This window comes from Geotrypetes seraphini, chromosome 1 (genome assembly GCF_902459505.1).
Source record: "Geotrypetes seraphini chromosome 1, aGeoSer1.1, whole genome shotgun sequence".
Taxonomy (NCBI): Eukaryota; Metazoa; Chordata; class Amphibia; order Gymnophiona; family Dermophiidae; genus Geotrypetes; species Geotrypetes seraphini.
The window spans coordinates 460,700,193-460,844,371 of NC_047084.1; the positions used below are offsets into that span (position 1 = coordinate 460,700,193).

Consider the following 144,179-nt stretch of genomic DNA (forward strand, 5'->3'; position numbering starts at 1 on the left):
TGAAAAACACTTTTGCACATTTATGTATGTTCTATAGACATAATACGTAGACAGAGATGCCTGCCCTTAATAAAAGTCTACCAGATAGAATGAAGCACTTTAAACAATCTGTAAGGCTGCACACACATTTAAAAATAAAAATCAGTATTTAGTATAAAGGTTAATAAATTATATTCCTCTTGAACTGCTGCAGTGGAGGTATATCTTATCTACCATATGCTCATTTGGTCACTTCGCTTTACCATCTTTGTATCTTCTATTTAAAAAGTAACGCAGAACAATAAAATCCCCGACGGACAAGGCTAAGCAGCCTGTTTGGAGTGCTGCCGGCCCTATTCTGCTTCGGGTGAAGGTAGGGCTCGCTCGCAGTCGGTGGGAAGGATGAAGGGTCAGCAAGGGTTTGGCTGTGCGGTGGGGGCTCTGCTGCACAAGGAATGGGAGGGGTATAAAGCAACAAGTTTATCACACAAGTAACACAGGGTGCTTCACACAGATTTGTCCACATGCAGAGCTGCTGAAAAATTACACAAGTTCTAAGAAGTTCTGCTGGGGTGCTGTAGTTCCTGCAACTAAGCAAATAAGTGCATTGCCCTGGTCAAATGTTATGCTTACTGTTTATGTGGGGGTAAGGGGATTCACATGTAGTTGGAATTCTACCGAACACTTAATATGTTTAAAAACACAAGGTTGTGCATAGAAATCTAAAATAAAACAATGTTTATTGAAGTATATCCTATACTATAAAAAAATATAGAGATTCTGAATGTATAGAATTTATTGAAATTGGACTCCTATTGTTTGGAATTGTCAAATTTACAAGCCAAAGATGTAGAACACATGGTAATGGGGGGGAGGGGGGCCCCTTGGTCCAGATACTGCATGATTACACTTCTTGATTTTCTGGCAGAAGTCTGCACTTTCAGCTGGTCCAAACCTTGAGTTCCATCAGGCACCAGCAGGGGGGAAAATATGAGGGTGATTTTTGTAAGCATTACAAGAAATGGGAGAATTACAATCTCATCTTTGCCTCCTCTCACCCCCAATGTGTGTGGGGTGGGAGGGGGGAGATTTTTTTTTTTAAGTATGCAAATGGAGTTAACTTTAATAATTAAGCTTTTAGCTCCTTCACCTGCTGCTTTATAAACATCAAAATATGATGTACCTATAAAAACATCTGTACTTTCTAATAATTCACCTAACAGCTCTTTGAATCTTTGCAAGAACACTGATCCTTGTATCTGTAGGTTGAAACACACAGGTCATACAAAAACCAAAACCAAAAGGAGGCAACAGAATTACCAGAAAATAAACATTCCAGTACCATTCATAGAATAATTGGTTAGCTAATCAAAAAGCCCTTTCTGCTGAACGCTGCCTTATTCCCAAAGGGAATGCCAGCACTTTGTTGAGCATGGTGATGATGTGTGTATATAGGAGGTACTCAAAAGCTGGTCTCTTTCCTATCCCCTATATTTAGCACTAATACTCCTGCCCCATTGACTCCATACCCCTCCCCCATTTTAGTTTTGTTGGCACGAGACATTAACCTGGGAATACAGAATCCAAACCATGGTAGGAAGTGGCACAGGGAGGTGAAAAAAGGCAGCCAGGGATGTTAACACAATAGAGAATGCAAGCATTTAAGAGTAGGAGAGAGAAAGTCAGGGCACATATTTCTAGCAGTACCTAGTAGAGGGACATGGCCCACCTTTGCTCTGTAATTCATACCAGTGCAATAGCGCTGGGCAGACTGTGTGCAAGAATCACTCTGGTTGCTGACCCCTACAGTTCAGTAGACTTTTCCCACCCAACAAAGAGAAAGAGGATGAGAGTGAGTCAGTGAGTTTTGTAGGGTATAAAGTGAAACGTTAGTGAATGTTAACAACCAACAGGGACTGGCGAGAGGTAGGGTAGAGAAGTGTCTCACTTCACCAGCACTGACTTTGGCAGGAAAGCTCCCTTTTCAGCAACAGGCCTCGCTGGGGTGGGTGCCCGTGGCAAGCTGTACATGTATACTGCTCCAATGACCAGTGATGTCCCAACAGCGAAGAGTAGGTCCAAGTGAAAGCCAAATAGGTAGATTGAGACTATAGTGGAGCCCAAAATTGAGAAGGATGTGGCAAAGCCCTTGAGGATGTTGTCGGCATATTTCACTACGACAGCCACCAGGAGGCCACCAAAAGCCTGGTTCAGGATTACTATCCACACCATTGGTGTGTAGCCAAAGAAGAAGCCCTGCTTAGCCACCGCAGGGCCGTCATTGTACCATAAAACGAGCAATCCCAGAGATGTACCAAAGAGACTTAGCTGCACATTGCGTAGCCAGACAGAGGCTGCGCTGCCCTTCAGAATCTTCTCAAAATAGACTCCAGCAAAACCAGAAGAGATGCAAGAGAGAATCACAGCTAACAGCCCTACAAAGTAATTCTGGTCCCCAGCTGTTTCCTTGTTGCCAGCCTGTTCCACCTGCACAAGGGCAACACCAGTGAAAAGTAGTAGTAGTGAGATCCACTGCAGGTTTGAGAGGCTTTTCTTCAGCATCAGCACTGAGAAGATTGCTGTGGTAAGGATTTTCAGCTGGTATGTGACCTATGTAAAGGGAAGAAGAGAACTCATTTAGCACTTCTAATAACATAAGGAACATATCTTAATTTTGGTACATAACAGGTGCTGGTGGTAGTCACAGAGATACTGAACAGGCACAAGTGACAAATAGAAACCCATATTGTCAAAGCTTCAACTTTGGTTCCTGCTGTTTTATAAGCCTTTGGTTCCCACATCCAGACCACACAAATAAGGACTATCATATCAGGCCAGATGGAGATTGCTACAACCGAGTTTCTCTGCTTTAAGCTAGAGCACAGGTCTCCAACCTTTTTTATGTAAAGAGCTGAAGTGTGAATACAAGAAAGCTCTGAAGGCCACCAAAAAATTTCAAGCTTACACATACTAGCAATTTTTTTAAATCGCCTTGACCTGCTTGTTCAAATTGGTATTAAACTAGGGCTACATTTTGATTAAAATTTTTAATCATGCAATTAAAGGTGGGATATAGCAATCTGAGAGGGGGGGCACACATTTCCTCTCCTTCCTCCTTACATAATACACCATAACTTTGCTGGTGGGGCTGCCGAAGCCCTGCCAATCAAAGAAATCTATTGCCCAAGCTACCTCTGTGTGCTGCCTCAAGACCAAGGAAGTAAGTGGAATGCCTCTTGCCGCTAGATACCGGCACTCCCTGAACATGCTCAGTTCATGCACAAACTGAGCATACTTGGGGAGCGTAAGTGTCTTAACTGGAGGCATGCCGCTGACTTTTCTGCTCCTGAGACAGTATGAGGAGGAAGGGAGCAACTCACTCAGCAGATTTCTTTGGCTGACAGAGCTTCAGCTATCCCACCAACTACTGAACATGTACTGCAGCTTTGGAAGGGGCCTGGTCTCCAGGAGGGGTCCCCAATATCTTCCTTTCTCCCACCCCCAACTCCCCCAGGTCAAACCCTCTTAATTCTCTCCCTCTCCCCCGTGGCTCGATTCTCCCTCCTGCATCTGGCTTACCATTTCTGAAGGAGGCAGGCCAGGTCAGGTCAGAGAGAAAACCCCAAGCAGGCCACAGGTACCCTTTCACTAGAGCTGCTGCTGGCTACACGACCAAAGTCTGACTTAATGGTAAGCTGGGTGCAGAAGAGAGCACCAAGCCAAAATGGAGGGAGGGAAGAAATGTTGGACTATGTGGAGGGGAGGGGAGGAGAAGTCAGGCAGAAAGTGGTCTGCTCACAATTAATAAATCACAATTAATTTTATTGTGATTAATAATTAACACATTATTTGCAGCATTAACCGTGATTAATGTCCAGCCCTGTATTCAAGTTTCAAATTTATTAAGTCTTGATATACCGCTTTTATAAACCAAAGCGGTACATCTTTACAATGTTTTAAAAAATAGTTAAAAATCAGGGAAATAACAAACAAAACTAAAAGTAACTATTGAGACAAAAATAAAACGAGGGGAGAATAGGGTAAGAATACAATATTAAAAATAAAAAGGGAAAAACATCAGGGAAGGGGTTGACTAGAGCAAACATCTTTACTGATTTAAAGTGATCCCCCCCTCCCTTTCCCTCCTTCCTCTCCCCCGTTATCAATCGTCTTTAAAGAGAAAAGTTTTAATAATTAATTTTAAAGTTATTTAGTTTCTTGCTGTTGGGTAAGGGGAAGTGCATTCCAAAGTGTTGGCGCAACTACCGAGTAGATGGTTTTACGTGTTGTGTCGTAAAAAAGCTGCCAGATTGAAGGAATGGTTAGTAGATGTTGCTGAGATGATCTCAGTGACCTAGAGGATTCGTAAGGGATTAAGGACAAGTAAATTTTGAGATAGCCAGTAGCTGATGAGGGTAAGTTTTTGGTTGATTTCCTGAATTTGCGTGGGGTTGTCTGATTGAATAGGATGAATGAGTTGTATATCATTTGCATATGCAAAGATTGTAAAGCAAACAGGTTGTGCGATGGTAAGGAGAGGAGAAAGAAAGAGATTGAATAACATTGGTACTCCCAAGTCTTGTGTGTAAGATTCTGATGAAGATGTTGGAAGGCAAACCTGGTATTGCCTTTCGGAGAAGTATGATTGGAATCATTTCTACGAAGTCCCATAGATGCCCAATGATTCAAGGCGGTTAAGAAGAATGGGGGTGTCACGTGATGACGCGCTGCTGAACGGTGGCTCTCTGCCTGAGCTCCGACCTCTCCCTGCTCTTTATACCAGCATGGCGTGCCTATTTCTGCTATAATTTCACAGTATTCAGCGTCGCTAACCCGTGGGAACCGGCAGGAGTGAAACAGCTGAGGCGCACAAGTGGTGTTATGCTCGCTAAGACCCTGCGGCCGACATAACTTAGGCAGACCATGCTATCTCCCAAAATGGCGTCAGAGGGGACTCCGGCACAAACAACTTTTACCCTACAAGAGGAGATGCTGCGGGAACTCACGAAACACCTGTCTGCCCTTATTAATGATAAACTCACAAAATTCCAGGCGTCCATAGATGAACTGAAGGACTGCATGGAACGGCACGGGTCTCAGCTTACCAAGCTGGAACAGTATCAGCGCAGGAGGATCATGGCAACCAAGACACTGACTGTCTGTGTGCTTTGGAGATCCAGTGCTCTACCCCGCAGGCCTGTTTGGAGGACCAAGAGAACCGAGGGAGAAGAAACAACCTGCGGGTCCTTGGGCTGCCAGAGCGGGTGCGGGAGGCAGACCTGTGGAACATTATGGAGCACTGGCTGCCAACTCAGGTGGGCCTTGACATGGCGGGGGCTCGAACGGTAGTGGAGCAGGTTCACCGCATTGGGAACATACGGCAGGGCAAGCCCAAACCCCGTCCAGTGATAGCCCGGTTCTTAAATGCGGCGACCAAGGACCGCATTCTGGCTCTGTACCAGAAGGCTGGCTAGCTGGAGTATGAGGGTGCCAAATTACTGTCAGCCCAGCCTTAACTTGCTGGCCTTACCAATGTCATCAAAGACCTATGGGAGATCATATCATTCATGTCTGGCCTTAGTGCATATGTCAGTGCAAACAGCCTCAGATTGCCCCAGACAGCTTGCTTAAAGGTAACAAAGGACCTTGGTACAGCTGAGGTGTGAAGAGGTGCTAAAGACAGCTAAGATGTGTTAATGTCTGGTGCTTAAGATGGACAGCATAAGATATACAGTAAGCCTAGGTATATTGTCTAACACAGTTAGGTTAATCAAAAACCATTCAGAGTGATACTGGAAATTCTTCCTCTTTTCTTCTTCAGTCTCTCACACTCCACTCACCTTATTCACCATTGTTTCAAACAATTTACAAAAGATAGGGGTACTTAACTTCAATAGATTCTATTTTTAGAATAAGATTCCAACCTCTAAAAGCCTCCTCTCTACATCACCCCCGCCTCTCTCTCTGGAACCCAAAGCTTGGAACATCACTTCCCCCCCCCCCTTTCTTTGTCCTCACAACACCTATTCAGGAAGCTGTCTTTTCTCTCTCATTCACAAGAGCACAGAAGCAGTCTCTGAATCCACTCTGTATTTGTAAAGCTTATGTCTATTTTTGTCTATCCATTTGTAACCCAGTAAAGCTTATGTATCTTTCTAAAGATTGCCTTTCTGTAATATTAAGCCTATTTCTACATTATATTCTTTATGCAATCACTTCTGGTTGTGCTTGTCATTTGATTTCATTTCCCAATGAGAATCTTCTTTGAGGGTATTGAACCCGGGACCTGGCGGATTGTAAGGCCGCTTCAACATTACCCCTCCAAACCTTATATTTTGGGGGGGCTAAACCTTACATACTCCTCTTCAACGATTACTCACCGGCAGTGGCCGCGAATCGCCGTGCCTTGGTCCCTTATTGTGCCAAATTGCAGAAATGAGGTGTCCGCTTTACTGTACTGTTTCCAGTTAAGGTTCACATCCATGCGGAGTCTGGGCCTCATCTTTGCAACACCCTGGTGGAGTTCAAGACCTACACGGAGGGCCTGCATGGTGCGGTGGCTCCGTGAAACTCACTTGGTGCAGGCTGCTGGGCTGAGGGCTAACAACCTTTTGGAATGCGCTCTCATTGTGCCCTTTTCTGATCTGGCTCCTTTTTGATTGTGCCCATCCTGGTCCCTTGCCGCTGCAGGTACCTTCGGATTTCTGGGCAGCTTGTGGCAAGGAGGAGAATGGAACTCTTATCCCCCTGTGACATTTTCTCTCCACTCTCCCTACAGAGAACATGTGCGCCGGCAGCGACTGTCTGGCAGGGATGGGCCCCTCTGACTTTGCTGACCTTCTGCTTGGCGGGGGCTGTCCCTGCCCTTAGGCCCACTGGCGAGGAGTGGAGCTGGCTATTAGATATCGTCAGATGCTGCTTGGGGGGGACTCGAGTGTGATACTCTGGGATGGCTCTGACACTCTGTTGGCGAGCACCTGAAAAACCCCCTTGCAGTATGTGTCCCTGGGAGTGACAGGATGGCATGCTGCTCTTTCTTAATGCCTGCCTACCTGCTGGGATCTTGTTCGCTGGTTTTTGGTTGCTAGTTATTCATGCTGGTTTACCTTATGGGTCTTTCTTTGGGTTGGGGGGGGAGATTGGGAGCGCGCACTCATATTTTCTTATTCTGGTTGAGTGAGGAGGGCTGCTGGGAGAAGTGGGGGGAGGGGTGTGGGAGCGGTTGCTTAGGGGACAGGGAGTCTGTTTTTGTGGTGGGTTATGCTTATAATAGGGGTTTGATTGGTTGAATGGTTTGAGGAGGAGGGAGGGAAAGGGGGTAGAGAGGCAGGTAACCCTCAGCGACTGGGATTTTTCATTTTTCTTTTCCTGGGGGCTCAGCTGGGAGGCCCACTAGGAAAAATGTCTGCTGTTTATCTGTTGTTTCTTCTCTATATCTCTCATGGTTATGGCTGACCTGACTTATATTACTCTTAACGTGGATGGCCTTCACTCACCAATCAAACGCTAGAAGGTGATGTCCTTTTTGAAGCAGGAGAAGGCTTCGGTGGTCTTTTTGCAAGAGCCGCACCTTACTTCTGGTGAGCACTTAAAACTGGTGAAGGATTGGGTGAGGGGGGGGCGCATACTCTTCATACAACTCTAGACAGCGGGGTTTTGCTAATCTTATCAATAAAGCTGTAGTGGTGGTCCCACATAAGATTAATACGGACTCTCTGGGTCGTTATGTCCTCTGGGTTGGCACCCTCCAGGAACGGCCAGTAGTTTTGTGCAATATCTATGGCCCGAACGTATACGCTCATTCTTTTTTTTCAGCAGTTTTAGCCCATCTGTTGACCTTGCCCAATTACAGACTTATAGTTGCCGGGGATTTTAATATCACCAGTGATCTATCTGCAGATTGTAAACCTCCCCAGGTGGTGCAGGGCAACAATGAAAGGACTGGAATGAATTTCCTGATGGGTGAACTAGGCCTCTTCGATGTGTGGCGGGTCTATCATCTGGGAGAGGTGGACTTCACTTTCTACTCGGGGGTGCACCATACTCTTTCCAGGTTGGATTTTATTTTGCTGCCGTCCCAGTCTATTGGACGGGTGGTGCGCTCACATATCCTTGATGTTCCCTTCAGTGATCATGCCGCCGTCACTCTCATTTTGAAATGGCAAGGACCTGCCCATGATTGTATCTGGCGTTTTTATCCTATTGTATCTGGCGTTTTAATCCTACCCTGTAAACCATGCCGAGCTCTACGAGTGTGGAGATGATGCGGTATACAAACTTAAGGTTTAGTTTAGTTTATGGACAAAAATTTGCACACACATCACGCTGAGGCATGGACCCAATACTACCACACTAATATGGACGGGGAGGTCTCGGCACTATTTTCTGGGAGGCTGCAAAGGCGTACCTCTGGGGGCGGATTATCACCTATACGTTCAAACAGAGAAGGCAAAGGGATGCAGCTTTGGTGTCTCTTACCCAGCAATTGCGTCTTAGTAAGAGGGTCCCTTCTTACACAGCCCTCAGAGGCATCCCGTGCAGAATACCTAAGCCTGCGAAAAAAAAGACACCATACTTACCGAGTGCACTATGACTCATATTGATGTTTATAAGTTCCGGCTGTACCAGTGGGGCAATAAGGTGGGTAAATTATTGGCCAATTTAGTGAGGCTGTTTCGGAAGGCCACCTGCATTTCCCGTATTAGGGAGGGTTACCATACTGTTCATATAGAGACAACAATACAGGACCAATTCGTTCATTTCTACAAGGACCTTTACGGACCGGGCCAATATAGTCTGGAGTTTCAGGATGCCTTTCTCCGCGATCTTGCTCTACCTCAGGTGTCTGTTTCTCATCTGCAACTGTTAAATACACCTATTTCTTATGATGAAGTCTACGCCACAGTGGGGAGGCTGAAGCTAGCAAAGGCTCCCGGCCCTGATGGTTCGGTTGCCGTGCATGCTGACATGCAGAGCACTGGACGCATTCTCCCTGAACAAAACCATGCTCACATCGTGGTTCTCCCAAAATCGGGAAGAGATCCCAACCTGGTGGGGTCCTATCACCCGATATCTTTTTTAAATTAAAATATGAAGATCCTCACAGTGATTCTGGCAAACAGGCTAGCTCAGGTAGTTCCTTTCCTGGTCCATGCTAATCAAGTTGGTTTTGTACCAGGGCGCTTTGCCTCTTCCAATATCTTAAGGGCCTTTGTGGCATTCCGGGAGGGTAGGGGCTGGGCGGGTGACAATCTCCTGGCTAGCTTAGACACCAAGAAGGCCTTCGATAAGGTGACCTGGCCTTATCTTTTTTGGATCGTGCAACAAATTGGTATCTTAGGGCCGTTCCTTCAGTGGATTGTTAGTCTCTACACAGCCCCCACAGAGCAGTTGCTTATCAACAAACGTCGCACTGCTTCTTTCTCGCTGTATAGGGGTACACGGCAGGGTTGCCCTCTATCAACACTTATTTATTCTGTCATTAGAGCCTCTGGCTCACAAAATTCGGACCAGTCCGGACATCTCAGGCATTCGAGTGGGCACTGAGGAATGCAAAATTACCCTTTTTGCGGATGATAGGCTACTGTTTGTGAGTAAGGCAAGGGAGACGATCCCCCGTTTGACTACTCTTATTGGGGACTTTGGTGCTTATGCTTTCTCGGGTCTTTGTATCAACTTCGGCAAATCTGAGGCTCTGCATGTTTCCGCCCCGTGTGTCTGCACCCTGACCAGGCTTTTCCGTTCCGTTGGGCAAGAGAACTTAAATATTTAGGAATTTTTCTTAGCGCAGGCTGGTCTACGGTTTACCGACGTAATATCTCCAAGTTGAAGAGTTTACAAGATTATTGTGCTCGTTGAGGGGGGACTTGCCTCTTTCTCTGTCTGGTAGAATTGCCCTGATAAAAATGGTTTCGTTTCCCAAGCTTCTTTATCCCCTACAGATGATCCCTCTCTGACTTAAGCCTGCGGATGAATGCTTTTACCAGTCTTTTATAGGTTCCTTTATCTGGCACCATAGGAGAGCGCGTATAGGATGGTGGAAGCTTACCCAGAACCAAAATGGGGGGGGAGGGGTTTGGCCTTGCCGGATCTTCACTTATATAATGTAGCTGCCCTTATGAGATGAATTCATGAACTCTTTACCGCTGCAGTGTTCTCCCCAGAAATTTTTTCCAGCCGGGTGGCATGAAAAAGTAGCCGGGTGGGGCGGGGCGGGGAAATCTGGTAGTGGAGAAAATTAAATGTATACTATTTTTATTAGTTAATTATTATTATTTTCCAATGCACGATATGACTTCCTTTAAGGTTTGACACTTGTGCCAGAATATTTTTACTAAATCTAAGAAGTATCCAATTCTAGAAGTGAATAATTAGATATTCACCCTCTTTCAAATGGTATAGAGGTTTAAAAAAGGGAAATGCGTTAATGAAGTCATTAGGTTCAATCTAACCATTTATTTCTGCATGAATTTAAACAACTAAAAAAAAAAAAAAAAGATAAATATAGCTCATCCAGTCATACAAGAAATGGCTGTACAACACCTCTAATAATGTTTTGATCACTAGGTTCCTTCCTGAGGTCTCACTGGGGATATAAAATAGATGCTATCCCCACTTCCAGACCTCTTCCACATAATTTAGGGAGAGGTGTTACTGAGCCTTGAAGGGCACCTGTGTGATTGATCTTTATCTGCTTCTTTTTTATTTTGCTATAGTGCAAAGTAAGAGCTAGGGCAAAACAGTATAGGTAAAGATGTAGGTAATAATTAGCAATGTATTAAAAATATTTTATTTGCTTATAATGTCATTTGAAAGCTGCTTGATGATAATACAACTTTAATTTAATTATTTATAATGTGTGTGTCTGTGTGTTGGGGGGGACAACACCTTCGTCAACAGTAAAATTAGAACAGGGTCATTAAATTCAGTGGTGTACCTAGTATATATGACAGCCAGTGCTAATTATTTTTTTAACAACCCCCTCCTCTATATAAAAAAATATATTTTTAGTAATAATCCATGAGTCACACAATAAGGGTGCATCTAGGAAAAGGCAGCATCTTAAACACTGCAGTGAGCACTAGAACACCAACACACGCATTGGAAAACTAAACAAACCAGATCCTATAGTCAATTGATCCTGTAGTCGATGCTAACAGAAAGCCATGTCCTTTTCATACACACAGAACACAGATACACCCTCGCCCAATATGGAATAATCACAAACTAAAAATAGAAATATGTAGTCAAAAGTTAAACTGAACCAAGAAACCAGACTCTGCATACAATGCAACACCACAGAAACAGTGACACATGTCCCCTAATACTGTGCAAAATATAAAGACAGTAGATGTAAATTTGAAAAAAAACTTCTACATAACAGTCACCACTTTACAAATTAACAAATAGAAATAAAACAAATAATGAGAAATATGAAAATACCATTTTATTGGACTAATCCATTTTTCAATTAGCTTTCTGAGGCCAAATCTTTCTTCAAGACAGTACAGTAAACAGCTGTTATGGTATCCTGTCCTGATCTGAGGAAAGGGGTTTAGTCCCCCCCCAAATTGCCTTATTTCCATTTCCTATTGATAAATTTTAATCAATACAGTTACAATACTACTTGATTCTACGTAAAGCAAAAAAAATATTTTTTTTCTACCTTTTGTCGTTTCTGCTTTAGTCATCTTCTCTTCACTCTCTTCTTTCTATTCAGCATTTGTCCTCGCTCCTTTCCAGGCAACATCTGTCCTCTCTCTTTGCCCCTTCCACCCAGCCTCTACCCTCTCTCTACCCCTTCCATCTACTGTCCACCCTATCTCTGCCCCTTGCATCCACTGTCCACCCTTTCTGCCTTTTCCATCCAGTGTCTGCTCTCTCTCTGTTTCATATGGTATCTTCCCTCTTTCTATGTCGCTTCAGTAAACTCTATATCCTGTGCCCTTTCTCTCCTTTGTACATGATTTATTTCAGCTTCAACCCCTCTCCATTTTTTGTCTCCACCCTTCCCCTATGCTCTGGCATCTCTCTCTTCTCCTTTTCTTCCTTGCCACTCCACCCCATGGTCTGACATCTCTATCTCCTTCCCTTCTCTCCCCCCCTCTCCAGTATCTGCCTCTCTCTTTCTCTCCATCTTTCTTCTGTGAGGATATCATGTTGATCTTGAACACTGAATAATTCTTCCATATTCCCCATATCACTGAACTGTAGTCTGGTCCAGCAGACTGCTTTGGCACTATTACATGCATCAGCTTTCCACACAGAATGCCACAAGTCTCTATTTCTTGTGCTGTGTTTACATCTGCCAGCAGCAGAAACTTGTGAGACAGATCCCTTGGCAATACTACACTTCGGAGCCCTTTGACTATCTGGTTCTGTATGGCTGCAGACTTTAAAGCTCTGTTTACTGGAGGAGACTGTCCAGCATACATAGTTGCATCACTCTTAGGGATCTGATCAGAGATTACATTAAACAAGGTGGTATTTTTAGGCATGGAAAAACAGGACATGTTCTCCTCAATCTGCTCAGATGCCCTTTAATGTTCGTCTGATCTCGGGCTAAATCTTGCCTCCTGAGCTAATCTTCAAAGGAGAGCGGAGTGAGAGTCATATCGGCAGTGACATCCGTTTTGGCCGCATGTTGTGCAGGGCTGGACTAAGGCAAGTTGTAAGCTTCCTTCCATCGCTGATCTATCTTCCATAAGTCAGCAACGGAGGGAAGCTTACAACTCGCTGCTCTTGCTTGCTTCGGGCCTTCCTCGTTGCCGGGTCCTGCCTTTACGGAAACAGAAAGTAGGCAGGACCCGGCAGCGAGGAAAGCCCGAAGCAAGCAAGAGCAAGTTGTAAGCTGACCTGTCTCCTATAGCGAACCCATGCTCCGGGGCGTGTGCATGCCGACTTCCCTTCTCTTCCCCCCTCGGGACGTGACTTCCGGTTTCGGAGGGAAGCGGCATGCACGTTAGAGCCCCGCCGGGGAGCATGGGTTCAAGTCGCTTGCTGGCGTTAAAAACTAAAAAAAAAAAAAAAAAAAGTCAGGCTCTTGCGATTCAGGCTGTGCCGAGTCAGCCCGGTAAATCTCCAAGCCGGTGAAAAGGTTTTTTTAAAAAATATTGAGCAGAAGGCGGCAGCAGCAGCAGGATTGCGATTGAGATTACAGCCGGGCGTTCATCTAAATTAGCTGGGCGGAGCGCCCGGCTGAAAGGCCCTGGGGAGAACACTGCGCTGAGTCTCGATTTGCCTCCCTGGGACTGTTTGACTCTTGGACAGCTCCTTATACCGCGTTGGCAAGTCTGACCTGCCCTCAGTAGCAGCATGCCTGCCTAGGCCTCAACTCTGTTTGGTTAACTCCCTTGCGGAGGGTGATGAAATGGTGGCGGCACCAGATCGGTAAAGGGCAAGGTAATTGGGCTTTCCAGATGCTCAGCCATAACCTCGATTTTCTACCAGGAGTGAGGGCACCTGGGGATATTGCAGCACGGTTTGGCTCTCGTTTCTGTTTGGTTCATGTGTCCTTAGCGGGATCCGCCCCATTCGCCTTTCCTTCCTATGACACCCTCCGCACCACCTGGGCCTTGCCTCATATGCCTTTTTCTGCATACCTACAGCTACGACACTACTATCTGGACAACCTCCACCACCATCCAGAGGGCGGTTCCTTTTTGAGGGTGAACCAAATCTGTCTCTTCCTCCTGCTCTCAATTCTTTGTCCTTTTGGTATGGGATGGCGCGGGTGGAGAGGGAAAACACCCAGCTGCCTATTCTGGACTCTAAGTGGTCGCTGGAGTTGGGGGAGGAAATTGCCCCAGAGGTGCTCAAAGCCTGCTTCTCTAACATTGCTCAAGGGGTATGTAATGCTCAGCTACAAGAGCTCCAATTTAAGCTGCACCATCATACTTATTTCATTAGGCAGCTGGGGCTGCCTTATGAGACTCTGTTGACTGTGTGAAATGTAAGCATATGCCCAGTCTTGGGCGTTTATTGGAATGGGGTCCTGGACTTTCTTGCCCAGATCATGGGGGTGCCCCGTCCAGTGGTCCTACAAGATTTTAGTGTTAGGCCATGATGTGGAGCTCTTGGATCAGGAACTCACTGCTGCCCATTGGCGTTTTGTCGATGTTGCTCTCCTTGTAGCCAAACAGGGAGTACTCCGTAAGAGGATGGATGAAGAACCACCGGAGTTGGTGGGATGGAGGCGGTCCCTTCAAGAATTGGCTCATTCAGAGCGGCTTAGCCTTGGGGGGAATGCGGTGGGACCCCCATAGGTTATAAGGGTCACTGTGAGAACAGGTCACTGCTGCAGCTGTTCTTTAGTGCGATTGCTTTGCTTCTTTTTCTTCTTCTCTCTATTTCTTTTTCTTTCTTCAGTTGCTGGGGGGGGAGGAGAGGAGGGGATAGTCTGGGGAGGGTGGAAGGGCCCTTGTTTGTTTGTATGTAGGGGATCTGTTATACAAAATTGTGGGAGTAAACTGACAGACGGTGTTGTTTCCAACTGTTTTTCTTTTTAATGTTCTTTGAGAATGGGGCCTTGTTAGGTTTTCGCTGTACTAGTGACCAGGTGGGGTTCATACATGCCCAACTGGCTGGTCCTTTTGTTCTCTCCACAGTGGCGTACCTAGGGTATGTGGCACCCGGGGCCCATCATTTTTTGACACCCCCCCCCCCCATCTATATGAAAAATATGATTTTTAGTACCAATCTACATATCGCACCACAAGAGTGTACCTAGGAAAAGGCTGCATCTTAAACACTGCAGTGAGCACTAGAACACCAACACATACATTGTAAAACTAAACAAGCCAGATCCCGCACAGTCAATTGGTCCTGTAGTCAATGCCAACTGAAAACTATGTCTTTTTCATACACACAGAACAGAGATACACCCTCGCCCAAAATGGAATAATCACAAACTAAAAATAGAAATATGTAGACAAAAGTTAAACTGATCCGCCAAGAAACCAGACCCTGGATACAATGCAACACCACAAAAAACAGTAACACATGTCCTCTAATACAGTGCAAAATATAAAGACAGTAGATGTAAATTTGAAAAAACTGATACATAACAATCACCACTTTATAAATTAACAAATAAAAATAAAACAAATAATGAGATATAAAAAAATACAATTTTATTGGACTAATCCCCGTAAGCTCGGTCCCCATCCCCGCAAACCACCTGATTCCATCCACACAAGCCTTGAATTGTTTATATTAAAGTATAAAAAGAAACAATATTCTGTACAATTGTCAATTTATAAATCAGCGTCTTCTCCCCACTCTCTTCCCCATTTCCCTTCAGCATCCTCAGCCCACTCTCTCTCCACTTTCCTTCAGCGCACGCACATAAAAACAAGCAAGTAATTTTATATCATTTTCATTCTATTCATTCATAGAAATTAAAGTCTAGATAATGCCAGTCACATAACAAAACATGATTTTACAAAAATAATTCCCTGCAGTCAAGCCTGCAAGGATTATTAGATGTCTTTCAGCAGTTCCCCTCCCTCCCTCCCCCTTACCTTTGTGGCCAAGTCAAAATGATCTACCAACAATAAAATTTTAAAAACACAAAGCACGCTGTACGCAGAGAAAATGTTAATTATCATTTATATTCCACGGGTTTTCAAAGAGGTCAAGGCAGATGACTTTATGCAATGTCACCTCAGTAACAACTATACAAAAATAGACAAATATTCCCCCTCCCTTTTTACTAAACTGCGATAGCGGTTTTTAGCGTAGGGAGCTGCGCTGAATGCCCCACGCTGCTCTCGACGCTCATAGGCTCCCTGCGCTAAAAAACTCTATTGCGGTTTAGTAAAAGGGGGCCATAGTGCAAAATATAGACAGCAGATATAAATTTTCAAAACGGACACATTTTGATCACTAAGTTGAAAATAAAATCATTTTTCCTACTTTTTTGTCTGGTGATTTCATGAGTCTCTGGTCCTTCTTCTGATCCTTCTTCTTTCTCTCTCCCCCTGGCTCCCCTCTTTATTTCTGCCTTTCTTTCTCTCTCCTCCTGGCCCCCTTCTTTTTCTGCCTTTCTTTCTCTCCCCCTTGACCCCCCTCTTTATTTCTGCCTTTCTTTCTCTCCCCTTGGTCCCCCTCTTTCTTTCTGCCTTTCTTTCTCTCTCCCCCTGACCCCTCTTTATTTCTGCCTTTCTTTCTCTCTCCCCCTAGCCTGCACAAAGCCATCGTGCTGATTTCTCCACTTCCACGATTCTTTCCCTACCCTCACCCCCAAGCCAGCAGCCGATTTCTCCCTGCTCCTTCCCCGATGTCCTGAACTTCATCGGGCAGCAGCAGCATTCACAATTCACTGCTGTTGCCCGCTTCAGGCCTTCCTCTCTGTCGGGTCCTGTCTTCATGAAAACTGGAAGTAGGCAGGACCAGGCAGAGAACAAGGCCTGAAGCAGGCAACAGCAGCGAATTGTAAACGCTGCTGCTGCCCGAAGAAGGTAATGGAGCACCGAGGCAGTCCGCTTCTCCCCCCAACCAGCCGAACCCCCGCTGACCCTCCTATCTCCCCCCCCGTGAACCTTTCCGACCTTCCCAGCGAGAGCAGCAAACCTCCTTCGTGGCTTTCTCCTCCCTCTGCCGCGTTACTGATGACGTCATCAGTGATGCGGCAGAGGGAGGATAAAGCCGACGCTACTGGAGGGAGGTTTGCTGCTTTCGCTGGGAGGGTCGGAAAGGTTCACTTGGGGGGGGGAGAGATAGGATGGTCAGCGGGGTTTCGGCTGGGAGGGTAGGAGCGCGATAGGGACCGGGCCAGCTGTGCACCCCCCCCCTAAGGCGGCACCCGGGATGGACCTCCCCCTCGCCCCCCTTGGTACGCTACTGCCCTGGGGAAACAGCCTGCAACAAGATCGCGCGATGCCAGAGATCTTTGCCTGCTTCGGCTGTTTCCTCCGCCGCGGTCCCGCCCCTCCTCTGACATCAGAGGAGGGGCAGGACCGTGGCGGAGGAAACAGTCGAAGCAGGCAAAGATCTCTGGCATCGCGATCTTGCTGCAGGCTGTTTCCAGACGCGACACCCGACGCAGGGGGGGGTAACTGGACCGGACCGGGAGCACCCCCTCAGGGCTTGGTACCCGGGGCGGACCACCCCCCCCCGCCCCCCCCTTGGTACGCCACTGTCTCTCCATCTTCTATCTGACCTGTGTTTTGGGTTGTGCATTGTATTCTCTTTGCAGTGTTTTTGGTTCTTGTTTGGATGTCTTGGATTTGTTTGTTTGCATCTTAATAAAAATGTTTTAAACAAAAAAAATAAGAAGTGGGGAGGATGGGATAGAAAATAAATTAAATAAATATTTATAAGATTAATTAATACCAATATTCATTTTACAACACTTGAAGGATATAAAAGTTCACTTTATTCTGATCAACAGTAGCAAATTCCATAAATGAGACACCTGAGTAACATATTTAAGAGATTTTTTGCAGTTACTACAAGTATATCAAGTGGGCAAGACTGAAATTAATTCATTTACAGGATTTGCACAGCACTTCAGCCAACTGTTTTGAAGGCTGCAATAGAGGACTTCGGGGGCCACATGTGGTTCTTGGGACCACTGAGGTAGGGAATCTATTTTAAAAAAGCTGGGCTACTTGTGGAAAAAAAAAAAGGTGCGAGTAGACTAGATGAAATAAAATACAATGCAGGAGAAAAAAACCCCAAACACCAGTTACAATATGAATGCAGGACCATAAATAATCCCATGAGTCTGCTGCCATCCCCATGGGGAGGGAGGCAAGCGTAAAAGTTTCATCTTTGAAAGCCTATCTGATGAGCTTGGCTGCTGTACCTCACCATGCTGGCCAAGGCTTCAGATGTTGCTAAGACAGCCTTCAGTCCTGGCTAAGAGACTTTCAGCCTATCACACATGACCACCTGGTGATCAGATACAGGGTGCAGTTTATAAAGCTCTGGAGAGCCACATTCTGTAGTCCCTGACTATGATCTTAATAGCCTAGATGAGGTGGAGATGTTAAAATGGAGCAATCAAATGTAGGCTCCAGGGAACAGAACTCTGGTACAGGCTGGCTCTGATTTATCTGGAAGCCCAAAGAAACTAACTCTCTCTTCCCCTTCATTCCCCCCCACTCAAAAAAAACCCCACACCAACCCCCCCCCCCCTCGACACTCGCTACATGTAACCTAGAAAGGCCACCGCTGGAAGCAGGATACAGTACTGGGTTAGTTGCATTCTAAGTCTGACTCAGTAGGGCAACTTATGCATTTGTGAGTCAAGTGTGCAAACTAAATACTACAAAGAAATATGAATGCAACAAGACCAAGAGCACAAGCCAGGGCAATATGGTCCTGCTTGTAAGTTTCAAAGCTGCACTGCTTCAATCACTTCTGTATAATTTTTATAAAGTTATTTGTTAAAATAATGAGCAAATGGGTTCTCTCACCTTTTTCTTGGCAATAAGCTGGTATTCATGAGAAGCCAATAGACGTTATAAAGGGTTATTTAAAAACTCATCTATGCAGGGTCTCAAATTTTAAACCCAAATAAACATGTTTTTCATATAATTAATACCATGTTGGAGAAGACAACAGAAATATGGTATTATATGGAGGGAATAATTGGAGCTGGATAGACACAAAAAAAAAATAAGGAAATTTATCAAAGAGTAAAGACCAGAGTAAAGAATGACACAGGGACAAAATTTGTCCCCATTCCTTCCCCATCAGCTTTGACCCCATTCCCTTTCCTGTCCCTGCAAACTAAAACACCACCAAAATAGTTCCATCATTTTTGCTAAAAGACAAATGCTTGTTTTTCGAACAACTGAGATTTTGTATTGTTGTGGGGATGGGGACATCATACATTATCCTTGTGTCATTCTCTAAAGTAGAGTCAGAAAAATAAGGAATGATAAGGACAGATTAAAATCAATCTCTGAAACCTGGTAAGAGATTCTGTGGGGTTTTAAACTCTAGTGGCTGAGTGCCCAATATCAAAATACCTTTTGGAAACTAAGGGTACCTCACAAAACCACAGGTCAGACACTTTGGGGTACTGCTGGATTTGTGGGGTTGTTTTTACACTAATCCTACAAGTGTAGAAAACAGCTTTAATTTACTTGGAGCAACTACAATATCTCAATACAACCAAGAAGGCAAATCTGCTAAGAGTGCAACAATAATATCATGGTCAAATTACTATAGGGCCCTGTACATAGTAGTTTGATCTGAACACTCAGGTTCCAATTAATTCAGCATGCAAAACAACTGACAAAAGATCACATCCTTCCTGCAAAAGCTGCACTGGTTACCAGTACCCTACAGGGCACAATTTAAAGTGCTCAGTGAGGATCAGGTCACAGTACTAGAAGAATGAGTTATCCCTCTGTACTTCTTTGAGGTCTTTAAGGGCTAGATTCACTAAAGCCCTCTTACCCGTCCCGCTCCATTTCCGAGTCTTGCTGGGCAACCCATTCACTAAAGTCTCCCCGTGCAAATCATCTAATTGTAAACATGCCCACAAGCAATCCCACGGATTGCTGAAGACCGATCTTGACGCATGCGCAGACCATCATTGATGGCTGTACGTTCGATCCCGCATGTACCACTCTCCTGCACCAGCTGGAGAAGGGGGAAGGGTTGGGGAAGTAATGGCAGGCAAGCAAGGCAAAGGCAGACTCGTTGCAGCCTCTAGAAGCAGAGGGGGGAATTGCCAGACTACGGCACTGAACACGAAACCAGCCCCGACTCTCCTGCTTTCTGCTGCCCTTACCTGCAGCGCGAGCCTGTGGTTTTAAAGCGGGGCTGCACTACGGGGAAGGGCGGCAGAGAGCAGGAGAGTCGGGGTGGCATTTTCCCCCACAGACTCAGCAAGCTTGCTGCTTGAATACAGGAGGCAAGCAGGGCAGCAGGCAAGCAAGGCAAAGGCAGTTGAATTCATGCATTTTAATTTGTGATGTGCATTTTTGTTTCCAGGAAGAACTTATCCTTTCTCTTTCCCAGAATACCGGACTAGTCAGAAATCGGTCGGCGAGGCGCAGGTGCAGCAATGAGGGTTGGGTATAGGGAAGGGGACGTGAGCTCTGCTCAGCAAATTACCCATCCCTGTGGCATCCCATCCTCAGCTGGGCTGCAAACAAACAAAAATGCATGCGGTTTCCTCGTCCCGAAAGTCTGCATTGTGGGGGGAAAAAAGTTACTTACTCCTGAGAAGCGCGTCATTGGAGGAAGGCAGCTGGGCGCCCAGCTAAAACAGGCTAGGGAGGACACTGCGTGTATGTATGTATTCATTAATGAATTATTGGATGGACATTCACTTTCATTGTATGTCAAGTGATATAAGACTTCCCAGTGGCTTTAAATTAAATTATAAGTTTCTTCCATTTTTGTTTATATTTTTTATTCTTCTTTTGTGGGTTACATTTTGGTACGTATATGTTCTGTCATTTTGCTCTTTACCATAGTTTCTACGATTTTTGCCCAGCCCCGACATCATGTTGACTACCCTCATCTTCTAATAATACGCAGGATTTTAAATAAAGTTACAAATTACTAACAATAGTTCTGCAAGTTCTATCAGCACTCTGAGATGTATACCATCCAGTCCAGACGATTTGCTACTGTTCAATTTGTCAAATTGACCCATTACATAATCCAGTGTTACAGAGATTTGTACGTTTCTGATTCATCAGAATTCAATACCATTTCTGACACTGGAAACTCCCCCAGGTTTTACTCAGTGAAGACCGAAGCAAAGAATTAATTTAATCTCTCCGCTATGGCTTTGTCTTTCCTGAGAGCCCCTTTTACCCTTCGGTTATGTAGTGGTCAAACCAATTCTCTTCCAGGCTTCTTGCTTTTAATATACCTAAAAAAGTTTTTATTGTGTGTTTTTGCTTCCAGTGCAATCTTCTTTTCAAGATCTTTCTTCATCTTCCTTACTAGCACCTTGTATTTGACTTGACATTCTGTGCGTTGTTTACAATTATTTTCAGTTGGATCATTCTTCCACTTTCTGAAGAATTGTCTTTTAGCTCTAATAGCTCTGACTAACCAGTAGTCCAGGTACAGGAAGACATGAAAACTGAGTGAAGAAGGGCAACTTATTATCCGTTTTCATAAATACTTTGGGTGCTGATGCTATTGTAATCCCTCCCTCTTTGACTTTCAATTCCCACTCTCTTAACCTTTAGTCTTAGGTTACCTAACAGGATAAAGTAAGAATTATAACAAAAAGAGGGAAAAGTTAACATAAAATATAAAATTACCCTAAATAAAAAATACAAGGAATAAGAGTTTTTGTTGTTTTATTGTTACAACTCTAACAAAGGGTATATATCTAAATAACTTTAGAATAATATTCTAAATAAAGTTTTCCTCAAAGAATTTAGTCCTTTCAAATAATTTTATCCTCACAGAGTTCAGATGTAAATTTTTCTCACAGGGTTCCGTTATTTTATTTACACAGCTGTTGGGTACCAGTGCTTCTCCTTTCCTCTATGGAGGTTCAGCTCTAATCAATAGCATATCTACTTCATAAGAACATAAGAAGTTGCCTCCGCTGAGGCAGACCAGAGGTCCATCTCGCCCAGCGGTCCGCTCCCGCGGCGGCCCATTAGGCCCATTGCCTGAGCAATGGTCCCAGACTATCCCTATAACCTACCGCTACTCTTATCTGTACCCCTCAATTCCTTTATCCTCTAGGAACCTATCCAAACCTTCTTTGAAGCCTTGTAACGTGCTCCGGCCTATCACAGCCTCCGGAAGCGCGTTCCATGTGTCCACCACCCTCTGGGTGAAAAAGAACTTTCTGGCATTTGTTTTAAACCTGTCTTCTTTTAATTTTTCCGAGTGCCCCCTTGTACTTGTGGTTCCCCGTAATCTGAAAAATCTGTCCCTGTCTACTTTTTCTATACCCTTCAGGATCTTGAAGGTTTCTATCATGTCTCCTCTAAGTCTCCGCTTTTCCAGGAAGAACATCCCCATCTTTTTCAGTCTGTCAGTATATGAGAGGTTTTCCATACCTCTTATCAGTTTAGTTGCTCTTCTCTGGACTCCCTCAAGTACCGCCATGTCCTTTTTGAGGTACGGCGACCAATACTGGACACAGTACTCCAGATGCGGTCGCACCATCGCACGATACAGTGTCAGGATGACCTCCTTTGTCCTGGTCGTGATACCCTTCTTAATGATACCCAACATTTTGTTTGCTTTTCTTGAGGCTGTGGCGCACTGTGCCGACGCCTTCAAAGACGTGTCCACCATCACTCCCAGGTCTCTTTCAAGGTTACTTACCCCTAGCAGTGATCCTCCCATTTTGTAGCTGAACATCGGGTTCTTTTTCCCTACATGCATGACCTTGCATTTCCCTACGTTAAAGTTCATTTGCCATTTTTTGGCCCATTCTTCTAGCGTCGTTAGGTCCCTTTGCAGATCTTCGCAGTCTTCCATGGTTTCAACCCTGCGGTAGAGTTTGGTGTCATCCGCAAATTTAATAACTTCGCAATTTGTTCCCGCCTCCAGGTCATTTATAAATATATTGAACAGGAGCGGTCCCAGCACCGACCCCTGCGGAACTCCGCTCGTGACCCCATGCCAGTCTGAGTAATGGCCCTTCACTCCAACCCTCTGTTTCCTGTCTGCCAGCCAGTTTTTGATCCATCGATGGACCTCCCCTTGCACCCCGTGTCTCCACAGCTTTTTAAGCAGTCTTTCGTGCGGTACCTTGTCAAAGGCTTTTTGAAAGTCAAGGTAAATGATGTCAATGGATTCCCCTTTATCCACCTGTCTGTTTACCCCCTCAAAGAAGTACAATAAGTTTGTGAGGCATGACCTACCCTTGCAGAAGCCGTGCTGGCTCAACTTTAGCTGTCCATTGTTTTCTATGTGTTCACAGATACTGTCCTTAATCAGTGTTTCCATCATTTTTCCCGGGACTGAGGTCAAACTCACTGGCCTGTAGTTCCCCGGGTCCCCCCTTGAACCCTTCTTGAAGATGGGTGTGACATTTGCAATTTTCCAATCCTCCGGGATCTCTCCAGTTTTTAAGGATAGGTTACATATTTGGCGAAGTGGCTCTGCTATTACGTTCCTTAGTTCCTTGAGTACCCTTGGGTGAATGCCGTCCGGACCTGGCGATCTGTCGCTCTTTAGTCTGTCTATCTGCCTGAGGACATCCTCTTGGCTTACCTCTAGTTGGACTAGCTTTTCATCCCGATCCCCATTTACGATGTTCTCCGGTTCCGGAATATTTGATGTGTCCTCCCTCGTGAAGACTGACGTGAAGAACTTATTTAACCTGTCTGCTATCTCTTTTTCCTCTTTTACCACTCCTTTTTTGTCTCCATCATCCAATGGCCCCACTTCTTCCCTTGCCGGTTGCTTCCCCTTCACATATCTGAAGAACGATTTGAAGTTTGTTGCTTACCCCGCCACTCTCTCCTCATATTCTCTTTTAGCTTTTCTAACCACACGGTGACACTCCCTTTGGTGTTCTTTGTGCTCCTTTTGGTTGTCCTTTGTTTGGTCCTTTTTCCATTTTTTGAACGATGCTTTCTTGTCACTTATCGCCTTTTTCACTGCAGTTGTTATCCACGCTGGGTTTTTTGTTCGTTTTTTTTTTGCACCCCTTCCTGAATCTGGGGATGTACAGGTTCTGTGCCTCTTGCACCGTGCCCTTGAGTAGGGACCAGGCTTTTTCTACAGACTCCATCTTCCTTGCGCTACCGTTGAGTTTCTTTCCCACCAGTTTCCTCATGCCATCATAATTCCCTTTTTTGAAGTTGAGTGCTGTCGCTGTGGATCTTTTCACCTTTGATGGTCCAATTTCCAGCTTGCACTGGATCATGTTGTGATCGCTGTTTCCTAGGGGTTCTAGCACCGCCACCTCCTTTGCAGGTCCCCCTAGCCCAATGAGGATTAGGTCGAGAGTTGCATCCCCCCGTGTTGGTTCCATGTCCAGCTGTTCCATGAAACAGTCCCTCGTGGTTTCCAGGAATTTGGTCTCCCTTGTGCAGTTTGAGTGTCCAATACTCCAGTCTACCCCAGGGTAGTTGAAGTCTCCCATCACCATCACGCTTCCGCTTTTGCATATCTGCCTCAGCTCAGCCTCCAGGTCCTGGTCGAGTGCTTCCGGTTGTCCAGGTGGGCGATAGTACAGGCCCAATTTTATGTCTGATCCAGCTCCTCCAGGTAGCTTAATCCATAGTGATTCCAAGTCGTCCGCCCTTACTGTTGTAACTTCCTAACTAAAAAAAATCAAAGGAAGCAAAACCCTATCACCCTGAAAATTATATTTCTTTCTTTACTTTATAACTAACTACCCATAGAAAAGAATGGATAATTGAAATTCCCTAAACTTTTTTCCACCCACGATGTATCTTAAACTGTTCTCAAGCAGGGAGGGTGGGGGGTTGGGAGGAATTATTGATAATGATATTTTAGGTAACTTGGTTTCATTTTATATTATTTACTTGGTTCTTATGTTATTACTATATGCAAAATAATGTAATTATTGAAGGATAGTTCTGTTACCTATATAGATATTAGTGTTAAGACTGAATGCAATAATATACTGTTCTTTTATTTATATAACACTGTTCTTGTTTAAAAATCAATATTATAAAAAAAAAAAAAAAATTCCCTAAACTTTTTTCCACCCACGATGTATCTTAAACTATTCTCAAGCAACCCCAAACCAACCTGTCCTCCAGACTGATCACTACCCAACTGCTCTCTCTGGCAGTCTTAGAATCCTGACCAGCACTGCTCACTTCTACATGAGATCATCAGACCTCATGCAGACATCAGCATTCTAGAATTCTTACTGTCAGTCAGGCAAATACAGCATTAATTTTGCTGGTTAATAACAAAATAAAACTTTTCACTTTAAAATATTAGAAAAACTTCTGTCAGGACTTCTGCCCTGGGTAAACTATAACATATTTCAAATTTATTTTGTAACCCATGGTTACACTATGTCAAATGGGAGGACCTTATATTGAAAGTGAAGTGCTCCTACCTGAAAGCAAAGGTATTTTCTGTGAACAGGCAGAATAGATAGGCGAGTGTACGCTTCTTTGAAAACTAAAGAACAAAGTCAGTCATTCTTGTCTATCAATAGTAATAGTGTTCCTAAAGATAACATTCAAAACTTTTCATTTTACAAAATATTTGTTGAGAGTGCGGAGGTGTCTAGAATTGGACGAAGACCTTCTGTCTTTTTCGGTATGAGACAATACTATTGAGTAGAACCCTCAACACCTCTCCTATAAAGGTACTTGTTTGATGGCATTGAGTTGGAAGAGGGCTGATAGCTTTTGGTGAAGGAGAGTTTTCTGATGGAAGTTCATCTGCCACACCCTTTCCGTTGTTCAAAAGTAGGCTAAAAACCCACCTTTTTGAGACCGCCTTCAACCCTACTCCCCTCTGCTCACCTCCCTAGCCAGCAGTTTAACCATCCCCTCTGACTGTAACCCCTAATCTGGCAACCTGTTTGGCTGTCTTGATTGTTTAGATTTTAAGTTCATTCAAACAAGGGCTGTCTCCTTTGTGACTCTGTACAGCACTGCATACATCTGGTAGTGCTCTAGAAATAATAGTATAGTAGGAGAAGGAATTGAAAGAGGACTGGAAGTTTTTTTTTCTGAAAATGCAGGGTATAACCTTGTCTGACTACTCCAAGTATCCAATGGTCTGTTATGAAGGACTATCATTACATTACATATTTCTATTCCGCCATTACCTTTCGGTTCAAAGCGGATTACAAAAAGAGTTATGGAAGAAGGGTTACAACGTTAGATCAGAGAAGGTTTCCAAGAGAGGGAAAAGTAGGATCTGGGATTAGGGAGGGGATCGTAAGAGGGGGATTAAGCTTTATCATGGTATTAAGCTTTATTAAGGGATTTCTTGAAGAGTATAGTTTTTATTTCCTTTCTGAACATCTTGTAGTCTGGGGTTGTTGTCAATAGGTTGGAGACTTGGTTGTCTATCTTCGCTGCCTGAGTAGCCAGTAGTCCGTTGTATAGTTTTTTCCGTTTTACTTCTTTGATTGGGGGGTAAGTGAATGGAGTGTGTGTTTTTCTATGCCTGGTAGAGGTGGTTTGGATGAGGCGGTCGTTTAGGTAGTTTGGGCTGTCTTCATTTATAGTTTTAAATAGTATACAGTAGAATTTAAATTGTATTCTTTCCTGGATTGGAAGCCAATGAGAATTGATGAATACCTCAGTAATGTGATCATGTTTTTTCAAAGAATAGACGAGCCTCAGAGCTGTATTCTGAATTGTCTGTAGTTGTTTAATCATTATTGCAGGGCAGGGGAGGTAGAGGATGTTGCAATAGTCTAGGATACTTAGGATTAGAGATTGTACTAGGAGCTGAAATTGTGTTTTTTCGAAGAATTTTCGGACTTGTCTAAGGTTTCTCATAACTGCGAAAGATTTCTGTATTGTTTTGTTAATTTGTGGTTGCATGGTGCAGCCTCTGTCAATAGTCATACCTAGAAGTTTTAGGGTAGTTTGCAAAGGGTAGTTGATAGAGTTGATTTCTAAGTTGGTTATGGTTGGGATTTTGTTATTTTCTAGGAGGATGAATTTAGTTTTGTCTGGGTTGCGTTTCAGTTTGTGGTCTTCCATCCAAGTCATAACTATAGCTAGAGTTCTGTGTAGTGTGTCTGACATTAAGAGCATTGGTTGGTCGAAAGGAATGAGGATGGTGATGTCATCAGCATAGCTATAAGAGGATAGGCCTTGTTTGTTCAGGTAAACACCAAGAGAGGCCGTATATAGGTTGAAGAGAGTAGGGGACAGTGGGGACCCTTGTGGAACGCCACAGGGGTTGGACCAAGGTTTGGATTTTTCTTTGTCTGATTTTTTTACTTTGTATGTTCTGGATTTTAAGAAACCTTGAAACCATGAGTATACTTTATCTGAGATGCCTATTGAGTCAAAGATTTGCAGTAGGATGTTATGGTCTACCAGATCAAATGCTGCCGTCAGGTCCAACTGTATGAGCAGCATTTTTTTTTCCAATGCTGAGGTGTTGTCTTGCTATGTCGATAAGGGAGCCTAGTAGCGTCTCTGTGCTGAAGTTAGTTCTGAAGCCGGATTGCGTGGGATGGAGTAAGTTATGGTCCTCGAGATAGTTGGTGAGGAATTTGGCTACTAATCCTTCTGTTAGTTTGATATATAGAGGTATTGAGGCTATTGGTCTGTAGTTGGATGAGAGGTCTGTTGGTCCTTTTGGGTCTTTTAAGATTGGGGTGATGATGATTTCGCTGAGATCATTCGGGAAAATGCCATCTGTGAGCATGGTTTGTATCCAGTGTAGGAGTAAGGTACGGAACTTAGTGCTCGCTGATGACAGGAGATATGGCGGGCAGTGGTTGAGTTCACATGATGCGTGGCTGTACTTATTGTAGAGTATGTTGAATTCAGTCCAATGTATCTTAGGGAATTGGGACCAAGATCTGTCTGCAGCACAAGATTCATTTTCTGTGGGGAGTATTGTGACTTCAAGTAGGTGGGTTGGGTTACTAATGAGAGTAGCTCTGGTGTTTGTAATTCTATTCTTGAAGTGTTCAGCTAGGAGGGAGGCTGAAGGGGAGGAGTTATTGTTAGTGGTCAAATAGGTTATGGTGTTAGTTAGATCTTTTAGTATAAATCATGTTTTATTGGCACATCAGCAGTAAATACACAATACAACACGACCATACAACAAGGTCGCGAACACCAAACGTACCATCAAACACATTTTCACCCCAACCAAAGAATCCCCCCAATCCCCACCCACTCCAAAGCCCAAACCCCCACCCCAACCCAAACCCACACCATGAGACCCAATCCATACCCAAAAACCCCCCAGCAAGAAAGGATTATGCTGAGCAAGCTGTTTGCTTATGCCGCTCAGCACAGATCAAACAAAACAAGAGAACCAAATCCCATCCTCCCACCCACAATGTGTAATCCCACCCTACCCACTGAACTCCACATACTTCCAACCACTCATACCCACCATTCACACTCTCCCAAACATCCACCCACCAACCCGGGGAAAACAGCTGAGAGCAAAAGGTATCAGCAACAGAGTGAATTCAAGACCAGACTTCTGGCCCTAGGGGAAAGCGAGGAAATGTAGGGGTCCCAGGTCTGCAGGAAAATCTTCGACCGCCTGACAGATAATCGAGCATGGCGCTGCTCCAAGAGCATCAAATTATGAAAACGATTCCTCCAAGCCCAGTAAGCAGGCGCTATGTCTTGCGTCCAAACGCTAAGAATGACCTTCTTTCCTATAACAGCACCCTTCCGGATCAGCAACCGATGTCTCCGAGCAGGCACTCGCAAAGATTCATATCTATCCAAAAGCAAGCCTACCGGAGACATCGGAATAGCGTGACCAACCAGCCGCTCCAAAAAGCGGAGTATGGCTCTCCAAAAGACTTTCACTCGAGGGCATCCCCAAAATGCATGAAAAAAGGAGTTGCAACCCAGTGTACACTTAGGGCAGATTGGAGAAGAAATGCCCCCAACCTTGTGGACCCGCTCTTGGGAAAAATACGCTCTATACACCACTCGAAATTGGCATTCCCTCAGTTCTGCACTAATAGAAATAGAAGAGATACGACCAATAAGGGAAGGAAAGTTCAAGGACTCACCAGGTATGCCCAGATCTCTACCCCAGCGGTTCTCCAAAGCCGTATAAGACTTCTGAGGAGTAAGCCGCCGCAAAGCCCCATGCAACGCAGACACCGTCAAGCCACAAGCATAAAATTGGGCAAAAAATAGACGAAATTGGTTACCCAATCGAAACCGTAAGCCCGGGCGCGCCAAGGACCTCACATAATGATGAATTTGCCGGTACGCAAACAGACCTCCCACACCCAAAGAATGAAGCATGGGAAAATCTCCCCAAGGTCTCATCGCCCCTTCCTCATCCAATAAATGCTCAAGAAGAAGAAAACCCTCTCCAGTCCATCGCACAAAGACCGAGTTATCACAGCCAGGCAGAAACTGCGGATTCCCCCGTATAGACAACTGATCCGAAACTTGATGGTCCCCCCCAGTAACCCTACCAATGCCTTCCAAGAAAAACGCCACGACCTAAGGATGAAACTAGATCGGAACGCGGGGGGCAAGAGGCGAACAGGTAACTGAGACAACGAAAACAAGTGCCAAGGAGAGAAAAGAGCATGTTCAAAGTCCCGAAAAAGATAGTCATCACTCCGTAAGCACCAGTCTCCCAAAAATCGCAGCAAGCAAGCCAAATTATAGAGGCCGATATCCGGGAGTCCCACACCACCGATCCTTCCCGAGCCGAACAAATAAGAGATCGATATCTGAGACTTCTTGCCTTGCCAGAGGAATCGGGTCAGCTGCCTATGAAGCCGTTGAAGATCGCTACGACGCAGACAAAGAGGCAGCAACTGGAGTACATACAACCAGCGGGGAAAAATAACCATCTTATACAACTGAACCCTACCATAAAAAGAGAGAGGCAGAGACATCCACTTTGCAAAACAACCCTCCGTAGCGGCCAACAAAACATCTTCATTAGCACGATATAACCGTCCCACACTGCTCGTGAGTTGCACTCCCAAATATTTGAATCCACCAGCCGCCCACCGTAAAGGAAACTGCCCCGGCCACTCCAAGCGCACCGCCTCGGCAGTAGCTAATGCCAAAGATTTATCGTAATTCAATTGGAAGCCCGAAAAATCGCCATACTCCGTAAAAAGCGACATAAGAGCAGGAAAGGATTCCCACGGGGAGGTCAAATGAACCAACAAATCGTCTGCAAATGCCGAAATCTTAAACTCTCGGCCGCCAAGAGAAACACCCCGAACCGCCGGATTAGCAGAGATTTCGTGAATTAAGGGATCCAAGGTGAGCACGAAAAGAAGAGGAGACAAGGGGCAGCCTTGTCTAGTACCCCGCTGAATTGGAAACACCGCCGAAGAAACTCCATTAACCAGCACCCTGGCCAGCGGATCATGATATAACGCAGCCACCGCATCACTAAAGAAACCTCCCATACCATAATGTTGAAGAGTACAAAACAAAAAATCCCACAAAACCCTATCAAAGGCCTTATGGGCATCAAAACTGACTAACAAAGAAGAAACCTTCTCCCGCTCCACCCACTCCAGCGAAGCCAATATAGTACGTAAATTGCGAGTGGACGACCGACCTTTGACGAACCCAACTTGAGGCTCCGCCACCAGTGAGGGCAAAATACCCGCCAACCGGTTGGCCAACAATTTAGCAAAGAATTTAGCTTCAGCATTCAACAAGGATATGGGGCGATACGAGGAGGCCCTTAATGGGTCTTTGCCGGGCTTAAGCAAAACCACAATCTGAGCAACCCGAAGAGAAGGCGGGAGAGCCCCCTCGCGCACCGCAGTGTTAAACACATCAACCAGAACTGGGGCCACGTCCGCAAGTAGAAGTCTATAGAATTCACTGCGAAAGCCATCGGGCCCCGCCGCCTTTTGCAGCGGAGAACTACCAAGAACCAGCGATAGCTCTTCAACTGTAAAAGGAGCCTGCAAACGCGCATTCTGAGCGTCTGTCACCACCGGATGAGAGACCTGATCCAAATAAAGATCACCCGCCAACGAAGAAACCGGTGGAGCAGCATACAACTCCTGGAAATAATGGTGAAACACCGCCGCCATATCCTCATCTTTGTGGACCAAACCACCATCTGCCCGGCGGAGATGGAGAATTGGGGAAAACCCCTTAGCACGTCGAATCAAATTTGCCAAAAGCTTACCGCTCTTATTAGCATGCAAATACAGTTGAAATTTATAGTATGCCAAAGACTTCATAGCCCGATCATGTAATAGTTCCCGCAACGACAACTGCGAAGCCAATAATAACGCTCTATTGATTCCGGTGGGATGAGCCCCATAGCGGCGACGATCATCCTGAACCTGGCGCTCCAGCCGGAGCACCTGACGGTCGCGCCTTTTTTTCTTTCGGCTAGAGTAAGCAATGATCTCACCCCGCAACACCACTTTAGCAGCCTCCCAGTAAAGAAATGAGTCACCCCTATGAGACGCATTGTGAAAAGCATAGTCCTTCCATTTATCTACCAAGAAAGCATAGTTAGATCTTTTAATATTTGGAATAGTTTTTTGGTGTCTTGGGTTTCCGTGCCTATTAGGTTGGTGTAATGTTTTTTTCTCTTTTCTTTTAATAGAAGTTTGTATTGTTTGTTAATTTTTTTCCAGGCGGTTTTTGTGTGATCTTGGTTGGTTTTTCTCCATTTTCTTTCCAGACGTCTACATTGTCTCTTGAGTAGGAGTATTTCTTCGTCGAACCATTGGTCTGATCGTCTGCATGTTCTGGTTTTGGTTCGAAGTGGGGCTTGTTCATCAAGGATGTTGTTGCTCAAATAGCCCCAGTGTGAAATGAAGTCTTTGGGGTTATCTTCTTGGATTGTTTCGTCTACTTTTAACCAGAAAATGGCGGACTCGATGTGTTTGTGTGATGTGTAGGTTACTATTTTGGATATTGGTTTGGATTTGTTTTTGGTCCAGATGATGTTGAAGGTGTAAGTGTAGTGGTCTGACCAGAGGGATGGGGACCAGGTTCCATTAGACATTTGAATTTCTGAAGTAGATGTTTGATGGGTCATGAAGGCTGCAATGTCCAGTTGGTGTCCTTTTTCATGAGTAGTTTGTGGGTTTAAAATTTGGAAGGATAGGGCACTGAGGAAAGAAAGTAGATTGTCTACTGGCTTGGATGAATGGTCTTCAAGATGAAGGTTTAGGTCTCCTAGGATAAGATTGTGTGCTGCTGTAAGTGAGTTTTGGTATATGAAGTTTTCAAATTCAGATCTAACCATGGCCCAGTTTCCCGGTGTTATATAACAGAGCATGCAGTTTAGTGAGTTTTTCAGTGCGGTGGAAGAGATTTGACATGCTAAAAGATCCATGTAAGGGGTGGAAGTTTTTTCCAATATGTTTAAGGTTAGGGAGTCTGAGTAAGATCGCTAATCCACCTCTTCTTTTTCCCTCTCTGCAGGTCACTGTAATTTTGTATCCTTGAGGGCAGATTTCTGTAATTCTTGGGTCTGTGTCCGATTTTAGCCAGGTTTCTGTGAGGAAGAGGCAGTCTAGGTTTTCGTTTTTTATCCAGGTAAAATTTTTTATCATTGGTAAAATTGAGTGAGATGGCCTCCTATAGGGATAATCTGAGGTGCAGGTTGTGTAATGCTGGATAGGCTCTCTACAATGGAGTCAAAACGATGGTTGAGATTGTGATTTTTGTGGTCTCTGTTGTAGAGCTCTAGCGGAGGTGGTAGGTGGAATATACCTCCGTTTAGAGAAGGGTTGTAAAACTTTTTACTTGGTTGAGATTTAGAAGCTTTTACGGACAATAATCTCAGAGTCCTCATGATCTTCTGAGTTACATCCTCAATCTTCTCTTTAAACAAATCATCCTCTAGGCAGGGAATATTGGCTAAAAGCTTCTGATTGCTTCCTCATGGTGACAAACTGCCAAAGTTCTTGAAGTGACAACAAAGACCAAGCTTGAGGCAGTCTTTTAGTCACTCCTCAATCTACAGTATTCATAAATTCTTCTCTAGACTCAGATTCCATTTTGATTGCTAAGGCATATGAATAGCCTTACTAGGTCAGACCAATGGTCCAGCAAGCTCATTAGCCCGTTCTCACGGTGGCTAATCTAGGTCACTAGTACCTGGCTAAAACTCAAGGTGTAGCAATATTCCATGCTACCAATAAAGGGAAAGCAGTGACTTCCACATGTCTCTCTCAATAACAGACTATGGACTTTTCCTCCAGGAGCTTGTCCAATCCTTTCTTAAACCCAGCTATGCTATCCGTTCTTACCACATCCTCTGGAAATGCGTTCCAGAGCTTAACTGTTCTCTGAGTGAAAAAAAATTTCCTCCTATTGGATTTAAGAGTATTTCCCTGTAACTTCATCGAGTGTCCCATAGTCTTTGTAATTTTTGACTGAATGAAAAATCAATCTGCTTGTACCCGTTCTACTCCACTCAGGATTTTGTAGACTTCAATCATATCTCCCCTCAGCCGTCTTTTCCAAGCTGAAGAGCCTTAACTGTTTTAGTCTTTCCTCATACGAGAGCAGTTCCATCCCATTTACCATCTTGGACGCTCTTTGAACTTTTTCTAGCACCACTATATCTTTTCTTTTTTTTTTTTTTTTTTAATTAATAAATGTTTATTGAAAATTTTGAAATATAAAACAGTAATGTGAATATCAGTGACATCACAAATACAAAACAGCCAAACATTAAGAACCAGGCAACAGATCAACATAGCACAATAAGTGACACCAGCAGTACAATGAGGTCCCCAATACCCACCCGCACCACTATATCTTTCTTGAGATAAGGAGACCAGAATTGAACGCAATACTCCAAATGAGCTCGCACCGTGGAGCGATACAGGGGCATTATGACATTCTTAGTCTTGTTAACCATCCCTTTTTAAAATAATTCCCAGCATCCTGTTTGCTATTTGGCTGCCGCCGCACATTGGGCAGAAGGTTTCATCGTATTGTCTACAATGACACCCAGATCCTTTTCTTGGGTGCTAACCCCCAAGGTAGACCCAAGCATCCGGTAACTGATTCAGGTTATTCTTCCCAATGTGCATCATTTTGCATTTGTCCACATTAATTTCATCTGCCACTTGAACGCCCAGTCTTCCAATTTCCTAAGGTCTGCCTGCAGTTATTCACAATCCGCATCCTTTTTAACAACTTTGTACAGATTAGTGTCATCTGCAAATTTAATCACCTCACTCGTCATTCCAATTTCCAGATCATTTATAAATAAGTTAAATAGCACCGGTCCCAGTACAGACCCCTGCGGCACTCCACTGTTTACTCTCCTCCATTGAGAAAAATTACCATTTAACCCTACCCTCTGTTTTCTAGTTCACAACTGAACTTTGCCACCAATCCCATGACTCTAATTTTCTCAGGAGCCTCTCGCAAGGAACTTTATCAAAAGCTTTCTGAAAATCTAGAAGCACTATAATCAACCAGCTCACCTTTATCCACATATTTATTCACACCTTCAAAGTCGTCAAACAAATTTGTGAGACAAGATTTCCGTTGGCTGAACCCATGCTGACTCCGTCTCATTAAATCATGTTTGTCTGTGTGTTCCACAATTTTATTTTTTTATAATCGTTTCTACCATTTTACCCGGCACCAAAGTGAGGCTTACCAGTCTGTAACTTCCCAGAACTCCCCTGGAGCCCTTTTTAAAAATCGGCATAATATTGGCCACCCTCCAATCTTCAGGTACTACAGATGATTTTAGCGACAGGTTACAGATCACTAACAGCAGGTCAGCAATTTCATGTTTGAGTTTTTAATATCCTGGGATGTATACCATCCGGTCCTGGCGATTTAAAATAATAATAATTTATTTCTTATATACCGCTATACCGTGAGGTTCGAAGCGGTTTACAATAAAGATACATTTGACAGTACATGGGATAGAAGCGGTTTACAATAAAGATACGTTTAGTCAGTACATGGGATGCAAGTGGTTTACATTAAAGATTCATTTTGTCAGTACATGGGATACAAGAGGGTTACAGTAAAGATATATTTTGTCAGTACATGGGATGCAAGTGGGTGACAATACAAGTGGTTTACTATCAAGGTGCATTTTGTCAGTGTATGGGATACAGGTGGGTTACCATAAAGATACATTTAGTCAGTACATGGGTTACAATAAAGATACATTTTGTCAGTACATGGGGTGCAGGTGGGTTACAATAAAGATACATTATGTCAGTACATGAGATTCAAGGTGGAAAGTATAATTAGTTTCGGGCCTTGGAATTAAGGGGCAAGGTGGAAGGGTCATGGCGAGGAAGAGTTGGGTATGGGAATTTAGAATTTGTTAAACAGTCGAGTTTTCAGTGATTTTCTAAAGTCTGCATATGTAGTGGCCTCAAGTATGGGCATTCCAAGCCATGTGTTCAGCCTAGCTGCCTGGAATGATAACATTCTATCTAGAAACTTTTTGTATTGGTAAGATTTCAAGGAGGGGTAATTAAATAGGTTTGTTCTGCGAGTGCTCTTGTTGGACTCGTTGGGGGAGAACTGGAAAATTAGATACGCTGGAAGAATCCCAAAGACAGCTTTGTAGCAAAAACAAGCAAACTTGAAGAGGACTCTGGATTCTGCGGGTAACCAATGGAGTTTCAGATAATAAGGGGAAATGTGTTCCCATTTTTTTAAACCGTGGATTAGATGGATCGCGGTGTTCTGAATTAATCTCAGCTTGTTGAGGTTCTTTTTATAAGCTCCTAGGTATATGATGTTACAGTAATCTAGGGTGCTTAAGATGGATGATTGTACTAGTAAATGGAAGGATTTTTCATCAAAGAATTTTTTAATAGTGCGAAGTTTCCAGAGGACCAAAATACATTTTTTAAACAGTAGGTTTGTGTGGTTTTCCAGGGTTAGGTGTTTGTCAAGTGTTACCCCCATAATCTTTATGGTTTGGTCAATTTTGTATTCTCGGCTCTGTAGGTGAATTGAATTTTCTTTTATCTTTTCGTTGGGTGATGCCAGGAAGAATTTGTTTTTTTCTGTGTTCAGTTTCAGTTTGAAGGCCATCATCCAGCGCTCTATTTGATTTAGGATGTTGGTTAAGGAGTTGGAGAATTGTGACGGTAGGCCGGTTAGTGGAATCACTACAGTAATGTCATCTGCGTAGATGTAGAAGGTGAGCCCTAGGCTTTGTAGCAGGTTTCCTAATGAGCTGAGGTAGATATTAAAGAGGGTTGGGGATAGAGGGGAACCCTGAGGTAATCCGCAGTTGTTATTCCAGCTATGGGAAAGTTTGTCATCTTTGAATACCTGGTAGGATCTGTTCCTGAGGAATCCCTGGAACCAATTGTGAGCGTAGCCTGTGATGCCTGTGGTTTCTAGGCAGTTCAAAAGAATGGTGTGATCTACTAGGTCAAAGGCGCTACTTAGGTCCAGTTGTAGGATCATGGCGCTGGTACCTTGGGTGAGGAGGGCGTAAAGGTGGTTAAGTAGTGAGGCCATGACTGTTTCGGTGCTGTGACCAGGTCTGAAGCCTGACTGGTTGTTGTGCAGTAAGTTGAATTTGTCTAAATATGAGTTTAGTTCAGCATTTACTATCTCTTCCATTATTTTGACCGTGAGAGGGATGTTTGTGATAGGTCTGAAATTGGTTAGGTTGTTGGGTGGTTCTTTGTTGTTCTTTTTAATGGGTGTTATTACAATTTGACCTAAGTTTTTGGGAAATATTCCTGCGGTTAGTTGTAGGTTGACTTTGAAGATGATTGGGGCTGCTTTCATTACATCTGGGGGGCAAGTGTCCAATCTGCAGTATGATTTGACGTATTTGTTGTAGAATTTGTTAAATGTTTGCCAATCGGTCTCACTAAAGTTGGACCAGTTCATGTCTGTTTTGGCAGCGACTAGGTCTTGTGGAATGGAGTAGTCCCAGTGGGAGTCTGGAGAATCCGTTATAGAGTGTCTTAAGTTATTTACTTTGGTGTTGAAGAAGTCTGCCAGGTTGTCAGCTGTCACTGTGGATTCTTCTGTCAGGTTTATGTGAGATTGAATGTCATATAAGTCATGGACCAGTCTGAAAAGTTTGCTGCTGTTTATGGAGGTGTTACCAATTATGTTGGCATAGAAGGTTCTTTTCTTTTCTTTGGCTGAGATTTTATAGCTTTTCAGCTTTTGGTGCCAGGCATTTCTAGTCTCTGGGGTTCCTAGTTTTGACCATTTTCTTTCTAACTTTCTTAATTCTCTCTTTATCTCTAGGAGCTCTGGGTCGAACCAGCCTGTTAGGTGTCTAGGTCTCTTCCTTCTTTTTTTCAGTGGGGCTATTTCGTTTTAGTATGCGGGTGCTGGTTTTGATCCAGGAGCACATAAATTGATTGTTTTCCTCATCTAGGTTATGAGTGATGTCATAGTGCGACCAGAATTCAGTAGGGTTAATCTTGCCTCTACTGGTGTGAAGTGGAGTGGATCTGATCTTTTCTTTCGTTGTGGTTGAGGTTGTCTTCAATTGCCAAACTAATTCGAAGTTGCATATTTTGTGGGCTGACCATAGAGAGTCAGACCAAGTTTCTGATCTCCATCTTATGTAGGGATTTGTCGAGTGTTTTGAGATTAAAGTTACCAGGTCTAATTGGTGGCCTTTCTTGTGGGTTATTACTGGAGGTGGTTTGGGAAAGTCTAGTGTGGCTAGAACGGACCAGAATTCTGAGATCTCTGGTTGGTTAGATTGCTCTAAGTCTCCACTAAGGAGGTTCAGAGGGCCTGTTAGTGAGTTGGTTAATAGGAATTCATAAAATTCCTCTTTTGCTGTGGACCATTTTTTAGGGGGGGATGTAGGCTAGGGTGATCGTTAGGGCATCGGCTAGTAGTTCCGAGGTTAACTTTAAGGATAGGATTTCTAGGTATGTGGAGGATTTAGAGCTTAGCATGGTGCAGATTAAATGGTCTTTGAAGATTATGGCTAGACCTACGCCCCTGCCTCTTTCTCTTGCTAGGGATAGGATTTTGTAGTTGGAGGGTAGGCATTCTTGGATGATGACGTCATCGTCTGAGAGTAGCCAAGTCTCTGTCAGTAGTATGAAGTCGGGGCTGTAGTCGGTCAGCCAGTCATAGATTAGTAGGGATTTGTTTCTCATGGATCTTATATTCAGGTAGCAACCCCTGAGGTTGGAATAAGCTGGTGGAACTTTGGTGATGGGGTGAGAGAGGGCACAGTTTTTCAGCACTCGGTCTTTTTTGAAGTAGGATCTGTTGGTTCTGTGGGACATTGTAAGGACTGGGATAACAGGTGGTTTGGGTTCTGAGTGGTTCTGGAGGACCCTGTGTTGCATTATTGGGGGTTTGGTCATAAAGTTGCGAACTGAGGAGTAGTGGATGGGGATTGGGAAGAGGAAAGGCTGAGCAGTTGTCTTACTTTTTAAGCCGGTTAAGTAGAAAGCGAGCAGAAGAGTGATAAGGCTGTGGTGCAGGAGTGCCATTTTGGTATGTGCAGTAAGAGAACAATTGTGCAAGAGTGTAGAGGAGGAAGCTTATGGTAATGCTGTGGAGTCGAGAGCAGTTTTAAAAGTATGCAGAAGGAAAAAGGGGGGAGGTTAGCAATTCTGTGGAGTCGAGCAATACAGTACAATAGGGTGGAGAAATACAATTGTGCTGAGGCCAAGTAAAGTACGTTAACGAATAGGTAAGGGCCAGTAATGGAAGTTACCTGTCTTGTATGTGGTCTTCAGGGAGTTTTTGGAGTAGTTTTTCTCAAGGCGTTTCATCGCGGCGTTTCACCACGGCAGCTTCACAAAGGCTTGCCGGCAAATGCTCCCTGCAGGATCGGGAGAGGGGCAGAGCTGTGCTCCCACGCTCTGCAGGATCGGGGCTCCTGCTGTGTCTGGAAGCCCGCTGGTTTCGGTGCGGGGCAAGGCAGCTCCCAGTGGTGCTGTAGCAGTTTTAAATGCTCCCCGCAGGATCGGGGGGAGGAGCAGAGCTGTGCTCCCACGCTCTGCAGGATCGGGGATCCTGCTGTGTCTGGAAACCCACTGGTTTCGGTGCGGGGCAAGGCAGCTCCCGGTAGTGCTGTAGCAGTTTTAAATGCTCCCCGCAGGATCGGGGGAGGGGCAGAGCTGTGCTCCCACGCTCTTGAGAATCGGGGCTCCTGCCGTGTCTGGAAGCCCGCTGGTTTCGGTGCGGGGCAAGGCAGCTCCCGGTGGTGCTGTAGCAGCTCCAAATGCTCCCCGCAGGATCGGGGGGAGAGGCAGAGCTGTGCTCCCACACTGCAGGATCGGGGCTCCCGCTGTGTCTGGAAACCTGCTGGTTTCGGTGCGGGGCAAGGCTGCTCCCGGTGGTGCTGTAGCAGTTTCAAATGCTTATCGATTTGGCTCAGTACATCTTCCAGATTCACTGAGATTTTATTCAGCTCCTCCGCATCACCCTTGAAAACCACTTCCGGTTCAGGTAGATCTCTTACATCTTCATCCGTAAACGCTAGGGCCTTATCAATCACCTGCAGTGGGAATGAACTCCCACTGCAGGTGATTGAGGCAAACAGCGTGGCAGATTTTAAAAATAAATGGGATATTCACATGGGATCTCTAATGATGTAAAGGAGGGGGTGGGTCGGCAAAATCAGGGCGAAGGGTCACTGGAATGGGCAGACTTGATGGGCTGTGGCCCTTTTCTGCCGTCATTTTTCTATGTTTCTATCCTCCCTGAGCACCTCTTTCGCTCCTTGATCATCCTACGGTCCTACAGATTCCCTCACAGGTTTTCTGCTTCTGATGAACCTAAAAAAAATTGCTACGAGTTTTTGCCTCTTTTGTATGTTTCTCTTCATATTCTTTCTTAGCTGTCTTTATCAATGCTTTGCATCTAACTTGTCAGTGCTTGTGTTTCTTCTTATTTTCTTCATTCGGATCCTTTTCTATGCTTTAAAGGATGGGTTTATTTTGGCTCTAATAGCCTCTTTCACTTCACCTTTTAACCACATCGGCTCTCATTTCCTCTTCTTTCCACCTTTGTTGATACGTGGAATACATCTGGTCTGGGTTTCCACAACGGTATTTTTAAATAACATCCATGCCTGGTTTACAGGCCTAACCTTTGCAACTGATCGTTTTAGCTTCTTTTTAACCATTTTCTTCATTTTATCAGTCACCCTTTCAAAAATTAAACACCCCTACAGTAGATTTATTTTGCAACATTATGATCATTGTTTCCCATCGGACCCAGCACAGTTAACGCCCATACTATGTCTTGCATTCCACAGGACCAAATCTAAAATAGCACCCCCTCGTCAGTTCCCGGACCAGTTGCTCCAAGAAGCATTTATTTATAACATTAGGAATTCTACCTCTCTAGCACTCCCCGATGTAACATTTAACCAGTCAATGCCCTTTTCCTGAGGTGTTTGAGTAATTGAAATCACCTATTATTATAGTGCTGCCCATTTCTCTAGCTTTCCTAATCTCTGAAAACATTTCTTCCATCTGTCCGGGGGATGGTAGATTCCTTCCCGTACATGAAGGAGGACACGGTAGCAGTCGAATTGGAGGAGTTGTAGATGACAGAGGGGGCAGGTCTCATCCTCTAACAGAGTAGGAACATTATTCTGAGCCCCCATCATGTCCAAAGTGTTTAAAAGCGAAAAATGTTGAAGGGAACCCAACCTTGACAAGTAAAGGAGTAATACTTCATCAAGAAGGAAGAAAAAAAAAAGATGAATTGGAGTGAAAGGAAGGGGAAGAGAAAGGGTGATGGGGGAGGGAATTGACAGAATGTAGGGAAGGGAGGAGAATGAATGCAAGGGTGGGTGGGACAGAGTGAATGAGGGGAAGTACAAAGAGAAAACAATCCACATCTTCACCCAAAATCTAAAATACTCTCATACATACCCGACTCCCCAATCTTATAATACACCTACACAAACATTCTCACAGAAACAGCTTGGAGATAAATATGCACACTACAAAAGATACACTCACACTTCACATACACTGTATGGCTTTTTCAACCAAATTCCCCACACAGACATGCTAAAGTCTAGGAATGGAGGAAAGGGGGAAAAGCCATTTTTATTTTTATTAGAAAGGATAAAAATAAAGTTATCTGTATCTTAAGCACTGGAGAAGAAAAGACTGGTTCTCAGCCTGTTGTTCTAACCACTAGGCTATTCCTGCACTTACTCACATTGCTCATTAATAGATCTCTATTGAGACACCATCTTGATTACAATGTTTCAAGTTCTGGGGGTCATAGCCTTTTATGGCAATTGAAAGGATGGAACATTTCTCCCTCCAAATCGGCAGTTTCAGTATCTGTGGATTTGGTTATTCACAATTTTTTTTAAGATCAATTTTCATTTTTCAGGCTATTTTTAAGTCATCTGGTGCTCTAGCGGTGAAGCGGGGCATGAGCGATCTCCCTATGCTCCTGTCTTGTGCAGAGCCATCATCAAAATGGCTGCCATGAGCTCCCATTGTAGTCTCGAGACATACACCATATGTCATACCACCAGGTAAGGTTCTGGGGACGCAAGAGGGAGGCGGGGTGGGCAGACATCCTCCTGGCACATAGCTAATCAAGCAGCAGTACTGATTGATAGAGTATATCATTTTCAGAAGGTTCATATCCAGATTTGTTTAAAAGTACAATAGTGAAGCCTTTATTAAAATTGAACATTTAACAAGTTCAGAGACAGGGAATTACTAGCTTTCTCTGGCAAAATATTTGTGAAAAGGTTCCAGGGACGAAGGAGGGAGGCGGGGGTGGGTCAGAGCTGGCCGAAAAGTTATTAGCGATTTTTCCACATTTCCGGCTCTGCACTTAACCCCCGCGGACACGGAGGAGAAGTGTAGTTCAGAGGATGGCTACAAAATACAGAACTTGCAACACAAACCCTATAAAGAGAAGCTTGAGTTATTTGGAATGTATTGGCTGGAGAAAAGAAGAGACAGGAGGGCTATGAGATAAATATGCAAATATTAGAAAAGTTTTAATAAATCAAAAGGAGGAGAAATTCCACAGAAAGCGTTCTAAAAGGCAAGATGTGATATGCAGTTAAGAGGCATCTAACCCAACTCTCCAGGTCAGTTTTTACCCCTGGATAGGGAAGCATTGCCACAACTAGGAGTTGGCCTACTCTGAAACGGATCCTACTAGCTGAGGTTTAAGGGGACATCCCATGCCATTCTCCTGTGATCATGTCTCCTCCCCACAGATCCCCAAAACCTTGCATAATGCATTTTAAGGCTCTCCTTCAGTTGTGTAGTAAAGAGTGGCTCACTGAGACCTGGCCATTCACTGACCTGGAAAGTGGCAGCGGGAAGGTTGGATATGGCGATGTACTGCAGATTGTTCTGGAGCGTATAGATCAGTGCGGGCATCGCTAGCTTGAGTGTGTCCATATACTGCTGCACAATGGAATCATACAGAAAGAGCATATAATGTTTCACATTACCTGCAGGGAAGAGAGGAAACATGGGAAAATGGAAGGGGGTAACAAAAATTGGGTTGACAAAACCAGTTCTACACCCTTATGCACGTTCACAAGATTAATACAGCTGCTATAAGCCCCTCCTGTGAAGAGGCTATGATACTGCATTCCAGCTTTGAAAATAAACAGTTATCAAATGCACTGGATAATAGAGCTGGAGCATCTTTTCCCTACAGCTGGGACCCCTAACAGACAACAAAAGGGAAAGGAAGGAGCATGAAAACAATCCTCCTTGAGTGAGGAGAAAGAACCGTGACCCAATTCCTAAAGTGGTTGACATACAGAGTTGATTTTTGAGGGGTCTGCAGTAAAAACTTGCTGCTAAGCTGAACACCTCAAATCAAAGCCAGATCAAACTTAGAACAAAGGATAAGGTACAAAGAGTCAGTAAAATATACCATAGGCAGTGTACTGGCTGAATACAACTGACAGTACAACATGAGTTCTTTAGAGAAGAGGTGTAATTATAGTTACACAGTCTCGCTGACTTACAGTGTGAGGAACAGCTGCTCCTGCAGACCTTTTGAGACACCGCACAAAAACTCAGCTATACTATGGACACCCCCTGCTGTCTGAATAGAAAACAAACTGGCGTCTAGGTATCTTATGCCATCTCCTTCTATTTAATACTTATGACTTAAGACAGAATTTCCTGCCCTAGCAGATTTGTATTTTAAAAGCAAGGGAAGATCAGATTACCCAGATACCGTATTTTTCGCTCCATTAGACGCACTTTTTTCCCCTCCAAAAGTGGGTGGAAATTAGGGTGTGTCTTATGGAGCGAATACCCAAAGTGCCCCCCCCCAGGTTGCCTATTTTTAGTGTGGCTGCCCTACCTCACTGGAAGCGGTGCCCTCAGCTGGCTAGCAGGCGACAGGCAGGCCCTGGCCCTCTTCCTCCTCCCCGCCACCCCTCGCGTGCACTTTTTTTTTTTTTTACACTTCTGTTCGCAGCAAGGCTGGCTTGCTGACTGGTTCCCGACGTTTCCTATCAGCTGACTCGGCTGCCTCTTCTTTCGTTCTCTTGAGGCATAGCGGCACACCAGGTTGCCTGCCTGGTCCCGCACCCCTTCCTGTGAGAACTTCACAAAATTTCATTAATCTATTTTTGAAATATAATTTCATTAGTAACATCTTATCCATCTCACTCATGCATGTTATCATCAGGGTAGATAGACCTTGTCTGGATCATATCCTGACTATCTTCCAAAAACTCTGTCAAATTAATTTCAATTGATACCAAATGGTCTACATCCTGGTCAGATAATTTTAGAAAATGCTAATGTACTTGACTATTGTTTTACATGTGTACTAATTATTTTAAAAAAAAAACCCAAAGCATAAAATACTAGCATACATGGCTATTGTTTTGATACATAAGTACTAATTATAAAAAGGACAAAAAAAAAAAAATTTCAACTCATAAATAACTTGTTCAGCTTTTAAAGATGAGAGATTAAGAACGTAAGAATTGCCGCTGCTGGGTCAGACCCATTTTGCCCAGCAGTCCACACACGCGAAGGCCCTCTGGTCAAAGACCAGTGCCCTGAGACTAGCCCTACCTGCGTACGTTCTGGTTCAGCAGGAACTTGTCTAACTTTGTCTTGAATCCCTGGAGGGTGTTTTCCCCTATGACAGACTCCGGCAGAGCGTTCCAGTTTTCTACCATTCTATGGGTGAAGAACTTCCTTATGTTCGTACGGAATCTATCCTCTTGTTCTCCCTACCTTGGAGAGGGTGAACAATCTGTCTTTATCTACTAAGTCTATTCCCTTCAGTACCTTGAATGTTTCAATCATTTCCCCTCTCAATCTCCTCTGTTTGAGGGAGAAGAGGCCGAGTTTCTCTAATCTTTCGCTGTACGGCAACTATTCCAACCTCTTAACCATCTTAGTCGCTCTTCTCTGGACCCTTTCGAGTAGTACCGTGTCCTTCTTCATGTATGGCGAACCGTGCTGGACACAGTACTCCAGGTGAGGGCGCACCATGTCCCAGTACAGCAGCATGATAACCATCTCCGATCTGTTCATGATCTCCTTCTTCATCATTCCTAGCATTCTGTTCACCCTTTACGCCTCCACCGTGGACGGCTTGATTGATTTGTCGATCAGAACTCCCAAGTCTCTTGCCTGGGGGGTCTATCCAAGTATCTCCCCGGACAGCCTTTATTCATGCATGAGATTTTTGTTACCTACATGCATCACTTATCCACATTGAACCTCATCTGCCATGTTGATGCCCATTCCTCGAGCCAGATTATGTCACGTAGCAGATCTTTACAATCCCCCTGCGTCTTCACTACTCTGAATAACTACGTATCGTCCGCAAATTTAATCACCTCACTCGTCATACCAATGTCCAGATCGTTTATAAAGATGTTAAAGAGCACGGGTCCAAACACTGAGCCCTGCGGCACCCCACTAGTGACACTCTTCCAGTCCGAGTATTGTCCATTCACCCCCACTCGCTGTTTCCTATGCTCCAGCCAGTCTTTAATCCATGTGAGTATTTCACCCTCGATTCCATAGCTCGCAATTTTCCGAAGTAGTCATTCATGAGGAACCTTGTCAAACGCCTTCTGAAAATCCAGATACGCAATGCCGACCGGATCGCCATTGTCTATCTGTCTGTTTACTCCCTCAAAAAAGTGCAGCAATTTCGTCAAACACGATCTGCCTTTGCTGAAACCGTGCTGACTGGTCCTCATCAGCCTGTGTCCGTCAAGGTGATCAATGATGCAGTCCTTTATCAGTGACTCTACCATCTTTCCCAGTACCGAAGTCAGACTTACCGGTCTGTAGTTTCCCCGGATCTCTCCTCGAGCCTTTCTTGAAGATCGGCATAACATTCGACACCTTCCAGTCTTCCGGAATCTTTCCCGATTTGATCAGCAGATTGGCTATTAGTTGAAGCAGTTCAGCTATAGTCCCTTTCAGTTCCTTGATGACCCTCAGATGGATGCCATCCGGTCCCGGGGCTTTATCGTTCTTAAGCCTATCAATCTGTCTACACACCTCCTCTAGACTGACCGTCAATCCTGTCAGCTTTCCATCTTTGTTTACAGCATATAGCCTGATGGGTCCCGGTATGCTGTGTAAATCTTCTTCGGTAAATACAGGCACAAAAAATGTGTTCAGTTTGTCGTCGATTGCTTTGTCCTCATTTAGCGCTCCCTTTATTCCATGGTCATCCAATGGTCCCACCACTTCTTTCGCAGGTCGTTTCCCCTTAATATATCGAAAGAACAGCTTGAAGTTTTTCACCTCCTTGGCTATTTTTTCCTCGTAGTCCCTTTTGGCCTCTTTTACCTCCTTATGGCACCTGTGTTGATGTTGTTTGTGCTTGTTCCAGTTTTTGTCCGTTTTTGAGCTTTTCCTTTCCTTGAACGAAGATTAACTGTGCATCAGCTGCATGCTTTTGGCTTGATTCTTCACATTGCCCCTTAAAGATTCGGGAAAACTAGCTCTACATTTCCATATTACATCAACATTTTCTATTTGGACTCTTGAGGAAGGCTTGTTTATTCACACCTTCAAAAAAAGTCAAGCAGATTGGTAAAGCAAGATCTCCCTCAACTGAACCCATGCTGACTGTCTCATTAAATCAGAGGTCTCAAAGTCCCTCCTTGAGGGCCGCAATCCAGTTGGGTTTTCAGGATTTCCCCAATGAATATGCACAAGATCTATGTGCATGCACTGCTTTTAATGCATATTCATTGGGGAAATCCTGAAAACCCAACTGGATTGCGGCCCTCAAGGAGGAACTTTGAGATCCCTGCATTAAATCATGTTTGTCTATGTGTTCCACAATTTTATTTTTTACAATTGTTTCCACCATTTTGCCCGGCACTGAAGTCAGGCTTACCGGTCTGTAATTTCCTGGATCTCTCCTAGAACCCTTTTTAAAAATCGGCGTAACATTGGCCACCCTCTAATCTTCAGGTACTACAAACGATTTTAGTGACAAGTTACAGATCACTAACAGCAGGTCAGCAATTTCATGTTTGAGTTCTTTTAGTATCCTGGGATATATACCATCCGGTCCTGGCAATTTATCACTTTTTAACTTGTCGATTTACATAAGAACATAAGAAAACCGCTGCTGGGTCAGACCAGTGGTCCATCATACTCAGCAGTCCGCTCACATAGCGGCCCTTTTGGTCAAAGACCAGATCCCTAACTGAGACTAGCCCTACCAGCGTACGTCCTTGTTCAGTAGGAACTTGTCTAACTTTTTCTTGAATCCCTGGAGGGTGTTTTCCCCTATGACAGCCTCCGGGAGAGCGTTCCAGTTTTCCACCACTCTCTGGGTGAAGAAGAACTTCCTTACATTTGTAAAGATTCTATCCCCTTTCAACTTTAAAGAATGCCCTCTCGTTCTCCCTACTTTGGAGAGGGTGAACAACCTGTCCTTATCTACTAAGTCTATCCCCTTCAGTACCTTGAATGTATTGATCATGTCCCCTCTCAATCTCCTCTGTTTGAGGGAGAAGAGGCCCAGTTTCTCTAATCTTTCGCTGTACGGCAGCTCCTCCAACCCCTTAACCATCTTAGTCGCTCTTCTCTGGACCCTCAAGTAGAACCCGTCTTTCTTCATGTACGGCGACCAGTGCTGTACGCAGTACTCCAGGTGAGAGCGCACCATGGCCCAGTACAGCGGCATGATAACCATCTCCGATCTGTTCGTGATCCCCTTCTTTATCATTCCTAGCATTCTGTTCGCCCTTTTTGCTGCCTCCGCACATTGCGTAGACGGCTTCATCGACTTGTCGATCAGAACTCCCAAGTCCCTTTCCTGGGAGGTCTCTCTCCAAGTATTGCCCTGGACATCATGTACTCGTGCTTGAGATTTTTGTTACCAACATGCTTCACTTTACACTTATCCACGTTGAACCTCATCTGCCATGTCGATGCCCATGTCAATGCCCATTCCTCGAGTCTTTTTGGTTTAGTACATCTTCCAGATTCATCTAGATTCCTTTCAGTTCCTCCACATTATCACCCTGGAAAACCAATTTACATCTCTTCCGTAAAGACCTCTTACATCTTCTTCCGTAAAGACCAAAGCAAAGAATTCATTCAGGCTCTCCGCTAAGGCCTTATCCTCCCTGAGCGCCCTTTTTGATCATACAGTAGTCCCAAGGATTCCCTCACAGGTTTTCTGCTTCTGATGTACCTAAAAATATTGTTATAAGTTTTTGCCTCTTTTGCAAGTTTCTCTTCATATTCTCTCTTAGCTGTCTTTATCAATGTTTTGCATCTAATTTGCCAGTGCTTGTGTCTCTTATTTTCATCATTCAGATGCTTTTTCCATTCTTTAAAGGATTTTTTTTGGCTCTAATATCCTCTTTCACTTCACCTTTTAACCATGCCGGCCCTAGTTTCCTCTTCTTTCTACCTTTGATAATACGTGGAATACATCTGGTCTGGGCTTCCACGATGGTATTTTAAAACTGTTAGGGAGGCTACGACGGAAAGGACAGAGAAGCTGAAGTCCCTCTGGATCAAGATTCTTAGACACAATGGTGCAGACACAAAAATCGGCCTTTACTATCGACCCCCAGGACAGACTGAGGAGACAGACTCAGAAATGATAGAGGAAATTAAACAAGAACGTAAGACAGGTAATGTAATAATCATGGGAGACTTCAATTTCCCGGGGATAGACTGGAACCTGGGAACCTCGAACTGCAGCAAGGAGGCCAAATTCCTGGAAGCGCTAGGAGACTGCTTCCTGGAACAAATGGTGGGAGAGCAGACGAGAGGAAACGTAACCTTGGACTTGGTCCTAAATGGCATTATGGGACCGACAAAAGAAGTAGAAGTCACGGTCCCGTTAGGGATGAGCAATCACAACATGATCAACTTTAAAACTTGACATCGGGAAAGGGAAACGTACCAAAACCTTAACCACGACCTTAAACTTTAAAAAGGGAAGATACGATAGCATGAGAGCCATGGTGAAACAACGGCTCAAGAAAAAGATGGACAAAGTTAAAAAACGGTAGATCAGGCATGGTCCCTACTGAAAAATACTATCAAGGAAGCACAAAATCTCTACATTCCGCCGATTTCCAAAGAAAGGAAAACTAAAGGCAAAGAAGAACCGGCATGGCTTACTAGAGAGGTGAAGGAAGCCATAAAAGAAAAGGACTCCTTTAAAAAAATGGAAATGCACGAAAACAACAGAAGCTTAGAACAAACACAAAGATGATCAGAAGAAATGTCACAAGGCGGTGAGGAATGCCAAAAAGGACTATGAGGAGAAAATAGCGCAAGAGGCAAAAATTTCAAGCCCTTCCTTCTTTAGATACATAAAAGGAAAAAAAACCTGCAAAAGAGGCGGTGGGACCGCTGGATGACCCATGAAGAAAAGGGTACATCAAGGAAGACAAACAAATTGCAGACAGACTAAATTCCTTCTTTGCGTCTTGTCTTTACGAAGGAGGACGCCGCAACAATACCAGAAGCAGTGAAAGTGTTCAAAGGAGTAATAGAGGACAGCCTCACCACAGTAGAAGTGGACTTGGACCAGATATACTACCAGATCAACAATCTTAAAAGTGATGGAATTCACCTGAGAGTCTTAAAAGAACTGAATGTTGAAATCGGAGAGCTTTTGCAAAAACTTGCCAACCTGTCAATTAGAACTGGACACATATCGGACGATTGGAAGATAGGGAACGTCACACCAATTTTCAAAAAAGGATCAAGAGGAGAACCAGGCAACTACAGACCTGTGAGTCTTGCGTCTGTCCCTGGAAAGGTGGTTGAAGCACTGATTAAAGATAGCATAGTCCGGCACTTGGATACACACGACCTGATGAGAGCCAGTCAACATGGCTTCAGGAAAGGGACGAATTTACTTCACTTTTTTGAGACTGTGAACAAACAAACTGATAGTGGAGAACCGGTGGACATAATATACTTGGACTTCCAGAAAGCGTTCGACAAGGTTCCACATGAAAGACTTCTCAGGAAACTACAAAGCCATGGAATAGAGGGAGATATACTAAGATGGATAGGCAAATGGCTGGAGAACAGAAAGCAGAGAGTGGGCATAAATGGGAAGTTCTCAGACTGGGAGAAAGTGACTAGCGGTGTGCCCCAGGGTTCGGTACTTGGGCCCATCTTATTTAATATTTTCATCAATGACCTAGAAGAAGGAACATCTAGTGAGATCATCAAGTTTGCAGATGACACAAAGCTATGCCGGGCAATCAGATCGCAGAAGGATAGCGAGGAACTCCAGAGTGACTTGTGTCAGTTAGAGAAATGGGCAGAGAAATGGCAGATGAAGTTTAATATGGAAAAGTGCAAAGTAATGCATTTAGGCAGAAAGAACAAGGAACACGAGTATAGAATGTCAGGTGCAACTCTGGGTAAGAGCGAACAAGAAAAGGACCTGGGTGTACTGATAGATAGGACCCTGAAACCGTCAGCACAATGCGCGGCAGTGGCAAAGAAAGCAAATAGAATGTTAGGCATGATAAAGAAAGGAATCACGAGTAGATCGGAGAAAGTTATAATGTCGCTTTATAGGGCAATGGTCAGACCACACTTGGAATACTGTGTCCAACATTGGTCTCCCAACCTAAAGAAGGATATAAAACTGCTGGAGAGGGTGCAGAGACGAGCAACGAAGCTAATAAAAGGTATGGAGAACTTGGAATACGAGGAACGACTTGAGAAAAGGAGACTTCGAGGGGATATGATCGAGACTTTCAAAATACTGAAAGGAATCGACAAAATGGAGCAGGAAAAAAAATTATTTACATTGTCCAATGTGACATGGACTGAAGCTAAGGGGGGGGGGGACAAGTCCAGGACAAATATCAGGAAGTTCTGCTTCACACAACGAATGGTGGACACCTGGAATGCTCTCCGCTTATTGCGGAATCCACCATTCTAGGATTTAAAAGCAAACTAGATGCATTCAAGATCCTGACCAAGTCAAGGAACAAGCAAGTGCTGAGGGCCCAGAACCCTGCCTCCATAAATCTTCAGGATATACCTGCCAGTTGCAGAATGAAATGTCTGCTCCTCTCCAGGCAGGCACAGCAGTCCCTTGAAGCTGCATAAAAAAACCATGAATGGACCAAAAACCAAAAAAGGGTCCATAAAACAATAAAGAACTAAATGGAGCAGATCAGACAGCTTCATGCTCGCCTGCACAAGGAAGAACTGAAGGGGGCAGCAGAGACCATGGAGAAGGAGGAGTTGAGAAGCTATGTTTGACTTCTGCGGTACACTCGTGAGCACAGATGGAGCACCCTACGGTTCAGCAAACCATCCCTATTGCACTGGAAGCTAGTTAGTTAACAATTGGGGCTCAAACTGATGGATTCTCTCTACCATCTTGAGGGTTTGCCATTTATATTCAAAAACTGCCTTCCAATCCCACCATAAGAATGACACATCCTAGCATAACGAGATACATTCTTGTCACAGAATGCACAAAACTAACCTATTTGGAGATATTTCACCATGAAAATGCTCCTGCAAACATTGATTTAATAAAATATATGCATATATTCATTCCTTAAAGAGTAAGAAATTTTTTTTAAGTCTTTAAATCTCATTCCACAAAATTTTTGGCACAGACTGTCATCTTAACAGTCCTTTTTCTGCAGTTCTCTAGCTTTAGCTATCACCTTTTCATAGCTATGTTAACCTATCAGAAACTTAAATTATCTCAGGGTCTCACTATCCCTCCCAGTCACATGCTGGCCTCTTTGATTTTTGCATGCTATATAAAAGAAATGAAAGGTCACCACTAACCTTTCCCTTCATCTCTCTCCCTTTTTTAAGTGTTGCAGTAGGACAGGCAGCCACTTCTCCTAAGCTGGATAAAGCTCATTTTCAACTGGCTAGGTACACTTGGTAACTTGCCTTCTCTCTTTGCCCCTTCTCTATGCCCAGCAGCAGCATGAACAGTGGTGAATCTTCATTTCAATTCTGGTAATTCAGTCCCCTACAACTAAAGGGATGGCCATGGTTTGACCATGAATTGCTTCTAGCTCCACCCATACAGCAATGATGACAGAAGCAGAGATCTGTGGCCAAGACTCAGACCATGCTTCCCACATTGACAACTGATGGAAGTACAATAGGCTCAGGACCTAGATTTATCAACATCTTTAATGTGAGTAGAGAGGCATCAGAAAATGTAGGCAATAGCATTTTTTGGCCACCCCAGTGCTAGTCATGAATTAAGCCACAGAAATTACTTAACGTAGTAACATAGTAAATGACGGCAGATACACAACCCATAATCAGATTGGGATAGAGCAGTGTCACATGTTCAGTTTCATTCTATACTCATGACTGTTCTGTGACTTCTTAAACCAAGTTTATTAAAAAAATAAAACAAAAAGAAAATCCATGAAGCAGTCATAGTGATGACTACTGGTTTAACAAAATGTTTAGAGGTGGACAATGTCAGATTGCCATTACACTGTGTAACGTGATATTTTCTACTCTGTTGCTATTCTAAATTTTGTATTTTGTTTATCGCCAGGTCCCCAAAGAATCCTCATTCACTCTCCTGCATTGCTTCTCCCTTTCCCATCACCTAACTCACCTCGCTTCTGCAGGAAGATGAGCAGCAGGCAGGTGACACTCTTCAAGATCTCCGCCACGACCACTGCAGAGGTGGTGAAGAAGCGATCTCCAGGTAACGTGCGGACATAGCGAATGCTCAGAATTAGTGAAGCGTTCTGTACAACCAGCACTGCCAGACTGATATACTTCAATTTCTGGTTGGCTGCAGGAGTGGCAAGAGGGGGGGGAGGGGAAAAAAAAAGAACAGTAAACAAATATGGGACAGCCTTAAGCTCTGGCTGTAGTTCTGCAGCATAAGGTTCTGGAGTCTGATCCCTTGTCTAGCAGGGTCTGTTAAGCTTGGGCATGTTGTACCTGTGCAGGGGAGCTAGAAGGAAAATAGGCAGCTGCTGATTTTTACATTGTTCTTAGGTTGATCTATAAAAGCTGCATTCAGCTACAAAAGTGAGTTAAAGAAGGAGAATAACGATGAGAAAAAGAATATTCACATGTAGCCCCAAGATTGTCATCCTGAGAATAGGAAAAGGTCTGCTTAGTTATAACAGAACTTCTATATATTTACATATGCCTGCAAAGGGTGTATTTTACTAACCAATATGATTCCTGCTCATTTCTGGCACGTTGCAACTGCTCATTAATGCAGCTGTGAGCATAAGTTTAGATACCCCCAAACAAATTGTATGTTTCATTGAATCCCTAACTGAACAGAAGCCAGTAGAGCTACTATGTGGTACAAAGGTGAGCATGACATCTTGTTGAAAATGTTAAACCATAATTAACATTTCCTAACAACTGAAAATATTAAAAATGTGAATGTGGCAGGTGCCAAATTTGAGTATCATCCTACTTATTCATTATAACAGGGGTGTCCAATGTCGGTCCTCGAGGGCCGCAATCCAGTCTGGTTTTCAGGATTTCCCCAATGAATATGCATGAGATCTATTAGCATACAATGAAAGCAGTGCATGCAAATAGACCTCATGTATATTCATTGGGGAAATCCTGAAAATCCGACTGGACTGCGGCCCTCGAGGACCAACATTGGACACCCCTGCATTATAACTTTTTAAAAGTTAACAAGACCCACAAAATATAGAGGGCAATTTTACAAGTGGGCACCTCCATTAGATGTATGTTTAATTTACTTGATATACCGTTTTACTTTATAATTATTGTCAGATCAAGACAGTTAACACTAGGTGCTTAAAACTTCCCTATCTAACTAAAGCACATTATTAAACATTTATTAACATACTAACCTAACAAAATAAATTTAAAAAATAATAATAATAATGTCTTGAGAATACACAGTAGGAGCCTAATCTATAATGGCACCTGAGCATGGGGTTCTATCATAAAACGCTTGCTTAACATGGTATTGGCATGCCTAATATTTATGTGCCTGCAGTTACACCACTCATAGATCTGATGTAACTGTGGGTGCCTAAATGGGACAGGACCCAACTTGCAGTATTCTGTAAATTGTGTGCGTGATTGGGGGTCCTGCCCATGTCCCATTCATACTCCATCAACGTAGACACCCCCTTTCATTTACACATGCTGCTACATAATGAAAGATTAGGTTCTTACCTAGATAATTTTGTTTCTGTTAATACACACAGGAGTCAGTACATTAGGTGATCAATCCATGCTCGCGAACCACTTGCAGAAGGGTGTCAATCACATCTTTCAGCTCCTCCTTCTTCACCAGTGGGAGTATAGCATCCTTGTACCAAAGCAATCAAGCTCCACTGTAACAGGAGAAAAGAGAAGGAGGGGCACGGGGAACTTCCCCAGAAATAAAATACATTTCTGTTCTGCTCTGTAACTCATAAAAAACAACAATTAGGATGAACTTGCAACATAGGTGTATCAATAAACCCAACCTGCTGTGTGCAACTAGCATCAACACATAAGGAACTCCGAAGCTCAATAACTAAGTACTATATTAGTAAGTTAATCATACATGTTCATCCAACTGACAGGAGATCCAATTCCAGACCACAGAGCTGACCGCGGCAGAATGCATGTGAATTATAGAATGCACAGTTCACGCTGTACGGACTCCTGTGTATATTAACAGAAACAAGGTTATCCAGGTAAGAACCTAATCTTTCATTTTGTTACATATACAGAAGAATTCATACATTAGGTGATGCCCTAAACCGGTAACAGATGTCTAGGGAGGGATAAATGAGCCTGTCCACTAGTGCTGCCTGATTCAGGAAAAAAAACTTCAATTCGATTCAGCCTATTGAATCGATTTTTCGATTCAATTTTCCTGCTCAATTTTGTGGGTTTTTCTTTTTTTGTTTTTTTTTCAAACATCCTGGTAGGTTTATTTTATAGCCTCTTCACCCCCTTTGCCCTCTCCTACTCACACTGGCGCTGTGGTGTAAACCAGTGTTCTTCAACCACTGGTCCATGGACCGGTGCTGGTCCGCAGAAATTTCCTGCCGGTCCACAGAGCCGGAATTGTGCATCAGGCTCGAGACTGCCTTTTTCAGCCACCAGTCTACAGTGCGATCGATGTGGCATGATCTTCGGGCTGGCTCCCTCTTCCTCACTGCTGCAGTGCACAAGCCACGGGCAGCAGATCCTAAGTGCATCCTGCACCTGAACTGGCAGCCTTCTCTGACGTTGCAAGTTAACATCAGAGGGAAGACTTCCAGATGAGGCGCGGGATGCATGAGGAGCCCGCGGCTTTATACACTGCGTCAGTGAGGAAGAGGAAGCCGGCCAGAAGATAACACAGGGGGCGGCATAAAACGGCCAGGCGGGAGCAGACCAGAAGATAAGGCACAGCATGGAGGGAAAGAGACAACAAAGATAGGGGGAATGATTTTATTTTTGTGAATTTAGTGATTGAATTGTGTCAGTTTTGAGAATTTACATCTTTCTGTCTGTATTTGACTGTTCAGGAAGAAATGCATTTGTTTCTTTTTCTCTGGGGTTGTACTGCATGCAGTGTCTTGCATCTTAGGGTTTGTTTGTATATATTAGTACTTTTAGTTTTTGGTCCCATATTTGCTTAGGGGTTATCTGTGTTCTGGTAGGAATGAATGTTGAGAAGCATACAGTGTACTTTGTGTAGTTTAATTTTGTGGTTAACCGTTATGTATTGTTAATAAGATTATACTGTGTGTAAATATGAAAAATGAATGGAAAAAATAGCATTACAATTAGTACTATTATGGGGGCAGGGTCTGGTGCAGAGATGGGCGGGGTCTGGCCCACGACTTAATCCAGTGTTCTTCAACCACCAGTCCACAAAATAATTCTTTTATTTCTGCCAGTCCATAGGTATAAAATGGTTGAAGAACACTGGTGTAAACAAAATAAACAAACAAAAGGAAAAGTTATGCTCTTACCTGTTAATTTTCTTTCCTTTAGACGCAAAAGATGAATCCAGAAACTAGAGGGATAGCACACATCTACCAGCATGTGGAGACAGAGAAACTGATTAACAGGTAGTCCTATTAGCTGGCATACCTCCTGTATCTTCAATATTGCTCCTTATCCAAGCATCCAGAATTAGTAATATGCTTAGTAATATGCTTTCCCATAATAAATTTCAAAGGTAATAACATAGAATACAACTACCAACCATAACAAAACTTCTGAAACATGCGAAACAAGCCAAGAGCTAATATCCAGAAAGGGTCGGGCTCTGGATTCATCTGCTGCATCTAAAGCAGGGATCTCAAAGTCCCTCCTTGAGGGCCGCAATCCAGTTGGGTTTTCAGGATTTCCCCAATGAATATGCATTGAAAGCAGTGCATGTACATAGATCTCATTGGGGAAATCCTGAAAACCCGACTGGATTGTGGTCCTCAAGGAGGGACTTTGAGACCCCCTGGTCTAAAGGAAAGAAAATTAACAAGTAAGAATATAATTTTTTTCCTTCCTTAGCAACAGCAGCAGATGAATCCAGAGACTAGTGGGATGTAGCAAAGCAATCCTCAATCTGGGTGGGAAGCAAACACTGTCTCTGCAATAACTGAAGCACCAAACAGCCTCCACGGGCGCAACTACATCCAACTTGTAAGGCTTAGAGAAGGTATTCTTGGAAGACCAAGTAGCCGCATGACAAATCTCCTCCAAGGAAAAACCTCTGGACTGAGTCCAAGAAGTAGCCATCGCTGAAGAAGTTCTTCCACCAACCGCTTCCCTGCCATCAAGTAAGCGGACAAAATGTCCACCATGACCTCTCGAGCGATGGAGGCTTTGGACGCTGCCATACCTTTGTCGCGTCCCTTGAATAATACAAAGAGGTGATCTAAACAACTAAAGTTGTCAGAAACCTATAGATAGTGTAGAAGCCTTCTTAGCACTTTTAAGAAACGCAGTGAAGAAGAGTTCACCTCTCCATTCCTCGTCTCAGAAAACAGGAAGGAAAAGTGAGAGGGGCAAAGAAGAAAGGATGACACCACCTTAGGAAGAAGTGTGGAACTGTCCGAACTGACACCCCAGAAGTCTTAATTCAACAAAAAGAATCCCCGCAGGAGAAGGCCTGCAACTTAAAAAACTGCAGAGCTGAAGGTATGTCCCCAAAAAACACTGTCTTCAACCTAACATCCTTTAGAGCCTCAAGAACTCTCTTAAGACTCGAGTCCGAACAGGATTTCTTAAGATGGATAAATATGCTGTAGGCCTTTCAGGAACCAAATTATAGCAGACTGAGAACCAAGCAAAAAAATGACACACTTAACCCCTGTAACAATGAATGGTTGCCACTTAAAGCTAAAGTGAAGTATACTCTAAGTCCTTAGCCACTCCTCTTATAGACAAGCAAGAATACAGGACAGAGAAGTTTGAAAGGGTGAAATACTCCGAGAACTAGCCAAGAAACGAAAACCCTCCAGATGCTAGGGTAAGCCGCAGATGTAGATGTCTGAGTTGCCTGTAGAAGAGAAGAAATAACCTGCTCCTCAGATCCGCATACCCTGGACGGGGTGGCAAAACATTTGCTACCAGAATCACCATGCCATGAAAGTGAGCCATGAGATGTAACACACCCAATCATCGGCCAAAGGGAAACACTTAAAGAAAACGACCCAGAGGGCAGTGAAGAGCGAATGCCTCTGATTCCTACTCCCTGCGTCTGCTGAAGAACGGAGGAAGGTTACATTTCGAAACTAGGTCATGAGGTCTAATTCTAGAATATCTCACCTCTACACAATGATCTGGACTGCCCGAGCGGACCGTTCCCAATTTGCGGGATGTAGAAGATTTTTGTTAAGCAAGTCTGCCAAAAACTGTTTTTCCCCTCCCACAATGTGAGCCCCCAAGAGAAGAGGAAGATGAGCTACTGCCCACCAAAGCAGGACCATTGCCTTGCTTGACAACCGAGTACTTTGCTTACTTCCCTGGCTGCTGAGAAATGCCACCGCCGTGACACTATCCTTAAAAACCTTCATCGGCCAGCCCTGAAGCCTAAAATGCTAGCCTGATTGTCCACAACTCCAGAAGGTTGAGCGAGCACCGAGTCTCCTCCTGAGACCAGACTCTCTGCACTGATGATTGAAGCCCCCCAACCCAACAAATAGGCATTCTTGTAAACTATGAGGTATAGCAGCGTGCATGCCTTTGAACAGAATGATCTCGCTGAATCAATGCTTGAGGAGACCACTGGAGACTATGATTACCGCCTTGAGATAGAGAAAACCACCAGGACAGTGAATGCTGCTGCAGTCCCCCTTCTAGAGTCACCAACCTGGAATTTAGAACCAGTAGATAATCCCATACAATCGGTCTGGGTGACTGAATGAGAAGAATTCATTGCCCCTATATCTGGAAAGAAACACATTTCCTACCTTCATGTTGAACACCTCTCCCAGATGTTCCAAATCTTTGGAAATTTGAAAATCTATCCCAAAGATTGAAGAAGAGAAGTCACCCTTTTATGTCACTTTGAAACAGTTATGCCTGTAAAACTCTCAAATCAACCAGTCGCCCAAGGAAGGATGTACCTGAATCCCCTCTTTGTGAAAAACGGCACCAGTACTACCATTACCTTTGAAAATGTACATGGAGTCGTGGTTAGGCCAAATAGCATCTGCCTAAAGTGGTAGCACTGCCCGAGGATGGTAAAACGAAGATAACGCAGATGCAGTAGCTATATGTCAACAAACTACTTCTAGAACAAGTGCTGAAAGGAACTCCCCCGATTGAACCGCTGTAATGACCAATATCAGTTTTCTTACTGAAACAACTGATTTTGATAAAGTAATTGATCCGTATAAGATCCAGCACCAGTCTGACCAATCCCCTCTTCTTAGGTACCATAAAGGAAATAGAATAGCTTCCTTTGCCCCTTTGTTCCAGAGGAACTGAAACTACTGTCCCGAGTTCCATTAACACCTTAAGGGGCGTAGCACCAACATCACCTTTGGCTGCACAATACCCGGTGATCCCAAGAATCTGGAATAGGAAGATTGAAAGTTGCCATTATCCTAAATAATGACAAAAACCCGTAGACCCTACATCATCTTGCTTTCCCCTTCGCAAGAAGGCCTGATGAGGTGGCAGAGAAAACCAAGAGCCCGTAAAATGAAGTGGTACGGTCTAAACTAGAGTTGTAAATTTTGGATGGGATAAAGGAACTGTGCTATGAAAAAAATCCAATTTGCAATGCCAGTTTGCGATGAAAGAAGGAGAATAAAACTGTCAACCTGTATTATACCTCTTGTAATTCTGAAAGCAAGGCCTTGACAAGAAGGATTCAAAAGAATTCCTAGGATTAATCTACTGCAATCTCAGTTAGCCATAACTCCTAAAAACCACTACCGCGTCCAAGCAAACTTCTCCAAAACCCAACTGCCCTTAAAGAGAACATAAGAAGTGCCTCTGCTGGGTCAGACCCGAGGTCTATCATGCCCAGCAGTCCGCTCATGCGGCGGCCCATCAGGTCCAGGACCTGTATAGTAATCCTCTATCTATACCCTTCTATCCCCTTTTCCTTCAGGAAATTATCTAATCCCTTCTTGAACCCCCAAACCGTACTCTGTCCTATCACACCCTCTGAAAGCGCATTCCAGGTGTCCACCACCCTTTGGGTGAAGAAGAACTTCTTAGCATTGGTTCTGAATCTGTTTCCTCTTAATTTTTCCGAATGCCCTCTCGTTCTTGTAGTTTTCAACATTTGAAGAATCTGTTCCTCTCCATTTTCTCCATGCCCTTCATGATCTTGTAAGTCTCTATCATGTCCCCTCTAAGTCTCCGCTTTTCCAGGGAAAAGAGCCCCAGTTTCTCTAATCTTTCAGCATATGAAAGGTTTTCCATACCTTTTTATCAATCGTGTCGCTCTTTTCTGAACCCTCTCGAGTATCGCCATATCCTTCTTAAGGTACGGTGACCAATATTGGACGCAGTACTCCAGATGCGGGCGCACCATCGCCCGATACAACTTCTTTTGTTCTGCTTCTAATACCTTTCTTGATAGTACACAGCATTCTATTCGCCTTCTTAGAGGCCACTGTGCACTGTGCCGACGGCTTCATTGTGTTGTCCACTATTACCCCCAAGCCCTTTTCTTGGGTACTTTCACCCCTTACCAGCCCTCCCATCGTATAGCTGTACTTCAGGTTTCTGTTTCCTACATTTCTCTACATTAAACTTCATCTGCCATCTCGTCGCCCATTCTTCTAGTTTGTTCAGGTCCCTTTGTAAATCTTCACAGTCCTCTTTAGTCCCAACTCCACTAAATAGTTTGATGTCTGCTAATTTTATTACTTCGCACTCTGTCCATGTTTCTAGATCATTTATAAATACATTGAACAGCAGCGGTCCGAGTACCGACCCCTGCGGAACACCACCTGCCAATCAATTTTTGATCCATCTATGTACGTCTCCTTCCACCCCATGGTTCTTCAGTTTCCGTAGTAGGCATTCATGGGGTACCTTGTCAAAGGCTTTTTGGAAATCCAGATGTACGATGTCTATGGGGTCCCCTTTGTCCATCTGTTTGTTAATTCCTTCGAAGTGCAATAAGTTCGTTAGGCACAATCTTCCCTTGCAGAAGCCATGTTGGCTTGTTTTCATCAGTTTATTCCTTTCTAGATGCTCGTCGATGCTGTCTTTTATCAGCACTTCCACCATCTTCCCCGGAACCGAAGTCAAACTTACTGGTCTGTAGTTCCCCGGCTAACCTCTCAATCCTTTTTTAAAGATGGGCGTAACATTAGCTATCTTCCAATCCTCCGGGATCACACCTGTTTTCAGGGATAGATTACAAACCTGCTGTAGTAGTTCTGCTATTTCCTCATTTAGTTCTTTCAATACCCTAGGGTGGATTCTGTCCGGGGCCGGAGATTTGTCAGCTTTTAATCTATCTATTTGCTTGTGTACATCTTAAAGGCTTACCTCCATGGATGTTAATTTTTCTGCTTGTTCTCCTTTGAAGATTTTTTCAGGTTCCGGCACGTTAGATGTGTCCTCTTTTGTAAATACTGACAAAAAGAACATGTTTAGTCTATCCGCCCCTTCTTTTTCCTCCTTCACCACTGCTTTCCTATCTCCGTCATCCAGCAGTCCCACTAGGTGAAATCTATAAGCTGTATTCACTGTCTCATGGCAAACAATCTGCCCTCGTGATGCCTACAAAACAATCTGCCATATACCAAAAATACTTTCATACATGACACAGAAACCCACAGTCTAACATTTTGTTAACAAACACACATACCCACAAAACTGAGCAAATCACATTTGTTGCAGCTGCTGGTTGTTCAGTACTGGCAGGGCAGAGAACCTAGACAGTAAATTTTATCTCCCTTTTTTATGCTAAGGGAAAGAAGAAAAAATTGAGACCAAGTCAGACCCTCTATCACTGGAGGGAGGGTGAGGCAAGGACCTGGGGGGGCTCAGGTGTAACCCCTAAAGCCGGCACTGTTCAGCCGGACAAACTTGTCTCACTGAAGAGAAACCTCAACAGGAGAAAATAATTTTCCAGTCACAGCCAGAATCCAGGAGCTAGTTGAATAGCAACCATCACCTGTGGGGAAATAGAGAATACTGAAAATACAGGAGGCGTGCCAGCCAATAGAACAACCTGTTAATCATATTCTCTATCTCCACCTGCTGGTAGATGTTTGCTATCCCTCTAGTCTCTGGATTCATCTGCTGCTGTTGCTAAGAAAAAGACTTTTCCTCTTTGTTAAATCCTAGCTCACGTTCATTGTCTAACACCAGCTCTGGCAGGATACACATTTCAAATCTGACATATTGTAATCACACAACAGAAAATAAAATAATTTTTCTACCTTTTGTTGTCTGGTCATTATTCAAATCATGTTGGTCTCAGGCTCTGGTTGTCTTCTGATCAGGGTCTCCTTCTTTCTTCATGCTAACCATCCATCTTCTATCTCTGTCCTCCCCTTCTGTTTCCCTTCCCATCCTGCAGAGGTGAGCTGCAATTACCATTGTCACCCTGGTGAAGTTGCTTGGGGCCTATGCCAGACCAAAAGATAGGCTGCAAACTGAAAATGTAATTGAAGGACGTGAAATCTCAAATATTTTCTGTGGTCTGGGAAAATGGGAATATGAAGGTATGGGTCCATCAGATCTAGGGAGGCTAGGAATTCCCCCAGAGCCAGTGCCACAATGACAGACCGAACCGTCTCCATGTGGAAATGCAGTTCTCTTAGTGCCACACTTACGGACTTTAGGTCCAGGATCGGTCTCCAATCTTCAGAACCTTTTTTGGGCACTATGGAGTATCTTCCAGAGCCCGATTTTTCTTCAGGAACTGGTTCTATAGCTTGAATGTCCAATAGCTTTTGTACCGTCACTGAACCCCTAACCTCTTTCTGACCATCCAGCTGAGAGTCGATAAACAGATCTGATGAGGGCAATAAAACTTGATTTTGTGACCCTCTCAAATAAAATCTAGAACCCAACGGAAAATTCACTCGCACTCTCTCCAGAATACTGACAGTCTCACACCAATGTGTGGGAAGCTGCCATTAAAAAATTCATGCCAAAATCACAATATTTTACACACTTCCCAAACTTTAAAAATGCTGATTTTAGGATTTTTCAGGAGGGGGAACATAGGGGAACATTGAGAAACACTCAAAACCTCACTTTTCAAATCTACCACAATGTCTCTCACAGGGTGTCAGCCTGTGTACTCACTATGACATGACAATCAGTGATGCAACCTGCTTTCAGCTTTCACAGTAGCTGGATGCGAAAATTCACTGCCACAATGCTGGGAACAGTTCAGTAAAGCTGATCTTCGGGCTGCAAGTCAAATTCCTATGTCTGACTACACCTCCACCCTGTGGACCAATGGATGCACACCGGTACAGGCAGAGGTGTGACAATGCAGCCAGCACCCTACAAGACCCCACAGAGTCTCCTAAAGGTGCCTAATAGCCTATACTCGACCCCTGATTTAACAGTACGTGAGATCACATCAGGGATGGCCCTGATCTCTAATGGGATCAGCTTGTCAGCTACAGACCGAAGTATGTGAATTTTCAAGCAGGCAGCTTCAAAATTGTTCTAAGCACTAAAATACCCGAAAAGGGGATGAGATTATATCAAATGAAAAATAATAAAATGGGGAGATCAGTCAGAATACACACATCTACAGTCATGCATGCAGAAGGAAAGAACTGTAGAGGGAGCTAAGCAGCCCAGTGAAGTACTATAGAGGCAGAGTAGATTCCTTCTGCATCATGGGCTAAAGTGAAATAACCCTACTGTCTAGTAGTGCTGCCCAATTTGCTGATTCGAATTGATTCACCAATTCACTTCAGTAAATCAATTTGCTTTCGTAAAAAAATTGGGCTCGTCAATTCAGTGACCAATTCTCCTCCCCGCATACCTTCAGGCCTCCTAAAACAGGAGTGGCAGTGCTCTGGCAGCGAAAAGCCTGTTCTAAGTGCTGCCTCTTGCTGGCCTCCACTGCCACTGCTACTCCTGCTTTAGGAGGCCTGATGTCAGAGCTCACGGTGGAGGGGAGTGGGGGGCGTCGGTTGGGAAGTGCTATATAGACAACAGCACTGTGGGTGCCTGAGCAACCCCAATATTTTGGGGACCTCACATGACACGTTACCCTTGGCCCCGTGGCTTTAGGGGGTTCACCGAAGGCCAGCATGTTTTCCCCTTCTGTCCGTCATCCAGCTTCCTCCTGGCCTCACTTTAAAAACCAATTACAGCCTATAGAGGATCGCCTATGCTATAGCAATTCTGGCAGGATGCCATCAACTTCCGCCGCATGTTCCCTCTGCCGCAGTCCATCCCAGACCAAAACATGATGTCACGTCAGAGGAAGGGTGGGACCGTAGAAGAGGAAACGTGCAGCGGAGGCAGACAGTTGCCTGCTAAAATCGCTACAGCACCAGCAATCCTCTGCAGGACATAATTAGTTTTTAAAGTAAGACCAGGAGGCCAGGGGAACGATGATGGAGTGAAAGGGGAAACATGCTAGAAAAATACCCCTACTGGTGTAGCTATTAAGAAGTACACAGAGGGAGGGGGTCCAAAAAGAGGGGCATATGCTGGAATGAGGGTGGGGGATGAATGGGAAGAAATAATGGGTTCGGAAACAGAGGAGAGGGAGTGTGATGTGGACAATGGGAGAGAGGGAGGGAAAAGGGAGAGAAGTTGGACCCAAGGGGTGGTGTGGAGGGAGGGGGGACAGAAAAACTAGATAGGAGGGTAGTTGGGAAGAAAAAGGGAGAGATGGTGGACCCTGGGATGGTGGGGAAGGTGGAAGAGATGCTGAATGAAAAGGTAGTTGAGAAAAGGAGAGATGGTGGATCTGGGGATGGTGGGAACCATTGCTGCAGCCGCTCTTTCATTCTTCAGGCCACCAGCAGGGTTGAGTGAAGTAAACGCACTGCCTTCCGCAGCTGGAAGCTTTCCCTCTGCTACTGCTTCCTGGTCTCGCTGAGGCACCAAGCAGTAACAGATGGAAAACTTTGCTCACACTGCAGGTGGCCCAAAGAGTGCAAGATTACTGCCTTATCAGATCCTATGGAGAGGAAGTGGTCATTAGAGAAATGCTGTACTGCGGGGATGGAGATGAAAAAAAGGAAAGATGCCAGACTTCCAGGGCAGGGTAGGGAACCAGAAGGGGAGGACAGAGATGAAAGATGAATGGTGATCATGGAAAAAGAAGAAAACATTAAATGGGCCGGAGACACTGGCAAGCAAGTTAACAGAAGAAAAACAGAAACCAGAGTCTGAGACCAATATGATTTGAATAATGACCAGACAACAAAAGGTAGAAAAAATAATTTTATTTTTTGGTTTTGTGATTACAATGTGTCAGGTTTGAAATGTGTTTCCTGCCAGGCTGGTGTTAGACAGCGAGCATGAGCTAGGACCTAACAGAGATATGAAAAGTCTTTTTAATTTATTTTGTTTACAGCACAGCGCCATTCTATTTTCTCAGTTACGGCTCCCCAAGCTTGGAATGTCCTGCCAATTTACCTAAGAGAAGAAAGAATTCTAGACAAATTTAAGAGCAAACTTAAGGACTTCCTTTTTAAAGACGCTTTTAGTGATTAACTGAATTTCTTATATTTTTAATCTTTCACAATAAATTTCTTCCCCTTTTCCCAATTTAGTTTTAACATTAATTGTTTCTTTTATATTTAATTGTATTTCTTCTGCAACTTCCCCATTATTTGATCTTGTATGTAAAAATAGTCTTGTTAGTTATGTTTAGTCATGTTATTTTATGTTATGTATTTTACGATATTTTAATATGTTTAGTAATAATTTTGTTAGTCATGTACGTTTCCCCTAACTTTGTAATTTTTAGCTGTACATCGCTTAGAATCTGGAATAGGCGATTAATCAAATCTTATAATAAACTTGGCAAATAGAGTGGGGTGGGTGAAGAGGCTACAAAATAAACCAGCTAGGACATTTGAGGGAAAAAAAAACCCAAAAAACCTACCACTCAATTGGGCAGGATAAGCGAATCAAAAAATCAATTCAATAGGCTAAATCGAATTGAAATGTTTTCCCTGAATCAGGCAGCACTACTGTCTAGAATATCTCACCTATTGCACTGGAAATTCAAATAGATCTCCTGCATATTCATGCGCCTGTGGCCTTATCAGGACTGGCTTCAATATCCTCAGTGTGGTTAGAATGAAAGTTAAATAGTCTAATCCTTTAGAATATTCTTCTGTTTGCATACTGCAATCCAGTACTTTTGTAATGCACAGCAGAGCACAAGCCACTCCTTAGAACAGGGCTAATTTATTAGTTGTGCTTTCCACCTGACCAGTCTCCCCCCACCCCACCCACACATTCCTTGCAGAACAGGAACAGAAAAAGGAGCCCAACCCAATGTGTGCTCTGGTTCCTGCACTACTCAACATCACATCAGGATATGCTATATTTTAAGAAAGGTAAAGGAGTGAATTGCCTTTATGTTTAATTTTATTTATTGAATTTTTATAATAATACAAGTATACAATAATGACTTGATACAGATCAGAGATGAAGAAATTAATTAACAAAATAAGATATAAACAAGTAATATTTAACTCTTATTTAGCCCACAATATTGGAGATCAAGAAAGGAAATAAATTTCAAATCAACTATTAGATTATTAGCGTAACGACATAAGATAACTCATTTCACTACCAGATGGAAGGTCATATCTCATTTATCATGGTTTCCACACCTTCTTTAGAAGTAATAAATTCCAATAACTGTTTGGGCTCAAAAAATAAAAAATTCTTATTTTGAAATAGCAAATAACATTTTGAGGGAAATTTAACAAGAAATGTAGCCCCTAGAGCAAGAACTCTTGGTTTTAAGGCCAAGAATTCTTTCCTACGTCTCTGGGTTTTTTGAGCTAAATCAGGAAAAATTTGTACATTAGAGCCCAAAAACTTGTCATTAATATGACGGAAATACAAACACAAAATAAATTCCCTGTCCCTTTCAGGGCTACTGTAAGCATCAAGGTAGTTCTATCAGTCACAACCTCAAGGGAGTTTTCTAAATAAGATGTTAAGTCCATGTCTACATTTTGAGCCGGTTGCTTTCCAATAGGAGTAGACTCCTCTTGTGATCGTTTAGTATTCAGGTAATAAGCTCTCACAATTGGAGATAAATTCTCCGTTAGAATGGCCAAGGTCTCCTGAAAATATTTCCTTACCATTTCTACAGGTGATATAATAGGACATTTTGGAAAATTCAACATTCTTAAAGTTATTTTTCTGTAGTTGGTTCTCAAAATTCTCCATTTTACGTGAAATATAGGAACTCTTTAATCCTTTCCAATTCCACTCTTTTCATTTGTCCCAAATCCTCTTCATGCTTCTCCAATTTTTCTTTTAAATTAGTTACTATAATCCCTTGTTGCTCAACCTGTGAATTGCCTTTAAATAACAGACATCAGAACATTTATCTAAAATTTAGTTACTACCTTTCTAAAACAGTTCTCCTATGGTGTTACACAGCAAGTGCAATGTATGACTATAGTGACAGTATGCCAATAATAAAATATAAAAAATATAAGCTCCAGGCAATGCTTTAGATACTTTCTTAAGCATATAACATATCTCCACAAGTGCTCCGAGAAATTGATGTCAAGCGGGAGACCATATGAGGGCACAAAACCCAGCATTGTAGGCAATTAAAATAGTTCTGAGAGAAGTGTAATTTAATAGAATTCCCCAGGCTCTACATATGAGCCCCGATTCTGCAAAGTGCGTCCCGATTGTAGGCAGCTGTAGGCGTCCTACAGCTGTCTAATCAGCCAATAGGGAAGCATGTTTTCTAAAAAAAAAAAAAAAATGCTCTCCAGGCAGGTCGCCTATATTGAAGGCGCCTCCGGGAGCCTAGGGAGACCCGCAAGCCCACCTAAGCTCACCAAAGGCTAGGCGGTAGCCTTAGGCTAACCTAGGCGGCTCTACACATCTCCCTAGTAGAGCGGGAGATGCTTACTATGTAGGCCAGCAAAATGCTGGCCTACATGGTAAGTAGATGTGGCCGCTATACTTAATCGCAGCAAGGTATCTCCCTGCCGCGATTAGTATAGCGGCCGTAGCTACGACCGCCAGTCTCCCCTCCCCCCGACAATTGCGGCAGGGAAGGAACGGACCTGCCTCATTTGGACAGGGGCCTGCTGGCCGGACGGTGCGAGGACCCGTCCAGCCAATTTGTGGGTAAGCATGAAGGGGGGGGGTACCAGAGTGGGAGATTTCATTGGGGGGGTCTGGCAGGGGGGGTTGGGTACCATCCTGCCAGCGATCTTCGGGGGTAGGGCCTACCGGCAGGAAGGGTTGAGCACCTTCCTGCTGGCGATCGTGGGCTCTGTGGGTAAGAGGGGTTGGGCACCCTCCTGCCATGATCGTCGGAGAGGGGGGGTGGAGAGGGGAGACTTGCGGCTGTAGCCGCAGCTGCTATACTAATCGCTTTATAATGTCACTGGGGTACTAATAGTTAAATATTAGTGGAAGCCAGAAAAATATTAGAGTTCAAATAAAAGAACTGTCTTCTCATTCAAATTGGTAACCAAACTTCAGGATTGCAACCGTAACGTTTGAAAGTCACTCAGAGGTATAGAGTTCTTCAAGAAGAGAGTTGCGCCCTCTAGTGATGAACCAAAGTATATTTTTCAGTCGTTGCAACTTTATTAGTTCTGGTTACGCTCCAAGTTTGATTACAAAAGTAAATAAATAAATAAATGTCTTTACAGTCTTTCAAACACTTGTATGAAAATACTTTGTTTTTTCTTATCTTTACAAATCTTTTCCAAATGAACATCGCTCTGTGAGAAAATTGAGAGCAGCTTGATAATTCAGTTTATAACAGGTTCGGGGTCTCTACGTGGCCCCGTTTCAATTCCTTCTTCAGGAGACCCTATTGTATGTAAATTGAAAAACCTTTTCAATGCTGATAGAATGCTTCAAGTTTGCGATGTGGTAACATCTGAAATATAGAGTATATATAAACAGCCGGGTATGAGAGTAGAAATTTCACTATCCTCACTACGGCAAAAAATTCTAAATTAATTATAAAGCTACTATAGGAAGCGAGGCACAACAATAGATACCGTCAAAAGAACGCTATCGGTGCTGTGAATTTAAACTGTCAGAGAAAACATATCATCAGCTGTCTGGTTTAAAAGAGTACAGGGGGAGGAGTTTATTACACGTCAGAATTAGAATTAGAACTGACGTGATTCCTAGAATGTTGGTGAATAAGTACATAGAGTGATGAGTTACTGTTTAGCATTAAAAAATACTATTTAGCATTAAAAAATACAGGGAAGATTTTAAATGTTATTGGAGCGTAACCAGAACTAATAAAGTTGCAACGACTGAAAAATATACTTTGGTTCATCACTAGAGGGCGCAACTCTCTTCTTGAAGAACTCTATACCTCTGAGTGACTTTCAAACGTTACGGTTGCAATCCTGAAGTTTGGTTACCAATTTGAATGAGAAGACAGCTATACTAATCGCGGCAGGGAGATCCCTTGCCGCGATTAAGTATAGCGGCCGCGTCTAAACAAACCCGATTCTGTAACCAGCATCTGCAACATGGACGTCAGTTACAGAATCGGGTTTAGTTTGGGCGGGTGTAGGCCCGATTCTGTACAGGAAGCCCGGGACAGGCGTCCTATACAGAATCCGGGTCATAGTCTCTACTTTTCCCCTTGTCCCTCTCTTTCCCTTTAGCACTTTGCATCTTGTGTATGTATGCCCCTTGTATTTAAGAGAGTAACCTTACTACAAACCCCCCAATGTACTGAACATTCAACAAACAATGCTTTATAGCCAAGATTAAAGTGCTAGTTAAATCCTGTTATGTGCTCATAAAACAGTTGTTCATGGGGCAAACCATTAGGTACACAAAAGTTATACCGATGGTATAGTTGTGAGTTCTAATCATAGCACATCAGTTTACATGCAAATTTTCTCTTACTGTTACTTATAAATTGTGAACACTGGGTATTCTAAACACGTATCTTAAGGCAATGAAGATGTAAGTCCCAGCTTCAACATAACGAAAGATTAGGTCCTTACTTCTGCTAGTCTTTTTCTTGTAAATCCATACTTTATTCCGGGAAGAGTGGGTTATTTCCCTCCACCCACCAGGGTCTGTAGGAAGCCTTATAACTTCAGAGGCTTCCCCCCCCACCCTCCCTTACATAGCACCTCCCTGAGCATGCTCTCCAGTCTGAAAGCAGCCAGGAACATCTGTAGAGGATAAGAACAAGAGAGAGAGGGGTACCTTATGCCCCCACCCGATCACTTAGATCTAATGATCAACATTTGCAATTGTTCCCTCTCTCAAATCCATTAACACACGGAGACAATATATTTTTTTCAGTTGTCGCTTGGCAATTGTGGAATTCCCTCCCAATACACATAAGGGAAGAACATCTCATCGATAGGTTTAAAAGCAAGTTAAAATATTTTCTTTTTAAAGATGCTTTTGACTGCTAGCTTTTTATAGTTAGGTCACACTTTTTAATTCCAGCGTTTGATCTTTATTTTTTATCCCTCCCTATTGTTATATCCCTTACTCATCTCATTTACTATCATACATTGTATTTCTTCCCCCACTTCCCTTTTAGTCCTGTTTATGTTATGTGACTTGTCTATGTTATTTGTATCGACTCCCCGTATATGGTGATGGTTTTTGTTTTGTTTTTTTAGATTTGTTCATCGCATTTTTAATAAAACTTGAAACTTGATTAGTTATTTTTTTTATAATATACCCCATTTTTGTTTTTAGTAATTAAAAGAACCAGGCCTCGGCTATAAATCTAGAATTTTAAGTCTTCTGGGGCAGGAAAATGCTTTAGTACACTTGGACTCTCTTAAAGTCAGGTCTTAGAGCAGTGCTTACCAATCTTTTTGCAGCTTTAACCTCATGATTGTGGTCAAATAAAACAGTGTGACCCCCTGGAGGAGCAGAATAATGATAAATTAATATCTGAATTAGTGAATAAGAAACCAAAGACTGGTTGGTCTTCGTGACATTTGGAGCATTGAGATAAAGCATCAGATTACTGCGTCTCAATGGCCACGAATTTGGACTTGGAGGATGAGATGTACAGCGTCTGCATCTATAAGACAAACATGGTTTTTCTTGTTACATAGAGCATTTTGAACTCCTGTTCATTTACAGAAATAGCACAGTTACTTACCGTAACAGGTGTTATCCAGGGACAGCAGGCATATATTCTCACATGTGGGTGACGTCATCTACGGAGCCCCGATGCGGAAGCATTTTCAAGCAAACTTGATTGAAGATTTAAGTTTGCTCTGCTGCTCCACGCATGCGTGCCTTCCTGCTCCACTAGGGGGTGCATCCCCTCGTGGTCTCCAGTTCACTTAACTAGCCAAGAAGCCAACCTCGGGGAGGTGGGCGGGTTGTGAGAATATATGCCTGCTGTCCCTGGATAACACCTGTTACGGTAAGTAACTGTGCTTTATCCCAGGACAAGCAGGCATGATATTCTCACATGTGGGTGACCTCCAAGCTTATTGAAGAGGGATGGAGGGAAGTTGGCAATTTAAGCAAATAGATTTCGCAAAAACGATTGGCCGAACCGGCCATCGCTTCTGGACAGGGAGTCCAGACAGTAGTGGGATGTGAAGGTATGAACCGAAGACCACGTGGCAGCCTTGCAGATTTCCTCAATAGGTGTGGACCTGAGGAACGCTACGGAGGCTGCCATCGCTCGGACTTTGTGTCCCGTTACTCGATCATGTAGCGCGAGACCAGCCTGAGCGTAGCAAAAGGAGATGCAATCGGCCAACCAGTTGGACAAGGTGCGTTTGGAAACTGGGTGGCCTAACCGGTTTGGGTCGAAGGACAGAAACAGTTGTGGGACTTTCCGGTGTGGCTGAGTGCGTTGGAGGTAAAAGGCCAACGCTCTTTTGCAGTCAAGAGTGTGGAGCGCCACTTCTCCGGGGTGAGAGTGGGGCTTGGGAAAAAACACGGGTAAGACGATGGACTGATTGAGATGGAAATCAGACACTACTTTAGGTAGGAACTTTGGATGGGTGCGGAGTACCACCTTGTCGTGATGGAATACCGTGAAGGGTGGGTCCGCTACCAGAGCTTGTAGCTCACTAACCCGCCGTGCGGACGTGAGCGCGAGTAAGAAAATTACCTTCCAAGTGAGGAATTTTGGATGGCATTTGTCTAGTGGCTCAAATGGAGGTTTCATTAGTTGAGCCAGGACCACGTTAAGGTCCCAAACCACCGGGGGAGGTTTGAGAGGGGGGTGGACGTTCAGCAGACCCTTCATGAAGCGAGTGACTAAGGGATGGAGCGAGAGGGCTTTCCCTTCCAGGGGCTGATGGAAGGCCGCAATCGCACTGAGGTGTACTCGAATGGAGTTGGTCTTTAGTCTGGAATGAGATAGTTGAAGTAGATAGTCAAGGACTGGGGGGACGGGGACCGACACCGGGTCCTGGCTGTGGGAGGAGCACCAGGTTGAGAATCTGGTCCACTTTTGGGAGTAGCAAGTTCTCGTCGAGGTTTTTCTAGAGGCCTCCAATATCTCCTTGACTGATTGAGACACGGGGAGAGCAGTCAGGGGGAGAGAAACCAAGCATTCAGATGAAGAGATTGAAGATTGGGATGTAACAGTGAACCCTGACCCTGTGACAGTAGAGAGGGAAACAGAGGCAGAGGCAGTGGATCTCTGACACTGAGTTGAAGTAGAAGGGAAAACCACGGCTGGCGTGGCCAGCGAGGGGCAATCAGGATCAGGGTGGCTTGTACTGTTTTCAGGTGGACAAGCGTCCGCAGTATCAGAGGAAACGGCGGGAACGCGTACAGGAACCTTCCCTCCCAGTCGAGGAGGAAGGCGTCGGCCTCGAGCCAGTCCGGGGAGTATATCCGGGAGCAGAAGAGAGGCAGCTTGTGGTTGTGAGGGGACGCGAACAGGTCTATTTGAGGTGTCCCCCACCGTTCGAACACCCCTCGTAGGGTCTGAGAGTGTAGTGACCACTCGTGTGGCTGGAGGAGACGGCTGAGTCTGTCCGCCAGGCAGTTTTGTTCTCCTTGTATGTACACCGCTCGAAGGAAGGTGTTGTTGGAGATTGCCCATTTCCAGAGGCGCAGGGCTTCCCGACAAAGGGGCCAAGACCCTGTCCCCCCTTGTTTGTTTACGTAGTACATCGCTACCTGGTTGTCGGTTCGGATGAGAACCACTCGGTCGTGGAGCAGATGTTGGAAGGCTACAGCTGCGAGATAGATGGCCCAAAGCTCTAGCACGTTGATGTGGCAGCGACGGTCTTGTGCTGACCACATTCCTTGGGTGCGTAGGCCGTCCAGATGGGCTCCCCAAGCGTACTCCGACGAGTCCGTGGTGAGTACCTTGCTGTGGGGTGGGGTGAGGAAGAGCAAACCTTTGGAAAGATTTGAAGAGTCGGCCCACCAGCGGAGCGATCGTTGCAATGAAGGAGTCACTGTCACAGGGCGGTCGATCGGGTCCCGGTCTTGACGCCATTGAGACGCCAGGGTCCATTGAGGGATTCTCAGATGGAGTTGGGCGAAGGGTGTGACATGGACGGTGGAGGCCATGTGGCCCAGGAGAGTCATCATTTGTCGCGCTGATACCGAGGTCAGTAGGGAGATCCTTCGGCTCAGACTTACTAACGCCTCCAGGCGCGGAGGGGGGAGGAAGGAACGGAGGCGAACCGTGTCCAGCGTGGCCCCGATGAACTGTAGGGACTGCGAGGGGCGTAGTTGAGATTTTGGGAAGTTTATTTCGAACCCCAGACTTTGTAGGTAGGTAATAGTCTGTTGGGTCGCTGAGATAACCCCTTCCCTGGACGGGGCTTTGATTAGCCAGTCATCCAGGTAGGGGAATACCTGGAGGCCCTGGGACCGTAAGGTTGCTGCTACCACCACGAGGCACTTGGTGAAGACCCGAGGTGATGATGCTAGTCCGAAGGGGAGGACTCGGTATTGTAGGTGCCAGTCCCCTACCTGGAAACGCAAGAACTTGCGGTGAGCGGGGTGCACTGGGACATGTGTGTACGCCTCCTTGAGATCGAGGGAGCAGAGCCAGTCGCCCTCGTCGATCAGGGGGTAAAGTGTCGGTAGTGAGAGCATCCGAAATTTTTCCCGTACCAGGAATTTGTTGAGGCGTCTCAAGTCTAGTATTGGGCGTAGGTCTCCCGTTTTTTTCGGTACCAGGAAGTAACGGGAATAGAAGCCCTTCCCCCGTTGGTCGGGGGGAACCTTCTCCACTGCTCACAGGCGAAGCAGGTCTCGAGCTTCGGAGAGGAGTAGGGATAGCTGAGTCCGGTTGGGAGGGCAATTCCTTGGGGGGTTGTCCGGGGGAATGGCCCGAAAGTTGAGAGAGTACCCTGATGAGATCACGCCAAGCACCCATGCGTCCGACGTGACTTGTTCCCAGCGAGGGTAAAAGGCTTTGAGTCGACCCCCGATGGGAAGGAGGCCTGGGACTATGGCGGAGGGGGCCCGCCCCCTTCCGCGTGTCCCGTCAAAAGGACGGGGATGGTTTGGTGGTCGCAGGCGGTTGGGACTTGGGCATGGCCCTGTGGTGGGCTTGCGGACGCCTGGGTGGGGGCCGCGAGAAGGCAGGGGTGGACTTTTGTGGGTAGCGTCGCGGAGGGGCCCTATACGGCCTGGGCGCTGGCGGTTTGGGCTTTTGCCGGACAAGGGAGGCAAACGAGCGATCATGTTCGGAAAGGCGTTTTGTAGCCGCCTCGATAGTGTCATCGAACAATTCCTTTCCCACACAGGGGAGGTTAGCCAACCGGTCCTGCAAGTTGGGGTCCATGTCGACCAGGCGCAGCCAAGCTAGTCGGCGCATGGCGATAGCAAAGGCTGCTTCTCTGGAGGAGAGTTCGAAGCCATCGTAGGCTGCGTGGAATAGATGAAGTCGCAGGTTGGAGAGGGACTCTAAAAGCAGGCCGAACGTTCCTTGTCGGGAGGTCGGTAGGTCAGTCTCAAAGGCTCTCAATAATACAATGAGGTGTTTGAGGTAGGATGTGAAGGTGAAAGTGTAGCTTTGCACCCTAGAAGCCATCATAGCGTTTTGGTATAGTCTCCTGCCAAACTTGTCCAGGGTTCGGCCTTCTCGGCCTGGGGGGACTGCTGCTGAGACCCGGGACGGGTGAGCCTTTTTCAAGGAGGATTCTACTAGCAGCGATTGGTGGGAGAGCTGTGGTTGCTCGAATCCCGGGTAAGGTACTGTGCGGTACTTAGCCTTCATTTTGGAGGGTACGGCTGTGACCATGTAGGGGGTCTCCAGGTTCCTGAAGAAGGCCTGTTGGAGTACCGGGTTAGGTGGTAAGCGAAGGGACTCTCTGGGTAGTGATGGCATATCCAGCTCCACCAGGTACTCCTTAGAGTATCTGGAGTCGGACTGGAGGTCTAAGTCCAATGCGTGGCCCATGTCTTGGACAAAGCGAGTGAAGGATGGGCGAGATGTCCCCGGGGCCCCATGCGGGGTCGGGGAACGAGACCTTCGTTGGGTGGAGAAGGATGGGGAGGCTTCCCTCGAGTATCGAGGTTCATGCTCTGATCCATGTTCTGAGACTGGGGAAGCACTGCGAGAGTGTTCCGGGGTTGTCGATCTTCGGCGTCTCGAGGAGCCCCTCGGAGACGATGCCGGGGTTAGGGGTACCGATCGATGTCGGATCGGTGACCTCGATCCGGGTTCCCTCGGAGAATACGTCCGAGGGGGAGTTCGGAGGATGCGCGGGTTGGAGAGTGATAACTCAGCCACCCTTAGTGGTCCCGTACGAGGTGTGGGAGAGCGGCCTCGTAGGGTTGGTGAACCTCGTGCCTTCTTGGAGGTACGGCGGTTCGAGGTTTCTGTCGTTTTAGCCCGACGTTTTGCTCCTCGGCGGTCTGCGGAGGGGGAACGTCTCGGGCGCCTCGGCGAGGAGTCCGAGGAGGATGGGATGCGGCGAGGATTGCGCACCTTTCCCCGAGGTTGTTCGGTGCGAGGCTCAGGCTGGTCTGGCACAATCGAGGCCGGTTGAAACTGGGCCATTGCAGCGGACAGCTCCGACTTGATCATCGCTCGGAGTAGGTCCTGGAAGACGGGCACGGACAGCATCGAAGGCATGTCCACTGCCTCGGTGCACTCCACCGGGGGCGACCTCGTATCAGAGTATTCCCGTGTGGTGGAGGCACGGCCCAAAGGCTTGGAGGGCTTAGTCGGGGCTGTAAGCATGGGGCTTGCGCCATGCGTCGACGTTGTCCCCGAGGTTGGCTTCTTCGCTGTTACAGAACCTGAAGAAGGAAGAGGGGACTTACCCGGAGCCGAGGCTTTCTGTTGTCCCGAGGATTTCGGGTTCGAGTCTCGAGGCGATGCCGAGGTATCCGGGGCCGAGGTCAAGGCCGGGGCCGACCTCGAGGCCGAGGTGGAGGGTTGGTCCGGGGTGAAGAGGTCCGCCATGCGGGCTTTTCTTCGGCGGAGGGCCCGGTTTTGGAAAATAGCGCAATGGGGGCAGGAGTCGGTTGGATGAGCCGCCCCCAGGCAGAGGATGCACCGGCGATGCGGATCTGTGAGAGAAAGAAGCCGCTCGCAGCGGGTGCACTTTTTAAAGCCGGTCAAAGGCCGGGACATTAAATCGAAAGTAGCCGCGACTCGATTAGCCACGCGGCCACGAGGATCCGGAAGCCTCCGGGTCGTCAAAAACGAAGCAGGAATCAGTAAAAAGGTAAAGAATAGGCGCACAGCGACTTAATCGTGAAAAAACAATAAAAAAATTGCGGTGCTAGAAGGCAGTTGGGGCAGAGCCTGAAAAACACGGCTTCTAGGCTCGCGGAAAATTTTGAACTGGAGACCACGAGGGGATGCACCCCCTAGTGGAGCAGGAAGGCACGCATGCATGGAGCAGCAGAGCAAACTTAAATCTTCAATCAAGTTTGCTTGAAAATGCTTCCGCATCGGGGCTCCATAGATGACGTCACCCACATGTGAGAATATCATGCCTGCTTGTCCTGGGATAATAGATAGTTCCAAGTCTAATAGATGCTGGCACTATCATCTCGAAGTTGAGACATTGGATCATCTATTGTACTATTGTCCCTTGATACTTAAATTTTGGAGATCTATTTGGGATCAAGTGAGCAAACTATTGGAAAATCCAGTGGCATTGACATACGATACCATCTTATTTGGTACGTTAATGAGAGCTAAAAGTCAAATATCTTCTTGCAATAACAAACTTCTCTTTATAATGACAGGGGTTGCCATACAACTTATTTTGAGGAATTGGAAAAACTGGGATCAGTTAAATTACACTTTCTGGTGGGAATCTCTGCGTCATACTTTCAAAATGGAACGTATGTTGGCCATACAAGGACAGTATAGGAAATTTCTGGATGTTTGAGAACCATTAACAAAATTCTGTAAGGACTAATAACTGATTTTATTTTATGGCCCTTTTAATATACACATACACATCCAGGGTGGAGAGTGTGGGGGGATTTGCATTGCAATTTTGGTTTTGAAATCTTTATTTATTTCAAATCTTAAATCAGGTACAATAAATATATCATAAGTTAACTTTCAAAAACACCTGACATCTTATAATTAATCCTTATAAAATAAAATAATATCTCCCTCCCTTATACATTTATAAAGATGATTTATTCAAGATATACTCAAAAATACCCTTTCCCCACCCCACCCCTTAATATCTTAAACTTTATTATTCAGGGAAGAATAATTTTTAATCTTTACAATAATCTATAAATGGCCTCCACACCTCTTGAAATTTGTTAAAACTCTCTTTTTGGACAGCTAACGCCCTTTCCAATGCATTGCAATTTTAAAATGGGAAAGTTATTGATTGATTATATGTATTTGTTTTTCTTGATTATTGGGTGGGAGGGAGGGTTAAAATAGTTGCTTATTTATGTTTGTAGGATCAATGTGCTTTTCTTGTACTATTATATATGTGTGTGTATATATGTATATATATATATATATATATATATATATATAGCACAGTTACTTACCGTAACAGTTGTTATCCAGGGACAGCAGGCAGATATTCCCACACATGGGTGACGTCACCGACGGAGCCCCGCAGCGGACAGCCTCGAAAGCAAACTTGCTTGAAGATCTCGAACTTTCGAGTGCTGCACCGCGCCTGCGCGCGTGCCTTCCCGCCCGAACTAGGGGGCGCATCTCCTGAGAGGATCCTCAGTTCAGATACCTAGCCAAGAAGCCAACCAGGGGAGGTGGGAGGGTTGTGGGAATATCTGCCTGCTGTCCCTGGATAACAACTGTTACGGTAAGTAACTGTGCTTTATCCCAGGACAAGCAGGCAGCATATTCCCACACATGGGTGACCTCCAAGCTAATGAAAAAGGGGATGGAGGGAGTTGGCAATTTACGAAAAAAGATTTTGCAAAACAGATTGGCCAAATTGGCCATCCCTCCTGGATAAAGTATCCAGACAATAATGAGAGGTGAAAGTATGAACCGAGGACCAAGTGGCAGCCTTGCAGATTTCCTCAATAGGAGTTGATCGGAGGAAAGCTACAGATGCCGCCATAGCTCTAACTTTATGGCCCGTCACTCGACCTTGAAGAGGAAGACCAGCCTGAGCATAACAAAAAGAAATACACGCAGCCATCCAGTTGGAGATGGTACGCTTTGATATAGGACGACCCAACCTGTTTGGATCAAAGGATATGAAAAGTTGAGGAGATGTTCTGTGAAGTTGAGTGCGTTGCAGGTAGAAAGCCAAAGCACGTTTACAGTCCAAGGTATGAAGAGCCGCCTCTCCTGGGTGAGAATGAGGCTTTGGAAAAAATACAGGTAGAACAATGGACTGATTGATGTGAAATTCTGAAACGACTTTAGGTAAGAATTTAGGATGAGTACGTAGAACAACCTTGTCATGGTGAAAAACTGTGAAAGGTGGATCAGCTACTAGCGCTTGTAACTCACTGACACGACGAGCAGAAGTGAGAGCGATGAGGAACACAGCTTTCCAAGTGAGATACTTAAGATGAGCTTTGTCCAGTGGTTCAAAAGGAGGTTTCATAAGTTGAGCTAAAACAACGTTGAGATCCCAAACCACAGGAGGTGGTTTACGAGGAGGATGGATATTGAGAAGTCCTTTCATAAAACGAGAAATCATAGGATGTGCAGAAATGGATATTCCATCCAAAGGCTGATGAAAAGCAGCAATAGCACTAAGGTGGACTCGGATAGATGTAGTCTGAAGTCCAGATTGTGATAAATGAAGTAAGTAGTCCAGAACTGATGTCAATGAAGCAGCTCTGGGAGGTAGATTATGTGTAGAACACCAAGCAGAGAATCTTGTCCACTTTTGACCATAACATTGTCTAGTGGATGGTTTTCTGGAAGCAAGTAAAATCTCTTGAACAGACGGAGAGAATTGAGAAAAGTCTGTTAAAGAGAAAGGTACCAAGCTGTCAAATGTAGAGACTGTAGATTGGGATGAAGCAAAGCTCCTTGATTCTGCGTGAGAAGAGAAGGAAAAATTGGTAGAAGTAGAGGCTCCCTGGTGCTGAGTTGAAGTAGAAGGGAGAACCAAGGTTGCCTGGGCCACCGAGGAGCTATCAGAATCATGGTGGCATGGTCTGATTTCAACTTGACCAGAGTCTTGAGAATTAGAGGAAACGGAGGAAAAGCATAAAGGAACTGATTCCTCCAGTCCAGGAGAAACGCATCCGCTTCGAGACGTTGAGGAGTGTAGATGCGGGAGCAAAATTGAGGCAGTTTGAAGTTGAGAGGTGACGCAAACAGGTCTATCTGCGGAGTACCCCAACGGGCAAAGATTTGGCGTAGAGTAGGAGAATTGAGTGTCCATTCGTGAGGTTGTAGAAGACGACTCAATTTGTCCGCCAAACAGTTGTGTTGACCTTGAATGTAAACTGCTCTGAGGAAGATGTTGCGGGGAATCGCCCATTGCCACAATTTCAGAGCCTCTTGACAAAGGGAATGAGATCCTGTCCCTCCCTGTTTGTTTACATAATACATGGCTACTTGATTGTCCGTACGTACTAGAATCACCATGTCGTGAAGTAGATGTTGAAAAGCTTTGAGAGCATAGAATATCGCTCTGAGTTCCAACAGATTTATAGAACACCTCCGGTCTGCTTGGTTCCAGAGCCCCTGAGTGCAAAGACCGTCCACATGGGCTCCCCATGCGTACATTGACGAGTCGGTTGTGAGGACCTTTTGATGAGGAAGAGGGTAAAACAGTAAACCTTTTGAAAGATTCAAAGAGAGCATCCACCAACGGAGAGACTTCTTTAAAGAAGGAGTGATGGAAATCAGTCGAGTTGGTGGATCCACTGATTGTTGCCATTGCGATGCCAGTGTCCATTGAGGAATGCGAAGATGAAGCCTGGCAAAAGGAACCACATGAACTGTAGAGGCCATGTGACCGAGCAGAATCATCATTTTTCTTGCTGGAACAGTGGGAAGTTGGAAAAATTGTTGAGAAATTTGAATGAGTGCATCCTGACGTGGTTGTGGAAGGTATGCCCTCAGATTGATAGTGTCCAGAGTTGCTCCTATGAACTGGAGAGACTGAGAAGGAGTCAGCTGAGATTTGGGAAAATTGATGTGAAATCCCAGACTTTGTAGAAAAAGAATAGTCTGTTGGGTCGCTACAATAACCCCTGTAAGAGAGGGAGCTTTGATGAGCCAGTCGTCTAGGTATGGAAATACTTGGAGACCCTGGTTGCGAAGAGCTGCAGCTACAACCACAAGGCATTTTGTGAAAACCCTGGGGGAAGAAGCCAGTCCGAAGGGGAGAACTCTGTATTGAAGATGAAGATTTCCCACTTGGAATCTGAGGTACTTGCGAAATGTTGGATGAATAGGGATATGAGTATAGGCCTCTTTGAGATCGAGGGAGCACATCCAATCCCCTTGATCCATCAAAGAATACAGAGTTGGCAGAGTGAGCATTCGAAATTTCTCTTTGACTAGAAATTTGTTGAGAGCTCTGAGATCCAAAATTGGTCGCAAATCCCCCGTCTTTTTGGGAACTAGAAAATAACGGGAGTAGAATCCCGAGTTCCTTTGAGATAGAGGGACTTCCTCTACTGCTCGAAGAGAAAGAAGAGCTCGAGCTTCTTGGAGAAGAAGAGGAAGATGCGACTGGTTTGAAAGACACTCTCTTGGATGGCGATCTGGAGGCACCTGAAGGAGTCGAAGAGAGTATCCCTCTCGTATGATGGTAAGGACCCAGAGATCTGATGTTATGAGCTCCCATTGGTGATAAAATGTGGACAGGCGACCCCCTATGGGGAGGGGAGAATTTGGAAATAGAGAAATTTGAATGCTCAAGTTGAGATTGTCAAAAAGACTGAGCAGGCTTAGTGTTAGCAGGAGTCTGAGATTTTTGTTGTCGTTGTTGAGGAGGAGGACGACGAGCAGGAGGTCTAGAAAAAGCAGGAGTTGTTTTCAGTGGATAGCGACGTGGAGTTTGTTTGAAACCTCTAGTTGGTGCAGGTTTAGGTTTTGGACGGATGAGGGAAGCAAAAGAGCGCTCATGTTCTGAAAGACGCTTTGTAGCTGCCTCAATAGAGTCATCGAATAATTCATTCCCTTGACAAGGAAGATTAGCCAATCTATCCTGAAGGTTAGGATCCATGTCCACTATCCTCAACCATGCTAATCTACGCATGGCTACTGCAAATGCTGAGACTCTAGACGAGAGTTCAAAGGCATCATAGGAGGCTTGTAGCATGAAAAGTCTCAATTGTGAAAGAGTCTTAAGGATATTTTTAAATTCCGAAAGACGATTAGTAGAGATGTCTGGGTAAAAGGAAGACAAAATCTTTAAAAAGTGATTGAAATAGGACGTAAAAATGTAATTATAATTCAAAACTCTGTTTGCCATCATAGAATTTTGATATAAACGTCGCCCAAATTTATCCATGGTACGGCCTTCCCTACCAGGAGGGACAGAAGCATAAATTTTGGAGGGATGTGCTTTCTTCAATGATGACTCTACTACCAGAGATTGATGAGAGAGTTGAGACTTTTCATAGCCTTTAGATGGAACCGTCCTGTAACGAGATTCCAATTTAGATGGGATGGCAGTGATAGAATAAGGAGTCTCCATATTGCGAGTGAAGGTCTGCTGGAGAACAGGAGTCATAGGCAATCTGAGTGACTCTTTAGGAGGATGGGGAAGCTCCATGTCCGCCAAGTACTCAGGAGTATATTTAGAGTCTGAATGAAGGTCCAGCTTGAGGGCCTGGCCCATATCAAAGATAAATTTGGCAAAAGAAACTGATTTTGGGTCAGATGATTCTTCAGGAGAGCCACTGCGAGATTTGTGTTGTACTGAGTAGGATGGAGAATCCTCTCTAGAGTATGTGGAAATGTCTGATTCCATACGCACAGTGGGAGAAGAAGCTGTACTGTGAAGTGGAGTAAGAGAATGTTTTCTCTTCAGACCTCTGGATGGAGAAGTACCCGGTGTACGAGGCACAGACTGAGTCGAGGTATGTGGAGAACTGTCCCGACGGACTGGCTTCGATGGGGTTCTGGATCGAGAAGGGCTTCGAGTGGAGGCTCGATGTCGAGAACCCTGCTTCGTTTTCGAAGAACGAGACAAAGAAGCCTCGGTATCCAAGGGCGAAGATTCCCTCCGAAGCTTGGAGGTCCCATGTCTCGAATGTTTCGACCGATGCTTCGGAGGAGGTGAGCCCGGAGACGACTCCGATGAAGAAATGTTTTTCGGTGTCCGGGATCGGCTTCGAGAGACTGGAAGCTCCGGTTGAGTCACAGGCTGGTCAACTCGAGGCAAGGTCGAGGACGGGACCAGTTGAGCCACTAAAGAAGTAATTTGAGAGGTGAGGATAGATTTTAACATGTCCTCCAGCATCGGCACCGAGACAGAAGGTTCTGACCTCGTATGTGCAGCAGTACGCTCCGAAGAGGGCGACCTCGAAGGTGAGTATTCCCTTATCTTGGAGGTACGCTTTGAAAGTGGTCGCGCCGAGGACTCTGGTGGCTTCTTGGATACGGCACCTGAAAGAGAACTCGGAGACTTACCCCCAGTAGAAGGCTTCGTGGAAGTCGTCGTCTTCGAAGTCAACGAAGGAGAAGAGGTCGAGGCCTTCGAGACCGAAACTCCAGCCGGAGTCTGGGTCGAGGCCTTCGAGACCACAGGCGTCGAAGTCGTCGGAGTCGAGGCCTTCGAGACCGGTGCAGCCGCCACGGTCGAGGCCGGCTCCGAAGATTGCTCCATACCAAAAAGTTGGAAAAATTGAGCACAACGCCGCCGAAAAGCTCGTGGAGTGAGGGTAAAGCAGCGATGACAATCTTCTGGGGAATGAGAGGAACCCAGGCACTGTAAACAACGGCAGTGGGGATCGGTGACCGAAATCACCCGATTACACTGTCGACAGCGTTTAAACCCGGTAAGAGGCCGGGACATGGAAAAAAATAAAGTCCGTGTCGAACGAAGGAGCCTAGGCCTAGGCCCAAAGCTCGACGGCCGAACTGAAAGTAAAAAAAAAAAAAAACTTTTTTTTTTTTTTTTTTTTTATAAGTAAAAAGAAAATAAAAAGAATAAATGTACACAGCGACCGACTTAAAATTAAAGAAACAGCCGCGGTGATGAGAAGGCAATGCTGCAGAGAAAGAAAACGTGTCTTCTTGTCTCCGCGGAAATAAACGAACTGAGGATCCTCTCAGGAGATGCGCCCCCTAGTTCGGGCGGGAAGGCACGCGCGCAGGCGCGGTGCAGCACTCGAAAGTTCGAGATCTTCAAGCAAGTTTGCTTTCGAGGCTGTCCGCTGCGGGGCTCCGTCGGTGACGTCACCCATGTGTGGGAATATGCTGCCTGCTTGTCCTGGGATAAATATATATATATATATATATTTGTTTTGCATAGTTGTAGTTTGGAAAATCAATAAAGATTAAAAAAAAAAAGAAGAATGATGAGACTATAGACAGCCCACCCAAGTCATGACCTCAATACACAGATTTTGTGACCCCATTTGTGAAGTTCGGCCTTAAAGAGGCTAGTAATTAAATTCCAAACTGTCTTGAACTGCTAATGATTTCTACTCTACACCATGCAACAATCTATACACTCATAACAACAAACTTGCTTTTAAATGGAGTTATTTTCTATATACTGTACTTCTTTGGCAGATACCAAGAGAACCTAAATTTCTTAGCACCTGATATGGTATACTAAAAAGCGAGCGCCAAAATTACATATAAATCATGACATTTAAAGCAACTTAATGCTGTATCCAAGTGTCCAATTTCCAAGATCATACGTGGCAGCAAACTACTATAAGCTTGGGGGAATGAGATGTGTTGACATAAGTTCACAGCTACACCTTAGCCAGGGGATTCAATAAGATACAGTATATGTAGTCACAGCTGACATTAAGCTAAGCTATACATATAATTGCTCAAAGAAATGTACTAAAAGCTTAACATTTTACAGTGGCTTTCAGTCTTCTGGCAAAAAATACACAGGTACAGGCTGCAGTTCCAACCGTCTCACACTTTAGAGTATGCATGAGACAAGAAAACATGTATAAGCTGCAGTGAAAAAACAAGGGAGAAATGGATCGTGGAACAAATGAGGCTTTCTCTGCTGAACAAGGGGATTTTTCACCAACCCAAGACAGGATGGAGGAGGGTGCAGAGTTTAATTTACTGGAGACAACACTGGCTAATTTGGACCAAGGTCTACAATTTAATCCTCTCTGTACTCCTGTGTACACCCGGTCAGAAAGGCTCACTGAAATGTACGAGGTCTATTTTATAAAAATTAAACAATCTTACAACTTATTCCATTGGTTCTAGAGAATGACACAGAGAAAAAAATTGTCCCCGTCTCCGCGAGCTCGTCACTATCCCCATCCCGACCCCATCACCATCCCGTCCCCGCGAGCTAAGTCCCCGTCCTCGCAAACCATCTGATCCCATCCACACAAGCCTCAAATAGTCTTATATTGAACTTATTTTATTAAAATATAAAAAGAAACAATATTCTGCACAATTGTCATTTTATAAATCAAAGTTCTGGCTGCTGAACTAGAGAAAGATGTTCAGCTGGCAGGGCTTTGTTTATAAATGTTTATCAACACAACTAAATACACTACTTTATCCTAAAGCAAAAGAAAATAGACATTTTTTTTTTCTTTCTTTCTCCTTGCCCGCCCCCCAAGCAACCACCGCCACCATCGGGGAACATGCCCCCAAGCTGGCCCAGAACTTTCTCTCCGACGTCAGAATTGACGTCAGGAGGGGGAAGGCTGGTCGGCTCAGCGCTTCTGCGTCCTGTTTACTGTGTCGGGAAGCAGGTAGAATGCTTCCCGACACAGCTTTCTGGGAGTTAACCAAGTACTTATCTACTACTGAGTTACAAGTAGATGTGCCTTCGGTCCGACCCTGTACGACAACTCATATATGTACGCTCTTAACATTCACTAATATAGCAGTCAGCCCTAGACTCAGTCCCCTTCTAATGATAAGTAAACAAATACACAAGCAAGCAAAATAGATTTCATGTCTATTCTATTCAATGACAACCCATATACTAGCCAGCCTTTCCAAAATTACACCAGCATTTTGACACAGCTAATGAGGAAATAAAATAAAACAAATGCTGCTTCACTAGTATCAGGAAAATAAATCTCTTTAGTTGCACAAGTGTGGGGTATGGTTAGAGTTACAGCCTCAAACTCCACATTGCTCCTTGTGACCATTGCCCCACCAAGTACATTAGATTAATTTGTGAGCTCACAGGGGTGCTTAAAGTACCTGTATGTAAACCGGTTTGAGTGTGGTTGTAAAGCTACAAAAAGCACAGTTACTTACCGTAACAGTTGTTATCCAGGGACAGCAGGCAGATATTCTCACACAAGGGTGACGTCACCGACGGAGCCCCGCAGCGGACAGCCTCGAAAGCAAACTTGCTTGAAGATCTCGAGCTTTCGAGTACTGCACCGCGCATGCGCGTGTACCTTCCCGCCCGAACTAGGGGGCGCGTCTCCTGTGAGGATCCTCAGTTCAGATACCAAGCCAAGAAGTCAACGAGGGGAGGTGGGAGGGTTGTGAGAATATCTGCCTGCTGTCCCTGGATAACAACTGTTAAGGTAAGTAACTGTGCTTAATCCCAGAACAAGCAGGCAGCATATTCTCACACATGGGTGACCTCCAAGCTAATAAAAAGGGATGGAGGGAAAGTTGGCAATTTAAGAAAAAAGATTTTGCAAAATAGATTGGCCAAAAAGGCCATCCCTCCTGGATAAAGTATCCAGACAGTAATGAGAGGTGAAAGTATGAACCGAGGACCAGATTTCCTCAATAGGAGTTTCCTTGCAGATTTCCTCAATAGGAGTTGATCTGAGGAAAGCTACAGACGCCGCCATAGCTCGAACTTTGTGGCCCGTTACTCGACCCTGCAGAGGAAGACCAGCCTGAGCATAGCAAAAAGAGATGCAAGCAGCCATCCAGTTGGAGATGGTATGCTTCGAGATAGGACATCCCAAACTATTCAGATCAAAAGAGATGAAGAGATGAAGAGTTGAGGAGAACTTATGTGAGGTTGAGTGCGTTGGAGGTAAAAAGCCAAGGCACGTTTGCAATCCAAAGTATGAAGTGCCACCTCTCCCTGATGAGAATGCGGCTTTGGAAAAAATACTGGCAGAACAATAGATTGGTTGATATGAAATTCTGAAACCACCTTAGGCAAGAATTTAGGATGTGTACGAAGGACCACCTTATCATGATGAAAAACCGTGAAAAGGGGGATCCGCAACCAATGCTTGTAACTCACTGACTCGTTGAGCCGAAGTGAGAGAAATCAAAAAAGCACAGTTACTTACCGTAACAGGTGTTATCCAGGGACAGCAGGCAGATATTCTCACATGTGGGTGACGTCATCTACGGAGCCCCGACGCGGACAGCTTTTCAAGCAAACTTGATTGAAGATTCAAGTTTGCTGTGCTGCACCACACATGCGTGCCTTCCTGCTCCACTAGAGGGCGCATCCCCTCCTCGTGGTCTCCAGTTCATATAACCAGCTAAGAAGCCAACCTCGGGGAGGCGTGAGGGTTGCGAGAATATCTGCCTGCTGTCCCTGGATAACACCTGTTACGGTAAGTAACTGTGCTTTATCCCAGGACAAGCAGGCAGCATATTCTCACATGTGGGTGACCTCCAAGCTAACCAAAAAAGGGACGGAGGGAAGTTGGCAATTTAAGAAAATAGATTACGCAAAACTGACTGGCCGAACCGGCCGTCACTCCTGGACATACTATCCAGACAGTAGTGTGAGGTGAAAGTGTGAACCGAAGACCAAGTGGCAGCTTTGCAAATCTCCTCAATAGGCGTTGACCTGAGGAAAGCGACAGAAGCCGCCATCGCTCGAACCTTATGCCCCTTAACCCGACCATGTAACGTGAGATCAGCCTGAGCATAGCAAAAAGAAATACAAGCCGCCAACCAGTTGGACAGGTGCGCTTGGAAACAGGACGTCCCAACCGATTAGGATCAAAAGACAAAACAATTGAGGAACCTTCCGATGAGAGTGAGTGCGTTGAAGATAAAAAGCCAACGCCCTCTTACAGTCAAGTGTGTGAAGCGCCACCTCACCAGGTTGAGAATGGGGCTTTGGAAAAAACACCGGAAGAACAATGGACTGATTGAGATGGAAATCAGACACCACCTTAGGCAAAAACTTAGGATGAGTGCGGAGAACCACCTTGTCATGATGAAACACAGTAAAAAGTGGGTCCGCTACCAATGCCTGCAGCTCACTAATTCTTCGAGCAGAAGTGAGTGCAAGCAGGAAGATCACCTTCCAAGTGAGGAACTTGAGATGAGACTTATCCATAGGCTCAAACGGAGGTTTCATAAGTTGAGCCAGAACTACATTGAGATCCCAAACCACTGGGGGAGGCTTGAGAGGAGGATGGACATTCAAAAGACCCCTCATGAAACGAGAAGCCAAAGGATGAAGAGAAAGGGACTTCCCATCAAGCTGCTGATGAAAGGCAGCAATTGCACTAAGATGCACTCGAATAGAATTTGTCTTAAGACCAGACTGAGAGCAAATACTCCAGAACCGAGGACACCGGAACTGACAAAGGATCCAGATGATGAGACAAACACCAGGAAGAGAATCTAGTCCACTTTTGAGAATAGCAGAGTCTAGTCGAAACCTTACGAGAAGCCTCCAAAACCTCCCTGACCGACTGAGACAATGGAAGAGAATTCAGGTGGAAAGGAACCAAGCTGTCAGATGTAGAGAATGCAGATTGGGATGTAACAGTGAACCCCGAGTCTGAGACAGCAGAGAGGGAAAAACAGGCAGAAGCAGAGGCTCCCTGACACTGAGTTGAAGAAGCAGGCTGAGTTGGAGAACCACGGCTGCTGAGGCTACCGAGGAGCAACCAGGATCAGAGTGGCATGCGTAGACTTGAGATGAACTAGCGTCCGCAAGATTAGAGGAAAAGGCGGAAACGCGTAAAGGAACTTCCCCTCCCAAGCGAGGAGGAAGGCATCGGCCTCGAGACGATCCGGGGAGTACATCCGGGAACAGAAGAGAGGCAGTTTGTGATTGAGGGGGGAAGTGAACAGATCTATCTGAGGAGTCCCTCACCTTGAACACCTGGTGTAAGACCTGAGCATGAAGAGACCACTCGTGCGGCTGTAGGAGGCGGCTCAGCTTGTCCGCTAGACAGTTCCGCTCCCCCTGAATGTAAACCGCACGAAGAAAGATGTTGTGGGAAATCGCCCACTCCCAGAGACGAAGAGCTTCCCTACACAGGGACCAGGACCCCGTGCCCCCTTGCTTGTTTACATAATACATCGCCACCTGATTGTCCGTGCGGACTAGAACCACACGATCCTGAAGTAGGTGGCGGAAAGCCATAGCAGCCAAATAAATGGCCCGAAGCTCCAATACGTTGATGTGACAGCGACGGTCCTCCGCTGACCACAGATCCTGAGTGTGCAGCCCGTCCAGATGAGCCCCCCAAGCATACTCCGAAGAGTCCGTGGTGAGGACCTTGTGATACGGCGGGGCAAGAAAGAGCAAACCCGTGGAAAGATTGGAAGAGTTGGTCCACCAACGGAGCGAGCGTCTCAAAGAGGGAGTCACCGCCACGGGACTGGAGATCGGGTCCCGGTCCTGACGCCACTGAGAGGTCAACATCCACTGAGGAATCCGCAGGTGCAACCGGGCAAACGGTGTGACATGGACGGTGGAGGCCATATGGCCCAGAAAAATCATCATACGTTTTGCCGAGACCGAGGGCAGCAGAAAAACTTGCCGGCTCAGACGGACGAGCACCTCCAGCCGAGGAGGGGGAAGGAACGAACGGAGGTGAACCGTGTCCAGCACGGCCCCGGTGAATTGTAGGGATTGAGAGGGGCACAACTGATATTTGGGAAAGTTCACTTCAAACCCCAGACTCTGAAGAAATATAATAGTCTGTCGGGTCGCTGAGATAACCCCCTCCCTGGACGGTGCTTTGATCAACCAGTCGTCCAGGTAGGAAAACACCTGAAAGCCCCGGGACCGCAGGGCCGCCGCGACCACCACGAGACACTTCGTGAAGACTCGAGGGGACGAAGCCAGACCAAAGGGGAGGACCCGATATTGAAGATGTAACTCTCCCACCTGAAAGCGCAGAAACCGGCGAAAAGCGGGATGCACCAGGACATGAGTGTAGGCCTCCTTCAGATCGAGGGAGCAGAGCCAGTCCCCCTCGTCCAGCAAGGGATAAAGAACAGGAAGGGAAAGCATCCGGAACTTTTCCCGCACAAGGTATTTGTTGAGGCGCCTCAAGTCCAGGATCAGGCGCAGGTCCCCGGTCTTTTTCAGAACTAAGAAGTAACGGGAGTAAAACCCCCGCCCCTGTTGACAAGATGGGACTACTTCCACCACCCGCAGGCGAAGAAGAGCCCGAGCCTCTGAAAGAAGGAGGGACAACTGCGCCCGATTGGAAGGACACACGCTTGGGGGGCTGTCGGGAGGAACCTGAGGAAATCACGCTCAAGACCCACGCGTCCGACGTGATAGTCGCCCAACGAGGGTAGAATGCTCTGAGGCGGCCCCCGATGGGAAGGAGGCCTGACACTAGTGCGGTGGGGGTCCGCCCCCATCCGCCCAAGCCGTCAAAAAGACGGAGAAGGCTTAGCAGCCGTCGGCGGCTGAGACTTGGGCAAAGCCCGAGGGTGCGCCTGTTGACGTTGCGGCGGCGGACGCGAGAACGCCGGGGTCGTCTTTTGCGGATACCGCCTGGGAGGGACCCGATAGGGTCTCGACGAGGTCGCCTTCGGTCTCACAAGGGAGGCAAAAGATCGTTCGTGCTCCGACAGGCACTTAGTGGCAGCCTCAATGGAATTGTCAAACAATTCGTTCCCTACGCAGGGCAGGTTGGCTAGGCAATCTTGGAGATTAGGATCCATATCGACCAGCCGCAACCACGCCAGCCGGCGCATGGCCACCGCAAACGCTGAGACGCGGGACGAAAGCTCGAAAGCGTCATAGGCGGCGTGGAACAGGTGAAGACGCAGCTGGGACATATCCTCAATCAGCTGCCCAAATGCAACCTGGCGAGAAGGGGGCAAGTCCGCCTGGAAAGCAGGCAAGGACCGCACCAGATGTTTGAGGTAGGAGGTAAACGTGAATGAATAGTTCAGTACCCTAGAGGCCATCATGGAATTTTGGTATAGCCTGCGGCCAAACTTGTCGAGGGTCCGACCCTCCCGACCCGACGGGACTGCCGCCGAGACCCGGGACGGGTGAGACTCCTTAAGCGAAGACTCAACGAGCAAAGACTGATGGGACAGCTGAGGGCGCTCGAACCCCGGGCAGGGACCGTCCGGTACTTTGACTCCATCTTTAAAGGCACCACCGTGACCGCATACGGGGTTTCCAGGTTACGGATGAGAGCCTGCCGGAGCACCAGGTTCAGCGGAAGCCTGAGGGACTCACGAGGCGGAGAAGGCATATCCAATTCCTCCAGGTATTCTTTGGTGTTCCGGGAATCAGACTTGAGGTCCAGTTTAAGAGCCCGCCCCATGTCCTGTACGAACCTGGAGAAGGACAGGCAAGCCACTCCCCCACCCTCAAAGGGTGTCGCCGATTGGGACCGCCTCGCCGAAAAAGAGGGGGAAGCCTCTCAGAAATACCGAGGCTCCCTCTCAGCCTCACACTCCGAGCCCCAAGAGGCACTCAAAGAGCGCACCGGGGTCGAGGACCTACGCCGCCTCGAGGAGCCCCTCGGAGACGACCCCAGGGTACAAGGCACTGACCGATGACAGGTCGGAGACCTGTCCCCGGACTCCCTCGGCGAAAGCCTCGAGCCTCGGCCCAGAGCCCCGGACCGAGGTGGAGTCATCAACAACCGAGGGTTATCCAGAGACAACTCCGAAACCCTCAGCGGTCCCATAGCGCGGGCAGTCGGCAAACGGCCTCACCTCGGCGGGGAACCTCGGGCACGCTTAGCCACCCTCCGGCAGAGGTCGCCCCGGGGGGGATAGATCGCCTCGAGGCCCGGGGCGAAGAGTCCGAGGACGACAAGAGACGCCGGGACCGGCTCACCTTGCCCCCAGGCGCCTCGATGCGATGTCAGGCTGGTCCAGCGCACGCGAGGTCAGGGCCGGATGAAGATGGGCCAGCACAGCGGACAGCTCCGACGAGATCATCGCCCGGAGCATATCCTGAAAGACCGGCACGGACAGCATCGACGGCATGTCCGAGGCCGCAGTGCATTCCACCGAGGGCGACCTCGATGCAGAGTATTCCCTTGCGGTGGAGGCACGTCCCGAAGGCTTAGAGGGCTTCGCCGGAGCCACAGGCAAGGAACTCCCACGATGCCCGGCCGGCGTCCCTGAGGCTGGCTTCTTCGCTGGTGTGGAACCTGTTGGAAGAAGAGGGGACTTACCCAGAGCCGAGGACTTCGTCGACCCCGAGGCATTCGGGGCCGAGTCTCGAGGCGGAGGTCAAGGCTGGGGCCGGGGTCTGGTCGACCGCAAAAAAGATCCGCCATGCGAGCCTTTCATCAGCGAAGGGCCCGATGCTGAAATGTGGCACACCGGGGACAGGACTCGGTGGGATGATCGGCCCCCCAGGCAGAGAATGCACCAACAATGCGGATCTGTGATGGACAGGAGGCAATCGCACCTGGTGCACTTTTTGAACCCGGTCAAGGGCCGGGACATAAGAAAATATAGGCCGCGGCCGACGAGGATACACAGCCGCGACAACCCGGGAGCCCCCGGGCTGTACACAAAACCGCGAACTTCGCAACGAAGAAGAAAAAGATGAAACACACGCGCACAGCGACTCTCGAATAAAAAAATAAGAAAGCCGTGGTGCTAGAAGGCACTTTCAGGCAGAGGCAAGAAAGACGACTTCTTGGATCCGCGGAAACGAAAGAACTGGAGACGAGGAGGGGATGCGCCCTCTAGTGGAGCAGGAAGGCAAGCATGCGTGGTGCAGCACAGCAAACTTGAATCTTCAATCAAGTTTGTTGAAAAGCTGTCCGTGTCGGGGCTCCGTAGATGACATCACCCACATGTGAGAATATGCTGCCTGCTTGTCCTGGGATAATACAGCTTTCCAAGTGAGGTACTTGAGATGAGCCGTGTCAATAGGTTCAAATGGAGGTTTCATCAGTTGAGCTAGAACCACATTAAGATCCCAAACCACAGGAGGCGGTTTAAGAGGTGGATGAAGATTAAAAAGTCCTTTCATAAAGCGAGAAACCATGGGATGCGCAGAGAGCGGTTTCCCATCCAGAGGCTGATGAAAAGCAGCAATAGCACTAAGATGGACTCGAATAGAAGTAGATTGGAGGCCCAATTGGGACAAGTGAAGTAAATAGTCCAGAACTGAAGCTAAGGAGGAAGACATCGGATGAAGCTGACAACTGGAACACCAAGCAGAAAATCTAGTCCATTTATGGCCGTAACATTGACGAGTTGATGGCTTTCTGGACACTAGGAAAACATCTCGAACAGACTGGGAAAATTGAGAAGAGTCTGTTATGTAGAAAGGTACCAAGCTGTCAAGTGGAGAGACTGCAGATTGGGATGAAGTAAAGACCCCTGACTCTGCGTGAGTAGTGAAAGAAAAACTGGTAGAAGTAGAGGCTCCCTGATGCTGAGTTGTAGAAGAAGGGAGTACCAGGGTTGTCTGGGCCACCGAGGAGCTATCAGGATCATGGTGGCATGTTCCGATTTCAGCTTAACAAGAGTCTTGAGAATCAGAGGAAATGGAGGGAAGGCATAAAGAAACCGATTCCTCCAGTCCAGAAGAAAAGCATCCGCCTCGAGACGGTGAGGCGAGAAGATGCGGGAACAGAACAGAGGGAGTTTGAAGTTGCTGGGCGACGCAAATAGGTCTATCTGAGGGGTCCCCCATTGAAGAAACACTTGACGAAGTGTGTGGGGAATTGAGTGTCCATTTGTGAGGTTGTAGCAGACGACTCAATTTGTCTGCCAGACAGTTCTGTTGACCTTGAATGTAGACAGCTCCGAGAAAGATGTTGTGAGAAATCGCCCATTGCCACAATCTGAGAGCTTCCTGACACAGGGAATGAGATCCCGTTCCCCCCTGTTTGTTGACATAATACATGGCCACTTGATTGTCTGTCCGAACCAGAACCACCTGGTCGTGAAGAAGATGAAGAAAAGCTTTGAGAGCAAGGAAAATCGCTCTGAGTTCCAACAGATTGATATGACACCGACGATCTGTGGACATCCACAACCCTTGCGTACGGAGACCATCTACATGGGCTCCCCAAGCATAGGTGGACGAGTCGGTTGTGAGCACTTTCTGATGAGGAAGATCGTGAAACCGCAAACCTCTGGAAAGATTGGAAGAGAGAATCCACCAGCGGAGAGAATTCTTCAACAAAGGAGTCACCGCTATTCGACGAGAAGGTGAGTCCAGGGCTTGTTGCCATTGAGACGCCAGGGTCCACTGAGGAATGCGAAGGTTAAGTCTGGCAAGAGGGGTCACATGAACCGTAGAGGCCATGTGGCCGAGCAGAAGCATCATTGACGGGCAGAGATGATCTGAAGACAAGACACCTTCTGGCAAAGGCGAAAGAGGGTCTCCTGACGGTTGAGTGGAAGGAACGCTCTCATGCTGACAGAATCCAGAGTCACGCCAATAAATTGAAGAGACTGGGCCGGAACCATTTGAGATTTGGGGAAATTAACATGGAACACCAGACTTTGAAGAAATGTAATAGTCTGATGGGTCGCTGCAATAACCTCTGGAAGAGAAGGGGCTTTGATAAGCCAATCGTCGAGGTAAGGAAAAACCTGAAGACCTCGAGAGCGTAGAGCCGCCGCCATGACTACCAAACACTTGGTGAACACTCTTGGGGAGGCTGCCAGGCCAAAGGGAAGAACCCTGTATTGAAGATGGAGATTCCCCACCTTGAATCTGAGATATTTGCGAAAATTTAGATGAACAGGGATACGAGTATAAGCCTCTTTGAGATCCAGTGAGCATATCCAATCCCCCCGATCCATGAGGGAGTACAAGGTCGGAAACAAGAGCATGCAAAACTTCTCTTTTACCAGAAATTTGTTGAGGGCTCGAAGATCCAGAATGGGTCGCAAATCCCCCGTCTTCTTGGGCACCAGGAAGTATCTGGAGTAGAACCCCCGATTGTGCTGGGGAGGAGGGATCTCCTCCACCGCTCGAAGGCGAAGCAGTGCCTGAGCCTCCTGAAGAAGAAGGGGGAGTTGCGAGGAACTGGAAAGACACTCTCTTGGAGGGTGATCTGGGGGCACCTGAATCAGGCGCAGAGTATCCCTCGCAGATGATGGTCAAAACCCATAGGTCTGATGTAATGTTTTCCCAACTGGAATAAAAAAAAGGGAAAGACGACCTCCAATGGGCAGGGAAGAATTTGGATGCAAGGAGGTTGGAATGCTCAAGGCTGGACCTTCAAAAAGACGGAGCCGGTTTCACAGGAGCAGGCGTCTGAGGTTTCTGAGGACGTTGCTGTGGAGGCCGCCGAGGAGGAGGACGAGAAAAAGCTGGAGTGGTTTTCATAGGATATCGGCGAACAGGAGGTTTGTAAGCTCGAGTCGTAGAAGGTTTGGGCTTCGGCCGAAGGAGAGAGGCAAAAGAGCGCTCATGTTCAGAAAGCCGTTTCGTGGCCGCCTCAATGGAATCGTCAAAAAGTTCATTGCCTTGACACGGTAAGTTGGCCAGACGATCCTGCAAGTTAGGGTCCATATCGACTATCCTAAGCCAGGCTAGACGACGCATGGCCACTGCAAAAGCCGAGACTCTAGAAGAAAGCTCAAATGCATCTTAAGATGCCTGCAACATAAAAAGCCTCAACTGGGAAAGAGTTTGAAGGATCTGTTTAAATTCAGACAGACGGTGCTTGGACAAGTCTGGATAAAAGGATGGGAACAACTTCAAAAAATGGTTAAAGTAGGATGTAAAGACATAGTTGTAATTTAATATCCTGCTCGCCATCATAGAATTTTGATACAGTCTATGACCAAATTTGTCCATAATACGTCCTTCACGACCAGGAGGGACAGTTGCAGACACCTTAGATGGATGAGCCTTCTTAAGGGAGGATTCCACCACCAAAGATTGATGGGAAAGTTGCGACTTTTCAAAACCCTTACAGGGGACAGTACGATAACGTGACTCCAGTTTTGATGGAATAGCCATGACCGAGTATGGTGTTTCCATATTACGGATGAAAGTCTGCTTAAGCACCTGTGTCATGGGGAGCCGCAAAGTCTCCTTAGGAGGATGTGGAAGCTCCATGTCTGCCAAGTATTCTGGGGTATATTTTGAATCTGAGTGTAAATCTAAATGAAGAGCTAGACCCATATCATAGACAAATTTGGCAAAGGAAGACAATTTTGAAGAAGAAGCTTCCTCAGGGGAGGCAGACCTGGAACGAGGGGCTACAGAATAAGAGGGCAAAGCCTCACGTGAATATTGCGACACCGGCTCCGACTCTACCCGCACTGTCACTGAAGAAGCCCCACTACCGGTTTGTGGTGGAGTAAAGGAATGTTTCCTTTTCAGACTCCTCGATGGAGATGTTCTCGGAGTCCGAGGGGTAGAATGCCTCGAAGCTGGAGGAGAAACATCCCGAAGTAAAGATCTCGAGGGAGGGGTCCTCGACCTCGAATGCCTCGAAGACACAGAAGAGGTAAGCTTCGACTCAGAACGAGGAAGGTGCCTCGAAGAAACCTCCGAAGGCCTCGAGCTCTTTGAAGTGAGATGTATTGACCACTTCGCTCGATGCTTCGGATGAGGCAAAGAGGATCTCAAGGTAAGAGCCAGCGAGGAATCAGAGGAAGAAACTCTTTTACGAGACCTGCCCCGTGGATGGTGTATCAGGGTCTCAGGTTGCTGCTCAGGCTGGTCTACCCGAGGCAAGGTCGAAGAGGGGACCAACTGAGCCACAATAGAAGAAATTTGCGTAGTCAAAATGGACTTGAGCATATCCTCAAACATCGGCACCGAGACCAAAGGGTTCTGTGGCACAGGTGCTCCCGTGCGCTCCAAGGAGGGCGACCTCGATTTAGAGTATTCCCGAAACTTGGAGGCACGTTTTACAGAAGGTCTCGAGGATAGAGTGGCACCCGGAGCCCCGGGGAGCGTGGAGAGAGACTCTGGTGCTTCTTGGACATGGTACCTATAAAGGAAGCAGGAGACTTACCCCCAGACGCAGGCTTCGAGGACGAAATCAAAGAGGCCTTAGAGGCCAAGGCCGAAGTAGGTGTCGAGGGGGAGAGCTTCGCGCCCGAGGTTGTCCCCGATGACGAGGCCTTTGGTCCCGAAGGTGTCGAGATAGTCGGGGCCGAGGCTTTTTCAGGCTCCATGTGAAACAGTTGAAGAAACCTGTCACAGCGGCGGCGAAAAGCATGAGGCTGAAGGGTTAGACAGCGATCACAATCCTCTGGACGATGACTGCCACCCAAACAAACCATACACCAACTATGAGGGTCGGTGATAGAAATCGTCCTGCCGCACTGGTAGCAACGTTTAAACCCGGTTACAGGCCGGGACATAGAAAAAATAAAGTCCGTACCGGAAAAGTAGAGGGCCTAGGCCTAAGCCCTCAAAACCGGACGAAACAAAAAGAAAGAAAAAGTATTTTTTTTTTTTAAAACGAAAAAGAAGAAGGAATGAATCCGGAGCACAGCGACCAAAGAAACAAACTGTAGCCACGGTGAAGAGAAGGCAAATGCTGCAGAGCCAGAAGAACAAGTCTTCTCAGCTCTGCGGAAAACGAATAACTGAGGATCCTCACAGGAGACGCGTCCCTTAGTTCGGGCGGGAAGGCACGCACACATGCGCGGTGCAGCACTCGAAAGCTCAAGATCTTCAAGCAAGTTTGCTTTCAAGGCTGTCCGTTGCGGGGCTCTGTCGGTGACGTCACCCATGTGTGAGAATATGCTGACTGCTTGTCCTGGGATAACGACGATATACAAGTCCCAATTAGAGAGCTGCACGGGAACGGGGACGATGGGAATCCCACGGGACCCGTGGGCATCCCGCGGGTTCCCCCTTCGGGTCACGGGGATCCCGTGGGGACGCCCCCTAGGGTCGCGGGGTTCCTGCGGGGCTGGATGTACTCAGTTGCGCGGCTCTTCTCTCTACCTGCTCTGCTTGCAGCACAGAGCCGAACGGAAGTCTTCCCGACGTCAGCGCTGACGTCGGAGGGGAGGGAGAGCTTAAACAAAGCCCTCCCTCCCTCCGACGTCAGCGCTGACGTCAGGAAGACTTCCGTTCGGCTGTGCTGCAGGCAGGGCAGGTAAGGAGACGGAGAGTAGCCTCGCGGTTTGAGTGGCTACCAAGGGAGGGGGCGGTCCGCCCCGGATGCAGCACAGCCGGCCAGGTCCCCTTACTTTTGTGGCGCTTTCCCAACCGACCGACCGACAACAGCCTCGGTCCGACAATCCTCCCTGCCCTGTAGCCGCGAATCTAAATTACCTTCTTACAGCAGCTGTAAGAAGGTAATTTAGATTTGCGGTTAAGGGCAGGGAGGTTTGTCGGACCGGGGCTGTTGTCGGTCGGTCAGGGAAGCGCCACTAAAGTAAGGGGACCTGGCCGGCTGTGCTGCACCCGGGGTGGGAGAGAAAGAGGGGGAGAAGGACGCTGAAAGCACTGGAGAAGACAAAGGGGTGGAGAAGGACGCTGAAAGGCCATGGGAAGGGCGGGGGGGAAGGACTCTGAAAGCACTTGTGGAAGACAGAGGGGGGGGAGAAGGATGCTGAAAGCACATGGGGAAGACAAAGGGGTGGAGAAGGACGCTGAAAGGACATGGGGAAGACGGGGGCGGGTGGAGAAGGACGCTGAAAGGCCATGGGGAAGACAGAGAGGGAGAAGGACGCTGAAAGGACATGGGGAAGCAGAGGGGGGAGAAGGACACTGAAAGCACATGGGGAAGACAGAGGGGGGAGAAGGACGCTGACAGGACATGGGGAAGATGGGAGGGAGAAGGACGCTGAAAGGAAATGGGGAAGAGAGAGTAGGGAGAAGACACTGGCAGGGAAGAAGACAGATGCCAGACTATGGGGGGAGCAGAGGGAAGAAGATGGGTGCCAGACCAATTTGGAAGGGGGAAGAAAGGGAGAGGCACAGTAACAGAGCAAATGGAAGATGCAGAAGGAAGAGAGACAGTGGATGGAAGGAATTGAATGAGAATATGAGGAAAGCAGAAACCAGGAAACAAAGGAAGGAATTGAATGAGAATATGAGGAAAGCAGAAACCAGGAAACAAAGGAAGGAATTGAATGAGAATATGAGGAAAGCAGAAACCAGGAAACAAAGGTAGGAAAATTCTATTTCTTTTTTTTTTTTTTTTTCTTCAGGATAAAGTAGTATATTAGTTGTGTTGATAAAAATTTATAAACATTAGAGGCTCTGGTAGAAACCCATTTACAAAGTATGTATTCTTCCCAATTAATATTTCCAAATTAATAAAGTCTTTTTGCTTATTTGTAAATGGGTTTCTACCAGAGCCTTTAATTCAGTAGCATAATTAAATGAAATAACTATTTCTGAAGTTTATAGGGACAGGCGGGGACGGAGGGGATTCCTCGCGGGGACAGAGGAGATTCCTCGCGGGGACGGGTGGGATTCCTCATGGGGACGGGTGGGATTTCTGTCCCCGCGCAACTCTCTAGTCCTAATCCCTTTCCCTATTACTAGGCCAAAACTAAATAACGATAAGATTAAGGAACAACATGCAGAGGAATGTTTTCACCTCTAAATAGACATCTATTACTGATAACTATACACATATCTACTCCAGCAAATTTTTACTTTTTCCCATCTCCTACTGTATTTTCCTTCTATGTATTCTTTCTATAAAAATTGTGGTTCTCACCCCCCCCCTTTCCCATTGTCCATGTATGTCCAATAATTAGTTTATTATGTCTAGTAAGTTGAAATGTTTATCTTCTAGCTATTTTTAAATATTTTGTACAAAGCTTTGTACTCTTGGATAAGCGTTTAATCAAAAACTTAGATAAAGATGAGACCAAGGTTTTGGTTCACTTTCCCCGGGAGTGCGCGTGTGTGTAAAAGGGACATTATCCGATTGATAGATAGTAAGATATAAGTGAGATTCAGTGGCGTACACGGGATCTATTATGTAAAATGTGTGGCAGGATGGGCGAGGTGGGTGCACGACGGGGTGTACAGATATATAACCGAAGAGGGGCTCTACCGCCGCTGAGTTTTGCCGTCTGGATTAACTGAGCCAGCCGGGTAGGATTAAAGGTGCCTTTTTACAAGCAAGTGTGGGATGAGAGAAGACTCCCACGTTGCCCCCATTTACCTAGTGGCCCAGCAGCAGCCGCGATTAGAAAGAAAGGGGGGGGGGTGCCGACAGCGATTGGGGAGCGAGAAGCTATTTTCAGGGGGTGTTGCCCAGGCTCGTGCCTCACCGTCGCTGATGCCGCGCGGCTCCATCTTCCCGCTTCCTCCTTCGCCTCTCGTGGGCTCGCCGCCTCCATCCCCAGCCGCTCCGGTCCCTCCTTCTGCAGCCATGCCGCCGACTGTGCGGCGCCGCAGCCTCTACAAGGACCGCGCCGACGCACCCCCGTCTCCCACCAGTCCAGAACCCACCAACAACTTCCGCTTCCGACTGCAAAAGTCAGGAGACTCCGGGAGGGAGGGGGGGAAAAAAGGTCCATTACGCCCACAGGCTAGCGTAGGGGGGAGGATTACGTGATCAAGGGCAGACGACGGGCGGGGCGCGGGCGGTTTTCTTGATTCGCCTGGCGTTTCGGGTGTCGTGATAGCGTCAGATCGACAGGATCTACCCCCCCCCCCCCCCCCAAGATCATTGCTATGAGTTGTGGAAAGTGAGGCTAGGTGGGGTAAACACTCCATCACATTAACGCTGGCTTTGTAAAAGGAGCCCTAACATTCCAATAAATCCCCCTTTTTATCAAGCTGCGCTAGAGGTTTTTAGCGCGGGCCAGTGAGATAAGTGTTCTGACGGCTGATAAGAATTGTATCGGCATCAGGGCATTTATAGGACAGCTCCTGCTAAAAACCTCACTAGCAGAGACTTCCTTTTATCAAGCTGGTGCAAGGTCTTTACCTCAGTGTGTGTGATTAAAAAAAAACAAAAACCCTTAAGGGGCCGGGAGAGCAGCTTGATAAAAGAGGCCCAAATTATTTCGCATAACTAGGGGTAATTTTATAATAGATGCCATATTAGTCCTCTTTTATGTTAAATTTTTTTTTTTTTTTTTTTAAAGATTGAACACCATAGCAGTGTAATGAAAAATATCACAGAAGGATTTTTACCCTTTTACAAAGCTGTAGTAGAGGTTTCTACAGTGGCCAGAGTGCTAAATGCGCCAAAGCTGCTCTGATGCTCATAAAATTCCTATGATTGTCAGATCATTTAGGCCCAGATTCTCTACAGGGCACCAATATCAACAGCTGCCTAAAAAGTGCCCGCCAATCATGTGTCAATCATGCGATGGTGCCCTATAGAGAATTGTGCTTCTGTAAAAGATAGGCGCTGGAAATGTAGGCCAGGGTTTTTCGAGCCTACATTTCTGGCACATATCTTATCTATGCTATGAATCATGCTTAGAAGTCACTTTGACTATGGCGGTATAGAAAAATAAAGTTGTTATTATTATTATTATGATGGCGCTTGTCATTAGCCACACCCATAGTGATGTTAAGCATCATAAAGTGCCTACATAGGTGCAATTCCTGTGCCGGTAGATGATTTATTTTTAGCATTTTGCGCTGTTTTAAACTGTGTTTCTCAACAGGTACCTACTGGCACCTATGTTTCAACATCATTTATAGAATATCTCTCAGCACCCTGAGCCGCAGTAGAAATCCATAGATTAAGCTTCCCCAGCCCCAAGTGCAACCTTCCCGGCCTTCAGACCTGGTAGTAGTGAATGGTGCAAGGGGAAAAAAAGGAGGAAGAGAAAGAGACTGCAGACCAGAGGCAGAGAAAGGGCACACAATTAGATACAAATAAATAGCAAAGGTAGAAAAATATTTTTTTATTAATTAAGGTCATCCAATAGATGTCAATTGTGAAGTATCAACCTAGAAAAAAGCTAATTGTGACTTTGTTTTCTGCACAGATTCCTATTGGTGACAATTGTTCATACAGGTTCTCAACAGCGTGCTAAATAGCTAAATTTTTTCTAGGTTGATACTTCACAATTTGCATCTGTTGGATGTCCTATGTACCCCTGGAGCAGGCTTTAGAGCTGAAACACGGACTGTGTTCAGTGTTCCCGCTAAGCTGCGCTGGGGTGCGCTGACGCACAAAATATTACCTCGCAGCGCACAAGTTTCTCGTCACAGCGCACACAGTGTAGAGCACAGTTCTTCAACCGCCGGTCAGCAAACAAAATCTTGCCGGTCCGCGAAGGATTCGGTCCCCGCCGCAACGAAAGGCCGGCGTCAGCTGACTTGCAACTTCCTGTTGCAGTCGCTGTGCCGGGACTCCTGCCTTCGCCGGGACTCCTGCCTTCCACCGCGTTTGCCTCCTGCCTTGTCTCCGCACCTCCAGACCAGCAGCGGCAGCTGTGTATGCTTTTAACTTCGGCACAGAGCTGCCCCTAATCAATAGTTTAGCGCGGTTTCATAAGGCAGCCTCGGGGCCTTTGCTAGGCCGGCCCACATCGCATCATCGAAGCGGGCCGGCTATCAAAGGCCCCGAGGCTGCCTCATGAAACCGCGCTAAACTATTGATTAGGGGCAGCTCTGTGCCGAAGTTAAAAGCATACACAGCTGCCGCTGCTGGTCTGAACTCTTGGGCCGCTGAAGGAGGGCAAAAAGCAGCTGTCCTGGAGGTTTCCCTTCCTCTCGCCTTTACAGGTTCCTTTTTTCCACCTTTTTTTTTTTCCTTCAAACGGCAACGGGCCCCAGCATCGACATCAATCAAGTAAGTTCCACTGTCAATCAAGCGGTTCTGCTCGGCCAAAGCTTCCCCTGTGACATGAGCCACCCTCAGGGGAAAGAAAGTGACCCACAAAGGTGAGGGGAAGGGGGGCAGATGATGGAAGTTGGGGGGGGGGGGAGAGAGAGAGAGAGAGAGAAGGGGCAGATGATGGAATGGAGGAGATGAGAGAGAGAGAGAAGGGGACAGATGATGGAAGTGAGAAGAAGGGAGAGAGAGCAGAAGGCAGATGGATGTCAGTTGAGAAGGGAGAGCAGATGCTGAATGGAAGTGGGGAAAGAACACATACTGGATGGAAGGAGGAGATAAATAAAGGGGGAAGAAAATAGTAAGATAATGGAGGGGTGAGGGAAAGGGGTGACAAGCTGTGTGTAGACACAGTGAAAAGAGGGAAACGGGACTAAATAGAAAGAAAGAATTTAATTTAGATGGAGGCAGAAAATAGAGAAGGAAGACCAGAGAAGAAAAGGGAAGAGAGAGCAGAGAATGATCAGATCTGAGTGGAGGAAATGAGAAGAGAGATATGCTAAAAACCACAGGGGGGAGGGAAGGATAGAGATGCCAGACCATGAGGGGAACAGAAGGAAGATGATGGATGCTAGACCAAATTGGGGGGTGGGGGGGGGCAGGAGGAGAGATGGCAGGGAAAGACAGACAGTGAATGGAAGGGGCAGATGCTGGACTGAAGAGACAGAGAAGGTTATCATGCTGCTGTACTGGGCCATGGTACGCCCTCACCTGGAGTACTGCGTCCAGCACTGGTACTTTAAGAAGGACACGGTACTACTCGAAAGGATCCAGAGAAGAGCAACTAAAATGGTTAAGGGGCTGGAGGAGTTGCCGTACAGCGAAAGATTAGAGAAACTGGGCCTCTTCTCCCTTGAGCAGAGGAGATTGAGAGGGGACATGATAGAAACATTCAAGGTACTGAAGGGAATAGACTTAGTAGCTAAGGCAGGGAGAACGAGAAGCACGAAGCCCCAGTCGACGTCGAGGCACATCGAGGTTCAGAAGTCGGCACCGTACCAATGAAACTGGTAAGAAAGGTGCAGCAGTGCGCTCCATAAAGGGCAACCTCGAGATGAGTATTCCCATGAAAGGAGGCACGCTTCGAAGGTCTCGTAGAGGCGGGCACGACTGCACTCGATGCCTGGAATGCCTGAGACTCAGCCGGTGGCATTACCGAGGTAACGCAGCTAGAAGAACAGAAAGAAAGAAAGAAGACTTACCGGGGATCGAAGCTACTCAGTCCGATTCCAACGAAAGAAAAAGGGTCCCGGCCATCCTGCTCACACGAGGTGAGCCCAGAGAGAGGCCAGGGAAGAAGAAAATACATCTGTTGCCAAATGAGGCCTAGCCGCATGGCTGAGGCCCAAGAAGGGCCTGCCGGTGGAACCAATAAAAAGTCCTTTTTTTTTTTTTTTTTTTTAAACAAAGAAATACACAATCAATCAACAAACACACAGCGACTCCCTAACAAAATAAAGAAGCCGCGGTGCTAGAAAGGCACTTAGAAGAACGCAGAGAAGAGAGACAGGGCTTTCTGGCTCCGCGGAAAACTAAGAACTGAAGACCATGAGGAGGGGATGCGCCCTCTAGTGGATCAGGAAGGCACACACATGCGTGGTGCAGCACTAGCAAACTTGAAATCTTCAATCAAGTTTGCTTGAAAAGCTGTCCGCATCGAGGCTCCGTGGATGACGTCACCCACATGTGAGAATATGCTGCCTGCTTGTCCTGGGATAATGCTGCTCAAAACTGGTGAGTTGCTCAGTACTTATCTTCGGATTATTCTGCGGCTCTTTGCAGTGTTGCTCAGAGTTGTTTAACTAAACTAAACCTTAGCTTTGTATACCGGATCTGGCCCTAGTGGTGTAAAAACTGTACATGTTTTCCAGCTCCTTTGGCCGACTTGCAATGCTGCTAGGGAACAAGCTGAAAGAGCAATCTCCAAACGCCACCAGCCAGCCAGCCAGCCAGCCAGCGTTGAAGGTTGGAGCCCTGTTTCGCCAGGTGTTCATTAGCTTTCACTTACACAATGAGGCTACATACATATACAAATAATTAGTTTTTATTCATTCCTATTTGGAATCTGTCAGTGCTATCAACTTTTCCAAAATAGCATTAGGGGATTATATATATTGTACTCCATTCTACAAATAGCACCTACAAAGTTGGCACTGATAAAATTGCGCTCAGAGATATTCTATAAATGGCAATCAAAGAGAGGCAAAAAGAGTGAGGATGGAACTGTACACATTAACCTTAGATAATAATGAGATTTTATTACAATAATGTCCAATAATGATCTAAGTTGCAATAAACAGTATATGGCAAAATATTTTTCAAACCCAATCAGACCCAATTCAGTGTTCCCTCTAAGCGGGCGGGTGTTGTGAGCAAACTTTTTTCACTGTGAGCTAAAAATATCGGGTGCCAGCAAGTTATGAGCTTCGTGCTTCGACGTCGACTGGGGCTTCGTGCTTCGACGTCGACTGGGGCTTCGTGCCTCGACGTCGACTGGGGCTTCGTGCCTCGACGTCGACTGGGGCTTCGTGCCTTGACGTCCACTGGGGCTTCGTGCCTCGACGTCGACTGAGGCTTCGTGCTTCGACGTCGACTGGGGCTTTGTGCCTCGACGTCGACTGGGGCTTCGTGCCTCGAGGTCGACTGAGGCTTCGTGCCTCGAGGTCGACTGGGGCTTCGTGCCTCGAGGTCGACTGGGGCTTCATGCCTCGACGTCGACTGGGGCTTCATGCCTCGACGTCGACTGGGGCTTTGTGCCTCGACGTCGACTGGGGCTTCGTGCCTCGAGGTCGACTGAGGCTTCATGCCTCGAGGTCGACTGGGGCTTCGTGCCTCGAGGTCGACTGGGGCTTCATGCCTCGACGTCGACTGGGGCTTCATGCCTCGACGTCGACTGGGGCTTCGTGCCTCGACGTCGACTGGGGCTTCGTGCCTCTACGTCGACTGGGGCTTCGTGCCTCTACATCAACTGGGGCTGGGTGCCTTGATGTCGACTGGGGCTTCGTGCCTCGACCTCGACTGGGGTTTTGTGCCTCGACGTCGACTCCGGCTTTGTGCCTCGACGTCATTTGAGGCTTTGTGCCTCGACGTCAACTGAGGCTTTGTGCCTAGACGTCGACTGAGGCTTTGTGCCTCGACGTCGACTGAGGCTTTGTGCCTCGACGTCGACTGCGGCTTTGTACGTCGATTGTGGCTTGGTGCCTCGACGTCGACTGCGGCTTGGTGCCTCACCGCCTCCTGAGGCCTTGTGCCTCGACGTAGAATACGGCTTGGTGCCTCGACGTCGTCTACGGCTTTGTGCTTCGACTTTCTGCCTCGACGTCGACTGGGGCTTGGTGTCTCGATGTCGACTGAGGCTGGGTGTCTTGACGTCGACGGATGCTTTGTACCTTCGACGTCGGCTGCGGCCGTGTGCTCCGCGTCACTTGACGCTTGTGCTTCGACGTCGCCTGAGGCTTGTGCCTCGACGTCGACTGAGGCTGGGGGCCTCATTGTCGGCTGGAGCTCTGTGCCTCGTCGTTGCCGAGGCCTCGTGCCTCGCCGTTGACTGGAGCTTTGTGACTTGACATCGCTTGGGGCTTTGTGCCCTTTGGTTGGCTGTGGCCTTGTGTCTCGATGTCGACTGTGGCTTGGTGCCGCAACGTCGCTGGGGGCTTTATACCTCGGCAGCTGCTGAGGCTTTGGGCCTCGGCGTCGACTGCAGGTTTGCACCCCGTTATCGACGGGGGCTTAGTGCCTCGACGTCGTCTGGGGCTCTGTGCCTCGGCGTCTCCGGCTCCTGTTCGAAAGGGTTCCCCGCTTTCTCTTCGGTTCATTCCGGGCAGCCGTGACGGACTCTTGTAGTACGGAGTTCGGTTTCCTGGAGGAGACTCTCTCCCTGCTCCGGCTCTATTGCTCCTGCCATGCGTCATCTCGCTTGGCGCGGAGTGTGGCTGAGGATCCGAACCTCCAGGATCGTCTCGCCACTTTTACTTGCGTGAGTTCTGCGCTTCTTGAGGCCTCTCTTGCGGTGGCCACTAACCGCCTCTCAGAACGCGACCGGTCCTTCGCCTATCGGGACGCCTTCAGCTGAATCCAGTCTGCCTTGGTGGTTTGGACTCCTTCTCTGGAGGGGCCCTCCGGATACCTTTCTTGTGTTATATCGGCCTCCTTCGCAGCAGCCGCAATAGCTGCAGCAGCGCCGGGTTATGGTCCAGCCGCCGGCTTCGGCGACTCCTGGCCGTCTTTTTGACTATTCTCGTATAGCCTCCGGGCGGCTCTCCTTCTGGGGATTCCTCCCCTCCCTTCGGGAGGGGTGTCTCCGTGTCTACGCACCGGGAGTATAGCCTCGCTTCTGTCGGTTGGGCATTCCCATCCTCCCATCTGCGTCTGGTCCTGGCCCTTCGTGACCTGCACTAGTTTCTAGTCCGGGAGTGGTTCAGACTCTGCTCGCCCCAGTCTCGGGAGTCCGTCGGGGCGGACCCGAACCCAGTTTGTATGTGCTCCTTCTTGTCTCGGCCTCAGGGGGAGGCCCTTGTTTGGTTATGCCGGAAGGTGGCCCCTCTGTCCTCGGTCCGCCTCCGGTCTTTTCTGCCTCTGCCTCGGCAGGCCGCCTGTCTGCACTTGGGTCAGCTGGTGTCTCAGCGGTCTTTGGCCTCGGCCGAGCTGATGCTGATCCTTTTGGGATCATGGGTCTCCACGGTTCATGTCCCGATGTTCGCCTGGTTTCATCTTCGTATTCCCCGCTGGACCCAAGCACCTCAGTGATGGCAGGGTCGGGATCCCGCTTCCCAGCACATTGTGGTGCCTCCCTCCTTGACACACTTGTTTCGTTGGTGGGCCACCTCTTCGTATCCCCCGATGGACTCCTCGGCATAAGCTTAGGGGTGCACCTCGACAGCCTTCGGACTCAGGGTCTTTGGTCGGGTGCGGACCGTTGCAGCCGCATCAATCTGCTGGAGCTCCGGGCCATTTATAATGCCGTGGTGGATTTTCGTTATTGGTTGCAAGATTGCGGGGTCCTGGTGTGTCCCGACATCCCGGTGGCGATGTATTCTGTGACCAAGCCAGGGTGTACAGGTTCCCTGTTACTTTGCAGGGAAGCCCTTCGTCATTGGCAGGGGGCGTTACACCACTACTTCTTTCTTCGGGTGGTGTATTTCCGGGGCGAGCAGCATTGTCTGGTGGACACGTTGAGTCGCCCTTTTCGGCCGCATGAATGGTCGTTCCATTCTCAGACTCTGCGGCATGTGGTTGTTCGGTGGGGAACCCCACAAGTAGTTCTGTTCGCTTCGCCCCTCGCTCACTGGTTGCCTCGATATTGCTCGAGGATGTTCTCCCGGGTTCACATCGAGGTGGATGCTTTCCTTCTCGATTGGATGGGCAGGTTCCTCTATGCGTTCCCTCCCTTTACTCTGATTCTCAGATCTTTGATGCACCTCCTGTCGGGCTGCGCCACCATGATCTTGCTGGCTCCTCTGTGGCCCTGACAGCTGTGGTTCTCCCTGCTCCTTCAGCGTGTCAGGGAGCCTCTGCTTCTACCTATGTTCCCTTCTCTGCTGTCTCAGTGTTGAGGTTTCTGTTGCCTCCCAATCTGCAGTCTCTACACTTATCAGCTTGGTTCCTCGCAACGTGCCTCCCTCCTTCTGTTTCTCTCAGTCGGTGGGGATATTCTCGAGGCTTCTCGTATGGGCTCCACTCGGCAATGCTTTTCCCAGAAATGCTCCTGATTTGCTGCGTGGTGTGCTGAGCACTGCATGGATCCACTCTCTGCCTCCTTGCCTTCAGTGCTGGATTATCTGTTCCACTTGTCTCGGTCTGGTCTCAAATCAACATCTATCCGAGTCCACCTCTGTGCGATTGCTGCCTTTCCTCGGCCGCTGAATGGGAAGCTGCTCTCCGTCCATCCAACGGTTTCCCGCTTTCTGAAGGGTCTCTTCAATGTTCATCCTCCGCTCAAGCCCCCTCCGATGGTTTGGGATCTTAGGGTGGTCCTGGCTCAATTGGTGAAACCTCCGTTTGAACCCATTGATAACGCTCTTTTGATCTGTTTCACCTGGCGGGTGGTATTCCTGGTTGGTCTCACGTCTGTTCGTAGAGTCCGTGAGCTGCAACCTCTGGTTGCGGATCCGTCTTCTGCTGTTTTTTGTCAGGACACAGTGGTCCTACATACTCATTCCAAGTTCTTGCCCAAGAAGGTTTCGGACTTTCATCTCAATCGTTCCATTGTTCTTCCGGTCTTTTTTCCGAAGCCCCACTCTCATCCTGGCGTGGTGGCGCTTCATACGATTGACTGTAAGAGGGCGTTGGCTTTTTATCTTCAACGCACTCAGTCTCATCGGACGGTTCCTCAATTGTTTTTGTCCTTCGGCCCTACTCGGGTGGGACGCCCAGTTTCCCAGCGCACCTCGTCCAACTGGTTGGCTGCTGGTATTTCCTTTTGCTGTGCTCAGGCTGGTCTCACGCTGCATGGTCGAGTCCCGGGACATAGATTCCGAGCGATGGCGGCTTCTGTAGCTTTCCTCAGGTCAACGCCTATCGAGGAGATTTGCAAGGCTGCCACTTGGTCTTCGGTTCATTCTTTCACCTCCCACTACTGTCTGGATACTCTGTCCAGGAGCGACGGCCGGTTTGGCCAGTCGGTTTTGTGTAATCTGTTTTCTTGAATTGCCAACTTCCCTCCGTCCCTTTTTGGTTAGCTTGGAGGTCACCCATATGTGAGAATATGCTGCCTGCTTGTCCTGGGATAAAGCACAGTTACTTACCGTAACAGGTGTTATCCAGGGACAGCAGGCAGATATTCTCACAACCCGCCCGCCTCCCCAAGGTTGGCTTCTTTGCTAGCTATCTAAACTGAAGACCATGAGGAGGGGATGCGCCCTCTAGTGGATCAGGAAGGCACACACATGCGTGGTGCAGCACTAGCAAACTTGAAATCTTCAATCAAGTTTGCTTGAAAAGCTGTCCGCATCGGAGCTCTGTGGATGACGTCACCCACATGTGAGAATATCTGCCTGCTGTCCCTGGATAACACCTGTTACGGTAAGTAACTGTGCTTTTTGGACTGGCTGATAACACTGTCTTTTGTTTATGGCACATTTTGAAACCTTCACTTTAGGGGTTCACGTATTTGATTTAGTGCACATATGTGAGCCTATGACGGTGCACAGTGGGGTTTGAAAAATATCTCCCTCTAAGTTATTGAAGCTTGGAGCCCTATTATGCCAGGTATTCATTAGCTTTCACTTACGCACTGAGGCTACATACATATACAAATAATTAGTTTTTATTCATTCCTATTTGGAACCCGTCAGTGCTAGCAACTTTTCCAAAATAGCATTAGGGGATTATATATATTGTACTATCATTGAATAATATTCTCCCTAGGGTTTTTGCTTATTGTGTGACATTTGTAGAATGTAGTCATTTATGCTGATGGTCCTAGCTGATGGTCAGTGATCTATGTGAATGTTCACCACCCCTGAATCTCTGAACATCAATGCTGAATGTATATTTTTTAAAATACTGTGGTCAGCTTGGTTGAGTATTGGCCCACAAAATTATTTGGTGATATTCTTCGCTGCAGTGACCCCTAATACAGGCTCCTTTTGCTGAAACACAACTGTGTCAGGTCAAGCCACTTGTGCTACCAACCACTGAATACAATAAATCTATTTTGGCTTTCTCACTGCCTCGCTCTTTTGTTTTTTTTTATCTAAAGTTTCCAAGTTTATTAATATTTGATATACCATCTATCAAGCATTAGCTAAACAGTTTACAAGTTTTATATAAAAATATAACTTAAAAAATAAAAGCTATATAAGCTATAATAAAATAAAAAAGGAGGGTTGACGACAGATATGACTAGTAGGAAAGAACGGGGCGTCAAAAAAACATTGAGATAAAAAAATGACAAGGGAAAAGGAGGAAGCGGAGAGTACAAACGGGAAGGGGTTGCTTCTTCGGAAGTGTTTGTAGTTCTCTGCTGAAGAGTGTCTGTCAGAAGAGAGAGGGAAGCCTCATGTATTGAAGGCGTCTTTGAAGAGAAATGTTTTGACTTTGGCTCAAACGTTTTCTAGTGAAGGTTCTAATTTGATGTTTAAGGATAGGGCATTCCAAAGCGTAGGTGCTGTAACTGAGAAGATGGCCTTTCTGGTGGTATCGTAAAATAATTCACGAATGAATGGAATCAATAACAGGTGTTGATTATTTGATCGAAGCGTTCTGACAGACAAGCATAGAATTAAATGGTTGTCGATGAAAGCAGGGATGTGTGTGTATAGTTATAGGTCAAGAAGAGTATTTAAAGGTGATGCAGTGGGTGATAGGTAACCAATAAGCATCTCGAAGGAAGGGAGTGACGTGATTGAATTTTTTTTGCTTTATAAATAAGTTTAACTGCTGTGTTTTTTAGGATCTGGAGTCAATACATTTTTTTTTGTGTTGCACCTTGGTTTAACGAGTTACAGTAGTCGATGTGTGAGATAACTAGCGAATGAATGAGAATGTTTATAGAAGGGGGGTCAAGAAGCGAGATGATCGAGCGTATGAGTTTTAATTTGAAGAAGCATTTCTGGACAACCTAGTTGATTTGTTCATAATTTGCTCTATGTGAGGCTGCTCCATTCTTTCTCTTTTGTGATATTGTCCTCTGTGCACCTGGACTTTGCACTTGTGCACTTTTAAACAGTGATGGACTACTCTTTACATTCCATCCCTAAATTCCTCACTTTCTAGAACTCCAATTCAAGTTTTAAATCCAAATTTATTCTAAAATCCATTGAACACTAATTCTACCATGCTACTAACACTCAAGGCTGAAGGAAATGTGTAATCCTTATATTTTCCTCATCTCTGTGAACCTTACAGTCTTACAAAATATCTCAATGTTTTGTTATAGGTCAGTTCTCTTTTAATTAATGGAGTGCAAGCTAATAGGAACTATTATACACATGTTCAGTTTTATTCACTGCCTATTATGAGGGAGTAAGGGGTTCTCCCTCACTAAGGCTGCAATTATATCACTGGGCATCAGGGGGTGCTAGCCCAAAAGGGGGGTGAACTATGTGTCCCAGAATGCTCTGAGCTCTGCAGCTCAGAACAGCCACAAGAAAGGAAGTGCGCAGGTGGCGGACCTCACGCATCACATAGATAGGATTTTAGATAGTGCTGGGAAGGAGACAGCTGTCCTGGTACAAGTAGGTACCAATGATATAGGAAAATGTGGGAGGGGGTTCTAGAAGCCAAATTTAGGCTCTTAGGTAGAAAGCTGAATTTCTGATCCTCCAGGGTTGCATTTTCAGAAATGCTCCCAGTTCCATGCGCAGGACCCAAGAGGCAGGTAGAGCTCCAAAGTCTCAATGTGTGGTTGAGAAGATGGTGCAGGGATGAGGCATTTAGATTTGTTAGGAACTAGGCAACCTTCTGGGAAAGGGGGAGCTTGTTCCGAAAGGATGGACTCCACCTTAATAGGGATGGAACCAGGCTGCTGGTGCTAACTTTAAAAAGGAGATAGAGCAGCTTTAAACTGAGATGTGGGGAAAGCCGACAGTTGCCCAGGAGCGGATGGTTCAGTGTAAGGTATCCTTGGAGGATACTATTGAAGCAGGATATTTAGGGAGTCCTGGTAGAGAGGTTCCAAAAATGGTGAAAAAAAGCCAGGAGGGTTTAAGAGTAAGGCAGAGTAAAAGATTCAAATTTTCCCTGTCTTCTCAGCAGCCTGTAGTTGCAAGGAAAAAACACAATTTGAAGTGTCTGTATGCAAATGCTAGAAGCCTAAAAAACAAAATAGGAGAGTTAGAGTATATAGCACTGAATGATGAGATAGATATAATAGGCATCTCAGAGACCTGGTGGAAGGAGGACAATCAATGGGACACTGTATTACCTGGGTACAAATTATATCAGAAGGATAGAGTAGATCAAATTGGAGGGGGGGGGGTTGCACTATATGTTAAAGAGGGAATTGAATCAAATAAAATAAATATTCTGCATGGCATAGATAGCAGTGTGGAATCCTTATGGATAGAAATTCCATGTGTGAAGGGAAGGAATATAAAGGTTGGGTAATACTACCGTCCCACGGGATAAAATGAGCAGATAGATGAAGAAATGTTTTCCGAAATTAGGAAAGCTGGAAAGACAGAGTGGGAAGGCGTGTCTATTAATATTGTTCTTCCCAAAAGAACGTGTGGCCACATACTACAGGAGTTCCCTAAACTCTGTGAGCAACAGGAGTTCTCTAAACTCCCTGAGGCTTGCCAAAAGCCTTAATAATCATATAAGGGTTTGGAAGACTTGGAAGAGGGCAGAGACCCCAGTGAGAGTCAGATATCTATACTCACTCACTGTAGTCCTGGCACCATCTCCAATCCCGGACGAGCCCCCAGCTGAAAAGGTTCAGCTCCCCATACTGCCTTACACACATACTCTGTCGTCTCTGGTACTGATGCATCGGGGGGGCATCTCATTAGAAAGAAAAGAACACACATGCAGTTGGATGGCCAAAGAAATGTCTCTCTCTTTATTCAGAGTACTGCATACATATTTATAGCATTTCATACGGGTCAGTTTTTTCAGCAAATGACTGTAGGAAAGACCATATTTGGTAACAGGATACATAAAAGCAACTAGAAAGAGGTAGCAAACATAAGGGGGGGAATAGTGAGAAGTTTCCATTATAGCATATAATACTGTCTTGTCTAAGGTCTAGCAATGTTTCTTTTGTAACAAATGTTTCTTATCAAAACAAGTCAACTACAGAACAAAATGAGGACACAGAGCTCAGAACACAAAAGGAAAAGACCTTGTGGTTTCTTGGCAAAATGATAACTGTTTCAGTAGTTCCTTTTACACAAGCAGGAATAGAAAAACTTACAAAGAATATATGCCCCTTCAGGCAACACTATAATAATGAGTGATTTCAATTACCAAATTAATAGGAAAGAGTATGTAAAACCAGCAAGTAACAAAGCTCATACTCTATAAACAAATATATCTATAGAATCCCCTACAATTCCACTCAGTACTGCCAAACAATCACTCACAGATAGAGGAAATACACCACCGCAATCATACACCATACACTAAATTCAAAGCAGAAACAGGGAAAAGGAGCACAAGAGAATCAAAAGAGAAAAAGAAAGTGGAGAAAAAGCCTCAGTTCAGCTTCATGGGCTTTATGGAGTTTTTCGAGTCCATGAAGCTGAACTGAGGCTTTTTCTCCACTTTCAATTGCCCCAACATTGACTGGTTAAGTATTACATCGGTAAACATGATTCCCCCTTCACCGGAAAAACCATTGACTAGTAAGTCTGCACATGATTCCTCGGATGCAGTTTTAGATGAACTTCGTGCGCTATGAGAATTAATCACTAAACAATACGATATTACTTGTGAAATGAGGAATGATATGAATTCACTCACTACTTCATTTGCAGCCTGTCAAACACGTGTTGAAACGCTAGAGAACTGAGCAGACATGGCGGCTCTCTCCTTCGCGCAATTTGAGGAACAAGCACAACAGCGTTATAAAAAATTAGATCAGGAATTGGAGGATCTCTGTAATCGTAATCGCCGGAACAATATTCGAATAATTGGTCTACAAATTTCTCACTGATCATTTGCCGGAATTGCTTAATATTACAACAGATCTTCCATTGCAATTCGAGCGAGCGCACAGGACGCCATCTTCACTGAAACCGGGATTTACATGACTGAGACCAATAGTGGCAAAACTATTGAGATATCCTCAAACATTGCAAATTTTAACTGCTGCAAAAGCTACCTCGGATCTGAAATTCGCAGAAAAAAAATTTATAGTCGTTCCTGACCTGGCTAAGACAACCGCTTGAAAGAGAAAATCCTTCTTAGAAATGAGAGCAAAGTTGAAGTCTATGGGTGCTAGGTATGGTCTGCAATACCCAACCAGAATGGTCATAACAATAAACAACTCGACTCGACACTTCAACTCATTGGAACAACTCCAATCTTTTCTAGGTGGTATGTCATCCACCTGAGATTGTCCTCCTTTCTACCATCGTATGTCTACTGTTCCAATTGTTATATTGGAAAGCCTGGGCTCAGGCGGACCTTTTACTTTCTCATTCTATTTGCATCACTACCCACTATAGCATTTAAATGCTTCACTTTAATACCACTGATTGGACTTCGACTTTCACAACGATAGCCACATCTTGGTTTATATTTTGATGACTCTGCTACTATAAAAAAAATTGACTCTTGCTTTATATTCTCAGTTCTATATCACTGCTTTAACTTTACTTTAGCATTCATCTTCATGTTCCAGACGGGAGATCAAGCAAATTGAATGGACCTTGCAACTTATAAACATACTCGACTACAGTAAAATACAACAGGATTTATCTATAAAAACAACAACAAAGGGAAGAAAAAAAAAAAAACCCTAAAGGATCTTGATATTAAATTTGTCTGATTACAGCAACTTTTAGATGAGAACTCACATGCTCACTGTTAATACTTCCTGTAAAGAATTTATGAGTGGCTCATTTTATTGAGCACCTGCAATCCTAAACGAGACAGCATCACAATTTATAGTTCTGTTTATTTCTATCTGTCTCTTATTTGACTGTTATTCGCTTGTCATTGGAAAACATACTGTAAATAATATGACAAATATTTGTCTTGTTCTTAAGTTTTTGACAATAGTATATTTTATGCTATAACAATTACAGTTAACTGTAGCTTATTTTTCGAATAGTTGTTGCTACACCACCAGATAAATCTATAAGATGTTTAATTTTCACTTTGCTTTCTACTTCTGCATAATATCTTTCTGACACAACCAAGGCTAATATTGGTTTATTTCCTGTTTATTGGACGCTTAATGCAGAATAACTTCATCTGTTTGTTTGGTTTTTTTTTTGTTTTTATATACATAATATGATATTATTGTGTGTTTAGATTGATACACTAGGTTATGATACCAAGATATTATGATTTTTCTATCATTGGTTCTTGCTCTCTCTAATGATGTTCCTTTTTTTAAGGGAGAGGACTTGTGCACCTCTATCTTTCTGGTCAATGGTACCGATCATTTTCCTTGTTTTTTTGGCTGGGCTGTTTTAGTCCTTGATGCCTACTGTTCTGGTTTGCTATATGCTAAAAAGTTTCTTTTTATTTTCATTTTTTCCTTTTTGGGCATATTGTACTCTTTCCATTCCTCTTATTACATGCTTGATAAATTTCCTTCTCAGACCTTCTCTTCATCTAACATATTGACCATATGACAACTGTTAAACAATCACCAGTCACTGTTGTCTCCTGGAATGTCAATGGGTTAAATAATCCTATTAAGAGGAAAAAAGTTTTACTGCATCTGAAACAAAAAAACTCCTGATATAATAATGTTACAAAAGAGACACATCTTTCAACCACCTCCTCTTTGACAAAATCCTTGTTCCTGGATCACCTCTGCGATTGATTCCCCCTCTCTAGGTAGAAGAGGTGGTGTATCCATACTATTCTCAAAATCTATACAACCTAAGACCATTAATCAAGCCATCGACCCTAACAGTAGATGGATAATAGTACAAGCAGATTTACATAATACTCACCTCCTTTTAGTAAATGTCTACGCCCCTAACAGTGATTTTCCGGAATTCTTCATAGATTTACTAAATACAATTCAGACCTTTGAACCCTTACCAATTATTATGGCAGGGGATTTCAACATTCCTTTCGATCTTTATATAGATAAACAATCCAGTTCCAAAACATCTCAACAAAAATGGCATATATCTTTTCATTCACTCATCACTCAATTACATTTGTTAGATCCATGGCGGCTTCAACATCCGTCGGCCAGAGAATACACATACCACTCTATTCTACATAATAGCTTCTCAAGATTGGATTACATCTTGTGGCACAGCCGGCACCCGTGGATAAGATTGGCTCCGGCTAGCACACAAGATAGCTCACCTCCGACGTGCTTCCATAAAGCTGGAAGTCCTGCTGGTGTCCAAGTTCAATGAAGTGAAACAAGATTCAGAAGAGTTAATACCCAAAATCACTCACAATCTTGGTTTATTGGTAAATGACTCTGAAACAGTCTTCTTTGTCATACAAAACAATAAAAAGAAAAATTGGAACAAAACAAAATGAGCTGAGGACAGGGTCCCACAGCTCCCACCTTTATGCAGGTAAGTATAAGCAAATTAACTTCCAAGTTCTGCCTTTGAAAAGAGGCAGCCAACATAAGTCCATTGCTTTTCCAGTTCCTAATCAGTGTGGTGTCCAAGCCTAGGTTATGGCAGGCTAGGCCCCAGCCAACTTGAAAGAAGCTGGTGGGGGGAGGGGAGTAGCCGAATCCACCAATTATTTCTGTTATCACAGAATGCCACAAATGGCCCCACAATCCCTACCAAGGATGACAAGTGGATTCTTCCCCAAACTACTTCCTCACTCCACAGTGTTCAAACAAAAACCCAAAATATAAACTTAAGCAGTGCAGTTCAATTCAGCTTCAAAAAAAAACGTTTTTCTTTCAGGCTGCACAGAAAGAAAAGTTCAGCACTACTATCCTTCTTCATTCAAATGCACACAGCTGCTGGGAAGCAGCATAAACAATTGCTATCCTGAGCATGAAGAGCAAAACACAACTTTCAGACAAGTAACTTAATTGTCCTCCATAGGCATACCTTCAGGAAAGTAAGCAGTTTCCTGGCAATCCATGGGTTCTACTTCTGCTGGCTGGTTAGCCACAGGGTCAGTGTCAAAACCCACCATCTCTATATCTGTAGAGCAGTAAGGGTCAGGAGCCCCATCCTGACCACCTCCTTCCTGAGCTGGCTCAGGGCAGACTGCTTGCCTTCTCCTCAGAGCAGCCTCTAATACAGGGGTGCCCAATACGTCGATCGCGATCGACAGGTCGCTCACTCAGGTGACCCCAGTCGATCGCAGAGCGGGTTCCCTTCTTCCCTTCTCTTTTTCCCCTCCTGACTGGCCCGCCTCTTGAAGAACGCCAGCCAATCAGAGTGCTGGCAGGGCGGCTTGAAGGTCGGTGGCGTACCAAGTGGGGGGCGGTCTGCCCTGGGTGCACGGCTTGAAGGGGTGCGCAGCCGGCCAGGTGCAGGTCCTCCTGCCCTTCCTTTCCCCCTGTCCGCGCTCGGGGCTCGTGCCTGCCTGGTCCTGTGCTGCCGCCCAAATGGTGCTGTTCAACTCTCGCGAGACTCGCGGGAGTTGACGGCACCATTCGAGCGGCGGCGCAGGACCAAGCAGGCGCGCTCGGGGCTCGCGTCTGACTTTAACTTCCGGCGCAGATGGAGCCTGCAGAGCTGACACAATTCGGCCGGCATGAGACCAGGCAGGCACGCTCGGGGCTCACACCTGCCTATTATTGCCGCAGCAGATGGGGACTTGGGTGGCTGTCCAGCAGGGAAGGCTGCCGATGCAGCGCTGGACCGCCAGGATTGCATCAAGGTACCAGGGCTGAGGGGATGTTTAAAATACCAGGATAGCCATCTAGGGAGGGAAGGAGGGATTTTAAAAAGTACAGGGGGTATGATTAAAAAAAGGTACTGGGGGATACGTAGGGGGATGATTTAAGGTACTGGGGGATATGGGGGATGGTTTAGGGTACGTGAGGGGTATGGGGCCAGCCTGCCTGTCACTAGGCCTGCCTGCCTTGCGCCCTGTCACTGCCTAGCGGCAGTGGTTTGGGGGGAGGGCAGGGAGAAAGAAAGAAAGGGGGCAGACAGGGAAACAGAAGGAAAGAAGGGAAACAGAAAAAAAGAAAGGGGGCATGAAGAGAGAAAAAAAGAAAGGGAGGCAGGGAGAAAGAAAGAGAAGGGAGAGAGGAAGAAAAAGTTGGGGGAGGGAATGAGGTCTGGAGGAGAGGAAGCATACAGGCTGAAAGAAGGGAAGAAAGATTGAATGCACAGTCAAAAGAAGAAAGTGCAACCAGAGACTCATGAAATCACCAGACAAGGTAGTAAAAATGATTTTATTTTAAATTTAGTGATCAAAATGTGTCTGAATTTATATCTTCTGTCTATATTTTGCACTATGGCCCCCTTTTACTAAACCGCAATAGCATTTTTTAGCGCAGGGAGCCTATGAGCATCGAGAGCAGCACTGGGCATTCAGTGCAGCTCCCTGCACTAAAAACTGCTATTGTGGTTTAGTAAAAAGGGAGGGGGGTATATTTGTCTATTTTTGTATGGTTGTTACTGCCTTGACCTCTTTGAAAAAAACCCGGAATAGGAATGATATTTAATATTTTCTCAGTGTACAGTGTGCTTTGTGGTGTTTTTTATTTTATTTTATTGTTGGTAGATCATTTTGACTTGGTCATTTTAAAAGTAGCTCGCAAGCCCAAAAAGTGTGGGCACCCCTGCTCTAATACATTGAGCCGGGCACGCCCAGTTCTCTGCGGGGGAGGAGCAGCCTGCAACTTTTGCCTACCTTTCTTAGGAGCTGCAATCAGCTTCTGCAGCTGAGAGTCAGCAGGGAAGGTGGAAGAGATCTGAGGCTGTTCCAGGATATTCTCCTCACATTCCTCTCCTCCCTGGAGATCAGCTACCTGAGACTTAAAGGGGCATATATCATTTTCCCTATCCTTTACCTCAGGCTTGTCACCTTGGTTAGCCCTTCTGATGGCTGGGTTTTGTTTTAGTCAAACCCCAGCCTGGCACAAGCCGAGCTTTAGGGCTAGGATTGTGACAATCTTTATATCTCAACATTTATTAAATTCCGTTACTAATACATATATATCTCCAATACTTATTTCAGATCACTCAATAATAACTTGTGCACTTTTTTGGAATGATAACCCTATTCCTAAATCTCCTTTATGGAAAATGCAAACTGCACTTCTTGAAGATGAACAAATAGTCAAACATATTAAGAATTTTATCAAAAATTTCTTTGACATTAACATCTTTTCTGACACTGACCCTTTAATAACATGGGAAGGTTTTAAAGCTTCCTTGAGAGGGGAGCTCATTTCAATTTCCTCACATAAATCTAAATCTGACAAAGCTTCAATAGTAGCTCTGGAAAATCAAATAGCAGAGAAGAAACATAAATATACTGTCACCAGGGATCCTCAATTATATAATGCACTATGCCAACTTAAATACCAATACAATTGCATTATCTCCAAACAAGCGTGAATGCAAATTTTTATGACTGAAGCTAGATACTATGCGGAAGGAAATAGAAGTAGCAAAATGCTAGCTTCTTTTTTAATAGGAAAAAAAAACCAAATTCAGATCCCAGCCATCCAAAATGATGATAAAATAAATATTACTACATACTCTGGAATTTTAGAAACATTTCAAAAGTACTATGAAACACTGTACCAATCAGAATCATCCTCTAATTCAGCTCCCTTACTTTCCTTTTTACAAACTTTAGAAAGGCCACAATGGTCTATCGCAGATAATGTCGCTTTAAATAAAGAAATGGACGTAGAAGAAATTCTCACTGCACTGAAACAATTACAATCCAATAAATCTCCAGGAGCTGATGGAATTCCTGTAGAATTCTATAAAATCTTCAAAAATGATTTGTCGCAACATCTCCTCCAATTTTTTCAACATTTAACTCTTGCTATTGTTAAACAGAGTCGTTTTACTGAGGCAATAATTACGGTCATCCCGAAACCCAACAGAAATACCCTACTGGTACAGAATTACAGGCCAATTTCACTTCTTAATGTAGATTACAAACTATATGCCAAAGTATTGGCTAATAGGGTTAAAGCAGTCAGTATGTTACTATGTTATTCATAAAGTGATTCATCCTAACCAAATTGGCTTTATGCTGGGACGTTTAATTGCAGATAACTCAAGACTTTTTTTCCACTTATCTCATATTGCTGAAGCGTCCCAAAATCCTATCATAGCCTTATCCCTTGATGCCGAAAAGGCCTTTGATAGAATTGAATGGAATTATCTCTTCCATATCTTAGAATGGTTCAGTGCTCAAACCCCTTTCTCTCAAATGATATACTTTCAGATTGACAAACTAAAAAGCGACAAATCCCCTGGACCAGATGGAATTCACCCAAGAGTATTAAAGGAACTTAAGGTGGAAATTGGCGAATTATTACAATCTGTAGCTAACATGTCTATTAGCACTGGGCAAATACCGGAAGACTGGAGGATAGCAAATGTCATCCCAATTTTCAAAAAAGGATCAAGAGGAGATCCAGGAAACTACCGACCTGTGAGCCTCACATCGGTTCCAGGGAAGATAATCGAAACACTGATAAAAGATAACATTGTACAACACTTGGAGGATCACAATCTAATAAGGGCTAGTCAACACGGCTTCAGAAAAGGGAAGTCATGTTTGACAAATTTACTACAATTCTTTGAGAAAGTGAACAAACAAATGGACAATGGAGAGCCAGTGGATATAATTTACTTGGACTTCCAGAAAGCGTTTGACAAGGTCCCACATGCAAGGCTTATGAAGAAACTACTGAGCCATGGAATAGGAGGAGAAGTGTACAGATGGATCAGCAAATGGCTAGAAAACAGAAGGCAGAGGGTTAGCATAAATGGGAAATTCTCGGATTGGAAGAAAGTGACTAGCGGCGTGCCCCAGGGCTCAGTTCTTGGGCCTATCTTGTTCAATATTTTTATAAACGATCTAGAAGAGGGAACAACATGCAATATAATAAAGTTTGCAGATGATACAAAACTATGTCGGGCGGTTGGCTCTCAAAGGGACTGTGAGGACCTCTAGAAAGATCTGATCCAGCTGGAAACGTGGGCAACAAAATGGCAGATGAACTTTAAAATAAACAAATGTAAGGTGATGCATCTAGGACGGAAAAACAAAAAACACGAGTATAAGATGTTGGGGGTGACATTAGCAAAATGCGAACAAGAAAGGGATTTGGGGGTACTGATTGACAGTACCCTAAAGCCATCGGTACAATGTGCGGCGGCGGCGAAGAAAGCAAACAGGATGTTAGGCGTAATTAAGAAGGGGATCACAAGTAGATCGGAAGATGTCATAATGCCACTTTATAAAACAATGGTCCGACCGCATTTAGAATATTGTGTCCAACACTGGTCTCCATACCTCAAGAGGGATATAACTCTGATGGAGAAAGTGCAGAGGCGAGCCACGAAACTTGTCAAAGGAATGGAGCATTTGAGCTATAAAGAACGACTCAGGAAACTGGGATTGTTTACACTCGAGAAGAGAAGACGGAGAGGGGATTTGATAGAGACTTTTAAAATATTAAAAGCATTTGATATAATAGACCAAGAAGCAGCATTGCTAACATTTTCTGATGTGACATGGACAAGAGGTCATAGCCTGAAACTGAGTGGCAGCAGGTTCAGGACAAATGTCAGGAAGTTTTCTTTCACACAGCGAGTGGTGGGTGCTTGGAATGCACTCCCGGAGGAGGTTGTGGCGAAGACTACTGTACTGGGATTCAAGTGCAGGTTGGATGCACACCTTCTTGCATATCATATTGAGGGATACGGTAATGTCGGGTCTCCAAAAAAGAGTACCTAAATGGGCCGCCGCGAGTGCGGAGCACCGGACTAGATGGACCTCGGTCTGATCCGGTGAAGGCATTTCTTATGTTCTTATGTTATACAAATCCCTCGGCTAGAATAATAGCAAACAATTCTCTCTCTTCTTCATTCCAATTACATCGAGGAACCAGACAGGGATGTCCTCTCTCACCCTATTTATTTAATATAGCCCTAGAACCTTTACTCATCCATATTAGACAAAACCCGAACATCTCTGGCATTGTATGTAAATCTCTTGAAGTAAAACTCTCTGCATATGCAGATGACGTCTTCCTTTATATTTCTAATCCAGAGACCTCGATCAAAGAGCTCTTACAGACTATTACTGAATACTCATCTTTCTCAGGATATAAACTATATCAAGATAAAACAGAAACTCTTCCTTTAAATCATTATGCCAATTCAGATATGATCAAACCCTATAATTTATTGTGGGCATCGAAGAAGCTGAAATATCTCGGTATTGAACTTACTGGATCCCTTCAGGAATCTATTGATATTAATATTCAAAAAATCCTTCAATTTTAAAAAATTTAATTCAATCTTGGCATCCTCTCTATCTTTCCTGGTGGGGACGCCTAGAAATTATTAAAATGATGTTCATGCCCAAAATAAACTATATTTTACTTATGATCCCCTGTCTTTTTCCTCTTACATTTTACAAAAAAAATAGACTCCCTTTTATCTTCGGAAAAATAAGCAACCTCGAATAGCACTAAAAAAAACTCAAATTGAGGAAGGAAAATTGTGTCCTTTTTCCAGATTTTTATACTTATCACAAGGCTTTCATTATTCATCAAGGCCTTTACTGGTTTGCTGAGCAAGAGCTTTACTCACCTAAATGGTTTGAAATTGAAAAACAATTAATACTACCACTCCAACCACATTCTTATTTGACTGCTTCACACTCTCTAACAGGTAACCCCATACTGCAAATGATGACTAAGGGGCTCATAATCGAACGAGAAAAACGTCCAAAAACCGGCCTAAGTCGGCACTTGGACGAACATTTCTCAAAAACGTCCAAGCGCCGATAATCAAACCGGGTTTTAGACGTATTTCTAAATAACTTAGGCCCTCATAGTGCCGCTCAACGTCCAAAGCTAAAAGGGGCATTTCGGGAGGCGTGTCGAGGGCGGGAGTTGGGCGGGACGTGGGCCGGCTTAGACTTAGTCGTACAGCATGTATGACCAAAAGTGATACAGCCCACGATCGACGGAACTTGGACGTTGTGACTTAGACCATTTGAAACATGGTCTAAGTCACAAAAACCCACCTAAACTCACCAGATATGCACTGAAAACACATAAAACAGATCCCCACACACTACCCCAGTGGTCACCGACCCCCCCCATACAAATTTTAATCACATCTTTAAAATTCAGCCTCCAGACCATCATCACCTGGCCGCCTGGCATAGGAAAGCCTAGTCGTCCAGCACAGAGGCAGCTTAAGTCATCTTGGGGGTGGGTTAGGGACCCATAGAGAGGAAGACCCATGCCCATAAGCCCCTGTAATCACTGCATTGATACTTAAACATGTGCACTGTCCTATACACCCCCAAAACCCTTTTTGACTGGCATATAAGTGGCTCCTGCAGCCATAAGGGCTATTGGGGTGGTAGATAAGTGGGTCTAGGGGATTCTGGAGGTGGTTTAGGGGGCTCACCGTCACCTCTAAGGGAGCTATAGTGAGGAGAAGACATGACACCCTATTTGTGAAGTTCACAGCAGTGCCCTGTAAGGTACCCCACTATTTAGGTGCCCTGTCTGGGTGTCCTGTCCATCACTTTGCAGGCCCCTCCCACATCCAACAGGGCTTGTTCTAGACGTTTTGGACTTGGATGGACAGTTGGACAAAAATGTGCTTTAAAGATTGACGTTTTAGCAGCTTGGACGATCAGATCTTCAGGACGTATAATTGGACGATTTTCAAAAGTCAAAGGACGTTGGTCGTCTCTTTAGAAAATGGGACTTAGGCTCTTTTTGACTTTGGACGACTTGCGAAATGGACTTAAACGGACTTGGATGTTCCTTTCGATTATGCCCCTCCACATGTTTACTGGAATTTGACATCCATTTAGAATCTCCCCATACTAATTTGATATTTACTTCTTTGTGGTTTAATTCTAATATCCTCATTAACAAAAAAACATTTCTTTGGAAAGAATGGATTGATAAGGGAATTTTCCTTCTGCAGGATGTGTTAGATTCGAATAACAAATTGCTTCCATTTATGGTTCTTCAAACCAAATATGCTCTTCCGGATTCTGCTTATTTTAAATGGATGCAACTCCACCATTGGTTAACTAATACATCCCATATTGATACAGCCATGACTCACTCCCCCACTCTTCCTACCATGGCAACCAATTTATTGACAACAGGACATGCTGCTTCTCAAATATATAAGCTTTCTATGAATTGGAATGCTGTACCTAATAATGCGCTGAACGATGTCTGTGTCTGGGAAAGGGATTGTGAACATCAAATTGATGATCAAGCATGGGCACTCCTTTGGTCTAAATCAATATGCTCTCTATCATCTACAAATACAATACAATCTATGTATTTTCTATATCACAAAGCATTATGGACACCTCACAAACTTAAAACTGCTGGCCTCCTACCTACCAATATCTGCTGGAATTGTGAGACTCGGTCAGGTTCATTAATTCACATGATGTTTGAATGTTCCTTAGTATATTCCTTTTGGTTAGATTTATGGAATATAATGAAAAATATTTTTCAGCTAGATTGCAATTTATCTTTATCTATAGTAATATTTAAATCTCACTCTCCACATATTAGTTTAATAGATTCAGATAAGAAACTTTTTGATATATTATTGACAATTGCACAGAAACTGATTCTTTCCAATTGGAAGTCCTCGATCTCACTTCATGTCCAGCAATGGTGGAATTCAGTTTTGCAACATCATAAATTTGAAATAGCGTTATCGAAACGTAGGGGTCAGCTTAAATCTACAACCATATCTTGGTCTCCTTTATCCATATACTTGCAAACTTCCAATGTATAAATTTGCTCATTTCATACTCGTTATTGGATATCTTTGTTGAATTACTGAAATTTACTGTACCTGCAATATGCCTCTGTATATTTTCTTTATTTTGTGTTATTGTTCATTCTGTTTGAAACAAAAATTCAATACATTTTCATGGAAAAAATAAATAAATAAATAACTGCTTCTTGGAACCAACAAGAGGGGGTGCTATTTTAGATTTGGTCCTTAGTGGAATGCAAGACATAGAAACATAGAGTATGACGGCAGAAAAGGGTCGACGGCCCAACAAGTCTGCCCACTCAAGAACCCTCCCTCCCAACTGGTCTGCCTACTCAAGAACCCTTCTTCCCTGGAGTATCTATCGTTTGAGCATAACTCTGTAGTACTCCCACCTATTTGTCCCATCGACTCTTGAAGTCAAGCACGCTACTGGCCTCAACCACCTGGTGTGGAAGATCATTCCATCGATCAATCACCCATTCGGTGAAGAAGTATTTCTGGTGTCACCATGAAATCTTCCTCCCTTAAGTTTTAGTGGATGCCCTCTTGTCGCCGTGGGACCCTTTAGAGAAAAGATTTCCTCCTCCATTTGGACACGTGATGTATTTGAATGTTTCTATCATGTCCCCCCTTTCTCTGCGCTCCTTGAGAGAATATAAGCGCAGTCTGATCAGGCGTTCTTCATATGGGATGTCTTTAAATCCTGAGACCATCCTAGTGGCCATTCTCTGTATCGACTCCAATCTCTTCACATCCTTTTGATAATGTGGCCTCCAAAATTGGACACAGTACTCCAGGTAAGGTCTCACCATGGATCTGTATAACGGTAGTATGACTTCCGGCTTTCAGCTGATAAAGCTCCTTTTGATGCAACCCAGCATTTGTCTGGCCTTTGCTGAAGCTTTTTCCACCTGATTAGCAGCTTTCATATCTTCCCAGATAAAAACTCCCAAGTCCCTTTCTGCAGTAGTTCTTGTTAAGTTTTCACCATTCAAGGTGTATGTATTGCATGGATTTCTGCTTCCAAGGTGCATTACTTTACATTTCTTGGCATTAAAGATTAGTTGCCAAGTACTGGACCATAAAAGATCTGAATGAATAAAATAGGAAGAAACACAAGCACTGGCAAGTTAGATGCAAAGCATTGATAAAAAACAGCTAAGAAAGAATATCGGGGTCACGTGATGGCAGCTACCTAAGCGGACGCCCAGTGCCATCTCTCCCCAGCATCTGCGAATATTTCTGCTACTATATCCCACCAACGTGCTTCCTCGATATTTCCTGTGACTTGGGAGAAGGGGTGAAGCTCCCCTGCTTGCTAGGAGGGGTCCAGCGACAGTGTTGCTGCCTTTGGTGTGGTGGTATGCCTGCAAAAACCCCACGGCCAACTAAACTTCGCAGTGATGTTATCGAAAGTATGATCGCGTCTCCTAGCTCCATGGCCCCGATGAGCACGCACCTACCAGTTGTTCAGCTGCAGGAGGCGACTATTAAGGAGATCACTCACACTTTGGCGGATATTCTGGACGATAAACTTTCCAAAGTGCATGCTGCTCTGGATGAATTAAAGGAGAGTGTGGCGGGGCATGCAGTGTGGCTCCAACAGATAGAGGACCATGTCTCTAGGCAGGAAGACCTGACGGCAGTCATTGACACGAAAGTAACGGCTTTGGAAAAGAAGGTGCAGGTGTTGAAGGATTGCGTATATGATCAGTAGAACTGCGGAAGGAGAAATAACATCAGGCTAATTGGTCTTACGGAGTCTGTAAAAGATTGGGAGCTATGGGAAGTGGTGGAATCATGGCTGCCGAAGGAACTTGGCCTGGAACTGGAGGGCACGCGCCTCAAAGCAGAGCGGGTGCATCGCGTTGGAGCCCTACAAGAGGCAACTGGCTATAGCTCGTATATTTAATTACTAGTCTTAAAGCCCGTTACATTAACGGGTGCTAGAATATATGTGTGTGTGTCTCTCTTTATTTCTTTCTCTCTCTCTCTCTCCTTAGCCGCTTTCTTTCTTTCTTTTTCCTTGGCTGTCCATCACCACCCCTTGCCTGCTCCCCCTGTCCATTCTCCCTTCCTTTTACCTCCCCTGTGTCCACCACCACCCCTTCACAGCTCTCCTTATGCAGCAGCAGCCCTTCTCCCTTTGTTTTACCTCCCTCCTGTCCAGCAGCACCTTCCTTCTCCCCCTGTCCAACATTAGGCCTCCGTTCCTTTTTCTTCACCCCCCCCTGTCCATCAGCACCTCTTTCCTCCTCCCCCTGTCCAGCAGTAGGCGTCCCTTCCTTTTTCTCCCCCTCCTCCTTCTTATCCCTATGATACACTTACCTTGCTCTGCCCCTGATCAGAGACTCCCGACAGCCGCCCAGTTGCACCCATTGTAAAAGTTCCCTCTGCGGCATCACGCACCCCTCCTGACGCGACTCCCGCTGTCTTTATTTCTGTCTGTCTCTGTCCCTGGCCCCCTTTGCCTGTTTGTCTTTCTGTATATCTCCCTGCCCCTGTGTCTTTCTTCTTTTCTTTCTGTCTCCCTTCCTCCCTCTGTCTGTCTGTCCGAAGTAGCATTCCCTCCCCCTCCCCCACACCAGTTCCCTGTGCACCTGCCCCTGTGTCTTTCTTCTTGTCTTTCTATCTCCCTTCCTCCCTCTGTCTGTCCAAAGCAGCATTCCCTCCTCCACACCAGTTCTCTGTGCGTCTGCCCCTGTGTCTTTCTTCTTGTCTTTCTGTCTCCCTTCCTCCCTCTGTCTGTCTGTGCAAAGCAGCATTCCCTCCCCCTTCCATTTCCCTCCCCCCACACCAGTTCCCTGTGCAGCAGCATTAGCATTTCCTCTACCCCCTTTCCCTTCCCACAGTCGTGACTACAAACGCTGGCCCGAGTCCATTGCCGCCTCCTCCCTTCCCTTCCCGCGGGCCCGACTACACATGGCGATTCAAGCAGCGTGTGCAGCAGTCTTCACACACTGCTTCGGGTCCTTAACATAGAAACATAGAAACATAGAAAGATGACGGCAGATAAGGGCCATAGCCCATCAAGTCTGCCCACACTATTTACCCACCCTCTTAAATCTACTGACCCCCTAAAGAATAATTGTAATTATACTGTCACTCTACTGACCCGCTCATTCAGTCCTAGTGACCCTATCCCTTGTAATTATACTGTCACTCTACTGACCCGCTCATTCAGTCCGAGTGACCCTATCCCTTGGCATGACCTCGTAGGGATCCCACATAGGTATCCCATTTGTTCTTGAAGTCTGAGATGCTGCGTGCCTCGACCACCTGCACTGGAAGCTCGTTCCAATGCTCAATCACTCTCTCCGTGAAGAAGTATTTCCTGGTGTCTCCACGAAACTTCCCTCCCCTGAGCTTGAGCGGATGTCCTCTTGTGGTCGAGGGTCCCCTGAGAAGAAAGATATCATCTTCCACCTCTACCCGTCCCGTGATGTACTTAAATGTCTCAATCATGTCTCCCCTCTCCCTACGCTCCTCGAGAGTGTAGAGCTGCAATTTGCTCAGTCTTTCTTCGTACGGGAGACCCTTTAGCCCCGAGACCATCCTGGTGGCCATCCGCTGAACCGATTCAACTCTGAGCACATCCTTACGGTAATGTGGCCTCCAGAATTGAACACAGTATTCCAGATGCGGTCTCACCATGGCTCTGTACAGTGGCATCATGACTTCAGGTTTCCTGTTGACGAAGCTTCTCTTGATACAGCCTATCATTTGCCGTGCTTTAGATGAAGCCTTCTCCACTTGAGTGGCTGCTTTCATGTCAGCACTGATGATTACTCCTAAGTCTCGTTCTGCCGTAGTCCTTGCTAAAGTTTCTCCATTCAGGGTGTAAGTTCTGCAAGGATTTCCATTTCCGAGATGCATGACCTTACATTTCTTGGCGTTGAAGCCCAGCTGCCAGATCAAGGACCAACTTTCTAAAGTACGCAGGTCTTGCTCCATAGCATCCTGAAGATTATAGCCGTTTACTACATTGCATAGTTTGGCGTCATCAGCGAATAAGGTTACCTTGCCTTGGAGCCCTTGAGTCAGATCCCTAATGAATATGTTGAAGAGGAGTGGGCCCAGGACCGAACCCTGTGGTACTCCGCTGGTCACCTCTGACATTTTAGAAAGGGTACCGTTGACCACCACCCTCTGAAGTCTGCCACTAAGCCAATCCTTAACCCATGCAGTTAGAGTCTGTCCTAATCCCATAGAATTCATCTTGTTCAGCAGCCTGCGGTGTGGGACGCTGTCAAACGCTTTGCTGAAGTCCAGGTACACGACGTCCAAGGACTCTCCTGAGTCTAGTCTTCTTGTTACCCAGTCAAAGAAGCTTATTAGATTGGACTGGCATGACCTACCCTTGGTGAATCCATGTTGGCTGGGATCCCGGAGATTTCCCTCGTTCAGGATCGTATCTAATTTATACTTAATTAGTGTTTCCATGAGTTTGCACACTATTGAGGTGAGGCTTACCGGTCTATAGTTCGCAGCCTCAGCCTTGCAACCCTTTTTATGTAGAGGAACGACATTGGCTGTTTTCCAGTCCAACGGAACTTTCCCCGTACTTAATGAGAGATTGAAGAGCACCGCCAACGGTTCTGCCAGGACATCTCTCAATTCTCTGAGCACTCTTGGGTGTAAATTGTCCGGTCCCATGGCCTTGTTTACCTTTAGCCTTGCCAGTTCGTTGTAGACGTCCCCAGGAGTGAACTCAACGTTCTGAAACGGGTCATCTACGTCTTGTATTATCATCAACTGTGGTCCGTGTCCCGGTGCTTCGCAGGTGAAGACTGAGCAGAAATATTCATTTAGTAGTTCTGCTTTTTCTGAATCCGCCACCGCGTAGTTTCCGTCCGGTTGTCTAAGGCGTACTATACCGTCTGTGTTCCTTTTCCTATCGCTGATATACCTAAAGAAGGCTTTGTCCCCTTTTTTAATGTTTTTTGCCAGAGTTTCCTCCACTCGACGTTTGGCCTCCCTAACTGCTGTTTTGACCGCTGCCGATCTGGTTTTATATTCTACTTTAGTTTCTCTTCTCTGGGTGCGTTTGTAGGAAAGAAATGCTTTTTTCTTCTCCTTAATGAGGAGTGAGATCTCTTCAGTGAACCATTGGGGTTTGTTGTTTCTTTGCCGTTTATCTTCTGATTTTATGTAGCGATTAGTTGCTTCGTGTATGGATGATTTCAGGTACGACCACATAGTTTCCACATTGCCGGTCTCTTCTTGGTCCTGTAGCGTCTGATGAACATGATCTCCCATACGTGCGAAGTCGGCGCCCCGAAAGTTGAGCACCTTTGTTTTTGTGATTGATTTAGGGGATCCTTTCCCAATGTTGAACCATACCATGTTATGGTCGCTGGAGGCTAGCGTATCTCCCACCGAGACCTCTGAGATGCTTTCCCCGTTTGTGAGCACCAGGTCCAGGATCGTCTGGGCCCTAGTGGGCTCCGTTACCATCTGTCTGAGATGTACTCCTTTTATGGAGTTCAGAAGCCTCCTGCTGCTGCTGGTTGCTGCTGATAATGTGTTCCAGTCTGCGTCAGGCATATTGAAGTCCCCTAGCAGCACAGTGTCACCCCGTAGAGTTATATTCTCTATGTCTTCAATTAATTCTGCGTCCATGTTTTCCGGTTGTCTTGGAGGTCTGTATACCACACCAAGATACAGGCATTTTTTACTACCTCGTGCCAGGTTAACCCAGAGGGACTCCCCGGTATACTTAACATCAGTGATCCTGGTAGTTTTGATGTCTTCCTTAATGTATAGTGCTACCCCTCCACCTAACCTGCCCTCTCTGTCCTGACGAAGTAGATTGTACCCCGGTATAGCCATATCCCACCCATGTGCGTCAGTGAACCAAGTCTCGGATATTGCCACCACGTCCAGGTTGGCATCCCTTATTTCAGTTTCTAGTTCTAGAATTTTATTGCCTAAACTGTGTGCATTAACATACATGGCCCTCCACACTTTGTGTTTGCTGAGTCCCTGTAAGGCTATTCCTGACCGAGTCTGTGTGGCTCCAAGAGAACTGTTTGCATATTGGGTCCTTACCTCGGAATCTGAGTGTTGACTCGTCCCATCAGGATAGTTCCTTTCCACCCCAGTATATGAGTAGGTCCCCTCCCCCAACTTACCTAGTTTAAAGCCCTGCGAAGTAGGCGGGCTAGTCGGTGTCCGAAGACGTTCTTACCTCTGCTGGTTAAATGGAGTCCGTCTGGTCCCTGTAGTCCTTGCAGCGCCTCTCTATGATCCAGGAATCCGAAGTTCATATCTCGACACCATCCTCGTAGCCATTCGTTCGTTCTCAGGATGCATTCATCTCTGGCTCTTCCCTTGCCTCTAACTGGTAGGATTGATGAGAAGACTACCTGCGCACTTGTCTGCTTCAGCCTCTCACCCAAGGCTCCGAAGTCTCTGGCGATGGTTTCTGGGGTGTTCCTGGCAGTGTCATTCGTACCTATATGGATAAGAAGCATAGGAAAATGGTCATGAGGTGTAAGTAATTTCCCTAGGCTGGTGGTGATGTCCCGTATTTTGGCACCAGGCAGACAGCAAACCTCTCTTGATTGTGCATCCGGTCTGCAGATTGGTCCCTCGGTGCCCCTCAGCATGGAGTCCCCGATGACTATAACTCTGCGCTTCTTCCGTTGTGGAGGAGGAGGAAGTCGGTCAGCAGATGGGGTTGCGTGTTGGGCCTGTTCTTCGAGTTCTTCGTGCTGGGCCTGCTCCTGTACCTTGTCGGCAGCTTCTTCCTGAAGAATCTGGAATCTATTCTTCAGGACGAGATGAGGGGTTGATGTAGGGTCGGCCTGTTGGGGAGAAAAAGAAGAGGATGAAGAGATCGAAAAAAGGAGGGGGGATCTTCTATGTTTACCTGTGGAAGAGGTCACCAACTGCCAGGTGTCATTGCCGCCAGCCATTTCCTGTAACCCAAATGTTGGCTTCAAAACTGATGATTTGGGTGTCTCAAGGATGGACTTGTCGTGGGTCTGCTCTGTAATTTGGGACAACTCCTGAACGGCTCCGTCGATGTAGGCCTCATCCTCTCGGATGCTTCTCAGGCGAACCACCTCCTCCCTGAGGCTCCGCAGTTCTTGCATGAGGGCTCCATCCAGCTGAGCAGCCTCCTCTGTCTGCGTGGAGACTGTAGTGTAGTGTCGGGGGATGGATTCGGTCTGCACGGAGACCTCTGTCCACCGCCCTGAGTCCTCCTCCCTTCGTTCGCCGTCCGTGATCTCCTCCAGGGTCCCCATGGTGACTGGAATGCTGGATGTGGTTGTACCCTTGGCGCTTCTAGTCCTCCCTGCCATCTTCAAGTTGTGAATTAGGTCAGCCTGTCAGTAAATTAGAAAAAGAAAGGAGAGTTAGAAAAAATCCTGCTGAGAGCTAGTGCGAGATTATGAAAGATTTAGGTGTCTGAGAGAATAAGAAGTTAAGAGCTGAGGGTATCTGAAAGGGGTTAGCTGAGTGTGAGTTAGCTTGGCGTGCAGCTAGCTGAAAGAATAGAGAGAGAAGAGAAGAATGGGAACAGAAGAAAAGGTATTATATATTTTTTTTTTTTTAGTTAGAAGTTTAGAGTTCTCTGCTGGGCTGCCTGTGCTCCTTCTAAGGCTCCTTCGCAAAGGCGCTCTCGCTAAGGCGAGCGCCTTTGCCGCTCGCCTTCGCCGCGCGCCGAACGGCCGCGCGCCGTTGGCACCCCCCTCTTAAGGGGGAGTCCGGCGCTGGTGTCGCGGCTGGTGACGCGGGTGGGCGGAGCTAACTCTCGCCGCTACCCGCTCCTCACCGCCGCACCTCTCCTCTCCCTGAAAAAAAAAAAAAAAGCTGTTTTTCTCCTCAGCCACGCGGCTGCTGTGGCGTCCTTCTTCTCGCCGGCTCCCTTCTCTTAAGGGGGAGTCCGGCGCTGGTGTCGCGGCTGGTGACGCGGGTGGGCGGAGCTAACTCTCGCCGCTACCCGCTCCTCACCGCCGCACCTCTCCTCTCCCTGAAAAAAAAAAAAAAGCTGTTTTTCTCCTCAGCCTTCTACTGCCCTGATTTACTCTGGCACGTCCGGAGCAAATCAAGGCAGTAGAAAGGCCCGAAGCAGCGTATGAAGACTGCTGCACACACTGCTTAAATCGCCAGTTGGGCCCGCTGTAAGGGAAGAGGAGGGGCGGCAAATGACTCGGGTCCCGGGCAGCGGAAAGTTGCTGGGCTCCTCGGTAGGGGTGCTGAGTGGCCGCGATCCCTCTCCTCCCAGACCCCCCCGAAGGAACGGAGATCGGCGGCTACAGCCGCTGGCTTTGGTGTCTTCTATCCACTGCGGCCAACCCTAGCGGAAACAGGAGTCAGAGAGGGCGGGCCGCAGTGGACAGAAGACAGCAAAGCCAGCGTTAGCGCAGTGCAGCGGTCTTCATTTAAAAGCAGGTGAAGCGGGTGAGCCGGCGAGAAGGAGGAGGTGGTGGTTTTGGCAGTGAGTGAGGGCGGGAGGGGGGAGTTGTCGGCTGTGCTGTGCTTTCACGATCTGTCCGCCGCATACGCACTCTGGCCACGAGGCCAGACCATAAGCCGCGCATGCGCACTTCCTAGCTACAGCTCACGGAAAACGGACGCACGCATAGGAAGTGCGCATGCGCGGCTTACCGTTTTATTATATTAGATAGATGCTGAAAAAGCCTCCCTGATGGCCCGTTAATGGCAGCGCAGGGCTCTGGAGTATAACGGGCAGAAGATTCTCCTTTTTCAAGACATCTCACCGCGTGTGCTGGAGCAACGATGTCTGTTGGCCCCCTACTGTACAAAATTATTTGAGTGGGGTTCAAATTTGCTTTACAATACCAGGCCAGGGTGAGAGTGGTATATGAAAATAAGACTGTTTATGGACTTCCCAGCCGAGGTGAAGTCTTTCTTGGACCAGTGCAAGTGATTTCCTTGGAATGGAACCAGCGTTTCCTGGACTGCTTTTGCTTCCTTGGCACGAGTTGGCTGCTTGGCTGTGCCGGAGCAGAGGGTAGTGGCTTGTTAGAGCCTTGTGGTTTGGCCCTACTTACTGAGTGTATTGGCAGGGAGTTCTTTATTTTCCTTTCTTTTGTGCCTGCTCACCAGATGAGGGGATTGGAGGTGCTGTGGTGAACTGGAGTGATGGCTGACACCCTCTTTCTTTGCTCTGTTTCTGCTATTTTGTATTTGTACTGTGGATGGGTTTCACCTGCCTCTTTCATTGCAGGGTTTTGTTTTTTTTTAAATTGCTCCCCCAAGGCAGGTTATTGTGTTATTGTTTTATGGGATGAGCATAAGTATCTATCTGTTGATGTGTGGGTGCTGGGAGGGGGAGGGGGGATCTTCTAGTTATGGGGGTGTTACTGAAGGGTATTTCAGTACAGTGGACCGGGGAGTTAATATGGTTATGTATGTGAGTTGGCTGATGTGGACCTTTTTTCTTGCTGGTATGGTATGGATGGGTGGTTAATATGTGGTGGGGGGTGGGGGAGTTTTTCAGGGATGGGGTGGGGGTTGGAGGAGCTGGGGGTTCTGTGGGTTCCTTGGTGCTCTAAGGTTTGGAGAAAAGAAGATCATGTTGGCCCGTTGCCCCTGTTCTGGTGAGTGGCCATCCTTTGGGGAAGGTGGTATGGGAGGTGGCTTAGCTGGGAGGTCGCCTTTCACTCTGTTTTTGTGCAATCCACAATTTACGACCCCGCCTGGTTTTCTCTGTGGGTAATCTGCGTGTAGCTACCTGGAACGTGGATGGGGAGCACTCCCCTGTGAAACGGAAAAAATTTCTGTCTTTCTGTAAAAAGCTGCAGCTTGATGTGCTATTAGTGCAGGAAACGCATCTTACCACATCTGAACATCTGAAGTTGAAGCATGACTGGGTGGGAGATTTAGTTTTCTCTTCCTTTACCGGTAGGAAAAGGGGGGTTGCTATCATGTTCCACAAAAAGCTCCATTGTACTATGCACAAGCTGATCCAGGACCCTGAAGGGAGGTTTGTAGTTTGGGTGGGTGCGATTTTGGGGGGCAAATACGCTATTTGCTCTGTGTATTTGTCAAATATATATTCCCATGGATTCTTCTCGAGGCTCCTGGCTACCCTTATTCCTTATGGGGGCTATCGGGTTCTATTTGGTGGAGATTTCAATGTCACAGCAGACTCTCTCCTTGACTGTAGCCCTCTGAAGCCTAGACCGAGCGGGTCTGTGGGTCGAGGGGTGAATTTTCTTTGTGATGGGTCTCCTTGATGCTTGGCGCTCTTTACACCCGGATGAACACGATTACACTTTTTTCTCGTATGTCCATAGGGTGCATGCCCGCTTAGACTACATATTGGTCCCACAGATTTTGTTTCCTCATGTACGATCAGCAAACATTGTAGATACGGCCATTTCAGATCATTGCCTGGTGTGGGTAGACTTGGGAATTTCTGCAAATCAGTCTGCGGCAGCGTGATGGATGAACTCTACTCTATGTCTCGATCCTGAGTTCAAATTGTTTTTCCAAAACCAGTGGGCAGACTATTTGGCAGAGAATAGCCCAGCTGATGTTTCTCCCACTGTTTATTGGGAGGCTGGAAAGGCAGTTATGCAGGGACATAAACTGGCGTATGGGGCTCGAGTGCAAAAACAGCAAGATAGGGAACTTTTTGAGCTGAGCGCTCAGCTCTCTAACTGCAGAGGAAAGTTGTGGGGCTCTCAGGGTGCTGAGATGGAGTGCATACAGTATTTGGAGGTGAAGCGAAAGATCAATGCCTTGTTGACCGAGAGATATCCATCATTGGGGTAATAAGGCTGGTAAATTTTTAGCATGTATGGTCCGACAACCTGGGGCAAAGTGGATGATTACAGCTGTGAGGGACATCCAATCTGCTTTTGTGCAATTTTATCAATCTCTGTATGATACAGGCTACTGTGAGGTGCCTCAAAGAGATGCATTTTTTCATGAGCAACAGGAGTTTTTGAACGTGCTAGTGGTGGAGGTGGTGTGCGATAAAAGACCGTAAATTGGTTAAGGCACCAGGGCCCAATGGTCTCGGAGCCGAGTATTATAAGATTTGGGGAGCGTCCTTGGCTTGACCCTTTCAGGCTCTGTGTGAGGAATTGTGCACATCCGGATGGGCGGGCTGCCACCTCACTCATACACATGTGGTGGTACTCCCAAAGCCAGGTAGAGATGCAGAACTTGTAGGCTCTTATAGGCCTATATCCTTATTGAACCAGGATATTATGGCCAAGTGGTTGGGAGCTCTGTTGCCACTCCTGGTCCACTCTGATCAGACGGGATTTGTCCCGGGGAGATACGCGTCCACTAATGTGTTGCGTGCGCTCTCGGTTTTGGTGGCCGGGAGTGTCCAGCAGGGTAATTCTATCATTGCGAACCTTGTTGCGTTAAAAGCGTTCGATAAAATTCTTTGGGATTACCTTTTCTGGGTGCTTCCTCAATTCAGCATTTTGGGCAATTTTCTGGAGGGCATTCACTCTCTTTACAGTGCCCCTACCACTCAGATCCTTGTCAACGGTGAGCTGTCCCCAAGCTTTGTGCTGGGCTGGTGCACCTGTCAGGGCTGTCCCCTTTCACCCATGCTTTTTGTGCTCTCGCTAGAACCCTTGACATCCAAGATCAGGCAAGCCCCGGACATTGTGGGTATTGGTACGGGTTCTCAGGAATATAAGATCAATCTTTTTGCCGATAATATGCTACTCTTTGTGGATATCGCAGCCATGACAGTCCCTAAACTAGTGTCCCTGATAACTCAATTTGGCTCGTTCTCTGGGCTGAAAATAAATTTTGACAAATCGGAGGCACTGGCGATTTCTCGTGATTGCCCCTCTAGACAGAATGCTGCTTTTTCACTTGCTTGGTCCAGAGGCACCCTTAAATATCTGGACATCTATTTAAATGCTGACCTGCAGCTCATATATAAATTGAGCATTGTGGACCGCATAGCTCATCTCAAGACGTTGCATCAGATGGAAGGATCTTCTGATTTCCTTCTTGAGGAGGCTGGTGAAATGGTGATGCTCCCCAAACTCTTGTATCCTCTACAGATGTTACCTCTATGGGTTTCTCAGAAAGATGAGGGGTCGTTTCAGGGGTTGGTCAACTCTTTTATTTGTGTGTATTAGTTATTCAAAACTTACTCAGGGTCACGCGCAAGGAGGGATTAATTTACCGGACCTTCGTTTATATAATGTGGCGGCTTTACTCCTTTGGCTCCATGAACTTCATATGGGTGCAGTTTATTTTGCGCTGAGTGATTTTTGGTCAGCTCTCGCTCATCCGCATTCTGTGTTCAGCCTGCTGCATGCGAGGATGAGGGGGGGGGGTGCAGTATCCCAGTGTTGTTGCAGCTTTTAAAATTAGCTTGGGATTGGTGGAAAACAAGGGGGGGCAACGGGGTTATCTCTGTTTAGTGAGCTCCAAGCTAACCCTGACTTTCCAGCGTGATTAGATGCCGGCGTTTTTTCTGGTTGGGTGAGGGGGGAATGTCGGTACCTTGTACATCTGTATTGCCCTGCATCTGGAATTGTCCTCTCTTTCCCACAGGCTCAGCAGAATTGGGGGTCTGCCTTTGCAGTTTTTTTCCAGTATTTACAGCTTCGGCATTACTATATGTCTTTATGGTGATGCTCTGGCCGCCCTATCCAATTTACTATACTAGACAGACTTTTCATGTGCATGTCTGTCCCCCATAACAAGTTGTCCACTTGGTATGCGTTAGGTAAGGAATTTCAGATGTTGCCCTCGTTTGGGCAGTTGGCTGTTTCCTGGGCTGGGTTTACTGCAGAGACCATTACGGAAGATGAGCTTGCTGAAGCTTTAATTCAGGCCTTCAAAGTCAATCCTAATGTGGGCCTTCATGAAATACAGTTCCGAATCCTGTATCAGGCTTACATAACTAGATGTCGGGGTAAAATCATGGGCTTATGGGAGGATTACCTTTGTGCTAAGTGTAAGTCTGCTTCAGGTACCCTTGTACACCAGTTTATAGAATGCCCTCGGCTCAGAGATTTCTGGTTAGGAATCTTTAAGGAGTTGGAGAGGGTGGTGAAGTCTCCCCTGGAATGGACCTATAAAGTGTTGTTGATGGGGCTACCGGGGATCTTTTGGCCCAGGGATTGGGGGAACACCAGGGGACTTTTTTACTTTTAGCGATTGTCCTGGCTAAAAAGTCTATACTTCAGCATTGAGTGGGAGATCGCCCTCCTATCCTGGGCCATTGGCAGGGCCTCATGTCGCAGATGGCTCAGTGGGAGCGAGAGCGGTTTGCTGGCACAGGGAAGAGCTCTCCTGTCTTGCTTATTGTGCTTTATGGCACCATTATGACTCCTCACACTCAGAAGCACTAGGGTGTGGAGGAGGGGGATTGTGGGATTTGTGTTCCTTGTTATGGGCAAAAATGTAAAATTCTTGGAATTCTGGATACTTATTTTCAATCTTGGCGTTCTATTGGTCATCTTATGTTTTGTTGTATAATAATCCGGAGTTCTTCTTATTTTTCACTTCGTTTTTGTATTTGGGGGGGTTCAATTCTGATCTGGCAACCAACCCTCTTTATTGTTGTTTTGCAATGCTGTTGTTCTGTGCCATGCATCTTGTTTACCAATAAAAAATGATTACACACAAAAAAAGAAAGAATATTAAGAGAAACTTGCAAAAGAGGTAAACACTCAGCAATTTTTTTAGGTACATCAGAAGCAGAAAACCTGTGAAGGAATCTGTGGGACTGTTGGATGATCAAGGAGCAAAAGGGGCGCTCAGGGAGGATAAGGCCATAGCAGAAAGACTGAATGAATTCTTTGCTTTGGACTTTATGGAAGAAGATGTAAGAGATCTACCTGAACCGGAAATGGTTTTCAATGGTGATGATGCGGAGGAACTGAAAGAAATCTCAGTGAATCTGGAAGATGTACTAAGCCAAATCGACAAGTTAAAAAGTGATAAATCACCAGGACCAGATGGTAATAATAATAATAATAATAACTTTATTTTTATATACCGCATTACCATGGAAGTTCTATGTGGTTAACAGATGAAGAGACTGTACATTACAGCGAAGTTACACATTTTTTTTTGGCATAGCTACATTTACATTTTCGGCGACGCTACATTTGCGGTGAAGTTATTTTTCAGGTCGGTTACTATTGCAGAGAAGTTACATTTGTTGTAAGTTGCATATATATAGCGGAGTTCATACAGTAGTGTTACATACAGCGGTGATATATACTGCGGAGTTCGATAAAGCCAAGCAGAGGCATTAAGTAAGGGGGGTAAAGAAGAAGGGGTGATTAGTTGAATAGGGTGATCCATTTTGTTAAGCCGTTTGGTGGCAGACAGAATTGGAAGAGTCAAGAGACTGGGGTAAGTCAAGGTCCGAGGAGGAGGCAAGGAAGGGGGGGGGGAGAAGTTAGAGGAATTTATCAAAAAGGTAGGTTTTGATTGTCTTCCTGAACATTTGGTAGGGGGGGAATTGGAGATGAGTGCTGTGAGGCATTTGTTCCATTTGCCCGCTTGGAATGCGAGGGATCTGTCGAGAAATTTCTTGTAGAGGCAGCCTTTCAGGGAAGGAAAGGAGAACAGGTAGGTGTTTCGTGTACGAGAGGGGCCAGCGATTTCAAGATGCTCGGATAGGTAGATTGGGGAAGAGCCTGCTAGGGTTTTGAAGCAGAGGCAGGCGAATTTGAAGATGATCCTTGCCTCCACCGGTAGCCAGTGGAGTTTAGCGTAATAGGGGCTAACATGGTCATATTTTTTGAGGCCGAAGATGAGGCAGACAGCAGCATTTTGAACTATTCTTAAGCGTTTGATGGTGTTTTTATAGGATCCCAGGTATATGATGTTACAATAGTCCAGTATACTTAAGATTAGTGACTGGACCAGAAGACGGAAGGAGAGGTGGTTGAAATAGCGTTTAATGGTGCAAAGTTTCCAGAGGGAGTAGAAACATTTTTTGACCTGGGCACTGGTATGATCTTCGAAGGTCAAGCATCTGTCTAGGAAGACTCCAAGGATTTTTATGGTGGGGTTGATAGGATAGTCTAAGCAGTTCAATTTCAGAGAGGTGTTTGTAAGTTTATGGTTAGGACTTGCCAGGAAAATTTTGGTTTTTTCGGTGTTCAGTTTTAATTTGAATTGTGAGGTCCATAGTTCTAGTTTGGTGAGGACGGAGGAGGTGAGTTGTTCCATCTGTTGTGTGAATGAAGTAAGGGGAATGATAATGGTGATGTCATCTGCGTATATGAATGATTTTAGGTTTAAGTCAGCAAGTGTCCGTGCCAGGGGGGCCAAGTAAATGTTAAAAAGGGAGGGGGATAGAGGGGAGCCTTATGGGACTCCGCAGGGGTTGCGCCAGTGATGGGAGAAGGTTCCATTGCTGTGGACCTGGTAAGTACGGTTGGTTAGGAAGCTTGAGAACCAGTTTAGTACTTGGCCGGTAATGCCGATCGAGTCAAGGCAGTTGAGCAGGATATTGTGGTCGACCAGATCGAAGGCGCTGCTTAAGTCGAATTGGAGTACTAGGGCGCTTTTGCCCAGTGAGAACAGATGGAGGAGGTAGTTGGTCAGAGCAGCTAGGACAGTTTCTGTGCTGTGGTTTGTGCGGAAGCCGGATTGGGAGTCGTGAAGTATATGGAACTTTTCTAAGTAGTTCATGAGGTCGTGGTTAATAAGGCCTTCCATGAGTTTTTGGAAGAGTGGGATGTTGGCGATGGGTCTGTAGTTGGCGGTGGAGGAGATAGGTTCCTTGTTGTTTTTGAGGAGGGGGGAGACAAGGATGTGGCTAAGTTCAGTCGGGAAGTGACCTGTTGTCAGGCATAGTGAGATCCAATTGAAGAGGTCGGCTTTGAATGAGGGGGGAGCGGATTTCATGATAGTGGGTGGGCAGTTGTCTAATAGGCAATTGGAGTTAGCGTATTTTGAGTAGAGATTGAGAAAGAGGTTCCAGTCTGGGCTTTCGAAGGAGCTCCAGGTCATGTCTGTAATTGAACCTATTGTGTCTGTTGCAGGAAGGTTGAATATTGGCTCAGGACTGGGGGCTATAAGAGACGACTTTAAGGTGTGAATTTTGTTGGCAAAATGGTCTGCTAGGGTTGTAGCAGACCATTTTGCCAACAAAATTCACACCTTAAAATTGTATACATCCCAGGGTATTAAAAGAACTCAAAAATGAAATTGTTGACCTGCTGTTAGTGATCTTTAACCTGTCGCTAAAATCATCTGTAGTACCTGAAGATTGGAGGATGGCCAATATTACGCCGATTTTAAAAAAGGGCTCCAGGGGAGATCTGAGAAATTACAGACCAATAAGCCTCACTTCAGTGCCGGGCAAAATGGTAGAAACAATCATAAAAACTAAAATTGTGGAACATGTAGACAAACATGATTTAATGAGATGGAGTCAGTATGGGTTCAGCCAAGGGAGATCTTGCCTCACAAATTTGCTTGACTTCTTTGAAGGTGTGAATAAACATGTGGATAAAGGTAAGCCGGTTGATATAGTATATCTAGATTTTCAGAAAGCTTTTGATAAAGTTCCGTACGAGAGGCTCCTGAGAAAATTAAGATGTCATGGGATATGTTGCAAAGTTCAGTTGTGGATTAGGAAGGAATAGAAAACAGAGGGTAGGGTTAAATGGTCATTTTTCTCAATGGAGGAGAGTAAACAGTGGAGTGCTGCAGGGGGTCTGTACTGGAACCAGTGCTATTTAACTTATTTATAAATGATCTAGAAATTGGAACAAGTGAGGTGATTCAATTTGCAGATGACACTAAATTGTTCAAAGTTGTTAAAACGCTTGCGGATTTTGACAAATTGCAGGCAGACCTAAGGAACTGGAAGACTGGGCATCCAAATGGCAGATGAAATTTAATGTGGACAAATGCAAAGTGATGCCATTGGGAAGAATAACCTAAATCACAGTTGCTAGGGTCCACCTTGGGGATTAGCGCCGACGAAAAGGATCTGGGTATCATCGTAGACAATATGATGAAATTTTCCACCCAATGTATGGCGTCAGCCAATAAAACAAATAGGATGCTAGGAATTATTTTAAAAAGGGATGGTTAACAAGACTAAGAATGTTATAATGCCCCTGTATCGCTCCATGGTGTAACCTCATCTGGAGTATTGCGTTCAATTCTGGTCTCCTTCTCTCAAGAAAGATATACTGGCACTAGAAAAGGTTCAAAGAAGAGCAACCAAGATGGTAAAGGGGATAGAACTCCTCTCATATGATGAAAGACTAAAACGGTTAGGGCTCTTCAGCTTGGAAAAGAGACGGCTGAAGGGACATATGATTGAAGTCTACAAAATCCTGAGTGGAGTAAAACGGGTACAAGTGGATCGATTTTTCACTCTGTCAAAAATTACAAAGACTAGGGGACACACACTCGATGAAGTTACAGGGAAATACTTTTAAAACCAACTGGAGGAAAATTTTTATCACTCAAAGAATAGTTATTTTAAGCTCTGGAACACATTGCCAGAGGATGTGGTAAGAGCAGATAGCGTAGCTGGTTTTAAGAAAGGTTTGGACAAGTTCCTGGAGGAAAAGTCCATAGTCTGTTATTGAGAAAGACATAGGGGAAGCCACTGCTTTCCCTATATTGGTAGCATGGAATGTTGCTACTCCTTGGGTTTTGGCCAGGTACTAGTGACCTAGACTGGCCACCGTGAGAACAAGCTACTGGGCTTGATGGACCATTGGTCTGACCCAGTAAGGCTATTCTTATGTTCTTATGTTCTTAACCCTGCTGAGTCAGAAGGGTGGGACTCAGACAGGGAGGAGGATATATGCCCTAGCTTGAAGTAATTCAAGACAGGTCCCAGAGAGAGAGGTCTTTGAGAAAGAGACTTCCCTGAGTGAAGAAGTCTCAGAGAGAGAAGAATTCCCTAGATGTGAGTTGGAGCACAATCCTGGGAAGAAAGAGACTTTCAAGGTGAGATGGTTGCTGAGTGGATTGCTGATTGGGTGACAAAGGTAAATCACCTTATGCTGTATAAACTCTATGGAATAGTTTCTTGGAGAATGGCAAAGCCTGAATACCATAACAGTTGGACTTGATAAAGCACACAATTATAAGAGCCTCAGTCTGTGGAAATATTGATCTATTGGGGTGTCTCCGGTGTGTTTTTGCCAGTTATGAACCCTGAGTCCATGAAGAAACAAAACTCAAGAGCTGAACACAAATAAAAACATTGGAGTTGCCATACTGGGAAAGACCAAAGGTCCATCAACCCAGTATCCTGTTTCAAACAGTGGCCAACCCAGGTCACAAGTACCTGGCAATATCCCAAGAAATAAAACATATTTTATATTGCTTACGCTAGAAATAAGCAGTGGATTTTCCCAAGCCATCTCATTAATGGCTTATTGACTTTTGTTTTAGGAATTATCCAAACCTTTTTAAAACCCTGCTAAGCTAACTGCTTTCACCACATGCTGTGGAAATGAATTCCAGAGTTTAATTGTACGTTGAATGAAGAAATATTTTCTCCAGTTTATTTTAAATCCTACTACTTAGTAGCTTCGTTGCATATCCCTAGTCCTAGTAATTTTGGAAAGAGTAAACAAGCAATTCACATCTACCCTTTCCACTCCATTCAGTATTTTATAGACCTCTATTGTATCTCCCCTGAGCCTTCTTTTGTCCAAGGTGAAGAGCCCTAGCCGCTTTAGCCTTTCCTCATAGGGAAATCATCCCAGCCCTTTTATCACTTTTTTCTCTTTGTTTCTGTTTTAAATGTTTACTTATCCGAGATTCAATTAATGTATGCAGTATACCTTGTGTGCAACTAAATTGGCTAACGAGCCAATTAGCACCAATTAGGTGCTATTGATTATTAGCATTAATGGGAAATAATTGGGATTTGCCTGCACATCATGCTAATCTATAAAGATCATGAGCAAATTATATAGTGCCCAACTTAGAGGGGGCGTGGCCATGGGCGGCCGGGGTGTTCACTACAAATGTGTGCAGTTTTATTGAATACCGGGGATTCATGCCTAACTCATATGCCAAGATTTACACCAGGTATCAGTTAATGTTTTTGTTTGTTTGTTGTTTTTTTAAATTTTATTTATAACCCGGTTTTCCCAAAGTGGCTCACAGATATAAACATACGTAATAAAAGTACATAAAATACATATAAAAACAGTCACACAAATAAGCGGCCAGCGCTTACACCTAAACAACTGCCTTAATGCCCATATTTCATATTACAAAATAAGTGTCTCTTCAATAATTTCTTAAACCCATCGAGATTACATTGCTTTCCGATATACAAAGGTAGGAGATTCCATTCCTGGGGTCCCCTACAGGAGAACATAGTCAAACGTGAGGAATTTAATCTCAGGTCCCTTACAGATGGCACAGACAAATTGCCATGATGGACAGAGCGCAATTTTGACAGAGGGACATAAGCACGAATAGTATCCACCAGGATACAGGAAACAAACCATTCAAACACAAATATACCATCACATGCAACCTGAAATGTAAACCTTGGCACTCAAAACTTGGAGTGGAAATCAGCTATAAGGGCTACTGTGTAAACAGCACACAACTTGGAATGCCGTTTATAGAACAGCACTATGGCTTTGGGTTTTTTTTTTCCAGTGCCCAAATTTTAGGTGCAGTTCACTGAATTTAGTGCATTGCATATGTATGCTACTTATTTTACCCTGTAGTGACAAGCAGTAACAAAATGTCCTTCATTTTGTGCGAGATCTGTACAACTTCATCTTCACAACTGGGTTTCAAACAAAAGTTTTCAACTTTGAACATATGAACATAAGAATGTGTTTGTGGGTGGGGGAATGCAACTGGCATGAATGGGGAGGTATGGTTGTGGGTATGCTTGGTTGCTTGGTTCAATTCAGGGGGGTTGGATATAAGTGGAGACCTATTGGAGAGAGTTGTTGGTTTTTCTGGTCTGAGAGGGGAGGGGAGTCTTCGCTCGTTGATTGTCGGAGAGTATCATAGTACAGCTCTTTGACAAGTGTGCCTGCTGGTTTCTTTATACTTGGGAGGTTGGAGGGTTGGGGATTGTTTCAGGGAGATCTTTCTTTCTTACTGGTTCTTGGGTTTGTGAGAATTATTATCTGCTGTCTCTATTTTGTTGTTCCTCCTCACAGTGTTCACTGGAAAGTCTTATACCTTGTGTGTGTGTGGGAGGGGGGGTTCACTGCAGGGGAGTTGGGGAGTCGGGGAGATGTTGTAAAAAGGGGGGAGGGGGTTTACATTAAGCTTGCAAATTCTTCATGATTGACTAGGTGCTGTATATTACTCCTTACCTGATGAAACAGTTCTGTGTTCTCATGGTGTGGTTATGGAATTTGTTTAGTTTTTTGTTTTGTCATCAATAAAAATGATTTGACCTTAAGAATATAAGAATTGCCACTGCTGGGCAGGGCCGGATTTTCCTATAGGCTAACTAGGCTTCAGCCTAGGGCCTCAAGATCAAGAGGGGCCTAAATTCAAATTGTTAGCAAAATTAAAATTACACTATTCTAAAAACAGTGAACACTAAAACACTGAACTATATATGGTGCTGAGAATAAATGTCCAAATAAGTGTTCTCGACTTTTTTTTATTTATATATCACAGTAATGATGTATTTTATTATCTCTCATGTAATTTACAAATTTAAAAATGGGAGGTGAAAGGGCCTCATAAGTGGA

The 144,179-nt window shown here is 45.7% G+C and overlaps 1 protein-coding gene across 1 annotated transcript; it reads right to left on the minus strand.

Annotated features, from left to right (window-relative positions):
* Positions 1-700: 700 nt before the first annotated feature.
* SLC35A2 (solute carrier family 35 member A2) lies at positions 701-98,733 on the minus strand. The gene is made up of 4 exons (XM_033922862.1): positions 98,448-98,733; positions 51,573-51,755; positions 41,804-41,955; positions 701-2,589 (listed from the first exon to the last, which is right to left on the minus strand). Exons 1-4 carry the CDS (start codon positions 98,548-98,550, stop codon positions 1,924-1,926), a joined length of 1,104 nt encoding a protein of 367 aa, XP_033778753.1. The 5' UTR covers positions 98,551-98,733; the 3' UTR covers positions 701-1,923.
* Positions 98,734-144,179: the final 45,446 nt, after the last annotated feature.

What these genes read in the sequence shown, in the direction of transcription:
- SLC35A2 (XM_033922862.1), bottom strand. Translation starts at nt 98,550, where the DNA reads ATGGCTGCAGAAGGAGGGACCGGAGCGGCTGGGGATGGAGGCGGCGAG. An exon ending in GCCGCGCGGCATCAGCGACG is followed by an intron (nt 51,756 to 98,447) that starts GTGAGGCACGAG and finishes CCACTCCTGCAG; the next exon opens with CCAACCAGAAATTGAAGTAT. An exon ending in TTCCCGCTGCCACTTTCCAG is followed by an intron (nt 2,590 to 41,803) that starts GTCAGTGAATGG and finishes CCCTTTACATAG; the next exon opens with GTCACATACCAGCTGAAAAT.